Genomic DNA, 143205 nt, shown 5'->3' with positions numbered 1-143205 from the left:
TTGATGTGTTCAATAGGCACACTGATCTCTTGGCAAGAATCTTGCCCTTAACTTGCCTGCTTCCCATGATGTACATGGCTTGCTGGGTGACATTGTAGACGCTTCCGGTCTTGCCAAGGTAACACATATGATGCATTACTTTTTCAGCTGTGCCGATTCCCGTGATGTCTACAATACCACCCTTCTTGTAGATTCTCATGTATGTGGCCAAAGGAACAACTCCATGTTTCCTAAAAGGCCTAGAGAACACATAGGGAGCGCCCCTCCTCTTGCCCCTTTGTGTCTGTTATTTTGACGAGTTAACTGGAAAGTGGCTGCCAGTACCGAAAGCAGTATTTCCTTCTTTAAAATACCTTTACTTGGGACTGGAGAGATGGTTCAGTGGTTAAGAGCACTGACTGCTCTTCCCAAGGTCTGTGATGAGATTGGATGCTCTCTTCTGGTGTGTCTGGAGACAGCTACAGTGCACTTAAATGAAACAAGTAAACCTCCAAAATACAATACAATACCTTAACTTCATTTCAAAAGTTACTTCACGCTGCACAGTTTCTTTTCTTTGTCTTCCCATAAAACTCACTGGAAGTGCTTATGATAAAGAATGTAATTTTGTACTCACTTATGAATAAATTTTCTTTAGAAAATTAAGGTAGTTATCACTTAGCCTGTGTTAGGCCTCTAATAATACATGCTTAAGCTTAGATATAGAGAAGCCACTGTATACTTTTTATAAAAATGGTTGCCACAAAGGCATGGTGATGCACACCTCTAGTCCCAGCACTTGGGAGGCAGAAGCAGGAGGATCTCTGTGGGTTCAAGACCAGCCTGGCCTACAGAGCGAGTTCCAGGACAGCCAGAGCTACACAGAGAAACTCTGTCTTTAAAACAAAACAAAACAAAATGTGTCACAAAATCAACACCTCTGAGTCAGAGAATAGAGCCACATTCCACATCTCCAGCTGATCAAGGGAGATGGAGTCTGAGCCCTCAGATCAGCCGCTGTGAAGGATGGGCTGTCGGTGTTCTGGTGGCTGCTGTAGTGTTGGAGGAAATAGTTTTGTAGGAGAAATTCAGTTGGTTTTGCACATTGAAATGCATTTTCTCCTTTAGGGAATATTTTACTTCATCAACAACCAAGCTTTGCTCTGCTTGTAGGTTTTAATTATCTGTATTATTATCATCAGTGTGTAAATGAGTGTATGACATACGAGTGTGTGCATCATGTGTATATGTATGTAAGAGTGTACATACGTATAATGTGTGTATTAGTGTGTATATGCATGCATGTATGTATTATAGGGTGGTATGTGTGTGTATGTGTGTGTGTGTGTGTGTGTGTGTCCAATCCCCAGTGCTGTAAGAAGAAAAACTTCTCATCTCTCAAAGAGCTTCATGGTTTAGGGGAGGCAAGAGAGCAGCAAACCTCATAGCTCGATTTGAAGAACGAAGAAGGAAGGTTGTCATGCAAAATAAAAGGTGACAAACGGGTTTCTGCCTAGAGGGACACAGCAAGAATCTAGAGAGGTGTGGTGGCAGAAAACTGAGCAGCTCTTGATCAGCAGAGAAAGGATGTTTTCTGAAACCCTCGGGTCAGTGATCGACGGTGTCACATGCTCAGTTAGCACCAGCAAGGGTCTGCTAAGAAGGGTCCTGCAGAGCTGTCCCAGCCGTGTGTACCTGGAGTCACATGGGGAAGACAGCGAACTAAAGAAGTAGAAGGGAACTGGAGTAGGCCACACTAGACAGATTGACAGAGAGAGGAGGTAGAGAAATGTGCAACACGATAAAATGGGAAGGACATAGATAGAACTGGACACAGGCTGCTCAGATTAGAGGCAGAAGGCAAGAGTAGACTTTAACGTTGCCTGGTCTCTGGGGAAATAGCAAATTGGGCCAAGGAAGAGAAGATACTGAAGGTGTACTGGCTAGTTTTGTGTCAACTTGACACAGCTGGAGTTATCACAGAAAGGAGCTTCACTTGAGGAAATGCCTCCATGATATCCAACTGTAAGGCATTTTCTCAAGGGGGAAAGGCCCCTTGTGGGTGGGACCATCTCTGGGCTGGTAGTCTTGGGTTCTATAAGAGAGCTGGCTGAGCAAGCCAGGAGAGGCAAGCCAGTAAAGAACATCCCTCCATGGCTTCTGCATCAGTTCCTGCTTTCTGACCTGCTTGAGTTCCAGTCCTGACTTCCTTTGGTGATGAACAGCAGTGTGGAAGTGTAAGCCGAATAAACCCTTTCCTCCCCAACTTGCTTCTTGGTCATGATGTTTGTGAAGGAATAGAAACCCTGACTAAGACAGAGGGACACAAGGAAATCATTTATTTTTGTTTTTTTATTAGTTCTTTGAGTTTCATACAATGTGTCTTGATCATATTCACCTCTCCCTCCAACTTATCCCAGACACCCCTCTTCTCCAACCCACCTGTACTGGTTAGTTTTGTGTCAACTTGTCACAGCTGGAGTTATCACAGAGAAAGGAGCTTCAGTTGAGGAAATGCCTCCATGAGGTCCAGCTGTAAGGCATTTTCTCAATTAGTGATCAAGGGGGAAAGGCCCCTTGTGGGTGGGACCATCTCTGGGCTGGTAGTCTTGGGTTCTATAAGAGAGCAGGCTGAGCAAGTCAGGGGAAGCAAGCCAGTAAAGAACATCCCTCCATGGCTTCTGCATCAGCTCCTGCTTTCTGACCTGTTTGAGTTCCAGTCCTGACTTCCTTTGGTGGTGAACAGCAGTATGGAAGTGTAAGCCGAATAAACCCTTTCCTCCCCAACTTGCTTCTTGGTCATGATGTTTGTGCAGGAATAGAAACCCTGACTAAGACACCACCCACTCTGTGTCTTCCCCTGCCCTTCTCCAGACCCATTCATGGTATCCAAATGTCTTAGGCACATGGTCTTTCACAGGAGTGTGATCAGTTTATAAGGAGCTACACGCTTAGAGAAAATTCTGTCCCTCCTCAACAGCTGTCAGTGACATCACAGCTAAAGGTGGAGTTGTGTACCCAACTCCCTTCCCCATGCTGAGATTTGGTCTAGCTTGGTCTTCTGCAGGCTGGCCCAAATAGTATGGGCTTGTATGTGCAACTTCCCTGGATGGAACAATTTCAAAACAAACTTTTATTCATTAGGATATCTGTGATCCTTCTACAGTATAACTGTAGAAGGTTGTGTGTTATTGTCACTTTTCTAATAAAGCTATCCTTTACCTTAAAAAAAAAACACTTTTATTTTGGAATACTTAACAGACTCTTAGGAAGTTGCAAGGATAACACAAAGCAGTTCCGAGTGTTCTTCACCTAGTTTTTTTACATAACAATAGCCCAATGTCAAAACCAGAAAATCTACATAGATACATCGTGTGTTTGATAGTATGGATACATGCATATGTGTCTGTGTTTCTTTGTCATGCTGTCATGCATAGACTTGTATAACTACAATGAGATCAAGACACAAGACTATTTCATGTACCCCTTCATAGTTAATTCTTTTTAAAAACGATTTATTTATTATATAAGTACACTGTTGCTGTTTTCAGACACATCAGAAAAGGGCATCAGATCTCATTATTGATGGTTGTCAGCCACCATGTGGTTGCTAGAATTTGAACTCAGGACCTCCAGAGGAGCAGTCAGTGCTCTTAGCCCCTGAGCCAACTCTCCAGCCCCATAGTTAATTCTTCATCTTCCTTTCCTCTGCCAAACTTATCCCTGGCAATCATTGATGTTTTTCATCTCAACAATTTTCTCATTTCAAAGATACCACATTGATAAAATCATATGGAATATGACCTTGTGTAGCTCACTTGTTTCATATTTGATCATGTAGATCAATCAGAATCAAGATACCTAAGCATACCCTAGTTATTATATGTTGTAGTGATTTGAATATGCTTGGCCCAGGAAGTGGCACTATTTGGAGGTGTGACCTTGTTGGAATAGGTGTGGCCTTGTGAGAAGAAGTGTCTCACTGTGAGAGTGGGCAATGATACCCTCCTCCAAACTGCATGGGAGCCAGTCTTCTCCTAGTGGCCTTCAGATGAAGATGTATAATTCTCAGATCCTCCTGCACCATGCCTGCCTGGATGCTGCCATGCTCCTGCCTTGATAATGGACTGAACCTCTGAACCTGTGAGCCAGTCTCAACTAAATGTTGTCCTTATAAGAGTTGCCTTGGTCATGGTATCTGTTCACAACAGTAAAACTCTAAGACATATGTACTGTGTCAAGTTCAGTCCTCTTTATTCTATATTCAAGTTATGAATACAACATAGCTTGATTCACCACAGACTGACTGGGACTGTAAACATAAAGCTGTATGGGCAGTTGTGTATAGGTTATGTATTTATGTACATTTTCATTTTTCTGGGACAATGCTCAGAAGTGTCTGCTGGGCCATCAAGGAAGTAAATGTTTACACACATACACACACACACAAATATTGAAAGAACATTTTAATATTATCCTTCCAGTTAAGAATCATTTATTCCACATCTTAAATGTAAGACACAAGAGCTGGGAGTGGTGACACATTTAGAATCCCAGAATTTAGGAAACTAGACCACATACTCTGTTCTAGGCAAGCCTTAGTTGCCTAGTGAGAATTATCTCAGAAAGAAATGAATAAGGAGGAAATGATGGAGGAAGTGGGGTTAGAGAGGAAGAGAGGGAGAAAGGAGGAGGGGACATGAGGAGAGGAGGATGACAAAGAGGAGAGAAGGAGAGGGACAGAGAATGATGGCCATCAGGGGCTTGGGAGATAAGTAGACTTGGAGTTGATTCTGGTGTCAGCTGTTGGGCTTGGGGAATCGAATAACCCTGCTATAATTTTGCCATTTTTTTTCTAAAGTGAAAATTCCTGTAACCTCTCAATGACTACAAAACAGTACCTAGTAGCCTACTCTAGCGTTCACCAAACCAGGAGATGTTCTGGATATTAGATGCACAGTTCTGCAAACTATTAAGTGAGAAGGAAACAGAGTGGAGTAAAACCAAGAGCATAAACTTGAGAGAAGCAGGGGCTAGGCAAGTAATCCCACAGACTGAGACGCTGAGGCAGGAGGTCAATGAGCCTACAGGAAGGTAAAACCAGCCTGTGTACAGTCAGAACATGTGGGCAGGGACAACCAGGAGACACGCTGTAAAGTCAGAAAGTGAGTTAGGAAACCAAGGGGTTAGCTAACATTCAGACTTGAACAACTGAACGGAGACCTAAAGTAAAAGTTCCAAGATTCACATTGGAAAAATAACACCAAAATCCAGAAGGTGTGGTATGTGAATTCTAACTTCAGCCCAACAAGGTTCTGGTTACAGATGGTTTCCTAAGCTACAGATACTGTGACACGTTCAGACACTTGGACAGGAGGAAGGCTGAGTAGTTGTTACGGTCAGTTCCTCATGCAGGGCATGAGTTCTATGACTAAGTAAGCTTTAAAATAAAGGTGGCCCACTCTGGAGTGCTGACGGCAATGGGGTGGGATCATTGAAGAGGCCAGCTCCAGGTGGGAGCCTAGACAGGTAGAAAAGATCAAATAAAAACATAGATCTTGGCCCTGTGTCAAGTTGAAGGAGACCAACAAAAGATAAAACCAAGAATAGTCCAGTACAGTGATGGAACAACTGATAAGGAGACATCTCTGATTCCAAACCAGGCTTCTTGAGGCTGGAGTGACGGGTCAGCATGTAACGGTACTTGCTACCAAGCCTGATGATCTGATTTCAATCCCCAAGACCCATAAATGGTAGGAGTCAACTGACTTCCACAGCTGTCCTCTCTCACAGACATCATGGCATCCACATTACTCCCTAAGTACTCAAATGAGTAAGTAAATAAATGTAATAGGACTGACTCCTTGCTTGTTAGCTGCCTCTGTAAAGCCCTAAGACTATTGTTTATTCAAAAAGAAATCAAAGGCATGCTATAAATGATTTGAAGAATGGAAAAACAAACCTGAGACTATCTCATGTAAGATTAGTATAAGGTAGTATATTGATTAATATGCTTTGGGATGAAAATAACGGGAGACTCTAACTGAAGGCATCTCCAACAATAAAAAAGAGTTAAATCTTGTGGAAGAAGCCCTGGGTCTCAGAGGACATCAGTGGCCTTAGGGCAAGCCCAGCACACTCTTTCTGTCACCCTACACTACTACTGCCACAGAGGGAAGATTCAAGCACGGGGGTTTTAATCAAGATATACTCAAGGCATTTACTTGGAGGGCTAGAAATGGGAAATACATAATTAATATTGACTTCCATCAATCACTTTTTGGTTAGCTGAATTCTGGATGTCTGAGATTGTTCTTGACATCACCCTTCATATTTCCTGCTTTGTCAGACACCTCCTCTGAGGTTAGAATCGGATTCCTTTCATGGGATTGAATTACTTTTCTTTTCTTTTCTTTTTTTAAAGATTTCTTTATTTATTATATGTAAGTACACTGTAGCTGTCTTCAGACTCCCCAGAAGAGGGTATCAGTTCTCATTACAGATGGTTGTGAGTCACTATGTGGTTTCTGAGATTTGAACTCAGAACCTTTGGAAGACTAGTCAGTGCTCTTAACTGCTGAGTCATCTCTCCCGCCCCCTAAATTACTTTTCTTTACCTTCATTCTTGAGTTGATTCAAGACAGTTCTTGTAAGGAAAAGGGAAGTAGGGAATAGTTTAAATTGTATAGCAGGGTACACTCACATGGTTCACCCAACCCAATCAGAGAAAACAGTTTATGGGCTTCTCTATAGAAAGGGGCTTGAGTCTGTGAATATCCTGGGGTGTCCGCAAGACTAGACAGTACAGCTGAGGCCTAATCACAGAAATCATCTCTCTTTAGAGCTCTGTCTCCATGTGGAGACATTAAGACAGCTTTCTCTGACCTGTTCCAGATATTACATACCAAACAATCTATTTAGCACTATATTAAATTCTGATGGAATAAGAGTTAGATTTTAAAGTAAGAATATCCACTAAGTGTGGTGACTACTCCTGTAATGTCAGCATGAATCTGAGCAAGATCATGAGATCAAGACCAGCCAGGGCAACATAGAGTTCCCAAACAGCCAGATTCGACCATATCCCCAAACCCCTAAATGCCAGTTATGGTTACCTCTCTGGTGGGGGACAGGGCATTGATGAGGACAGGAGAACACAGAAACGAGACAAGCAGTTAGGGACAAGAATCCCCGTTCATGGTCTGGGTCATAAGATACAGAAGAATACAGTTGGGAGGCTACTTGGGAGAGCATGGCATGGAAGTCAGGTAGAGTGAGGAAGAGAGAGGATTTGCTTTTATAACTGTATTTTTTTATGTTATATGTATGAGTGTTTTGCTCACAGCTCATGCCTGTGCCTGGTAAATCAGGCAACTTTATGCCTCATGGTGGAAACTTTGGAGGTGGTGGAGGTAATTTAGTCATGGTGGAAACTTTAGTAAAAGAGGAGGCTATGATAGTGGAGTCTGTGACAGTAGTGGTAGTTGTGTAGGTGGTAATGGTGGGTATAATGGATTTGGAGGTGATGGTGGCAGCTATGGTGCCAGTCCTGGATACAGTAGTAGAGGGGGCTGTGGTCCTGGTTACAGTAGTAGAGGGGGCTGTGATCCTGGTTACAGTAGTAGAGGGGGCTGTGGTCCTGGTTACAGTAGTAGAGGGGGCTGTAGTCATGGTTACAGTCATAGAGGGGGCTGTGGTCCTGGTTACAGTAGTAGAGAGGGCTGTGATCCTGGTTACAGTAGTAGAGGGGGCTGTGGTCCTGGTTACAGTAGTAGAGGGGGCTGTGGTCATGGTTACAGTAGTAGAGAGGGCTGTGGTCCTGGTTACAGTAGTAGAGAGGGCTGTGGTCCTGGTTACAGTAGTAGAGGGGGCTGTGGTCCTGGTTACAGTAGTAGAGGGGGCTGTAGTCATGGTTACAGTCGTAGAGGGGGCTGTGGTCCTGGTTACAGTAGTAGAGGGGGCTGTGGTCCTGGTTACAGTAGTAGAGAGTGCTGTGGTCCTGGTTACAGTAGTAGAGAGGGCTGTGGTCCTGGTTACAGTAGTAGAGAGGGCTGTGGTCCTGGTTACAGTAGTAGAGAGGGCTGTGGTCCTGGTTACGGTAGTAGAGGGGGCTGTGGTCATGATTACAGTAGTAGAGGGGGCTGTGGTCATGGTTACAGTAGTAGAGGGGCTGTGGTAGTCTGGTTACAGTAGTAGAGAGGGCTGTGGTGGTCTGTTTACAGTAGTAGAGGGGACTGTGGTGGTCTGGTTACAGTTTTAGAGGGGACTGTTTGTAGAAATGAACCAGTATATGGAAACCAACATGGTGGAAGAGGAAAATACGATTTTTACAATGAAGGAATAAATTTTGGTGGAGGCAACTATGATGGGGATGGGAACTATAATGACTTTGGAGATTACAGTGGACAACAGCATTCAAATATAGACCATTGAAGCAGGCCAGTGTGGTGGAAGACGCTCAGGCAATCCCTGTGGTGGCAGCCATGAGTCTTGTGGTGGAAGTAGTAAATTAGGTAACAAAAGATAGATAGATAGATAGATAGATAGATAGATAGATAGATAGATAGTGCCCACGAGGTCAATTTAGAATTAAATTTGCTGCTTATAATAATAAAGTAATGCTTGCTACATAATTCTATTTTTTTAAATTTAATATTATTTTTTACGTATTCACCCTACATCCTACACAGTGCCTCCTCCCCATCACCCCCTTCCATAATCCTTCCCCATCCTCTCACCCCCTCTCCTCTGAGCAGAAGATTTTTCAAACATCAGAGAAGGACTTACAGTTTCTAGCAGAAAAGTGAGAAGTTGTCAGGAAAGCTGAAGGTTACTCTGAGACAGTCTTCCCAAATGCATCAGAGGAACTGCAAATTTTACCACAGAAGGAGCAATGGCCCATAGTCAGTTGAGTTACTGTAGTTTAAACAGGAAACCCTTTTATTTCTATCACTCAGGAGGCAGAAACAAGCAAATCTCCGAAAGTTCAAGGCCAGCCTGATCTACAAAGCAAGTTCCAGGATAGCCAGGGCTACATGGAGGAATGCTGTCTCAAAAATAAATAACAACAACAACAAAAATTTTTTAAACTTCAGTATATTTCTTAATTGCTACATCTTCTTGCTTTAAATAACTGTAATTATGCCTTTTGGATGTAGGTGTGTTGTACATGTGTGTGCTTACTTCTCTGTAAATGCATGTATGTGCATTCATGTAGAAGCCAGGCGTCTTCCTCAATTGTTCTCTACCTTATTTTGTTTTTGAGACCTCTCTCAATAAATCTTATTTTTTTTGAGACATCTTTCACTAAAATTAACTGATTTTGCTATACTGGCTGACCAGAAAACCCAGGGATCACCTTTGCCTCCCCAGCCCTGAGATTACAGTGCATACCACTATGTTCTTTTCCTACATGGGTGCTGGGAATTGAACTCAGGTTCTCATGCTTGCACAACACACCCATCTCCTCTATAATTATGCCTTTTAATACTTCTGATACAGACTAATAGGAATATACTTATATCATCAATATAGTTGATGTGTATAATTATATATCATCTACATATATATCAATATATATTGATGTCATATATCACTATATATCATCTATATGTGTGTGTATGTATATGTATATAGCAACATAATTAAGCTTCAAGACAAAATAGGCTAGTCAAATATCTAAAGCAACAATTGTATTGATATTCACCTACTTCATGATTTATGTTATATAAAAAAGTTCACAGATTGCCATGACTTCTGCCTTTCTCCACATATCCATTACCTACACACCCATCATAAATCAAAAACACTTCTTTGTAGAGTAGCTACAACACTGCTGAAAACCCTTTATTGTGACGTATAGAATACGTGACCCCCTCACCCTGCATGATATCATTGTTGTTGTATTCTACTCATGCATTCCCTGCTTCACCCTTCAAGGGAAGTCTGGGCTATGCATTGGACACCTGCGTAATCCAGAGTAGAGTCACTCACCCACGGACCACGGTGATGCCCTTATGACCACTCGTCCTGTTCCCCATCATCCCAAGGAAGAAACAACACTTGGACACTTTCCCAGAAAAGAGCAGGTATGGAGAAAGGGCCTCATTTTCATGACATGACGGGAGCCGTCCCTTCACAGCTCAAGACAGAGCTGACTCAGTGAACACTGAACGACAGACCTGTCTTTCAGGAAGAACCACTGAACAAATGTCCTAGGTCCTGTATGTGGGCAAGGAGTGCTGCTATTTTCAAAACATCTGTCCTGAGTAATAGCCCCAGAGGCCTACCAAAAAATACTTAGAACCATAGCTTCCTCTCAAATACCTTTATACAGGGCTTGCTAGTGTCCCTCCTGCCTATGGAAAGCATTCATGACTGCACTCGCCAAGGCCAGAGGTCATGAGTTTGTAAATTGTTGTGGGTTAGAATTTTTCTCAAGGGGTTTTCATTTTTTAGCCATGTATTTGTTTTATGTGTATCGGTGTTTTGACTGCATGTATGTCTGTGCACCATCTCTATGTCAGTACTGGAAGGTCAAAAGACGGAGAAATGGAGCTAAAGTCAGTTCCATCACACTGTGTGAGTGCTGAGACTCAAACCCAAGTCCTCTGCAAGAGCAGCCTGCCTCTCAGTGGGTTGGGTTTGTTGTTGTTGTTTTGTTTTGTTTTGTTTTGTTTTGTTTTGTTTTGTTTTGTTTTTGATGGTCCAACTGCAGCAACATTAGACACCAACAATGGGAGGCAGTCTGAATTTCACCGGCTGTGGGAAAAGTCTCTGGGAAGACTTCCCTTGCTTCAGACACCATCCACAGGCTATGGATTGTCTTGAGCACCCTCACTTCTGACCTACACATCCAGAAGTTTCTATTACCTCTTTGCTATCTGTGGCCATTGTCTGGACTGGGTGTTACCAGGTACTTGTCCTCTTCTTGAAAGTGGCGCACATGAAGCAAGTTGTTAGAGCCAAGTGACTGGTTGCTTTGTTCAGAGAGGGGTGTGAGTAGCTCCCTCCATACAGCTGGTGGGTCCTGAGTTGCTAAGTTCTTTTCACAAACTTCCTGCCTCTCCCTTAGGCTTGACAATTGATTCTAACTCACAGAGTTAAGAAAAGTGCTCTACTTAGAAGTGCAGTATCTGCTTTGATTAGTCTCTATGTATGTGCGTGTGTGTGTGTGTGTGTGTGTGTGTGTGTGTGTGTAGCCCATGGCACACAGATGAAGATGAGAGACCAATTTTCTGAAGTACTATGTGTACCCTAAGGGACCAGACTCAGGTCATCAGGCCCTGCGGCAGGTCCTCACTGATCATCTCAGTGGAGCAGTAATCACAGCTCCACTAGAACAGAAAGATTCATACCAGCACCAAACACATAGGGTTGGGTAAGAAAATATCCCAAAGCAAAGTTACTGTTCCTCTTTTCATATCCTTTGAGCACAACACAGAGTTTGCCAAACAAGGAAGTTCATCTAAGCTTCAGGGTGTCCAGTTTTTATTGGCAGTTCGTTATGGGCACAGTTGGTCAAATCACTAACTGTGTGACTCCATCTCTGGCCCTCCTCCCCTCCAGATAGGCTGAGTTGATTCATAGGCTAAGAAAGCACCAGCCACATGGCTGAGCTTTAAGACCAGTCTCCATTATGAGGCGTTTCATTAGCATAGGCCATTGGGTGTATTTCAAAGGTCCAGCATGAGGAAGACATTCCTGACACTCCAGCAGTTCAAAGGATAAAAGCTCCTCTGGGCTTCAGGAACTAAGAGCAGCTAGTTTATTATTTATTGAGTATATTTTATTTCAAAGGCTGTACTAACACTTTTAGATCTTTGATGCTAACACAAAGGTCGGGGGAGTACCTCAGTAGTAGAGCATGCCAATCCCCTGCACCCCCAAAATCCACACACAAAAAACAAACCCTTAAATTGAGATCTTTCTTTGCAACTCTGGCAATTTTAGTCTCTATTCATAGGAGGTCACTATCCTCTTAAAACACTCTATCTTGCTGGACAAGGCGGTCCCTGAATTTAATCCCAACCCAGAGGCTGAGGCAGGTAGATCTCTGTTAGTTTAACAAAGCCAGTCTGAGCCAAATGCCAAGTTCCAGCCAGGGAAAAGATCCTATATAAGCTACATTTAAAAAAGAATACCTTCCTGTCTTCACAGACTCAACTTCTGCATCCACTCCTTTGTCTCCTACAGAAAGGACTGCAGACGTTAATGCTTGAAACCTTAGCCTAAGTCCTGTGTATTTTTGCTGGTTTTGTTTCTGTGAAACAGCGGTACCTCAAGAGAAGTAAAGGGAAAGAACGGCCATTGCCATTGTTTGTCCTTCTTCCCTCAGTCAGAACTCCTGGGGATGGGGCGAGGGGGAAATGAATGAGTACTTACTGCTCAAGCATAAGAATGGAAATTCAAACCCCAACAACCACAGAAAAGCCCAGAGTGACCATAACCCTAGGCCTGGGGAGTGCACACACAGAGTCCCTCCTGCTTGTGGGCTGCCAGACCAGCTCCAGGTTCAGTGAGAGAGTCTACCTATCGCAAAGAAGTAAGACAGAGAGCACATCCTCTGACTTCTTCCCCTGGCCTCTGCATACAGGCATGCAAGGGCACATGCACACACACACACACACACACACACACACACACACACACACACACAACTACTTCAGTTTGATGCATGTGCTGTTGCATGCCTATAAATTCCAGCTTCCAGGAAGCTTAGACAAAAGGATTCCAAAAAATAATCTTTTGTTGAGGGTGAGTGTATGTATATTGATTCTCCTGTGACATCTAATACCTTAAGTCTTGATTAGAGCTAATGTGAAATTTGGATCATTTGGGGTTGTTTGTTTTTCAGAAATAGTCTATTGTAGCTATTCTAGTTGCTGATGAGAGACTGGAGAAGCTGGGCCTACAAATGAGATAGACTAAAGTCTCATGCAATAGCCAACTTTATTCAGAGCATCAGACAGTTTATGCTCTGAGGGTTAAGAAGAGTCAGCAGAGTAAGTTGTTCAATCCCAAGGACAAACCACACATGGCAAAACCATGTTTTTCCATAGAAGCATATAAGCAAATAATAGCCAGTTGTAATGAATAATCTGAAGTAGACTCACTCCTATCCACCATAACTGGGAGAGGATCAAAAACACTTTCTAAGAACAGTTCTGTGTTTTGAAGAAATTGGTCAAAAGACTCTTGTTTGTTTGTTTGTTTGTTTGTTTGTTTGTTTGTTGTATTTTTCTCACAAGCACTCAGAATTCCTCTTACATGACTCCCATCTTGGATTGGGTTCCAAGTCTATGAGACCAAGGCTGACCTCGACCCCTTGACTCTCCTGCATCAACATTTCCAGTGCTAGAATTATAAGAGAGTCTCTTCTCCTCTCCTCATTGTTGTGACCTGGCTCCTGACTCAGGCAGACACCTGCTCAACTCACACCTGCCAGATGACCAGGTCAGATCCCTAAGACCTTCTCTGTTTTCCCAGACTCAATCCTCAGTACTGCAACAGACCATGCCCTTCTGACCTCCCTTTCCCCCAGCCTCCAACACCAGCAAGCATTCCCTGTGAACACACCAGCCAAGCAGGTCAGTAAAACAGGCAACACTACACTCTGGAAATCCAGAAAGGAAACAAAACCCAAGAAGCAAAACACACACCTAACAAAGACAAACCCAAAACCAGGCACCTAGACATATAATTATCCCAAACCAAAATGCCTAGACACCTACATAAGAACGCAATCAATAACAGCAGCAAAGACAATGTATCTCAGCCAAAGTCCAGCTATACTACCACAGCAAGCCCTGAATATTCCAAACACCACTGAAGCACAAGACAAAGACGTTAAAATCAACTATATGAAGATGATAAAGATCCTTAAAGAGGAACTAAATAAATCCCTTTTAAAAACCCAGGAAAATGCAAACAATTGGAGGAAATGAATAAATCCCTTAAAGAAAGCCAAGAAAACACAAACAAACAGTTGAAGGAAACAAAACGGTTCTAGACCCGAAAAAGGAAATAGAAGCAATAAAGAAAACACACACTAGGGGGACTCTGGAAATAAAAAAGTTAGGAATACAAGAGCCACAGACGCAAGCTTCACCAACAGAATACAAAAGATGGAAGGGAGAATTTCAGACACTGAAGATACAATCAAAGAAATAGACACACCAGTCAAAGATAATGTTAAATCTGAAAAATTCCTGACAGAAAACATCCAAGAAATCCGGAACAGTATTAAAAGACCAAACCTGAGAATAATAGGATTAGAAAAAGAAGAAACCTAGGTCAATGCCCCAGAAAATATTTTCAACAAAACCATAGATGATAATTGTCCTAACCTAAGAAGGAGATGCATATAAAGGAACAAAAGGCTTACAGAACACAGAATATACTGGACCAGAAAAGAAAGTCTCCTCAACACTTAATCAAAATCAAAATACTAAATATACAGTGTGAAAAGAGAGGATATTAAAAGCGATAAGGGGAAAAGATCAAGTAACATATAAAGACAGACTTATTACACCTGACTTCTCCATGGAGACTTTAAAAGCCAGAAGAGCATGGATAGATGTCTTGAAGACCCTAAGAGACCAAAGATGCCAGTCCAGATAGCTATATCCAGCGAAACTTTCAATCACCATAGATAAAGAAATAAGAGAGTCCACAGTAAAGTCAAATTTTCAGCCCTACAGAAGGTGCTAAAAGGTAAACTTTAAACCAAAGAGGTTAACTGACAAAACAAGAAATATCTCATCCTATGAAGCCAAAAGAAGAGAAATACATATCATCATCACCAACAAAAATAACATGAATTAACAATCATTGGTCATTGATATCTGTCACTATCAATGGTCTTAATTTCCCAATAAAAAGGCATAGGCTAACAGGATGGATGCAAAAACAAGATCTGTCTTCTTGCTGCATACAAGAAATACACCTCAATATCAAAAATAGACATTACCTTAGGGTAAATGGTTGAAAAAAGATTTTCCAAGCAAGCTGGTGCTGCCATGTTAATAACTAACAAAATAAACTCTAAACAAAAATTAATCAAAAGAGATAATATACTCATATCAAAGAAAAATGCACTAAAATGTCATTTCAATTCTTAACATCCATGCTTCAATCACAGGGACACCCAAGTTTGTAAAAGAAACATTATTATAACTTAAATCAAATATTTATCCTCACACACTGATCAAGGAAATTTAATTGAAAACCCAGACAAAAATCCACACACATATAAACACCTGATTTGAAGAAGAAGGAGGGGGGAAGGGGAGAGGGAGAGGGAGGAGGAGAGGAGAGAAGGAGGGGAGGAGGAGGAGGAGGAGGATGAGGAGGAGGAGGAGGAGAAGAAGAAGAGGAGGAGGAAGAAGAAGAAGAAGAAGAAGAAGAAGAAGAAGAAGAAGAAGAAGAAGAAGAAGAAGAAGAAGAAGAAGAAGAAGAAGAAGAAAAAGCAGCAGTTATAAATATACAAATATACACTGGGAAACAATAAAGCATCTTCAACAAATGGTGCTGGTCAAACTAGATGTCTGCGTGTAAAAGAATGCAAATAGATCCATTTTTTATCACCCTGCACAAAACTCAAATCCAAGTGTATCAAAGTTCTCAACATAAAACCAGAAACACTGAATCTGATGGAAGCAAACATGGGGAACAGCCTTGAATATATTAGCACAGGAGACAATTTTCGGAACAGAACACCAATAGCATAGGCACTAAGATAACAATTAATAAATGGGACCTCATGAAACTGAAGAGCTTCTATAAGAAAAAAGACATCATCAATTGGATAAAATGGTGTCTAAAAGATGGGAAAAAATTTTTACCAACTTCTGGTAGAAGTCTAACATCATATTTTTTATATGTATATGTATATATATATTCAAGAAGCTAGATATCAAAAGAACACAAATAATCCAATTAAAATATGGGGTACAGATCTAAGCAGAGAATTCTCAATAAAGGAATCTCAAATGGCTGAGAAACAAAGAAACGTTCAATATTCTTAGCCATCAGGGAAATGCAAGTCAAACTAGCTTGAAATTTTATCTTACATCTGTCAGAATGGCTAAGATCAATAACTCAAGTTGTCACATGTGCTCATGCTGGAGAGGATGTGGAGCAAGGGGAAACGTTCTTCCATTGCTGGTGAAAGGGCAAACTTGTATAGTCACTATGGAAATCAATATGGTGGTTCCTCAGAATATTTGGACTCAACCTACCTCTTTACCATATACCTAAAGGATTTTCCATCCTACCACAGTGACACTTGTTCAACTATGTTTGTAGAAGCTTTATTCATAATAGCCAGAAACTGGAAAAAAAAATCCTACATCATGTTCCTCAACAGAAGAATGGATAAAGAAATCGAGGAAATTTACATAGTTACTCAGCTGGTTTTTTAAAAAGGCATTATAAATTTGCAAATGGATGCAACTAGAAAAAATCATATTAGATAACACAGAAAAAATATAGAATATATTCACTTTTAAGTGGCTGTTAGGCTGTTTAGCTGTTAGGTAAACGGTAAGCAAGCTACAAGGCAGAGACCCTGATAGGCTAAGTAACAAGGAGGGCTCGAGGGGAAACACGTGGACCACCCTGGGAAGGAGAAATGTAATACATTCTAGGGTAGACTGGGGTGGGTGGGGATGGAATGATAGGGATCAGGTGAGAAGCAGAGGATAGAGGGAGAGGCTACTAGAGAGTCAACTGGAATTGGGGTGAATTTAGAGAGTCATGTGATATCCTAGTGTAGTGGAAACTTCCTGGAATTTATGAAGGAAACCCTTGTGAGAGCTCCTAATAATGGAGGATAATGGAGTCTGAACTAGCCATCTTTTCTAGCTAGGCAAGGCTTCCAATGGTGGGACTGGGTTGCCTTTGTTTAAGTTGTTGGCCTTAGGGACTCTGGCAGAGATTCCTAAACAACCCAGACTGATGCTAGGACAGAAAGTTGCTGTCTGAAAACTGACAGTGGGACCCCATTGCCAAAGACAATGTTCACACAACGCAGTGACTGTGGTGGAGCTGGTGCCTACATGGAGTCTTCACCCCTATGTTTTGGTCTCTTTGGCAAGGGAAGGTTCTCTGCAGGATACTGAAAGATAAACTTGGACACCAATCCAGCCACTAAACCTTTGACCAACATCTATCCTGCCAGCAAGATCTGCTGGAGCGGATGCTTACAGTCATCTATTGGATGGAGCACAGGGTCCCCAATGAAGGAGCTAGAGAAAGTACCCAAGGAGTTGAAGGAGTCTGCAGCCCTATAGGAGGAGCAACAATTTGAATTAACCAGTACCCCCAGAGCTCCCTGGGACTAAACCACCAATCAAAGAAAACACATGGTGGGACTCATGGCTCTAGCTGCATATGTAGCAGAGGATGACCTAGTCAGTCATCAATGGGAGGAGAGGCCCTTGGTCCTGTGAAGGTTCTATGCCCCAGTGTAGGGGAATGCCAGGGCCAGGAAGTGGGAGTGGGTGGATGGAGGAGCAGGGGAGGGGGGAGGGTATTGGGGATTTTCAGAGAGGAAACTAGTTTAGGGGCATAGCATTTGAAATGTAACTGAAGAAAATATCTAATAAAAATATATTAAATTAAAAAAGGAAAAAAAAAAAGATCTGCTGGAGCAACGGTGGTATAGACCTTGTGGGCCAACCAATATCTGGTTTAACTTGAGGCTGACACCACAAGAGGGAACCCATGCTCTACACTACCTGGATGGCCAGGCACCTGAGACTGGATAGCCCTGAGAAGTAGAATAGAATCAAACATGACTGACCAATTAATTAATTAATTAAATTGTTCCTAATGATATTCTGCTATACCTATACCTATAGCCTTGCCCAGTTGTCATCAAGAGAAGCTTCCTCCAGCAACAGAGGGAAGGGGGTGCAAAGATTCACAATCAGATATTAATCCAAGAATGTCTAAATTGGACATCTCCATCAGGTCTCTTGGAGTTTGAAGAACCTCACAAAGAGCAGAAGTAAGATGGCAGGAGTCAGAGGGGGTGAAAGACACCAAAAGAATGGCCCACAGAATGGACTAAGCAGGGTTCACAAGGGCTCACAGAGACTGAAGTGGCAAGCATGTGGGTCTGCCCCAGGTTCTCTGCATACATGTTATGGTTGGTAGCTTGATGTTCTTGTAGGATTTTAACAGTGGGAGCAGGTATGTCTCTGACTCTCTTGCCTATTCTTAGGACTCTTTTCCCCGTCCTGGTTTACCTTGTCCACCCTATGTATGAGGGCTTCTGTCTTGTCCTACCATATCTTGTACTGTCCTCTTTGCTTGTTGTCTCTTGGAGGCCTGCTCTTTTCTGAAGGGAAATGGAGGAGAAGCGGATCTGTGGTAGAGGGGAGGTTGGCAGGAGCTAGGAGAAGTCCAGGAGGGGGAACTGTGGTCAGGATATATTATATGAGAGAAGAATCTATTTTCAATGTTTTTAAAAAAATCAAAACAAAGATATTACATTTTTAGGCTTCATGGTTTACTATGGTGGAATTTGGTGGATTTTGTTTATTTATCTTCATTATCTGTTTGGCTCTATTTGGAATTACCTAGGAGACACATCTTTGGGTATACATGTGAGCGCCTTTTTATGGAGAAGTCTTCATAAGGTGGAAGACCCACTATGGATTTGTGCAGCACTAGACCAATGGGTTGTACTGGATAAAAAAGAAAAGAGGCTAGGGGTGTCTCACAAACTCTGGTTTTAATCCTGAGGACTCATAAAGCTAACTCTTAGTATTTGTACAGAAGCTAAACTACCCATTAAAGCTCATTTAAGGCAGGTCCTATTCTATAGCTCAGACCAGTTTTGACTCTTAGTTTTTTGCCTCAGCATCCTAAGTTCTGGTATTTTAGGCCACACATCTAAAACTTTTTTTAACCTCAAAATCCAATAACCTGTAGTCCTCTCTGTGTGTGGTCATGGTGTTAACATTTTGTCTAAGCTCTACCTCACAGTTACCAGGCAACAGCCAGGTGTGCCTGAATCACTACAAAAGGGGCTGCTTGCCCCCTCTGCTGTCTCTTGCTCCCACTCTGTCCTCTCACCCCTTTCCCTCTCTCCCCTCCCCCCCTACATGCTCATGGCCAGCCTCTACTTCCCTCTTCCTCCTCCTCCTCCTCCTCCTCCTCCTCCTCCTCCTCCTCCTCCTCCTCTTCTTCTTCTTCTTCTTCTTCTTCTTCTTCTTCTTCTTCTTCTTCTTCTTCTTCTTCTTCTTCTTCTCTCTCTCTCTCTCTCTCTCTCTCTCTCTCTCTCTCTCTCTCTCTCTCTCTCTCTCTTTCTAATACCTCCATAACTCCCCTTCCCATGCTCTGAATAAACTCTATTCTATACTATACCATCATGTGGTTGGTCCCTCAGAGGGAAGGGATGCCTCAGCATGGGCCCTCAGAAGCACCCACTTCCCCCACACCTTACCACAAAAACTTTGGTTAGTCCAGAGAGACTACCAACTAAGGATAAATAAAGTAATGTTGCCTTTTTATGCCCTATTAAATGGTATTTTTACATTTTTGTCAGTGGCTTTTCTGTTTAAAATGACTCCTACGCAGAGCTCAAGTGTCATCTAATGTTTATTCCTGAACGAACACACACACACACACACACACACACACACACACAAAGAGTAAGCCTTGTTGGACTTGATGCTCCATGTGAGGGAATGGGGTTTTAAACAGAAACACTTGGCAGGTGTTCACCCATTGATGAAAATACTGACAGAGGCCACCAGGAGCCTGGTGCTGTGTTTCTTCCAGAACAATGGTTCATTGTTCGCCATGTCGTTGTTGACAGAATATGTTGCACAAGAATTACAAACAAAAGTCAACTGTTTGTGAAACACATATTGGGTTTTCCACCATCAAAACAATCATACCAAAAAAACCATGTAAAATATGGTGAGGTGTGAAGTGGACGCTTCTGGTTGTGTCGTGTGATGCAGACTCCTGTGGTATCTTACAGAGGCAACACCCACATGAGGACACGTGGTGTTTGGAGAGAGTATAAATAGAACTCAACAGCCAGTGATGGGACACTTGCATAGCTATCCTTGCAATGCTTGGCTGGTCTCCAGTTTGTGATGATCTTTACTTCACTGAGAGAGGCACAGCAGAGAACTTCTAGCATTCCCGCTGACTCGTGCAGACTCTGTAGAAGCCTAGTGGTTTCTGCTGGATCATGCTGCCATTGCTGATTTGTGTTTGGTGAAACTTTTGAACTGGATTGTTGGTATCCTGACACTACTGAACTGGCAAAGGAGATCAGAATCACCCCAAAGAACTACCTCTAAACAGATCCACATCCCTCTGTCCTATTTATCATATCTTCTCCCCTACCTTTGGACAGTGGCCTAGAAGGGGGTTGAAGCATTTGAGAACCCTTATTAAAGTAGGTTTTGAAAAAAATCTAAGCCTACAGAGGTAGATGCAGAAAATAAACCAAGGATGCTTTCCATCATTAAAGAGAAAAAAGAAAAACATGTCGAAGACAGGGAGGGAGAAAGATGGATACAGGAAATAAATCAAGGATATACAAAGTCAGCATGGGGGTTGCTACCCTGAACCAGAATATCATGGTAAAATTAGTGCTTGCTGTCTTTTCCAGGCTAAATAATACAGCCCACAACTCAACATGATAGACAGAGAGCTGATCTAGAATTTGAAAGGCAAGTTTACTGGAGAGAAGGAAGAGGAGGAGGAAGAGGAGGAGGGAAATACAAAGCTTAGGCCCAGTCCTTTAAACTGCCTTTACAAACTGATTTTAGATGATCAGACATAGGAGTTAAGGGCCAGATAGCAAATTCATGGTTCTGAGTTCATTGTTAGGGTGTTATGCGGATGTTTTAATTATAAATAGCTGAGAGTAGTTAAAGGACAACAGTCTAGATTACTATACATAGATAGATAGTTTCCAAGGACATGAGAAATCCACAGAATGTGACATGTAATGTTATTTAATCATTTGTTGTTGAGACATATCTGCTCCTGACAGCTCTCCATTCATGAATTCAAAGAAGAAACTGAGAACCTTACCAGCAGGTGAGGTTGTGCACTGTGGCAAGGTAGCCACTAAGTAAAAATTGCCTATTCATCTACAGACAAATTACTATCCAGAAAAAGGACGCACTATCCAGAATAGTCAACTAATTATCTCTGCCAAGACAAGGTAGCCAATCCTTCATATTGTGCATCACATATTCTGCATCACAAAGGTCTGTCAGGTGATCCCAGGCCAAACAGCCACAATGTGGTGCTCCAACATGTTGAAAATAGGGGACTGTATAGGTAGGCAGCTGTCTCTACAATTTGTTTCTGTTCTGGAAGCTCTGTTAGGCATCCTATATTTTCAGGTAACTTTCATGTCACTCTTGGAATTCTGGCGGAATTGAAGACTAACCATAGTCTCTTAACCAACCCAGGCTATTTTAGCATTGAGAGAATATATATTTGAGAAGATGGTTTTCAGATAATATACAAGCTAAATCAGGACATAATAGGTATAGAATTATAAGCCTTTTTAAGTTAGAATAGTTGGCAGAGAGCTTTATTTAATTGACAAAATGATAGAGTGAGTGTTAGGTGTATCTTAAACTTTATAAATTACAGGATGGTAATAGTTGTGCTCAATTTCTATCTGAGAGAAAAGATCCTTTTAATTGGACAAAAGGGGAGAATGTAGATTGCCATCTATAAGCAGGTGAGGGCAAGTGAAAGATAAGACTAGAGCCTGTGATTGAGCAGTGGAAAAGGAAGGTGGGCTGAGAGTTTTACAGACAGGACAGAAACAGAGACAGACAGGGGTGGGGAGGGAGAAGGAGAGGGAGGGGGAGAGGGAGAGGGGGAGGGGAGGGGAAGGGGAGGGGAGGGGGGGGGAGGAGGACGATGGAAAGGAAAGACAGAACTTATAAGAGAGGAAGATGAGCCTGATTCATGTGGCTTAAAAGAGTCAAGGGTAGCTATGGCTATCATAGAAGAGCATTAGAGTAGTATAGGGCAATTTGCCCCATCTAGGAGAGCAGCTTGTGCTTATATCGATTGAGTTTTGAGTTCTTTGTGTGGGCATTTTGGGGGTTGAGAATTTACTGATAAAAATCTGACTGATAAATTACAAACCTCTGGAATTTTCTTTATACAGGGCTCAGGGTTTAGAGCATGTTGTGGCAGACTAGCCAGAGGGAACTGATGTCTGGGAAGACGTGTGTGCCCCCAGCTAACTGCCAGGAAATTGAGTGGACTGCCACATGGGGATAGCCATGGGGGCTGGGAGACTGCTGCTGGTGGGAGAGTAGCCAGTGATAGCATGGATTGTTTTTGAATAATTACACACTAAGGAGGGGGGACAAAGAGGACAGCAATTCATTGAAATCCCTCCAAGCAGCCTTTTACATTCTAGAGCAATAGTAACATTTGAGCATCATTATCATCTACAATAGAGCAATAGGTGATGTGATGGATATTTTATTTGTCAACCTGATCATACAAGGAATTGACTAAAACATGGGTAAGGGATTCTTTCTTAATCAAATAAGTTGAACTTGAATGACCCACTTTTAATCTAGGTCTTTTGAGGTGGGGAGGTCCATCTTTAACCTAGGCCACACCTCCTCTTGGCAGCCGTTTTAAAGGACATGGAAGAAAGCTTGATCTCTTTCCTGGCTTCCTCTCCCTGGCAAATCCGTTCCTTCATTGGCGTTGGAGCCTTCTTCACGATTCCACCTTATACCGAAGACTAGCTGAGTCACCCAGCCTCATGCACTGAACAGTTACTGGTTATTGAGTTACTGGGCCTTCTCTTGGTAGACAAACAGTGCTGGAACACAGCCTGTGAGCTGTTCTAATACACCCCTTTCGGGATGGAGACAGAGAGGGGGAGAGAGAGAGGGAAAGGGAGAGGGAGAGGGAGAGGGAGAGGGAGAGGGAGAGGGAGAGGGAGAGGGAGAGGGAGAGGGAGAGGGAGACGGAGAGGGAGAGGGAGACGGAGAGGGAGAGGGATTGATTCTAGTTTTCTAGAGAACCCTCACTAATACAGGTAACATTTGGCATAACTATCATCTATAAACAGTTTTCATATATGTTGTTGGATGAATTCAATAGCCCTTTCTTACTCCAATATTATGTAGTAATTTTGCCGAAATGTTTGTAATTTTTCTTTGTAGTGATTGTAAGACATTAGTTAAAGTGAAGTTTTCAAACCTAGGAAGTAGACTACAGTGGGCTTCTCTTAAAATTTAATTTTTTTGTCCATGGTGGCCCATCCCTATAACCCTGTTCTCAAAAGGCTGAAGCAAGTTCACAAGGCAAAATAAGCCTAGGTACATACTAAAACTATCTCAAACAAACCTTAAAAGGTTTGAAGTTTTTCTTCCTTCAACAAAAGCCATTCATAGTTTATGACTATCAAGGCCCAAAACTGGTAGGAATTTTCTAAGTGTGGGGACTCTAAATTACCACTAGATGGAGCAAGAACAAAAGACATTTCTATTTGCAGTCCAGGAACTAGGCCATTGTTTGGGGCTAATCTTAAAAGGACTTAATGTGAGACAGGCAGGAGGCTGAGGAGCTCAAGGCTAGCCTCAGGACTGGGAATGTTTGCTTAGCAAGCACTAAGCCCAGCACATCACGAACCTGGGCATGTACTGTGCACGTTTTAATATCAGCACTCAGGAAGCAGAGACTAAAGATCAAAGTCCAATGTCACTCCCCACTGATCAGCAAGTTTGAGGCCAGTCTGGACTACATGAGGATCTCCAAAGGGGGAAGAGGGTTTAGGGGCCTAAGTGCAGCCAATTGCAATCCTGTTTGAGCTATAAACACAGTGAGTTCTAGGCAAGCCTTGGCTACAGTTTTTAAACACAGACCTTGTGTTTAAAAAGTTAAAAAAAAAAAAAAAAGGAGGGGGAGCATAAAGAGTTGTTACACGGAGAACATGTTCCAGTGACTGGCCAAGCTGGTACTAGAGCTTCATTCCTCCCGTATCCACAGCTCTTCTCCACAAATGCTGGCAAATTCTCAATCCATTACACGGAGCCAGAATTTTAAAGCCTAAAATGTAATTTCCATGTTTGTGTGTGTAATGCATGGGTGTGTGTGGGTGTATGTGAGTGCAGATGTTTGTTCTCACCTACTGTTGGCATCAGGACCTCCCAAACCTATGACTTCACATAGGGGACAGTGGTACAGACCTGTTACCAAGACAACAGCTACCATATTCCCAGAGTCCACTTAGCTCACCTCCCACCTTTACCTGCTTTGCGTCATTTTCCATATAAGTAAGGGGAACGCCTCTCTCTCTCTCTCTCTCTCTATCTCTCTCTCTCTCCCTCCCTCCCTCCCTCCCTTCCTCCCTCTCTCTCTCCCAATAAACCTCTCACACATGGAACTGTTTGGCCCAGTGTGCTGTGTTCAGACACAAGCCGCTATTTTAACAAATCACTGTCTACCTTAATGTAGTCTCTCTGGAACCTTGCTGTTTATGCCAGACTCCCTGGTTTGAAGGCTTCCATTTGCCACCTCCATAAGACCATGTGCAGCACTGTGCTGGGCTCATAGGTTTACACTACCATGTCCAGCCTCATGTGGGTTCTGGGGAGTAGAACTCAGGTCCTCAAACTTAAACAGCAAGTTTTTTTTTTTTTTTTTTTTTTTTTTTTACCCACTGAACCATCTCCTCAGTCCCAGATTGTACACACACACACACACACACACACACCTATGTCTATGTATGTTGTTTCCACACACACACACACACTTTTTTGGGGGGCTGGGTACTAAACTCAGAACCTTTAGCATTCTAGGCAAGCTGCCTACCTCTTGAGCTACAGCCCAACTCATTTCCCCCAGTCTTTTTAACAGTAACACTAAATACTAAAAAAAAATATGTTAGCTGCAAGGGGCCTGTCTCAGGTGACTGAGGTGCTATATGCATATAGCTCACAAAAGTACTGGGCATGTGTCTCTTCATTCTTCAGTGTTTTATACACTGGCGCTGGCTAGCACCTCAGAAAGGTATTGAGGAAGGCAAGGCACGGCATTGGCATGAGACATTCCCAAACATGGAACTACTCCTGAGGAATTGGTGGGCTAACAAGGACTGATATTCTTCTTTCCATGGGCATATTCTCATTTTCTTCTTCTTCCTCCTCCTCTTATTTTTTGTTTGTTTGGTTTTGGTTTTCAACGCAGTATAGCCTTGGCTGTCCTTTACAGATATCCACTTGCCTGCCTCCCAAACACTGGGATTAAAGTCACCCACTCATCCCCACCCCACCCCCGCACAGAGCCTTTCTTCTTTCTCTGTTTTTTGTTTTGTTTTGTTTTTGTTTTTGTTTTTGTTTTTGATATATAGTTTCCTGGTGTCACCTTGGATGTCCTGGAACTCGCCCTGTAGACCAGGATGGCCTAGGAATCAAGAGATCCACCTGCCTCTGCCTCCAGAGTGTCTGTCTCATTTTCTTTTCTGAAGAGACACCAGACTCAGTGTGTCAAGGGAAGTTAGGCAGGGGAAGAGGGCATACAGGTATCTCTCTAAACTTCCTTCTCAGATTCCATTTAATGTTTTGCACCCAAAGACAAAGAGAAGTAACGTTTTCATTGGGAAAATTACTAGATTTTCTAATTGTTTACAAAATATTCAACCTCATACATAAAAGAAAAAAATCTCCCATAGAATGGAAATACCAGTTGGTAGAGAGCTTAGGAAGCTCTAGGTTCAGGTCTCCGCACTACACAAGCCCAGTATGAAGGTCCACGCCTGTACCCCTGCCTCCCTACCCCCAAGGACCTTATTCCTGCCTAGCTAGTTCAGGCAGGGCCAGCGAAACTACTACAAAACCTGCAGGGCAGAAACATGAATAGAATACAAAAATGGAGGCGGGGCGTGAAGGCTAAAAAACGCCCTTTGGCTGGCGACCCTGACTCAAGGTCTGTTCTTTTGGGAGCACCGTGGGCACACACACCGTGCTTAACCCCATTTCTCAGGGTCGCAGGTTCTTGCGGCCCGCCGTAGAGCTGGGCATCTCCCCAGCGGGACACGGGGTTGAGAGAGCCTGGGTCCCGGTGCACTTCCCGCAGCTTAGGAGAGCCACCGAATGCGGGGACCAGTTCCGTTTCTGTCCTCGCGGCACTCGCCCGCCCGGCCTGGCCCCAGGCCCCGGCGCCCCACGGCTGACAGAGCCAAACTCTTCCCGGTGGCAGCGGAGTCCCAAGACCCCAGGCGGGCTCCGGGCGGGGCGGCTCCGGACCGGACCGCACGGTGGCCCGCTGCAGGTCTGGACTTTCCTGGGACACTGGAAGTCAGGGAGAAAAACAGCGGGCAGAGGACAAAAGAACAGAATCCATGGCTAAAGCAAAGCAGGGTTAGACACAGGCCACACGGATTGGCTGAGTCCAGCACTCGCACTAGTGCTGCCTATTCCTCTCTTCGCCCTTCTGCTCACTCCTCCTAGACCATCTCTTGCATAAATAAATTAAAAAGTCAATTAATTAATTAATTAATTAATTAATCTATTTCTTGCTGTGAGCTCTGCGACACACACACACACACACACACACACACCCCTCTGAGACTTGGCTTCTGGAATACATTAGTGTCGAAACTAGGGATATTTTCAATTCCCCCAACCCTTTTTCTTTTTCATTTAAAAAAATACATAAATTCCACCTTCGCCCCAGTCCACTCCCACAGGGGAAGTGGCGAAAATCTTTAATCCCAGAACTTGAGAGACAAAAGGCTGGCAGATCTCTTGTGAGTTCATCATGGCCAACCTGGCCTATGTATTGAGTTCCAGAAAGAAAAAGAAAAGAATTTCAAGGGTAGCTGACACAAGCCTATAATCCCAGCCTGTAGGGGGGCTGAGGCAGGAGGTCAGCAGTTCAAGGTCACCACAAATTTTTTTTTTAAATCCTCGTTTTTGCAGTTTTGTTTTCAGGCCGAATTCTGTGCCTGTTCTACCTGCCCATCCTTTTCACAGCTCAGGTCTTTTCCCCTGCAGTTCTCTACAGGGTGGGAGGGCTTCTGATCAATTTGGTGTCTACATATCTACTAGCTGAGGACCACCAAAGGTATGGAAGGGGAAAGAGATGGAAAGCTAAAACTCTCGGCCCCTTCCAAGAGCACCACTACTAACGGAGAAAGACGAACGGAAAGATACTACTGAACAAACTGACCCAGTGACTCATAGCTGTAGGATTCAAAGACAAAGTGGAGTCTAGACAACACATGTGAAAACTGTCCCAGAAGACAAAAACAGGGTCTGGGTGGACACCATGGAACCATGTAGAATCCGCGCGGTAGAAGGTAAGAGCAGATTTCTACTAATAAGTAAACAAACAAATAAGTGTTAATAACGAGCAAATGAGGAAGCCCCTCATAAGTCAAGTGGTCACCCATTGTCCGATATAACGCTCCGGCTAGCACAAAGATGTCATCTGGACACTGTAGAGAATGTGTCATTTCAACTAGATGACGTACTACTGCCTTTCTCAAGTTGTGCTAGAATCCAGATTAAGGCCAGCAAGGGAATGGAGAAAGGACAGACACACAGACAATCAGAAAAGTAGGGCCAATAGAGAAGTGTTCACGCTGATGGAATGGCATCTATTAGCAGCAATTCAGAATCTCAGCATGTTCTCTGAACATGTAACTGCCTGCCTCCAGAAATTCTTTAATTTTTGAAAATAAACCCCAATACTTTGTTGCATTTTAATGTACCTTTAAACACGTTTATCCCAACGGAACTTCCCAATGACCTTGAGCAGTCCCGCCTTATCAATGAGGATATGTGATTAGGCACCACAGACGGCCATCTGTCCAGGTTCTTTTGGGCATGACAGAATCTGCAAGATTTGCCCAATCCCCCACCCACCCCCCATCCTCGCTCTCTCACACTGTCTTGCAGACTGCCTCGCCCATGCCCAGCCTACTTCTCTCTCTGCTTCCAACTCTTCCAGATGCGTCTGGATTCTTTTCCCTATCACATTCACAATAAAAACCATTCCCCCAGCAGAAGGACCGTTTCAGAGATTTCTGAGCTGTGGCTCATCTCCTACAACACCCACCGTTATTGTTACATTGTTTCCTGCCCTGTTCGGAAGAATCCAAGAAAGCCAGGCCCAAAATTGCAACCTGTAATTCCAGCTTCCTGGGAGACTGAAGCACAAGGATTATAAATTCTCAAATCCAGCCTAGGCAATTTAGCAGGAGATCCTATCTCAAAACACAAGTAAAACTGACAGCAGGGAATATGGTTCAGTGGTAGAGCACTTATCAGTCCTGAGACTCTAGGTTCAATTCCCAAAACTACCAAAAACATTTTTACAAAGAAAGTGGCCCATCCCAATAACAGAAATGCTTTTCACCCTCCCCAAATAAGAGCACCCAAAACATTTTGCTATGTACACTCAAAGCATTCTTATTTTTCATTCTGTCTGCATTTCAAAAGCATCTCTGGTGTACAATGTTGGGTCCAACTTCTTCAAATTCTGCAGCCGTGATCCACATGTCTTGGAAGGCAGACAAGGATGCAAGAATAGATCCCCCCATCCACACTGATATTTTCCTTTCCGGAGGAGCTATAACCTGTACGGCAGTATTGGCAGGTGCCAGCTTTGCCACATCCTTAATGAGTCGCTTATCTAAACCAGGAAAAGACGTCGATCCTCCTGAAAGGATGATATTGGAGAAGAAGGAGTTCCTGAGATCTGTATCGCATTTCATTATGCTGCCGAAGCACATCTTGTCGATGCCCGGACCATCAACATTCACAAGAAATGGAGAAAAGAGGGCCTCTGGGCAATGAAATAACTGCTTATGGAGTTTGACAGTCTTCCCATCAGGCAGGGTGTATATTTTCTCTAGGTTAGAGTCCTTGGTCATTTCATCTTCATAGTTCATGGCCACATAACAAGCATTCTCTTTAATGTCTGTAACAATCTTCCTGTCCCCGGTTCTAAGCAGCATGATACCATCATCCTTCAACAACATCATGAGGTAGCTGGTGAGGTCAGATCCTGCCACACTCAGCTGTTTTACACCATGAGATAGGCAGTAACCCTCAAAGATGGGCACACACTGAGTAATCCCAGCACCTGAATTCAGCACCAGGCCAGTAGTAAAGCCAGCAGCAAAGAGAGCCAACACCGCCTGGGCGGACATGTAGAAGGCAGGGACTCCCAGATTCTCAAAAAACACTTCGGAGATGTGTTGCCGGTCTGCCAGTGGGTTCAGTGCAGGTTCTGTAACCAAGACGGGGCCATCACTGGCGTTCAGGTTCAGGTTGTAGTCATAGATATGCTTCCACATGATCTCCATGTCCCCCCAGGAGGAAATGAGACCCCTCTCCACTGGATAGCTGGAGGGAGAACAATAAAATATATAAGTCTTGTGCTTTTATGGTTGTTGCTAATGGTGGTTTTTAGATTTGGCTTAAATTATTTTATTATTATTATTATTATTATCTGATAGTTCTTGTTTTGAGACAGAGTCTCATTATGTTGTCCTGGCTAGCTTAGAACCAATGACACTTGCCTCCAGCACTCAGGAGGCAGAGACAGTCAGATCTCCGATTTCAGGCCAAGTCCAATTAACAGAACGAGTTCTAGGATAGCCAGGGTTACACAGAGAAACCCTGCATCAAATAAACAGACAGACAGACAGACAAATAAAACAAACTCAGTATGCAAACCAAGATGTCCTGGAACGCACAGACTCCCCTGCCTTTGCCCGAATGAAGGTGAAGGCTACCATTCTTAAATAGAAACCGTTAATTCTACCTTTCTGTTCCTTTGCATCCAAGGGGACTATTTATCATTATTGTTTTCTGTCAGTGACAAAGTAACTTCCAGTAAACAGCACAGCTACTTTTCTCTGCAGTCATTTTGCTTGGTTATTTTTCTCCTCTTTGAAGAATGTGACTTCAAAAAGTTGGAAACTTCCCACATTCTGGTATAATTGTAAATAGTTCAAGAGACCACACCGCATGACAAAAGTCACACTTCAAGTCACATTCTTTTTTTTTTTTTTTTTTTTTTTTTTTTTTTTTTGGTTTTTCGAGACAGGGTTTCTCCTTATAGCTCTGGCTGTCCTGGAACTCACTTTGTAGACCAGGCTGGCCTCGAACTCAGAAATCCGCCTGCCTCTGCCTCCCGAGTGCTGGGATTAAAGGCGTGCGCCACCACGCCCGGCTCTCAAGTCACATTCTTACGCAGGCACATCTAGCATGAACGGCCACTGTATGCTTGAATATATTTGTGTACAGAGAACAGAAGGTTTTTTTTTTTGTTTTTTTTTTTTTTTTGTAAGGAGTGGCCTTGGGGTTCCTTCCCTGGTCCTTTCGGGGTGGCTTTAGCTCTGGGCTCTCCACCCACTTCCACAAAGCCCCCAAGACTGCAGCGTCCCGCAGTACCTGATGGACAGGAAGCTCCTGCGCTCCTGCGCTTGATCACCCACACACAGCTCCTGCCTGCTGTCTGCCGCATGACCCTTGGACCGGCCCAGAATATTCGGGTAGACAAACTGGGGCTCCCGGGTCCCAGCCAGGCCCGCCTTGATCATTCCCGAGCCGTTGTCGATCACCACTGGTGGCTGGTAGCTGCTCATGCCGCTGGTGCTGCTGCATCTGCGCCTCCTGACCGCTCTTCCCAGGCTGTGCGGTGACAGGTGCTGGTAATGTCGCGTCACAGAGGACCCCGCCATCTGCTGGCCCGCATGTCATGAGTGAGGTGCCTCCTGCAACCGCTTTCCATGGGTTGAGCACTCCTGGAAGCTCTCAGCATTAATACCAGAAAACCGGGCTACCCTTGCAAAACATAGAAATCTAACAATTTACAAGAACCTTTCTCAAACACGCTGAATAGCTATTTTAAAAAAATTCTCTTAAGTCCTCGCACTGTGGTTAACAGTAGTGTTCCAAGGCCGGTGGGAAGCTGGAGGAAGACCCTTAACACCGGCCTTGTTTCGAAATATCGCTACAGGAAAGCTCTGCCTGGCTTCTGTAAGGATCAATTTCAGGGAGTGCTGGGGTGTGAAACGAGTTTATGTTCTGTATAGTAAAGTAAACAACGTTACATCTTTCCTGTCCTTTCTAAAGATGTACATAAAAAGGCAAAACCTTTTGGGTTTTGTAAGATGGTGCATTTTTTTTAGCACAGGCTGGCCTCGAACTCAGCGGAATTCCCCTCTTCAGGCTCTGAGTTCTCGGCTCCCCTCCTTCCCCCTTGTCTTTTCTCCATTCTCTCTCTCTCTCTCTCTCTCTCTCTCTCTCTCTCTCTCTCTCTCTCTCTCTCTCTCTCTCTCTCTCTCTCTCTCTTTCTCTCTCTCCTTCCACCCTTATTTCATCATTTTCTTCATCTTCTGGATTATATCTCTAGGTCCTCCGAAGCTAATTTTCATTTCCTGAGGTTGATATTTTAGGAATAAGAACATGTCTGCCATTTGGTAAGAATATAAATGCCTTAGATCATTATGAAGTTCAGTTCAGAAAAAGAAAGTACACTGCGCAACAAAAAATGGGCGTCTTGGTGTCTGGTTTCGCGCATCCTTTAGGGGCTTTAAAACAGCACACAAATAGAAGCTTTGGTTTCGAAGCAGGATGGGGAAAAGGTTAATTTGCACGTGCTTCCACCAAAACCCGCCAAAGCACTGTTCTGCGCCAATTCACAGGCCCTGGCTACAGCGCGCCGCTGCTTCCCAGCCGGAGGAAGCATAACCTGCCCAAAATGAGAAAAAATGAAATTCGGCCAGGAACTAAGTGTGCCTGCTGATCTCTAGTGGTGTACCTGCCGGGCTTAGCAAAACAAGAAAAAGAAAGAATGAATGAAAGGAAGGAAGAAAGAAAAAGAAATTACAAACAAGTTCAAACTTTTAAATAGTTTCAGCCTGTTAGGTTAACTGTGCTTTGTTAATATTTTTCTCTCTCTCCTCATTGAAAAATACATAAACCTTAAACAGGTGTGAAGCGTATATGAGAAGATCACATAAGAAGAACCATTTCAACGATACAGTGCAACCAAGTTTCCGTAGTGTAGTGGTTATCACGTTCGCCTAACACGCGAAAGGTCCCCGGTTCGAAACCGGGCGGAAACATAGCTTTTAAAACGGTAAAGAAACGACCTTAACTCAGCTTTTTTAAAGTTGATAACAAACGCAACACACAGACGAGAGCAGCAACAAAAAGGGCTGATGAAGTAGGTAGCTGCTACTGATTCTAGATGGCTTGCCTTGCACTCTCCCAATTTCTAGCCTCTGAAGCCTGTCTGTACTCAGTTTTCTCCCCTCGAGATTCCATTTACCCCCCCCCCCCCCCATGTCAGGCTAAATTTTGTTCTTAATTTAAATGTCAAGTTCACTAAATATTTCAGAATTAACACATTATCGAAAGGGTTTGACAAAAAGATGAAATTAAAAAGAAATTTATACTCAGACATATAAAAAAGTAGCCTCAACATTTTTCTTATAAACACGACTCGTGGTTTTATTCACAAATTCTTCACAGAGATATAAGCAAAAAGATTCCGGTATGGAAAAAACTCTCAGAGGTTTTGACACTGTCTTTTAAATAAAGTCACAGGTAAATTCCTTAAAAAAGCATAAACGTAACTTATACTAACAAACGTTTCGGTTGTGCTTTTTAAGATTTATGACGTCCGCAGGTTCTAGGGAAGAACACATCAAAACATTTGGCACTTTCGTACAGTGCAGCGATAAGTTTGCTCTTCTCCCTTTACTGCACTAACTCTGATTTCGAGGTAAATAAAAATAACTGAGCTAAAATGATTCTGGTTCAGACGTAGGAAAACCTTTTCCGGTAGAAAGCCCACCTTCCTCCCACGTTGCGCATGCCCAGTGTGCCCTGCTGCTTTGCTTTGCTTTCGAACATCTCATCTCTGTTGCCAGGTAAGGGCATTCTGGTAGATGAGCTTTGGTGAGCCGGTTCAAACAGAATTCTGGGGGTCCCAAGAGCTTTCGGATATGCAAAAGAGGAAAGAGTGATTGGCCTCGACTTAAGCATATCCCTCCCATTCGCCCCGGTCAAGAACCAGGGTGCACAACACAGTCATCTCCACTGGAGGGGCGCTAATGAAGACAGGATGACAGGCGAGGAAAAGAACTACAACTCCCAGCATGCAGCGCGCAGCGCGGTTCCGGGAGAGGCCGGCTCTGCACTCAAGCCGGGTCTCTGTCCAGAATCTGGGCCGACAGCTGCGGGCTGACAAGGTGAGCAGCTCGCACCCGATGCGAGTGAGCAAGGAGGTGTGATCCGGAGACCTGGGCATGCCGGGAAGTCAGGGCTCTGAGACCCAGCTCGCCGGCCCTAGTAGATTTCTAGCGTCCTATCGCCGGTGTCCCCAATGGATCACACACCCGGACGTGACGCTATCGCAGAGGAGGAAGGGAGAGGCGGAGCGTCGCGGTGACGTCCTCCCAAGATGGCGGTGAGAGAGTGAAGAAACTGTTTCCCTTGGGCGGCTACGGGTGAGTGCCGCCCTCTGTCTGGCCTAGCGTCCCTGCGTTCTGGGATCCCGGGGTCTTGTGTGGCCCGGCGCCTCGGAGATCGAGCGCGATTCGGGGCGGAGGAGGGTGTCTTGGGAGATGCAGCGTCCGCGGTATATATAGTCATGGCCGGTGCCGTGGGAACTCGCGGGAGTGCAAGCTGGGAGGGCAAGGCAGCGGAGGCCGGGGACTGGCTGGGACTGTCGCCCTCCGCCGCTGCCAGGCAAGCAGCAGGCAGGCAAGGGGTGTGTCCTCCTCGGGAGAGTGATGGAACCTTTGACACAGCGGGTCGGGGCGTTCCCGCCCCCTTGCACTTGCCTGGCGCTTGGAACCTCACCATCTCTGCTTACAGGGTTCAGTGATCAGAGAGCAAGGGGAACAACTCGTATCGTGTTCTTATCCTGTTTCAGGGAGGCTTTTCTTAGTCTATTTGTTTAAGCACCTTCAGGTAAAGATGCCTGTTGGAGCTTGAAAGTTTGAGGGGTCAACTCTAGAAGCTTAGGATTTTACGGCCCTCTTTACAACTGTGACATGTTTTTTTGTTGTTTTTTTTTTTTCACTGCCTTTTATTGCATTAGTGTTCTAGTGCAGTAAAACAAAGAAAAGCATTTAATCACCACGAGTGTTCGATGAGGCTTTGGGGGGTTGGAGGCAAAGTAAGAGCTGTGTTCTTGGAGTTTAGTCTTTTGTCCCACACTCCCTTACCGCTGCATGGGTGAATGTTTGATGAAAGTTTACGGCTATCAGTTCACCGTCTCTTCTTGTCTTTTTTAGATCAAGGGTGAAATCCCATTCTGCTAGCAAAATGCAGTATTCACACCACTGTGAGCACCTTTTAGAGAGACTGAATAAGCAACGGGAAGCAGGATTTCTTTGCGACTGTACCGTAGTGATTGGAGAATTCCAGTTTAAGGCACATAGGAATGTGCTTGCCTCCTTTAGTGAGTATTTTGGGGCGATCTACAGAAGCACTTCTGAGAACAATGTTTTTCTTGATCAGAGTCAGGTGAAGGCTGACGGATTTCAGAAACTGTTGGAGTTTATATATACAGGAACTTTAAATCTCGACAGGTAAAGTACATGTTTTTATTCAGTTATAAAATCTAGTCAGTCTTTAGAGCCTGATTCCTGTTTTTCCAATTTGCTCTCCATGGTCATTCTCAGTGTTGATACACAACACACACACACACACACACACACATTATAGCTTCAGTAGAACTGCTGAGGATGAAAAGATGTTTGGTAAGCACAAAAAACACATTAAAGCTGGTGGTGGGCGGCAGAGGCAGGCAGGACCTAGTAAATTCAAGGCCAGCCTGGTCAACAGAGGAAGTTCCAGGACAGCCAGGGCTACACAAAGAAACCCTGTCTTGAAAAAACAAAAACAAACAAACAATACACATTAACGTCAAGAATTCCATCTGGCAGACTTATTCACCAAAAAAAAAAAAAAAAAAAAAAAAAAAAAAAAAAACCAAAAAAACTATTTCAATTTTGCAAGTTCTGAATTTAAAGTGGGTTTTCCTTTGGTCTTCGTGTCCCTCAGGCCCTCTCTCACACAGTCTCTGTCCATTGCTGTATTTGGAGTAATTGGAGTAGAGTTGTTGAAGAACCACCCCTGGCCTCATGGCCTAATGCCTTCTACTGCTCATATTTAAATGGCAACGTGCAGGACTTTCTGATTGTGGTTCTGGAAAGTAACTTCGTGGAAATGCAAGTAGCATTAAGTGTGTTACCGTTGTCAACCTATCCAAAGCTTAAATCAAGCCAGAGGCATCACTGGGTTTCTCTGAAGGGTCTTAACCGCTGGGCTCCAGAGGTGCATTGGTCAAGTGCCTGCTGTGCAAGGATGAGGACCTGATTTCGGGTCCTTAGCCACCATATAAAAGCAGTTTTGTGATACCAGTGCTGCTGGGGTGGATACAGGTGGTTCCTTGGAGCTCATTAGCCCGCCTGCCCGCCAGCCCCCCCTAGCAGAATCTGGGAGCTTCGAGCTCAGGGAAAGATCCTGACTCATATAATAAGGTGTGAAGGGCAACAGAGGAAGACACGCAGAATTGTCTGCGGCTTCCATACACAAATACACACACATCTGCATGCACGTGTGCACAGGAACACACACAGACTATGTGAAAAGATGCTTACTGCTGCCCCTTTAACAGTAAGTAGGCTCCTCAGAGTCTTATGACACAGATATGTTGTCTCGTCTGTGTAAAAGTTAGGCTAATAGTCAGGCATTCCTAGTTGTGGGAGAAAAGTAGAAAGGGCAGAAGCAAAAAGGATCTGGACAGATTGTGCTTGCCTTCTTTCCTTCATTTCTAGTAGAAGCATGAGCACAAGTAGGGTATTGGCTGGTAGAACAGACTTATAGGCCAGTCACGGTGGTGCACGCATTTAACCCAGAACCTGGGATGCAGAGGCAGGTGCATCTCTTTGAGTTCCGGGCTAACCAGACTTACTGAAGAAAAAACAAATAGACATTGGAATTGTATCTTTCTGATTGGCTGATCATATGTCACCTAAAGGCCTCTGGGAGCCTTAATCTCCTCATAAAAGTGAGATAGTAGTAACTATATTGGTATTATTGTAAAGACTGAGTGAAAGCTTACTTGAAGCCCCCACTGTGCAACAAACACTTGTTTAGTTTATATTTTATCGTCTTTATTCTCTGCCCTCTTCAGTTCTACATTTCTTAGAGGAAACTTGGAAGGGAAAAATGCTCATGAGATTCTGCCACCTACTGACTAGGACTATTAATACTTTTCATACACATCTTTTTCCAGGCCATCTCCACAGATGTATGCCTGTACACAGTTAAGATCCTTTCCTTGTAGTTTGAAGCTTATTCCATAATAAGAATGTACACTTCTTATACGTGCTAGGATCAAAACACCTCTTGTTTTTTCTGAAAAGGAAGTATTCATGTTTTAGAATTGTTTTATTGGGATAATGAGCAGAGATAAGTTAATCTTCCACAATAATTAAAATTTGGTAAATAATTGATGAATTGAATGGGCTGAAGAATATAGAGTATTTAATACTAACTGCAGATCAGTGGATTTTGGGAGAGTTTTTTAATTTTTAGGTTTTCTTTTTTAGTTTTTTTGAGATAAGATCTCACTGTGTGAGTTTGACAGAAACTCACTCTGTGGCTGAGGATGGCCTCAATACAGTCCCCAGAGTTCTCTGTTGTAGACACAAGCCACCTACCTTCCACCTGGTCTCTTTCTCCATTAACTATTTGTGAAAAAAAAAAAAAATCTTAAGTTGATTGGAACATCCTGGAACACCTTTCTTAGTAGAGAGTGTATAACAGTTCCAGGCTTTCTGGCACTTTCTCATAGATGGCTAAATGTCAGTTTTTATTAACAAGACCTCCCCATGATTCATATTCACAGCAAAGCTTGAGAAACCTAGTTAAAAGTACTTCCCAAGGCAGGAGAGAAGATTAGGAAACAGTTTTCATTTAACTCTTTCTGTTGCCAATCCAGAAAAGTTGATTGATTTCTGAGGAAGCCTCAGAAGGAATGGGAGGAAGCAGGGTATTGCCAACAACATTAAAAAAAAAAAAAAAAATAGCAGGGCACAGTGTGCATGCCTTTAATCCCAGGGCTCATGAGGGAGAGGCAGGTGACCCCTATGAGTTTGAGTCCAGCCTACATGGTAAGTTTCAGGTTAGTCAAAGCTACAAAGAGATACCCTGTCTCAACAGAAGTAAAACAAATGTATGTGTGTTCTCCAGTGCAGGATGCTCACATGTGTACCACACGCAAGTAGAGGTCAGACACCAGTTTGGGGGACTCATTTCTCTCTTCATCCTGTTGAGATGGGGTCTTGTTTCTGCTGCTGTATGGTTAACTGGCCTGTGTCTGCCTGACATCTTGAGGAGAGTGCAGGGATGATGGGACATGTGCACAGTCACAGTGCCTTCTCAAGTGGGTCCCTTGGGTCTTAGGCTTTCACAGCTGATGGCTTTCCCCGCTGAGCCAGCTTCCTGACCACCCAGCAATCGTTTTTAAATTCAATTCAAGTGTCTGTCTTTTGTTTGTTTGTTTGTTTGTTATTGTTTTCTAAGCAACCAGAAAATACATTTTGTAACAAAAAAGTATTTTGTTACTCTACATTCTTTTCATCTTTTCAGTAACATAGAATTGGAGATACCTGCTCAAACATTCTGAGTTACAGTCTATACATTTCTTACTTAGTTTAAAAATGTCCAGCGTTCTGTTTTATTAGATCTTTAAGAGACATTTGAGTAAGTACAGCTGTTTCCGGTTTTGTTTTTGATTTTTTTTTTTTTTTTTTTTGATCAGTATATATTGTCATTGTCCTGTTTCCTTTCAGTTGGAATGTTAAAGAAATCCATCAGGCTGCTGACTATCTCAAAGTAGAAGAGGTAGTAACTAAATGTAAAATAAAGATGGAGGATTTCGCTTTCATTGCTAGTCCCTCTTCTACAGAAATATCTAGTATTACTGGAAACATCGAATTGAATCAACAGACCTGCCTGCTTACTCTGCGAGATTCTAACAGTCGGGAGAAATCAGAAGTCTCCACAGACCCCGTTCAGGCAGACCCTAAACAACGGGCATGGACAAAGAAATCGTCTCAAAGTAAAAAAAAGAAGAAGGCTTTCAGTTCCCAGAAACCAGGGCAGAGCAAAACAGTGCAGTACCCCAGTGATGTTCTAGAGAGCGCATCTGTGGAATTATTCCTAGAGACGAGTAAGTTGTCCTCACCTGTAGTAGAGCAAATCATTCAAGGAAATGACAATTCAGAACTTGAGTTGACCTCGGTTGTGGAGAATACTTTTCCAACACAAGATATTGTGCAAACTGTTACAGTCAAACGGAAACGTCGGAAATCACAGTCGCATTGTGCCCTGAAAGAACACTCCATGTCTAACATAGCCAGTGTAAAGAGTCCATATGAGCTGGAGAACGCCGGGGAAGAGCTGGATCCAAGGTTTTCCAAGGCCAAGCCAATGTGCAACACTTGCGGGAAGGTGTTTTCGGAAGCCAGCAGCCTTCGAAGGCACATGAGAATACACAAAGGAGTCAAGCCCTACGTCTGCCACTTGTGCGGAAAGGCGTTTACCCAGTGCAACCAACTAAAGACGCATGTGAGGACTCACACAGGTAAACCTGCTTCCTGGGAAAGGCCACTGTTCTGTTTTCCTGCTGTGGTGGCTTAGTGCTGTTTGTGTTTTCTGTTTTGGCACTGAGAATTGAAGCCAGGGCTTCAAGTGAGCACGCATTGTACTACTAAGTTTTATCTTCAGCCCATACAGATGACATTAGCATACAACATTCATTGCTTACGAACAAAGTTTGCCATATTCTTTTATCCGTAAAAGGTTTTAACATTAGAATCCTTTTTTATTTTTATTTTTTTGTTTTTTTCGAGACAGGGTTTCTCTGTATAGCCCTGGCTGACCTGGAACTCACTCTGTAGATCAGGCTGGCCTCGAACTCAGAAATCTGCCTGCCTCTTCCTCCTGAGAACATTAGAATCCTAAAATTTTATTTGTGATTGTAACCAAGTATTTAATAGCTCTTTGTTATAATTGACATTTGAGTTCTAGTGCATCAGGTCCTTACACCCTTTTCTCTCATAATATGCATAAACTTGGTCCTAACCCCAGCCCCTGCTGGAGATTGAACGTAGGGCCTTGAACATGCTGCACAAGCGCTCTACCACTAAGCTAGCCCTTCCCCCTCCCCAATAGGACTTTTTTTATTCTGAGACTGTGTCTTGCTATGTTGCTAAAACCATCTTGAATCTGCAGTCTCCCTGCCTCACCCTCCAGAGTAGTCAGGATCATGGAGCTGTGCCATTACGCCTTGCTTGGTTCTAGTTTTTTAAACATTTAACAGAGTTAAATACTAAAACTCAGGCCAATTTTCACATATTACCACCACTTCCCATTACATGCTCCTAGATTTCATTGGTTTTTGAAGATCCTTCTTTCTCAGCTTTTCTGTTTACCTCTGATTTGCATGACTTTCTGCTTAGGTTTGTATTTTATCTATTCTTCTTGCTGATCACCTTTCACTGTTACGATTGATTTCTTTGCTTCTAGTGTTTTCAGTCGTCTTGAAAGACATCCCGTTTGTTTTTGTTACTTGGAAGTTGTACCATCTTCTGCAAACGAAAACCAGTACTGTTGGAATTCTTAAAAACCTTAAACCAGTACTGTTGGAATTCTTAAAAACCTTAAAACTTTATGACTTTAGCAAGTAAAATAGGATTTTTTTTTCCTAATATCTTCGTAATATAAATGTTATTTTTTTTAGGGGAAAGGCCATATAAATGTGAACTGTGTGATAAAGGATTTGCTCAGAAATGCCAGCTGGTCTTCCATAGTCGCATGCATCATGGTGAGGAAAAACCCTATAAATGTGATGTGTGCAATTTACAGTTTGCAACTTCTAGCAACCTCAAGATTCATGCAAGGTAAAAGAAAATGAGTCGTTTGACCTTTATGTTAGTTAATTATTACAATCTAATGGGTAGTGCATTTTCTGTGAGCACACAGAGAGCACGCAGGGTAAGCCTCACAGGACATTGTGCTGACTGTAGAACAAGAGAGTTTGATGCTTGTCCACCAAGTTTCCATCTGGCTCTCATCTTCCTTCCATTTTCATTCCTCTCCTTTGGAGTGAAAATTGTATTGTGGGATTTGTGTAAACTGTGTTTTGATTTTTATAAGAGTTGCCCAAATCTCTGAGACTTTAGACCTGGACTTTTTTGTTCTTGTTGTTATTTCCAGACAGAATTTCGCTGTGTAGCCCCGGCTGTCCTAGAAGTGGCTCTGTAGACCAGTCTGGCCTTGAACTCAGAGAGACCCACCTGCCTCTGCCTTTGGAGTTCTGGGGTTAAAGGCTCAGCTTAGACGTGAACTTTTGAGAGATCCTGAAGCTATGCAGCCTGGAGAACCTTAGAGATGGCTGAGTGTATTCACATGGGGTGTGCTTGAACATCTCCAGCAGGAGATAGAAAATTGTTTGGCCCTGAGATACCTCCCAAATGCCCATTTGTGGAAGGCATAGTCCCCAGTGTAACAGTGTGTAACATTTCAAAGGTGATTGTGAGGGTAGTGGCTCTGACTTAATCAGAGAACTAGAGGGGGCGATAGTTTAGGTATTGAGACCTGGCTAAAGAACTGTTTCCCTAGATTCTCATTGTTGCCTCTTGCCCCAGCCTTCCCTGCATGCTCCTCCTCTGCCTCTTCTTCCTGACTACTGTGATAGATAGCTCTACCACAGTCTCCCAGGGGAAGTAGTAGCCATGGCCTGTGTGTGAACAATGGCTACAGTAGACTCTGAGTGCCTATGTGGCTGACCTTGGGCAAAGCACATGGAAACAGTGTATGCAGGCAAGGAGCTTAGTAGGTTCTCAAACCAAATGAATATGCATTTTCACACCCTGTCACTTTTGATGACTAGGATTTGGCTAGTTTTCTACTTTTTTGGTTTGTTTGAGGCAGGATCTTGCTGTATAGCCCAGGCTGGTTGCAGACCCAAAATCCTACCTCACTTCTTGAGAGCTGGGATAACAAGAATATACCACTGATGAGGATTTTTGTTTGTTCTGCTTTATGGTGCTAGGAACTGAACACAGGCCCTCCAACATGCTAGACAATTGCTCTACCGTTGAGCTGTGCTCCCAGCCCATTGACTTACTTTTCCTTTGCTAAATATTCCTCAACCAAGTCTTCTTGGTCCCAGCTTTACTTACTTCTTTTCAAGCCAAACTTCTAAGTTCTTCAAAAATTTCCACTTTGTTTTTGCTCACTGTAAATCTAGCTAAAAGTAGCCAGTAATGCTTGAAACATCTGTGTACTATGCAGCCTTGACATTTCTTCCACTGGAAAATTTAAATCTTTAGACCAAGCTCAGAGCCTCGGGGCATGGATAAAATGTAAACAAGGTAATTGCCAGAATTCAAAATTGTTCTCAAGTTCAGTTCCCAGTGGCATTATTTCCTTCTAGTACTCAGCATGTCTTTCCTGACACCGCTTCCCCTTCCTAAAAGTGGTCCGTCTATAGCTATCTTCAAACTTTGAATGCTCATGCATTGGCGCCACAAGTGTTGGAGTCATTGACATTTCCTATCATCCCTTGCTGCAGTGCACATCTCTGTCAGGACGATGGTCTTCTGAACGGTCCACGGAGCTCTGCTGGAGTCTTCTAGAACATCTCTAACCTGCATCTCTAAACTTTCTCTAATTCCTCATAAAGTTCTAAAGTGTCTGAACCCCACTGTGAGGCAGTCACAGAGGATGCCTCCGTGGCACTCTTCTTTCTTTCCATGTCTCCAGCTGTCACTCTGAGGCAGTTACCCTAAGAAGGAGGGCCCGTGTTGGCAGGCAGGTGTAGAGGCTTCAGGCCCTGTTCTCCTGCCTCATAGCTTGTGGGCCTTTGATGAGGCAAAGAAATATGCCAGAGAGGATGTGGTGGAATCCACTGCTCATCCTGTGGCAGACAAGAAGCAGAGGTTGAAGAGGGGTGGAGACAAAGGTACAGTCTGTGACCTGCTTTTTTAGGAGGTAAGGCCTAATTAGAAGCGGGTCAGGCCAAGCCTCCTAATGTTTCCATCTGCTAAACTCTCTCTAGCTGGGGACCAAGCCATTGGCCCTTGGTGTCACCTGTTGAGATGAATGTTGCCTGAAATATAGCACTTTCTATAAGAAGTACTTGATGTATCCGTGACCTCCGGATTGCTTTACTTAGCACTGTTGCTTTATGTTCACTAACAGGAAACACAGTGGAGAAAAGCCATATGTTTGTGATAGATGTGGGCAGAGATTTGCCCAGGCCAGCACACTGACCTATCATGTCCGCAGACACACTGGAGAAAAGCCTTATGTGTGCGACACGTGCGGAAAGGCATTTGCCGTCTCTAGCTCTCTTATCACTCATTCTCGGAAGCACACAGGTGAGAGTCTACTACTGAGATTGCTTGTAACAAGCTTGTAGCCAAGAGAAGTGGGGGTTGGGCCTTTTCAAAAGGTAGACTGTAGCCGTTTTAGATATCTACATTGGTAGTTTTGAAGCTATCTATGTTCATGATCTTCACATAACCATTAGATTAAGAATCTGACATTTGGTAGAATAATACAAGGTAGGTGAAAATTTTTTTAGCTTATGCTTGTTAAAGTAAGAGAATTCTGGAAATATGTAAATCGAATTGAGCCATGTTTTTACGACTAGAGAAAACCTAGTTAGCCTTTTTTGAGAATCTGTCTCTGGTGAGTAAGAATGTGGATGGGGAGTTAAGCCGGAGGTGGCTTAGGCATGAAGCCTGTCTTGTGACTTGGGCCTCTTTTGCATAGACATTCCAAGATCTGGAACTCAAGACAGGTGTGTCAGATGCAAATGAGAAGTTTTGAAAACAGAGTGTACTGGTCAGAGTCTCTTTTAGAAGGTGGGCTCTTGGCCATAATCTTCCTTAAATATTTTTATTCTCCTTGAATAATAAAAGTAAATAGCAAGATTTGAAATGTCACTTGAATTAGACATGTCCTTAATCATATGAATCAAATTGTTTGCCCAGGTCATCTCTTGTAGGAAAGAAGAAATTCAGAAATGATGCTCTAGTGTATAAAAAGTACCGATCTAGATATGTAGAATGAATAGCTCATTACTTTGGATGCTTCTCAGATACATCATAGGAAGGCTTTTATATAGATGATAATTTTAAAAGCTTAATTTAGATCTCTTGTAATTGATAAATATTATATTGGTATAGTACACCACTTCGCTATCTTTTATTTTCCATCTAGGTGAAAAACCATACATATGTGGTATTTGTGGGAAAAGTTTTATTTCCTCAGGAGAGCTCAACAAACACTTTCGATCCCATACAGGTCTGTGTTTAGGGAGAACGCATCGTTTTTTGTTCTCTCTTAATTCCTTTGTACATAAACCTTGGCTTTGAAACCATTGTGGAATATCTAGTATCTAGTATAACTTAGTGATAATTAGTTTCTCATGTATAAATATCAGCTTTTTATTTGTTCATTTCTTTCTTTTGTTATTATTTTAGTTGTTTAGAGTATAATTTAAATTTGGTTAAGAATTGTGTAGATTTTCTAAGGAATATGCCAGATATCCATCATTTCCAAATGAAAACATTTGCATTAAATTGAGTAGATATATCAAACAAGGAATTATCAGAATTATAAAGTAGGGTTCTTATATATAAATTTTAGGAATGGATTTTGTTATCAGCATGTTTGTTATAACATGTAATATGTATGAAAAAACATTGAATATTAAAATTAAAGGAAAACTGCTACTTTTTAAAGTTGTTCACATTTTTTTTTTAAAAATTTATCTTCATAATTCTTATCCAGCATGCTATGAATACTAGAAGGGGCTTGTTAAACTCACTGCCAGCTCCTGTATCCTCCTGTTTCTTGGTTTTAGGGTAACATATTAAGTGATTCTTCAGTCATCCACTGACCCCCACTGTGCTGGGGAGCAAACTCAGAGCTTTACTGATGCTAGCTAGGCATGCAGTCTTCCGCTGAGGTAGATTCCCCAGCCTGAACAGTATGCATTGGAAAATAATTGTGTTGTAGAATATTGTCAGTATTTCTTAGAAGAGTTCCTCATTTGTGACATGTCAGAGTAGATAATTTGTGAGAACTTCAGAAAATGAAAATGCATAATTTCACCCCAAATTGGGCTATACTTCTTAAGTAAAAGTGTACCTAAGGTGTAGGGTTTCTCATCTCACAGTTATAACTAAGTGATTAAAAGAGTGCTTGCTTAATTGTCATCAATATTTGATAGTTGTGTGTCAGCTAGCAATTTTTTAAATACTAAGTTTTTAAAGTTCTTGCCTTGTTTTTTAGGAGAACGACCATTTATCTGTGAATTATGTGGAAATTCATACACAGACATTAAAAACTTAAAGAAGCATAAAACAAAGGTCCATTCTGGTAAGAGCACGTGCTTAGACATGCACTTCTCTATTGTGCTGGTCCTTAGCATGATGAGCAACACATTTCAACACTGGAAACTAGATCTGTGTTTAAAAGTAGATGTAGGGAGCTAGAGTGGATCATGCTTATAATCTCAATACTCAGGAAGCTGTCCCAGTAATATCTCAAATTCTTAATGTCAAGGTGGCCACACAGCTAGTTGCAGGCAAGCTTGAGCCACATAGTGAAGCCCTGTCTCAAAAAACAAACCAAAATAGTCCCCAACAAAACAGGGCTAGAAGCTTGTGTGCTCAGGCCTGACAACCTAAATTCTATTCCCAAATCTCACAGGTACCAGAAGAGAACAGTTACCTGAGAGTTGTTCTCCGACACACATATACACACAAACACAGACACAAATAAACAAGCAAGCAAGCAAGCAAACAAATGAATAGAATTAAGTGATTTTAGAAAACAGTAACAAAGACTTACGTATATACATATAAAGAAAGTAGCTTTATAATTTACAGAATATTCCTCTTTCCACTGTTTTTGAAATATTAAACTTCATAAAAGAAATAAAAATAAAATAAATTTAAAATGTTCAGGGGCTGGAAAGATGCCTCATCATTTAAGAGCACTAGCTGCCCTTCCAGAGGACCTGGGTTAGAGTCTCAGCACCCACATGGCAGCTCACAGCTGTCTGTAGCTCTAGTTCCAGGGGTTCCAGTGTCCTCTACCAGACCCTGGCACCAGTCACACATGCAGTAAAACACCCATACATATAAAATAACAATAATAATAATAATAATAAAAACCAACTTTATCTCCTTCTTTAAAAAATCAGACTTGCCACAAAGCATGGTGGCACATATCACACACCTATAACTCTGTAACTTAGGTGACGAGAAAGACAGTTGTTGTTCAAGTTGTGCTTCATAAGTAGTCCCTTCTCAAACAAGCAAACCAGCCAACAAACAAAAAGCAAAAAGCATGACTTTTGAGTAGTTTCAAAAGTGAAAGACAATATAAGCATGCAATGTTATTATTGTCCATAATGCGTTGAGGATGACTAATGTAGTTAGAAAGAAAAGAGCTCTCGTGAATATCAGAATGTGGAAGGAAATAGGCCCTGGTAGCTCAACATCCTGTCAGTATAGGAAGCCAGACTGCAAACTTTTAGGCTCGTTGCTGACATTAGATGCTTGGTTTACTGTACTTATGACATTCCGCCAAGATGAAAGGTATCTCAGGTGTGACGATGAGAATCAGAGAGTGGGATAGAATGCTCACACAGCATGTGTGCAGCTCCGGGTACAGTGTCCAGTATCAAACAGTTTACGTGTGTGTGACTTCGTTTTACTGTAGTAAGTTTAATTGTAAGGATTAGGGTAGAAACATCTGAAAACTGCAGTGAGTCTCTTCATAGTCCATTTAATACCTATGGATACACATAGCTGCAGGGTGTATGAAGTTGAACAGGGTATAGTCCTGGTTCTCTTAAGAGCTTAATTACTACCTGGATGTAATGTCAGAGATCTGACTATATTGAAATTGTAGAGCATCGTAAGTACAGAAGTGCTAAAGGAGCTATTTGTTCTGAAGCATTAGCATGGCCTTAGGTTCTCTTGGACATGGTAGCACATGCCTATAGTCCCGGCACTCAGGATGCTGACCGACAGCAGATTGCTTGCAAGGCCCGTAAAGACAGTATCTAAAAGGGAGGGGCTGTCAGGAGACAAAAGACTTATTTCTACAGAAATTGAGGAGAGAAATTCAGGGGATGGAGACGGGCAGGACAGAGTCATTGCAAACAGACAAGACCGCTCAGGTTGTTTCTTGACTGGTTAAACCGCAGAGCACAGAGAATTGCAACTTGGTGTAAGCAAAGCACGCACTGTTGGCTATCCAACGAGGCTGCTGAAGTCATGTCAGCATGTTACTGCCAGTAGTGCAGTGAAGGCAAGGCACATCGCTAGTTGGTGTGGTGATATCTCTAGGAGATATCACTTCTGGATTTAGCTGATAAGTTGTGTACTGCAAACCTGAAGCCACTGGCTAGTGGGCACTCCTCATTAAATTAATCAGTGTACAGAGATTGATTTACTTTGTTGCCCTTCTGCACTTAGAAATCAGGGAAGTTTAACTTAGCATTCACCATGGAGGAATTTACAGCCTAGTTGAGGAGTGGAGGCATGACTGAGTAGTCTACGGGTGCCATGGAGAGAGGGTGAGATTTGCATCTGTGTAATGAGGTAGAGGAGGAGAGCTCACCTGGCCTTAGAATGTTTACACTCATTTGTGTACTTGTGTTTGTGCTTGGCCCTGTTCTTGATACATGCTGTGTAGTATCAGTGCAAACTTCAGGCACATGGGGGAGAGAGAAACAGGTTGCACGTGGTTGTGGAGGCTGAGTGTTTCTAGGACCTGAAAGTGGATTAGTGCACCTCAGACAGTTGTTTGGTTTTGCATTGCTAGAGCCAGTATACTTTCCCTTCTGTTTCAGGTACTGATAAAAATCCAGATTGCAGTGTAGATGACCATGCTGTAAGTGAACAAGACTCCATACAGAGAAGTCCTTTGTCAGAAACACTAGATGTGAAGCCTTCTGATATGACTCTACCCTTAGCGCTTCCACTTGGGACTGAAGACCACCAGATGCTCCTGCCTGTCACAGACAGTCAGTCTCCTACATCAGACACACTGCTGAGGTCCACTGTGAATGGATATTCGGAACCACAGTTGATTTTTTTACAACAGTTATATTGACTTTGAGGACATGGACTTGCTAGGCCATCCTCGGCAGTAGACATAAATATGTCTGGTAAGGTGCATATTCTTATTAACCCCCACTCATTTGAGCTGTGTGCCCATTAGTCTTTGTTCACGGAAGTCAAAGCACCTGACACTGCATCAGTCAGTGCTGGTTTTGGTCTTTGGATTTTATTGTAAACAGCCAGCCTGTGAAGGAGCGCTTCCACCGCACCACACTGTTTTGGGTGGGTCGGTTTGAGACACTGTTAATGCTGCCTTAATTCCATCTTCACTTTGCATTGTAGACTTGTTTGTTCCTTAGGTCGAATCTGACCTGGGGTTTTTTGTTGTTCTCTCCTTGCTGTTTAAACAAAATCTACAGTAATATCAACTTCAAAGTGTTTCTGTTTGTAAGCCCTGTGGACCAGTATGGAAACTGTCGGAGGGATTCAAGTTCATGTTTATGTCTATGAAAATTTAGATACTGAGGAAGAATTGTGCTATTTATTAATATATTCCTTTAGAGGTAACTTTTCTAATGAAGCCAAACAAAGTATTTCTCTCAAAACCCAGAAAATGTGTGTAAATTTGTGTTCATTTAGAGTGAATTCAGGATTCTGGGGAAAACCAGTACTCAGATCCATTTTTGTTTGAGTTGAAACTATATTTTTTTAAATAGATATTTGGTGTTTTTAAGTGGTCAGAAGACAGTTTTGGAATTTGATTCATTTTATATTTTATTAGATTTGTAGATTATTGGAAGTGAATATATAACAAGTTTTGAAAATTTTTGATAAGCCTATCTTGTATCAGTTATGCACTTTTTAAAATAAATGTTCTAAAAGGAATTTTCTAGATATAAAATACATACTAGAAATCACTTGGCTTCTAAATTTGATGTATTACTTAGAAAAAAATCAAGAAACCTGAGTTGCATGCCTAAGGCAACACACGTACACACAAATAAAATTAATATCCTAACTTCAATTATAAGCTATACTTTTGGGTTATCAGTTTGTTTACCATTTTATATTTGAGTTTTCTATAGACATGTGTTTTTCAAATTTATACATTAAAACTGCAACTTTTGGTTGTTGGCTATAGCTTTATAGTGGTCCTTTCCGTTCCCCTGGGTGTAGAGAATTCAGCATCGCCCGTCCTCCAGCCTGCTCCCTCTTCCCCTCTCACTGTTCTGCATATCAGTTGATTTCACTTTGCGTTTTAAGTTCCAGTTTCCCAGTCAGTTCCTGTTGCTGACAAGTCCTGGTGACTGTTTCTCATCTCTGCCATCAATTAGTTAGGTCTCACGTGTTTTCAGGACTGCACTGGAACAGACTCGCAGTGTTCACTGAGACTGTATTCTTCCATCATAATCCTCCCTTTTTGGGTCCAAGTCATAGAACTAAGAGGACATACTAGGACCCTCAGTTCTTGCAAACTGCAGGTGTCTTCCCATTTCTTAGAGCTATAGCATTTTCACAGTAAATTATGACCAGCGAGACTAACTTAACTGGAGAGAGTATGAAATACCACCTTTGTACAATAAACTTATTTTATTATTTAGCTAAGAAATCTGTGTGTATGTTAAATGAACATACTGAGTTGGAATTAAATTTGTAAGGTATAAAATGTTCAGCTAATCTTTTCTGGTTAAAGATCAATAAAAATTTACTGGAATATAACAAAACTGAAAAAAATTAAGACTCAACCCTTTTTAACAAGTTTGCCAAAGTGGAGGGGCTATCTTTAAATCACAGCTTCATTAATCCAAGCATATAATGAACATTTTTTTTTTTTTAAGTGCTGTAGTTAGGTGGGCGCACACATACCTATAATCACAGCATTCTGGAAAGTTAAGGCAAGAAGGTTAAACAGGGTTCCAAAAGCTGCTGTCATGATGTCTGTGCTATGTGCAGTCTCCTAGAGTGAAATGACAGTCTTTTGTTTGTTTAGCACTTCACAGCCCAGACTGGCCTAGGACTTCTGTGCAACCTAAAGCCCTCCACATCCTCCCCGCATTCTCCAGGCGTGCAGCACAGCCCCTAACAACACAGCACCAAGCCACACAATCCCAGACTTGCTAACTAGCATTTGAAAGCTTCTAAGTTGTTACTTTCAGCATTATTTCATATAAGTGGAATCTGAAGTAGGTCAGATTGTTTTTTTAATTTGTATTCCTTGCGTATCTAAAATTATTTTAAATTGATATTGGTTTAGTCATTTGCTCTTCCAGAGTTATTTGTGACGAGAGCTCAGAGACTGAATGTCATTCTTTTAATGCTATGCTGTTACTTACTCTAATGTGCGCGCACTTTATGAGAATCTGGGAGTCATTCTAACACAGAGAATCCCTGCGGTAAGTTCTTTACCTACTCTGTTATGATGCAGTGTTTTAGCAAAGATTCTTAATTATTTAAGTGTTACAGCAGGTTTTCAAACTCTTTCTTTAAAATGCTGAATATCTTAGAAAGTATTTTCTAATTTTGTTTTGTATTATTTGACTTTAGAGCTTTTTTAAAAAGGGAATTGTAATTATATATTAAATAAAATTTGCTGTTAAATAGTATTCATGTTAAATTCCGTAGGATCATTTCAGTGGACAATTTTAAAGGCTTTTTCAAGATTGAAGGTCTGTCAATTCTTTGAAAAAGTAGTTTATCATTTCTCTACATTTTAGTCTTACAGAAATGGCACATTTCAAAGCAGTTAAAGTAGGTAATTAACTCTCTACACTAATTTTAAAAATATCCTAGGCTAATAGTTGTACTGTCTTTACTTCTGTCAGATTGGAGTTTAATAAGAATATCCATGCCTACTGCAGTTTACTGTGCTGAATCAGATGTGCTGGGGCAGATATTTGATGGAGAAGCCTCGCAGCTGATTTCAGCATGGACCAAACACTGAGAGCTGCCTCCCAAGCACTGCTTGGTGCTCTGTCTTTGAGAAGCACTTAAAATGAAGTTCTGGAATATAATTTTTTTTTTTATCATTTAACCTGGAGATTTTTAATCTGTTATTGGGTTAAAAATACCACCAAATAAAAAGATTAATTCTGCATTTTCACTCACTATTTTGAATAACAATGAGACTGAGATATTAGGACATTGATTTCTTTGTTTCTTTTTTGCTTGAGACAGGTTTGATTATGTATCACTATGTTGAGATTGGATTTATTAAATAGCCTAAGTGTGGAGTTCACAGTGATCATGCTGCCTCAGACTCCTGCGTCCTGGCTTATAGCTGTGTACCGCTCTCTACATTAAGCTCTCGAGACATGATGTAGTCTTCTTTTGCCTTCTTCAACCCCTGCCCCTGCTTATTGACAAAAGATTTGCTGTGTTTAAGGATTTATCATATAAACATAGTACCTGCCAGGAAATGTACAAAAATAATTCCGTCCACTTGAAGAAAGGCGAGAAAGCCAAGATGAGTAGCTGTAAAATAAGCAGAAATGCTGAGTGGTGTTTCACAGGAAGTTCAAAAAGGAAGTGTGAGCAGTCAGGAGTAGTGGAGAGAGAAAGGGCCATTGTTCACCTGGGTAGACAAAGAAAGTGACTGAGGGAAGTTACATGTGGCTGACAGAAGAGGAGCTAGGCAGAATGCAGAAAGTATCTAAAGAGAATGAGGTAACAGTCAGAAATGTGTAACCCAGCAGCCATGCTGACTTACATGCACAGCCTGAATTTGCTAGGCCGCATTTATAGCCCACGTGGTCACGTCCTACCATAGTTGATGGCTGAAAGGCAGAAATTAGACTCCCAGGTTTGTAACATGATTCCATACCGGTGACCTCAGCTGACTTACTTAACAGACCGCTGGGTCATATCCTCAAGAATTTGAGCTGTGGAATGCTGCGGTGTTAAGTAAGGTCTAAATGAAAAGGTCCTGCGGAATTGGCCGGAAAGTCAGTGAGAAAAATCGAGAGTACTGGAGAAAGCTGGTGTTTAAAGCAAAGGATTGCGCCTTAGACCAGTAAATTTGAAGACACAGGGACACGTTTCACACAATAGCATGGAAATGAGCCTGTGGAGGTCAGCATTGTCAGGGGTTTATCTATCTTTCCATACATTGTATTCTGGTCATGCTTTTCCCTTCCCCCAACTCCTCCCAGATCCTCTACACCTCCCCACCCATAGCCAACTCTGACCCTTTCTCTCTTTAAAAAAACAAACAGGCAAACAAACGAGATCAAAAACACACACACAAAGTGAAACCAAAATATACAGCAAAGACCAGACAGAAAGGACTGGAAAAAGCAATTTAAGACAGTCTACAAAAAATACCATCTGGTTCTTTCTGTGTTGGCCATGGGGCATGAGGCCTATCCTGAAGTGTGGCTAATATATCGAGCTATACTCCACTGGAAGAACTAATTTTTCCTTCACAAGTAGATGTGGATAGCAGATAGCTTCTTGGTGAGGGGTGGGAGTCTAGATCTATTTCCCTCTGTCCCCACTGGGACCCTGTCTGACTTTAACTTATGCAAGCTCTGGGTGTGCTACTGCCGCCTTAGAATTCCCCTTCCCTAGATCCTCTCCTCCCCCACTCATGCCCTACTAGGTACCTAGGCTCTGGTTCTGTGGATCGTAGCATATATATCACAGACTTTAAAGCTGACATCCACATAGTATCAGTCAGGGTTCACCAGAAAAACAAGTGATAGAATGACTCGGGTGTGTGTGTGTGTGTGTGTGTGTGTGTGTGTGTGTGAGAGAGAGAGAGAGAGAGAGAGAGAGAGAGAGAGAGAGAGAGGATTTATTTGAGTGGTTTATAAGCTTTGATCAATAATTTTTATCTTGGAATCCCCCCAGAAGTAGGCTCTAATACCAGTAAAGGAATGAAGTTGCCAGCAAGAATGAGGGCAAACAGGCACAAAGCAAAATCCCTTTCTTCCTCCTCCTTTATATGAGCTGCCACTTGGTGGTGTGGCCCAGATTTAAGGAGGGTCTTCTGACTTCAGTGAGCCAGTCAAGAAAAACCTCTCCTGGGTGTGGCCACCTGTGTGAGCTCCAGTTAATTTCAGATGTAGTCAGGTTGACCAGAATAGCAGACATGACATGTAAGGTAAAACACACCCCTTTGGTCTTTTGAAAATCTAAGCTAAATCACTTGGTTTTTGTTTGTTTGTTTGTTTTTTTGTTTTTTGTTTTTTGTTTTTTTGTCTAGCTCATGGGAACTTCATAATTTTAACAGCTATACAGTATCTTCATTGTCCGTGGTTGAGTAAATGTCTCTATGGTAGGTATAGAGTCCTTTGGGTACATGCCCAAATGTTACTACTTGGTCCTGAGCTATATCTGCAGCCTCCTGAGGAACCATCACACTGATTCCCTAGGAATTGTCAAAAGGTTGCCCTTCCACCAGCAATGAGTGCTGTTCCCCTTATCCCACATCCTCATCAGGATGAGCTGCCATTTGTTTTATTGATCTTGCTGTAAGATGCAACCCCCAAAGCCATTTCAATTTGCATCTCCCCAATGACTAAGGGTGTTTAGGATTTCGTTAAGTGTTTCTCAGTCATTGCTGTTTCATCTTTATCATCAAGTATTTTAAAAGTGTGCCATGGCCCATTGGACTTGCAAACTTTATATGCCCCAGTACAGGGGAACCCAGGGCCAAAAAGTAGGAGTGGGTGGGTAGAGGAGTAGGGGGGAGCATATGGGGGACTTTTGGGATAGCATTGGAAATGTAAATGAGGAAAATACCTAATTAAAAAAAAAAGTGTGCCACTTAATTTTGCTTTCAGAGTTGAAGCATTACTAGTATAATATGATCTGTGACTATAATCAGCTATATTTAAGCAGGATCTTAAAGATGATTGCTACATCATATGTTGTATGTTTATACAGTGTAAGAAGAGGAGTTAGCATACATACCTTACCTAAGGGTAAGTCTGGAGAAAAATTGCTTCTTTACCTACTCTCAGGCTCATCTTTTAGAAGCGTGCTTTCTTTTATTTCTCAGATGGAATCCAAATGTATGAAGGGGCCTAGATGATATAATGGCATCAGAATAAATGGATCTAAGCATTCTGCTGGCCCCTAAGGCAGTAAATAATGGCCTGTCACATTGTGTCATCAAACTTTCCCTACCATTGTCAGAACCAGTAGTTGTCTGCTAAGCTGGCCTCACCTCAGTTAAGTGTGGACATGTGTTACCATGGAGACGCAGGTGGTAGGAGACCGGGATAGGTGCACACACAGACTGGTCACATGCCTCCCACTGCAGGCTCAGACAGGCTTACTGCTGGTCCTTCAGCCATCTTCTATACTTCCTCTTGGAAGAAAATAGGAGCATTTGGGCCCTACTGTAGCACACAGGAGTAGACTGAGAAAGCAAACTGCATTGCTGAGGGACTTGAATGTATAATCCTGAAAGGCCATCTCCTTCCAGAACCCTGTAGACTCTTACCCAACATAGGATGGAACGCTGCCTCAAGGCAGTGAGAAGCAGACTACAGCTACACCGAATGGCATGAGGGATGCTCATCAATATTGGATCAAGAAGAGCCAGGCGCAGAAAGGATATCTAAACTCGAGATAGTCATTGTCTCTTCGAGGAAGCTTTATTTTCTTGTCTTTGAAATTATTAGCACCTGTCTGTAATACCTAAACGTCTATGTGGAATACTTTTTGACTTCTGAGCTTTGATCTCTCTCAAAATCCACTGTAAATTTGCCAGCGGCAAAGCAAATCTGCCATATCATTTGGTTAAGATATCTGTAGTGACTTGACTTTTCTTTGGTTTTTGTGTTCGTTTTTCATTACAAAAAGAACTACTATAGTTCAGTGGCTTGTTTCAGGGTTGATATTTTAGTCTCTGTGTTAAGAATCAGTTTTTTCTCAAGAGCAAGTTCACAAAATTTTATACTTTGATAAAAATAATTTGTTCCGATTTACAAAAGAAAAAAATAGTCTACAAAATATTAGTCTCTGAAAGTGTTGAGACGAATGTAAGAAAACTGTTTTCAAGCTTCCTTCTTAGAGACGTTCGCCCACAGGAACAAGAGCGAAGCCTGCGGAAGATGATGGCATGAAAGTTTCTCCATAAGTCGGTGCCCAGTAATAATGCCTTTTAAGGCCATTGGAGACTTCTGAGAGGTAGATATGTTCGTCCACCATATACGGTTCCACATCTGTATCATCTGGCTTTAGTCGGCCACTCTTTATCAAATCTGAATATGCCTAGGATTTTTAGAAAAAGAAGAAAAAAGTCATTAAGAATAATTTATTCAGTTTATAATGATTGTTCAAACAAATATTCAATTTAACTGTTATTTTGTAGGTTAAAATAAAGTACTCTTAATAACATTGCTGAGTTTTAGTATTATTCCAGATATTATAGGTAAATTGTTATTTATTTATACATAACGAAAGTATAATATTATAAAACCAAATTTTAAGTTCTAACATGAGGTATGTTTTTCATGTGTAAATCCCTTTGTGAATCTGAGTTAATCCTCAGGAATGCCCTAGCTGTGGCTGATGGTCAGATTTTTCAAGTCCTCTTAAGTACTCTTAAGACGTAGTATTGGGCAGAGTGGAGACCTTATGTGTTGGCGCATGCCTGTATTTTAAGCATGCAGAACTGAGGCAAGAGGATGGTTGAAGTCAAGACCAGCTGAGCTGTATTCCTCTTCTGTCAAATCTGATGATCAGTATGGACTCACATCTCAAAACAAACCAACCAACAGTTCCATATGGAAATTAGTTGATGAATCCCTTGAAGTCTATATGGAAGTTTAGTTTTAAAAAAGAATTCTGCTGGGCCAACACCCTGAGCAGACCTTGGGTGCAAACTCCACAGCCAGCCCCACAACACCCAGAAGTAGCTCCACTTCCAGGTGCTCTAACATGTCCAGGATCAGAGGATCCCAGGATCCCAGGAGCTTGGTCACACCAGGATCTTAAGGTCCCAAAGGTAGCTTGACTCCCAGGAGCTCAGACACACACAGAATCTCAAGATCACAGGATCCCAAAATCATAGGATCACAGAGACAGCTTGACTCGGAAGAGTTCTGAACCAACCAGGATCACAGGAAGGGCAGGCTCCAGTTAGACATAGCCAAGGCAGGTAGCACTAGAGGTAACCAGATGGCAGAAGGCAAGTATAAGAACATAAGCAACAGACACGAAGGCTACTTGGCATCATCAGAACCCAATTCTCCCACCATAGTAAATCCTGGATACCCCCAACACACCAGAAAAACAAGATTCAGATCTAAAAATCACTTCTCATGATGATAAAGACTATTAAGAAGGACATAAATAACTCTCTTAAAGAAATACAGGAGAGCACAGGTAAACAGCTAGAAACCCTTAAAGAGGAAACACAAAAATCCCTTAAAGAGTTACAAGAAAACACAAACAGGTGAAGGAAAGGAACAAACCTATCCAGGATCTAAAAATGGAACTAGAAACAAAGAAATCACAAAGTGAGACAACCCTGGAGTTAGAAAACCTAGGAAAGAGATCAGGAGTCACAGATGCAAGCATCACCAACAGAATACAAGAGATAGAAGAGAGAATCTCAGGGGCAGAAGATAGAAAACACTGACACAACAGTGAAAGAAAATGCAAAAAGCTCCTAATCCAAAACATCCAGGAAATCCAGGACACAATGAGAAGATGAAGCCTAAGGGTAATGGGTATAGAAGAGAGTAAAGATTCCCAACTTAAAGGGCCAGTAAATATCTTCAACAAAATGATAGAAGAAAACTTCTCCAACCTAAAGAAAGAGATGCCCATACAAGAAGCCTACAGAACTCCAAATAGACTGGACCAGAAAAGAAATTCCTCCCGACACATAATCAGAACAACAAATGCACTAAAAAAAGAATATTAAAAGCAGTAAGGGAAAAAAGTCAAGTAACACACAAAGGCAGACCTATTAGAATTACACCAGACTTCTCACCAGAGACTGTGAAAGCTAGAAGATCCTGGGCAGATGTCATACAGACCCTAAGAGAACACAAATGCCAGCCTAGGCTACTATACCCAGCAAAACTCTCAATTACCATAGACAGAGAAAACAAGATACTCCATGGCGAAACCAAATACACACAATAACTTTTCACAAATCCAGCCTTATAAAGGATAATAAATGGAAAACAACACAAGGAGTGAAAGTACACCCTAGAAGAAGCAAGAAAGTAATCTTTCAACAAACCCACACAAACATAATTCCACCTCTAACAAGAAAATTAATAGGAAGTTGTCACTTTTCCTCAATATCTCTTAATATGAAAATTAATATTACCAATATATCCTAATTGAAATTCGAAATTATGAGGAATTAGAAATTTTTCGGCTGTCATCCCATGGTCTCTCTAATTTGGTAATGGAAGAAATAGGTCCAATATTGTACAATCCATATATACTTTCTGCTTGTTTGTACATGACAGGGTCTTGCTGTGTGCCACATAATGGTCTTGAAATCATGTTTCTCCCATCTCAGCCTCTATAAGTAGGGTTATTTATTTGATGTTTTTACACTGTAGTATATTTTCAGAACAGCTTACATATTTCAAAATTATACAGCCAAAATAAATGTAGACAGTTAATTTGGGAGGTGGCTTGTAAGAGAACAGCAAAGAGTCAGACTTAAGGCTTTGCTTGATATTTATAATTATTGTATCAATTTTGAAGAAAAGGACTTTATAAGTTACCCTTATTCTAAGATGAATGCTTTTCAAAATCATCACAGCCAATGAACCAGAATCTTACCCTCACCTAATGTCTGTGCCACCCTCCAAGCAGAACCATTGTTCATTGAAACAGTTGATGAATGACTTCATGGATAGACCATCTTAATACACCCACCATTTCTTAAATGAATGTAACCTGTTCCCTATGGGCTGAAAATGATGACAATCACTGGAAATCTATCCAAAAATCATGCCTACAATTCATTCCTTGGTGCATTAGAACTGTCAAGTCTTAGCTTATCTACTATGGAGGTAAAATCCTTTGGTGATGTGAGGGACATTCAAGTACAGCCTTATTATGGTGAACCCCAATGTCCAAAAACTGTTCTTATTTTGTGTTTGTACCACAGTAAAAGCCAAGATTTTTAAGCTCTGCTAAAACCAAAACAAACAAAGACTTTATCTATTTATGTTCATTAAAAAACTAATAGTGGTATTTTAAAATATCATAGTTAATATATTTGGAGTTATCTAAAATTTATATTGAGAAAAATGTATGTATTTTTAGTATTGCTGTAGACAAACATGTACATAAGACTTTTCAATTGATTGATTTATATCAAACAACTTTTATAATACTCGTTTTTATTGTTACAACATTTTATAAATTTTAAAGAATATGATAAAAAACGAAAGGTATTGCAGGTTTTGAGGGAGCGGCTCTCCGGGAGGAGTTGGGGTACACAAGGGAAAGAAGAATATGATTTAAGTCTATTTACTCAAAATATGTTTTTAAATGTTAACAAATTCAGATAAATTTAAATTATGTATCTTTTCTCATCATAATACAAAAAACTTTAAAAAATTAATTCCACAGTGACCTACCAATTTTTTTAAACTTGTAGAATTTTCTTCGTGTATCCCTATGGCTTCTTGGTGTGTATGCTAAGGGCATCTTATAGACTTGTGAGCTGCTTTGTTAATAAAGTTACCATTGTAGAGGGGGGAAAAAGACAGAAATTTCAATGTGGAAAGACTTCCAAGTTTTGGCTTATTTTCTGTTGTAGCTTTCCAATATCTTAAATCCATAATATACAGCTTGTGTTATGTGGGTGTCTCTCTGAAAGCTATGTGTCCTTTTGTAGGGAAGTACATATTTTATTTTTAGTCAATCCCTTTTTTTCTTCTCTCTTTTCAAATGGAAGCTTTTTGTCACTTTCCTTTCTGTCTCTATAGTATGATTGTTGGCAGCTCACGGAACTTTCTCCAAAATTGGCCACATACTCAGACACAAAGCAGGTCTCAACAGACACAAGAAAGTTTGGAGTAACATTCTGCATCCTATCTGAGCACCACAGATTAAAGCTAGATATCACAACAGAACGTTTGCTAACTCCTGGAAATTAAACAGCTTACTACAAGTAGAACATAGGTCAAGACATATATCGAGATGGAAGTTAAGAACTTTTTGGAACTGAATGAAATTGAAAACACAATGTGCTATTTGATACAGTGAAGGCTGTTCTAAAATGCAAGTTTGTAGCACTAAATGCCTACATCAAAAATTGAAGAGACCTCTTATTTATAACTTAATGGCATACCTTAAAGTTCTAGATCAAAAAACAAACAAAAACCAAAACCATTCAGAAGGACTAGATAACAGGAAACAATCAAACTCAGGGTTGAAACCAATAAAATACAGACAGCAACCAATATAGAGGCACAATGAGACAGAGCTGGTTCTTCAAGAAGACAAGGTGGACAAACCCTTATCCAAATTAAATAAAAGGTGGAGAGAGAAAATCCAAATTAATAAAATTAGAGACGAAAAGAGGACCAACAGACACTGTAACTATAGTCTCACAGTATGCAATGCCCTCTTCTGCTGTATACATGCAGACAAAACAACCATATACAGAAAGTACATAAATAAATCAATTTAAAAATATGTTTTCCAATCCAAAAAAGCCCAGGGCCAGATGGATTTAGCACAGAATTCTACCAGACTTCAAAGAACTAATGTCAGTATTCCAACCATTTCACAAAATAAGGCCATTACCTAATTCTTTTTGTGAAGACACAACTACTCTAAAACCTAAATAACAAAGAGAATTACAAGTTACTTTCCCTTATCAACATACATGAAAAATTCTCAATAAAATATTCGCAAACCAAATTCCAGAACAAATCTAAAGGATCATGTACCACGCTGAAGGCAGCTTCAGCCCAGAGTCACAAGGATGTTTCAACATGCATAAAGTAGTATGAAGGACTCAGGATTTTCATATACAAACACTTAAGTGTTACACAGCTAGCACAGTGTCTCTCTGATTCCTCAACTTGATGCATTAGGAACTTTATATCAACTCAATTGTATTTTTTTTCATTTAGAGCCATTTGTGTGGCTCAGTGATCAGTGTATGACATCTGATCTTCCCTAGTAGCTACTTATAGATTTAAATTAAAAACTGCCCAGAGTATAGTGTAATTCTATTATTTGAACTAATTTATCAAATTAACTTACAGGTATCTGCGAAGAGCACAGCAAAGGCCAGAACTGAAATCACTTACCACACAGGTATCCTCATCAAATTTGTTTCCCCAAATGTAGATATTGGACAGTACGAGGTTTGTTTTCATTGACTGGGAAAGCGCAACAAGCCCCTCTCCTTCTATCTTGTTGCTGACTACAGACAACCTGTAGGAAAACAGTAGTGAAGTTCTGAAGTCTCACAAAGTGCTGATTAAGTCAGCATTAACATTTATTAAATCCATTTTACTAACATGTTTTAATGTAATAATCCAAATATTGGCTCTGTACATTCTGTAATCCAAAGAACCTGTTTTCTTATTGAATGTGTCATGTACCTAGAAAAGGTGCCTTCTCTCTCTCTCTCCTCTCTCTCTCTCTCTCTCTCTCTTCCCAGTGCTTGAAAGGCAAAAGCAGCTGGATCTTTAAATGCAAGGACAGCCTAGTCTATAAAGTGTCTTCTAGGACAGTTGGGGTTACCCAGAGAAACCCTTGTCTTAAACAAACAAAAATAAAACCTGACAAAAACCATTTGGGTACTTTGTCTGCATGTATGGATACACACCAGAAGAGGACATTGGATTATAGATGGTTGTGAGCCACCATGTGATTGCTGGGAACTGAACTCAGGACCTCTGGAAGAGCAGCCAATGCTCTTAACCACTGAGCCATCTCTCCAACCTCTATTTGGTAAATGTTTGAGTAGATTACAAATATAGGTATTGTATTAAGTGCTTATGAATTTCTTTTAAAAAAGATTTATTATAAGTACATTATAAGTACACTGTAGCTATCTTTAGACTCACCAGAAGAATGCATCAGATCTCATTATGGGTAGTTGTGAGCCACAATGTGGTTGCTGGGACTTGAACTCAGGACCTTCAGAAGAGCTGTCAGTGCTCTTACCCGCTGAGCCATCTCGCCAGCCTGCTTATGAATTTCTTATTAAGAATTTGGGTTAAATAAGTTTTGGGTGTTGGAGAGATGACTCAGCAGTCAAGAGCAATTGCAGCTCTTACAGAGGATCCAAGTTCTGTTCACAGCACACAGGAAGGCAGCTAACAACCATATTTAACTCCAGTTTGAGGAGATCTGATGTCCTCTTCTGGATTCTGTGTGCACAAATTCAGTGCATGTACAAACAAGCAAGTAAATACACATATGCATAAATAAAAAGAGAAATAAATTTTTATGAACTCTAATACACAAATATCCTATTAGATTCACCCCAATTTTTAAAAGATACAACTTAGAATTTTGTAGTTATTTTGATTATTTAAAAAAAAAAAACAAAACCATACTAACGCTTTAAGACTCCTGTTGTGGGAAGTTAGAGTTTCACTGAGGTACTTGGCGCCTGCAGTTTCTATTCTGTTAAAAGAAAGATCTAGTACTTCCAGAGTGGTATTGCTTTTCAGGACATCAGCCAAAAATACCATTCCATCACGAGTTATTTTATTGCTGGGGAGGAAGCAGATTTAGCAATATTTTAAAAACACAAAATATTATTCTTACATTCACAAGGTATTTGAAAACATTTAGTAAGCTTTCTATTTTAGTTTGCTCAACTTCCAAGGGTGAAAATTCACCATGAAATAGTGCTCCCATCTGGCTGCCAATCAAGTTATTACAGACATATTACAGTATAAGCTAACCTATTAAATCCTACAGCTAAGAATAAAATCTCGTCAACAACAGTTATAATTTCCAGTTAGAACTGAAAATTATATCTAACGAGCATGTCTTACATACTGTGAATATTTATGTATACTATCCTCAAGACAATCTCTGCGTGATTATGTAAATTATCACTTACCAGCTGACATCAAGGTAGCGTAGGCTACTGTTCAAATACAGTGCATTGCATAACTGCTGTAAACCATAATTTTTCATGCCATGTTTGCACATATGTAGTTCAACAAGGACATGATTTTCTTTCAACATGTGGCCAATGTGGACTGTAGACTCTTCCTAAATATAGATAGAATTCTTGTTTTTTTATTTTGAAGTATTACATGTCCATTTTAAAAGCATACATTTTCTTAAAGTTGGTACAGGGTCTCATTATGTAGCTCAGGCTGGCCTCAGTCTTGACTCACATGCCCCAGACTCCAGAGGGCAGGTGTTACAGGCACATCTGACCTTAAATTAGCTTGTTAGGAATATTAATGTTAAAACTTTTAGTCTAGGGCTGGAAATATGGCTCACTGGGTAGTGAGGACCTGAGTTCAAATTCCCACTGTCCATTTAGAAGCTAGGCACAGCCACAAATTCCTGGAACTTCATTGTTGGCTCTTCAGGCAGCTCTTGGGAGCTCATGCCCAGTTAGCTTAATACAAACAATGAACTTTATGTTCAGTGAGAGGCCCTATCTGAAGGCAATAATGCAGAGAGTTATTAAGACCCTTGACTGCCTCCTCTGATCTCTGCATGCGCCCTCATAGGCACAGACACACACTGACCCCACGAACAACATGAGTCTACCATTTTGCATACCTTTTTTTTTTAAATAACAAAACCATTATCACTGCCTCAAATCATATCACACACACATGCGTGCGTGCCTGCGTGCGTTCATGCATATGTATGTAACAAAGACTGGCCCATGTAGCCTGGGCTGGCCTAGGAACTCAACATCCTTCCTCAGCCACTGTACCACCCACCATGTGTAGGATGTGTACAAAGGAAATATGGACGCCTTAGAAACAGCAGGGACTTGTAAAACTCAGTAACTAAGTGACTTCTAAAAAGAAGATGGATAATTTGGTTTATAATGACAATAATAGTTATTTTAAAAGGAAAACCAGCAAAGTTGTTTGTTATATCTCATTTCTCTAAACCTTCTCCATTCCCTCAGTATGCCTTTGTCAGTGATCATTCCGATGGCTTAAGACAAGACATAGAGACATTTCTCACTCTTCAGTCTGTTCAGAGACTTTCAGCTCTGCCTTATCAGACTCCCTCTCTTTTAAAGTGATTTCAAGTTCCTGAATATGTTTTGCTTCCTGTCCTTAAATTTCACAGTCCAGTTGCCCTTAGGCAAAAGGTATGTGAGTACACATGTATTTTTCCCCTCAAGGGTAATTTGTGATCCATGTAGGCCTACATTTTTTATCAAAATCAAAGCATAAGTGGGCCAAAGCAGTTTGGTTAAGAACTCCCTGTAACATTCTTAGTGAACAAACCACTGTAGTTTGCTTGCTTAAAAAAAAAAAAGACAATATACTTGTGTGTATACATATTATCCTCTGGGAAGGGAGTTACAGATGGCTGTGAGCCACCATGTGGGCATGGGTAACTAAACCTGGGTCCTCTGAACAAGTAGCCAGTGATCATAGCCACAGAGCCATCTCTCCAGCCCCATTAAATGTTGTTTTTAAAATATGTTTATTTAAGGATCTTGGGTAATTTGTTGGGTGTATTAGATTAATATACATAAAATAATATGACCAAAAAATGCCAAAAGTCTTGGTTACATGCACAGTTCAAAAGAAGTGCTGTATACAGACAAAAAATGCACTTCCAAATACGGAAAATAGCACTTTAAAAGATGGTCACTTCTCAGTTACATGAGGGAAAAACACTGGGGCGGATAATTTTAAATTATGGACAGTATTTTGAACTTTAAGAGAGCTCAAAATGTATTTAAACAGTGACCTTGTAAGTTCATTGTTTAAACTAGATAGCCTGGACCTTTTCATTTTCTCCTCTCATTTAGACCTATAATAGAATGAGTTCATATGTATGTTGTATGTATGTATGTATATGTGTGAATGTATATATATATATACATATATATATAACTGGGAATCAGGGATATGTGTGTGTGCACATGCTACAATGCATATAGGGCGGTCAAAGGACAGCATTCAGAAATTGGTTCATTCTTCCACCAGGGGGACCCAGAAATTTAACTCAGGTCATCAGGAGCTTGGCAGCAGGAGCTTTCTTAACACTGAGCCATTTTGCCAACCTAAGTTCTTATTTTTTAAAGAGAAGAATCCCCCACAAAAGACTGTGAAGAAAGCAGCCACATTTTCATCTGCCTCCAACAAGACCCTTAATCTATAGAAGGGATCAAGTTCAAACTTGCCAAACTGTATGCATGCAAAGATGTGATGATGCAGTCACACCAGTGTAACAGATGATTACAGCAGCTGACATTGGGCTTATACCATGGCTCAGGAAACTTTAAGCATGCGTAGTTTCTTTTGTCTGTCTTCACACAGGTTTTACCCAGAACCCGAGCTTCATAAACTTGCTGCTTAAGGAACAGCAGCTAAATGCATGCGAGTCACCAACAAGTGACATAGGTATACATTTCCTTTAATACTTTTCACTTAACAAGCTGCACTTTTCTAAAATTAGGATAATTCTAAGAATGCAGTGTAGCCCTGCACCATAAACTCTAATAGGACCTAAGTCTTAGTGCCATGGGCATTGAATACAGACCTGTTCTCCGTACAGTATAGGCCGGTTCAGGTTTATTCCCTTGATTGCTTGGTTTTGAGTTAGTACTGTAGAAAATGCTATCACACATTGCAGTCCCTACAAACAGGTAAATCCATTAAGCAAGTTGACAGTGTATTAACCTTAACATTGCAATTTCAAGTTAGGTAACTGAGTTCTGATAAAATTATACAAAAGTTAAAACATCTCTTCTTAGAAGTGAACTGTTATTATGAGTCTGCATAGGGGTTTCTTAACATTTCAATGGGGTTTCCTAGGGGTGACTCTGGGCTTGCTCCTGAGTCCTTTAGGTTTTCCCAAATGAAGAGACAGACCTGTGGACTCCAGCGAAGTCTCACATACTTATATCCTTGTTCAATCAGTCTTTTATATTTGGTTTTATTCTTCTCTCATATAATACATCCTGACCACAGGTTCCCCTCTCCACCCCTTACAGTCTCCCTCCACCTCCTGCCTCCCCCAGATTCACTCCTCCATTTCCCTTCAGAGAAAAGCAGTATATGCTACTGAGGTTATTAAACATATTTTCCACAGCTGCTTCAGGTCTCTCCCGACATCTGATTGCAGGGCCTGTCCTCCCTCATGTTTGTGATGGACACTAATGAATACACACACAGCCTGTCACGCTAGTAAATGGATTTCTCTTGTTGCTCCTCATCCAGTTGATCATTAAGTTTGAACTCTTTCTGCCTCCAAAAGGTGTCTCCAGTTAGTTCGACTCTGAATGTTTCTGTGACTGTTACTCCACCTGTCAGTAAGCGATCTACGCTGACCCACTGCAGCTTCCTTTTTAACCAGTCCTTCCAAGCCATTGCAGACTTTGTGTCCTGACTTTGTGTCCTACGTCTTTGATTCATCTGAGGTTGTACGGCAGATTTAAAGGTCTCAAGACTTGATCAAGAAAGTGAGATTTAGAATTTGAAGACATGCAAAACAACTGCAGATCTTCTCATCCGGTGGATGGAGGCGCCTAGCCGCTTTTAGAATCGTTACAGCTTCCATGGTGCAGCCTACTCACTGAAAATGTTTTCTGTCAGAAGGTATCTCTGTTAGCACTGATGAGGCGGTGTTTGTGTGATGTGAACAAGCATGAACTTCTGTAAAGCCACACACAAGTTCAATGAGTCATGAGTAGAGTTTAGAAATGTCTTTATTGTGCTAGTTATCTAATATTGTCTATGAGAACCTTTTGCTTTTATGTGTGTAAGTGTCCTGCCTTCATGTGTGTCTGTGCACCATGTGAATGTAGTGCCCACCAGGACAGAAGGGGGCGAGAAATGCCCTAGAACTGGAGTTACAGATGGTCGTGAGCGGCCACATGGGTGCTGGTAACCAAACCAGGTCCTCTGTAAGAGCAGTAAATGCTTTTAACTGCTGAGCCAGCTCTACAGGCATTGTCATTTAATTTTGTTAACAGTCTATATTATTATGGGAACAGAAATTCTCATTTCCCACCGAGACAGAGTAACCATTAATAAATTGTCTTATCAGGGTAGCAGCATATGTGTGCAATCCCAGCACTTTGGAGATGGTGGTAGAGTTGTAGGTTCAAGCTTGGGCAACATGCCAGGACCTTTTTGCAAAACAAACAGCCAACTTCATCATCATCTGCCCGCCATCATGAGCAGCTCTCTGTGCGGCCTTCTGGGAGAACGCCCCGCTGCCCAGGTGGCTTTCCTATTAACCAACTTCCTCACCAGGTCACAGTCACCCAGATCCAGTTTCTCCAGGGTTGAGTTCATCTGCAGCATTGCAGCAAAAAGCATGCCACCTGTGTTCTCAATCTTATTTCCCGTCATTCTCAAATACTTAAGAGTTTTGTTTTTCTGGAAAAGAAAAAAGATCAAAACAAGCAAAGTTTCATTACTTAAACTTGAATCCATGAAATTCTCCCTCAATTAAATGAGTCAGAAGGTTGTATTACTATTTGCAAACTCAGTTTTATATAGAGAGAGCAAGATATAGTCTGTAAATGTAACATCCAATTTCTCATAATAGCTAAATCTTTTAATAGAAAGAATGGTCTAGGGCTGGAGAGATGACTCAGTGGTTAAGAACACTGACTGCTTTTCTGGAGGTCATGAGTTCAAATACCAGTAACCACATGGTGGCTCACAACCATCCATAATGAGAACTAATACAACAACAACAACAAAAACTCCTCTGGGCTGGAGTAAGTGGGGCCCAGAGCAAGAGGGAGAAGGGAAGAGGGAAGGGCGGTGGGAAGAAAAATTTATTACTGAGGTGAAGTTCACATGGCAAGAGGTGACTATTCTAAAGTGTTCAATAGCATTTACTTCCTTCAGCTAGTTCCAAAATCCATCCCATCATCCCCGAAAGTCCTGTGTCCAGCATGTGTGTGTGTGTGTGTGTGTGTGTGTGTGTGTGTGTACTTGAGGTGGGGATCAAAACCAGGGCCTTGTATTGCCAGGCAAATGTCGTGTCATTGAGCTACATCCCCAAATCTCAATTTTTTAAATTTATTTTTAAGCAAACAGAGCAAGCCAGTAAGCCAGCGGCGTCAGAATCAGCTCCTGCCTTGAGTTCCTTCCCTGTAAGATGAGTTCATGTCTTCTGGTCATGTGTTTTATTACAGAAGAACACTAAGACAGATCCCCCAGGACTTATGTGGTATAACAAGACTCTCCAAGTCGTCTTCAGACCTCCACGTGCACCACTGGCACATACATGTGTACTGACACATACCCTAATCCAAGCTTTGATGTTTTTATCAATCAGAGGACTCAGCTAATTATGTACCAGGAGGTTTTAGACAAAAGTGCTGGGAGATGCCTTAGTGGGTAAAGTGCTTGCTGTACAGGCAGGAGGAAGCTCCAATCCTAGTCACACAGGCTCAGTAGTGTATCGGAATCCCCACTCTAGTGGAAACGGGTCAAGCAGGCAGTTCCCAGGGGCTCACTGGCTAGCTAGTCTAGCTAAAATGGGCTCCAGGCTAGGGAGTCTGTCTCAAAAAATAAGGTGGCAAGTGATACATCTACCATCTACCTCTGGACTTCATACCCATGTCCATACATACATACATACATATACAACACACACACACACACACACACACACACACACCAAATCCAAAATGAGGAAATGGACACTAAACATAATCCATGGACTCAGTTAAACAAAACATTGATTCTTTGAAAAGATGAACATGAGTAACAAACCCTTAGCCAAACCAGCCAAGAGAAAGCGAACACTCATCAAAGGTAGAGGTGGAAAGGTATATTAATTACAACAGAAGATGAAATCCAAGATTCTGATTCTGAAAACATTCCAACAAATTAGAAAATCTGGAAGAAATTAATATGCTCTTAGGCACATGTGAACCACAAAAATAAATCAAGAGGCTATAAAGGAAAAGAAAAACAATTTTGTAAAACTTGGACACAGGACTTTCAGGGATGATGGAATGGATTTGTTATATCTGACATGACCTTGTACTATGTACAGAAAGTCCAAAGAAGTTCATTCCCCAAACAGCTGTTCAAAGTGAGATGTTCAAGGGAGAAGAATCCAAGCTTCACCTAACAATTCTTTATATTCTAGAAGTGAAATACCCCAAAGTAATGTTACAAGAATAATTCTGCAGGGCACAAGTGGCACATGCCTTTAATCCCAGCACACTCTCAGAAGGCAGAGGCAGGCAGATAGATCTCTGAATTTGAGGACAGTTTGATCTACAGAGCCAGTTTAGGACAGCGAGAGTTTTGCCATCTCTCTCCAAACTGTCTCATAAACCCCCTCTTTGATCTCTTTCCCAACTGATGCTGTGAAAAAGGTGCCAAGACAATTGAGTGGGGGAAGGATTCGTTTCTTAATGTGTACCCTTGACATAACTGGATATCCACATATAAAAGAATACTTCTTACTATATACAAAAATTATGTCATAATGAGTGAATAAAGGAAGACTCTTAGAATAATTACCAACTAAATGTGAGCTTTGCCAAAATCCAAAAGTTTTGTTTCAAAGAACATCAAGAAAGTGAGAGAAAATATTTTGAACTCCTAAGTCTGATAGGGTCTTGTATCTGGAACATATGAAGAATGCTCAAAACTCCGATACACAATCATCCAGGCACACAGTGTACTGTATGGCCCCACGTGCTCAGAAAACTCAAGCCAATGCATCTCTTGAGCTCAGAGGTTCAAGACTAACTTGAGTAGGATAGTGAGGTCATCTCAAAGCAGATGAAACCCGGCTCTAAAGGGGCAGATGATTTGAACAAAGGTTCCTCCAAAGGAAGAACAAACAAGAACCCTGGATCAATGCTAAGTCCATTATTGATTAGGGATGCCTCCTCACACATGCTCAGATGGCAGGGACAGTTCTAGAGAGGATGACAGGACCTACAATATTCACATGACTGAAAGGATTGTTAGAAGGTGAAGCTATTTTGGAGAACAGTGTGGTAGTTCCTCAAAATGTTTCTCAGAACTATCACAAGGCCCAGCAATTCCACTCCTACATATATACCTTCCACCAATCAAAAATATTTGTTCACCTCGGAACATGGAGGTGCACAGTAGCATATTCATAATAGCTAAAAGTAAAATCCCAAATGTCTGTCAACTGCTGGATGAGCACAATGTGATATATCCACAGAATGGAATATTATTGGACAATAGAAAATCTGTTCTGGGCTGGGGAGATGACTCAGCAGTGAAGACACTGACCTAAGTTTGATTACCCAAGTAGTCATTCACAGCTCTCCGTAACTCTAATACCAAGAGGGGAATCTGACACCCTCTCTGCACTCCTGGGTACCCAGCAAGCATATGGTTCACAGACATGCATGCAGATAAAACGCTCCTACATATAAAATTTCAAAGTATGTTACAACATTGATGAGCCTTGAAAATATTAAGCCATACATCGTATGATTCCGTTTATATTATCAGTGGCTGCAAAGGCTGAGGAGTAGAAAGGAGGCTTCACTAACCAGTATAATGATTTTCTTTGGAGGTTATAAGAATGTCCTGTAAATAGGGGTGGGAGATAGCTTGGTAGATAAAAGCACTGGTCTGCACACACGAGCATTTGAATTCAAATCCCGAGCACCCAGTAAAAAGCCAAGCGCGGCTGCCCATGCCTGTAACTCCTCCAGCAACAGTACAGAGAGACAGGTAGATTCTGAATTTTCACTGGCTAGCCAGCCTAATCTAAATGGCAGGCCTACAGCTTACTAAGAGACCCTGTCTTATAGCGATGATGTTGAGGGTGCATGTAACTCCCCCAGCACATACATACCTAAACACACAAATAAAAATATTCTAGACAGGCGTGGTGGCGCACGCTTTTAATCCCAGCACTCAGGAGGCAGAGGCAGGCGGATATCTGAGTTCTAGGCCAGCCTAGCCTACAGAGCGAGTTCCAGGACAGCCAGGGCTACACAGAGAAACCCTGTCTAAAAATAATGGTGGTAGTGATGATCGCACAATTCTGTAAATAAAATACATTTATTGATAGACAAGGTCTCACTATGTAACCCTGGCTGGCCTGGAACTCTGTTTGTAAACCATACCAGCCTCAAACTCACAAAAATCTGCCTGCCTCTGCCTCCCAAGTACTGGGATTAAAGGCGTGCGCCACCACTCCCAGCCTCTTAAAATACACTTTAAAATTTTTCTTTGAACTGAAAACTTTGGGAGAATGTATTTTGCATATGCAAATTATATTGCGATCAATCTTGCTCTTGTTTTTAAGGAAGAAAATGTTCAAGCTCACAGTTCAGGAGATAGAGTTTAGCACAGCAAGAGGGTGACGTGGTTGGTCACATTGCCACTGCAGGCAGGAAGCAGAAAGATGAATGCTAGTGCTCACGAGGTAAATCCCATGGTCCATGGAATGGTGCCACCCACATTTACGTTTGGTTTTCTTTTCTTGGTTAAACCTTGGGCTATGCCCTCACAAACACACTCAGAGGTGAGTCTCCCATGTGACAATGAACACTAAACACTAATACATCAACTCTTTGTCAGCTTGATACCTAAGTGAGTCACTTCTAAACTACATCCCACCTGGTCCATTCATGAGCAACACCGCTGAGCTCATCTCCATGATCCCCCTAAGTCTTAGCAGTCCCAGCCTGACAAAAACCTGCTCTGAGACTTGAGGTGCTCCTTTAACTGTGAGCCCCCATAAAATGAGAGAAAAAGTTACACACTTCCCATATACAACGGTACTAAGTACATTCCAACAGAGACAAATTCAAGGGCAACACGGAAGGATCAGACTACAGCCAGATCAAACCGGAAGCCGCATATCCAGTCTCGCTTGGGACTCCACTAGGGCCATATCACTGCCCTTCCGACTCTGTTCCCTCTGACAATTATGGGCTCTTTCATGCACTGGCTCCTCCCCAACCCGCACCTTTCCTTGAAAAACGTCCCATGCTTCTGGTATCTCCAATATCTTGGCTTTCCAATCCCACTTAGACTTCATCCCTTGTACATTCCTGGCCAGCTCAGAAGCCCCGTGCAAGGATCTGACCCTGCTGCATCTTGTATGGCCTCAGCATTATCTGGAACCTTGGAGCAAGTCTACAGACCTCTCACACTTGTGCCACACATGCCTGCAAAACCTGCATTTCATGGAAGATGTCCCCTAAGGTCTGCTGCCAGCTCATGAGATAGCCTGGCCTCCTTGCACCTCAGCAGCCTCTGCATGCCTTCGTTGTTGAAGCTGTCAAGAAACTTCCTTAGCTACCCCCTTTCCAGCAGGGTACCCTGAAGGCTATTTTTTTTTTTCAAGAAATTTACTTTGAGATAAATTTGCATTGCTATACCCTGGAGTTTTCCACCTGACAGTCTTGCATCTAAGGCAATGTTTTTGTTTTTTGGTGCAAAGTGTGAGGTTTCAGTTTCCATAGTAATCTCGACAGTTACAGATGCTCTGCCCCTCTGAGTTCCAGCCACACCCACCTCCATTCTCCCCCAGGCTGTGGGTCTTTCATATATTCCTGTTCTCCTTCACTGTGAATCTGACTAAGGCACTGTCTAAGCAGTAACGGTGTGACTGCCTGGATACTGTGTTGTCTTGAAATTGCCTCAACCAAGCCACTTTGAATTCAGCCTCGCTGGACATTTTAGGATACAGAAGATAACTAGATTCTTTGCCAGACTATAACACAAGTGCTCTCCGACCTCGGAAACCTCACCAGCCCTGTCTCCTCTGCCCTCGTTTCTTTTCTCTTTTAAAATGTTATTTGTTTTTATTTTATGGTTTTGTCTGTGTGTATGTCTGTGCAACAGTTACATGCGTGGTGCCCACAGAGACCAGAAGAGGATGTCAGATCCTTTGGACTGGGATTAGAGACAGTTGTGAGCAGGTGTGTGGATGCTGGGAACCAAATCTGGGACCTCTGCAAGAACAGTATTCTTTCCAGACCCATATTTTTCTATCATTGTCATCATCATCGTGTGTGTGTGTGTGTGTGTGTGTGTGTGTGTGTGTGTAATATTTGCCTGAGAGTAGGTGTGTGTACCTGCCATGGCAAACATGCTGAAGGCAGAGGACAACTTTGGGGAATTGGTTCTCGCCTTCTACCCTGAAGTCTAGAGAATAAACTCAGGTCACCAAGCTTTCATGGCAAGTATTTTACTCACTGATCCATCTCAATGTCCACATTTCTATTAGCGCCCTGAGCTTCCAAACTCCTAACACAATGGCTCATCAAACCCCACTTACAGACCATTCCAGGCATCCCCTTGCTTATGGTTCCAAATGCTTTTACATTCCTTCCATAGGAAGGCTTACACACTATAGAGGGGGTTTGTTTTGTTTTGTTTTGTTTTGTTGTTTTTCTTACAGTAACACTCTCAGTAGCATCTTCTGTATTGTTTACATCTCTTTTTGCTGTAACCAAATATCCTTCCAAGAAGCAACTTAGAGGAGGACCTGGTTGTCTTTGGTTCACAGAGCAGGAAACAGTCTGTCGTGGGAGAGATAGCGTGGCAGGTGGCAGGAGGGGGTGAAAGGTGACTTGGCTGGCGTGTACCATAGCCAGTATCAAAGAGAGGGAGATGGTGGCATTCCTTTCGAGACAAGGTCTCACATATGTTGCTTGGACTTGACTTGAGCTCAGTTACCCTCCTGACTTGAACTCCCCTCCTGCCTCTTCCTTCCAAGTTCTGAGGTTACACGTATGCACCACTATAACCCAGCAAGGCTGGTTAGTAATTTTTTTTTCAACAAGTCCAAAGTTCTCAAGTAGTAGCTGTGCTTTTATAAACTGAAACACATTAAAACTATATATTTAAGTGGTGGGAGAAACGGCTCAGTGCTTAAGAGCAATTGCTGTTGCAGAAGACCTGGTTTGTTTCCCAGCATTCCATGGTGGTTAAAAGTCACCCAGTTCCAGGACACAACAATGACCTCTTCTGACCTCTGCAGGCAAAAAACTCATAGGAAATAAAAATGCAAGGCTAGAGAGATGGCTCATCAGTTAAGAGAACTGCTCTTCCAGGGTACCCAGGTTCAATTCCCAGCACCCACATGGCAGCTCACAACCATGTGTAACTTTAGTAACTCCAGAGTATCTGACTCCATCTTCTGGCTTCTGCAGGTACCAGACATATAGGCAGGTTTTACAGACATATATGCAGGCAAAACACCCATACACACACACACACACACACACGTGTGCATGGAAGCAGACAAAAAAATTGGAGCAATGGAGGAGGGGCTGCAATCGGGATGAAACATGAATAAATAAATAAATGGAAAAAACTGAAATAACATAAGATCATATGAACTTTGATTATGCTGTTTCCAAACTACTAGAAGTTAAGTTCACCAGAGACATACTACTTTGAGATATGTAAATACTTACATGTAGTGCTTTAGCGATCAATTCTCCTCCTTCAGGTCCAATATCATTAAACATAAGGTTTAAGTAAGTGATACTTGGTTGTTTCTATAATAAGGAGAGAAGGAAGCTGTTACATCTGTATTTACTGGAATCGAGCAACCTATGCACACTATTTAAGTAAACGTGCTAAGAGAATTCTAACAGAGGCAATCACTGTTTAAGGGGAGTCAGAGTCACCTTTCTCTTCCAAACACTGCAATTGTAATGTCATTGAAAGGAAAAGACTCAATTCCATTTTACCAACAATTGGATGTGTGAACACCTTTGCATATTTAATCATGGCATACAGGGTTGCAAAAGACAACTCAGGAGGTCCAGGTATCAGCTCTCCTAGGACCAAATACAAGTGGCTCAGTCCCATGTGTTCCAAGCATTAGACACATAGTGCAGATTTAGGACCCTCTGGTTTCTATACTTAGTGCTTGGCTCTGTGCCATTTGTCTACATGGCCCCATCTCTCAGCAGAATGGTGGATACGGAACACTTGCTGGCAGCAACGTAGTACCTGAAGTAGTTTCGCAGCATAGAAGGCACCGACATCGCCGATGAGGTTATACCTCACATCCACACCTGAAACACACAGGTGAAAAGAAAGTGATATTCTGTACAAAGCGTACTTGAAATCAGGAAAGTGAAAAGCAGGCTGTGTTTACCAGCAAGCAAACTTACCACTGATGCATGGCTGGTTCCTTAAAGTTTTGGAAAGAAGCCAAAAGTCTTCCCCTGTTATTCTTTGTCCGGAGACTAAGCGATTGTTACCAGCAATATTTACGGTGAATTTTTCTTTGGGTCTGTCAAAATAAAAAAAGGAAGAAAGTGAGGAGGAGGAGGAAGAGGAGGAGGAGGAGGAAGAGAAAGATGTTGACACAAAGTTTAAAACCCTTCTAATGTCTGTAGTAATACCAGAGTCTTTGCAATCCAGGATAACATAGCTAATTTCCCCATCATTTCATTTCTCTCCCATAACCCCACTATCCTTTTTTTTTTTTTTTTTTTTTTTTTTATAAATGTTGTGACAGAACATCTGGAAAAAAAAAAGAAATCTAAGGGTTAGGCTCTGTTGGTGTACACCTTAAATCCCAGCACTCAAAAGGCAGGGGTCAGTGGATCTCTCTGAGTTTGAGGCTAGCCTGATCTACAAAGTGAGTTCCAGGATGGTCAGGGTTATACATAGAAACCCTGGCTCAAACAAACAAACAAAAACAAAAGAGAGAGAGGGGTAAGGGAAGGGGAGGGGAAGAGAAGGGAAGGAAGAGAAAGGGAAAAGAGATTTAAGGGAGAACATGTTGGTTTTAGGTTTGATTCCAAGCTAGATCGTCCCTTGAGGGGAGGCCACAGTCCCTTGAGGGAGGCCACAATAGGATCTTTAAGCAGCTAGTTCCCATCATTCTCACAGTTAAGAGTAGACAGAAAGAAATGAATGCATGCTCATTTGGATGCATGGATTCAGCTTGATTTCTCCAGTTCAGGACCCCTGCCTAAGAAATGGTGCTGCCCACAGTGGGCTGAATATACCCACCAATTGACTTACTTCAGAAATTCCTCTACAGACACTGACACAGCCTCATCAAATAGAAAAGTCCTTGTTGTTCCCAAATGGAGCTAGGCTGTATCAGGTTGGCAAAGCTAATCATCAAACCCACTCTTGACATAAGAACACCTTAGGTTTCTATCTTTGTGATAAAACACCATGACCAAATCAACTGGGGTAGGAAAGGGTTATTCCCGCTATTGAGGGAAATCAAGTAGGAACTCAAGGCAGGGACCTGGAGGCAGGAACTGAAGGAGACGCCATGGAGGAGCTCTGCTTCCTGGCTTGCTGCCCTTAGCTTCCTCTGTCTCTTTTCTTATACCCAGGACCATGTGCCCAGAGTTGGCACCAACCCACAGTGACCTGGGCTCTTCCATATTCATCATTAATCAAGAAAATGTCCCCACTGACTTGCCTACGGGCAATCTGATGGGAGTATTTTCTCAATGGTGGCCTCTTTGCCCACGTAAATCTAATGTGTCAAGTTAACAAAACAAAACAGATACAAGAGAAACAACCAGGACAAAGGACTTGGGGAAATTTAGTCAGCTCATGGGAACTAAGGTAAGTACAGGGGCCCTGGCTTGAGGGCTCCTGGTCTAGTGCTGTCCCCATGTCAGATACCACTCCCAAGATCTTACAGTGTCACGCATCTACCCATTAACTATGTCCATTTTACCGAGCCTTTTTTTTTTTTTTTTTTTTTTTGGTTTTTCGAGACAGGGTTTCTCTGTGTAGCCATGGCTGTCCTGGAACTCACTTTGTAGACCAGGCTGTCCTGGAACTCAGAAATCCGCCTGCCTCTGTCTCCTGAGCCATTTTCAAGTGGGGATAAAATGGCTGAATGGTCCGGGGTTCAAAGGAATGAGAATCGGTGGGAACTTTTGATACAGTTGAATACTTAGCTTCCTTACCGCTTTTCAATTTCTTCATCCAGTTTTTGGAGTACATTCAGTATGAAAGAATTCGTTTTCCGTATGTTTTCTGAACAAAAGTAACAGTACTGCTCCTGGAGCTTCTCCATCGACTCTGGAGCTTTGGAAACGTAAATGCATCATTCATCATCAGGTACCAAATTATCCCCAAAGCTTCAGCAACAACTAAGCTTCCTTCAAAGAAACGAGTGTGCATGCGTGTGTATGTGTAGCAAGGGAGAGGAAGGAAAGGAGAGAACTAAGGGTGGGGCTGGCCGGCTATAAATATAACCAGAGACAGTGGGCAGACTGTGACTCCAGCCAGTACCCTATCTGAAAGAGAACAACCAACCTCTATCATGTGTTGGGCTTGGTAGCGGAGGAAAAGATATCCAGAGAAATTACTCTGGGCAAAATCAAACTGACTCTAAAGCCTGCATGTGCCCCATTGGGTTCCAAGGACGGGGCAACAATCTAACTCCAGAAGGACCCGAGAAATTAACCCACTTGGATTGGATACCTTGACACCAAACCAATTTGATAGCATCTTCACAGCAGATTGAGGTCTGGCTCACAGAAGCATTTCACCTATCTAGGCCCTCTTCCATTTCCTCGTTCTAAGGTTGATTTCCTTCTTTACTTCCTGTGTGTGGTGGAAATCCAGGGATTGTGCATGTGGAAGCCAGAGGTTGATATCAAGTGCCTTGTCCTCTGTTCTCTGCCCTATTGTTTGAAATGGCTTTACAGGTCACTGAACCACTATTACAGATACTGTTTAGGCTTAGGTTGGCTGGCTGGAGAGCCCTTGAGAGCCAACCATCTCCAACCCCAAATGCTAGGGGTTCAGGCATACACTCCATGCCTGACTGTTATATGAGAGCTAGAGGTCAAAACTCAGACCCCCATACTTGTGCTTCACCCATTCAGCCATCACCCCACCCCCACCTATGTTTTGCTTTTAATAAAAATAAGCAAATAGGAGCTGAGGTCTCTGCTCTCTGTTACACAGCAGCTTTCCTAGTAGTTCCACTACTTTTAACTGTTACCTTTCCTTTCTTTTCTTCTTCTAAACACAGGGTCTCGCTGTGTTCTTCAGAATGGCCTTGAACTCAGTCATCCTTCCCCGGCTACACAGGTATCGGGGATCACAGGTGTGTGCTAGCACACCTGGCTCCAATATTACTTTAAAGACATTTCTTGTGAACTCTGGGTCCTCCGTAATGGAAGCCATGTTCTTACTCTTGTAAAACACTCATGCTACAGGCTTGATTATTCTACTTTCTGTGTACAAGTGTTTCAGAATACACTCTGCCACCTCACACTTTAAGTAGCCTGGCTTCTTAGATGCCAGCTGCTTCTCTAAATTTCTATATTTTAGAAGCATCCACTGCTGAGTGGCCATCTACACTCTAAGAGTTTACCACTCAAAGCTGCAGACCAAGACCTAAGATCTGCTGTATTTAAGCTGAAAGGAAATGAACTTTTCTTATAATTTTAAAAATAGTTATTTTAAGTTTATTTGTGTTTGTGTGTGTGAGAGAGACACACGTGCACTTAGGATATTTATAATATTTAGGTGCTGCTGAGCTTCGGAGGGGGGGATGGGATCTGAATGCCCCATTCTGAGATGTCTGTGGCACTTAGGGAAGGAACAGTATTAGCATCCTGGAAACAGACACTCCTGTGGTTTCTAAACCAAAGCCAGAGCTGGGCGCCTTTCTACTGGCACCCATCTGCCTCAGGCTACTAACTTCTTGGGGGTGGAACGCCAGCACTAATGGTGTCTGGCCTTCTAGGGGTCAAAAGCAAAGGCAGGACCTGAAGTCTCTCCACGCTGTTGTCTTCAGAGGCCCCCGGTGACTGAGAAGGCAGCATTCACACTCATGGGTGGAGGACAAAAGCATTCAGTCTTTCCGCAGCTCCGTCCTCCTCTTCCATCAGGCTCCAGGTCAAACTAGCAGTGTCGGTGTTCCCTCCTTTATCATCTTATTTCCCTTATTATTGTCTCTCTGGGCAGTCTCTCCGGCCCCCACAACACACACTTTAAAACAATCGTCTAAAAGTAGTGGCAGGAACTCTGGTTTCTCTGGATGCCAGGCAACTGCCCAACAACCCCTGAATATATCCCCAGTCTTATGTTTAATTTGTTAAATTCATGGATGCACTCAAAGTGCACATGGAATTATATATATGAATGAAAATGTCACGATGAAATCCCTTCTTCTATATGATTAAAAAAATAAGATAAAGTGATTACAAGAAACTGTGGGTAGTCTAGAAGTGGGAACTCAGAAAAACTCTGAGGAGCTTCTTGCTTATCTGAGGTGTTTTTCCGGGACTTCCACAAATACAGGGGCGCAGAACCCCCCCCCCTAAACCTCCCCTAGACCCTCCTCAAAAAACAGGAGGGAGGCCAGAGCAAAGCCACTCTCCTCACGAAGACAGGGGACCAGCGGTGGTCAAGGGCGCCGCCATACCTGGGGCTTCTGCAGGAGGGATCCGCTGCCCTTTCCTTCGCCTAGAGCCCGGTGCCCCTTACCCAGCTCGCTTTGCGGACCTCGACCTCTAATGAGGAAGGCCACGTGGCTGAGCTTTTTCAACAGTCTGCTCCTGCTCAGTCCTCACAGGGCTCGGCCCACTACCAGTCCAGTAACCAGAGTCGCTCCCATGGCAACCACAGAAGCTTCCTTTTGGAGAAAGAGGGAAGAGGCGGGGCCACCGTTAAAAGGGCGGGGTACTCTATAACCTCGAGGCCTGAAGTGGGAGGCAGTGATCAGCACTTTAAGCCTCTCCACTCTAGGTTACAGATTCTGATGGTGGAGCGTCGAGGGTTTAGGAGCCTCACCTGCTGGGCTAGGGACCAGGACTACAAACCCTGGTGACCCAGCCTGTCTCACCTTTTCCGAAGGGCTAAGCTCGGAATCTAATGGTAGAACCTCCAAGTGTGTAGTAGTTTAAAGGATTTTTGAAGGAGTAGAGCCCTCTGGAAGAGTTTCCTTGAGAAGGCGACTTCCGGACTAATCTGAGATGGCCTGCCCCAGTGCCAAGATGCAGATGCACAGGTACAGTCAGTACTCAAGAGTATGGAGGCAGGCAAGGTCGTATCCATGTGGAGTCTTCGCATCTTCTTTGTAGTAAGGCTATGAAGGAATGGGGCAGGATGCTCGGGACCCTCGGATGCTCGGTTGCAGACCCACCGATGATGAATCTAGTCTGGAAGTGGGGTCTGAAATAGTCACAGAAACCTAGGAGAGGTGATTAAAGTGAATAACTAAATGTGTAAGTCCTTGCCACATGGGCAATTTCCATCCCTCTGCCTCTACTACCAGGAAAGCCCGTGCAAGGCAGAAGCTCTGGGTGGGTACAGGAATTGAGTTTCAAGGTCCTTTCTCCACAGGTAGCATGCTAAAGTGCAGAATTATCCCTTGAGTTTCCAGGAAAGTCGAGGGGCAGCCTAGGTTAGCCTCTGCCCTTTTCTGGCTCAGATTCTTTTGAATTAAGAAAGGAAAGGTTGGAGATGCTGTACCAGTGGGTGCCGGGAGGGGGGAAGGGGAAGGGGCAGGGGAGGGGTGGAATGGGGTGTGCTCTGCCTCTGGAGCAAGCAGCACAGCAGCTGACTGAGACCAGGATTCTTCTTAGTCCTACCTGCACCATCCCCAAATGGCTCTTGTCGATCGATAGAATATCTAATGGAACCCTGGCTGGTGGGAAAACTCACCCTGCACTTGCGAGTACTGCAGACTAGAGGAGTTGCCCTTCTTGACATACATGGAACTATTAAAAATTGTTTTCTTTGGTTGGGTTCTCCTGTCCCAGCCATGGTTGGTTTGTTCAGTTAGCTTTTTGTTTGCCTATGGAAGGCTGGCTTCTCTGCCTACCCAGCCTCACCAGACATGACTTTCCACCGGTCTCTATATACATAGAAAAAAATGGTTGCCGATCATTAATTTTCATCTCTGATAACTTTATATATAATATATATTATGTATGATATAATTTTTCTCAGTGTCTTCTGGGGGTGATGGCAAGAGCTATGATCTTTGGAACCTTCTAGAACTCATCTGAAACTAAATCAAAATAAGCATCTTAAAAAGTTATTTGTTTTTGTTTTTCTGTTGTTTTTAAGACGGGGGTCTCACTATGTATCTCAGGCTGTCCTGGAACTCACTGTGTAGACCAGGTTGGTCTCGAATTCACAAAGACCTACTTGTCTTTGCCTCCCCAGTGTTGGGAACAAGGTGTACAACACTATGTCTGCTCATCTGTGAAAAAACAATTATACGATTTCGGGGGTGAGCTGGCTGGGAATCCAGGAGCTCCGGAGGACAGGTGAAGGCATGGGATCCTCCTGGAGCCAGAGTTACAGGCAGTTGTGAGCCTCCAGATTTGGGTGTTGGGATCCCCAACTGGGTTCCTATGCAAGAGCAATAAGTGCTTTTAAAGTATTTTTTAAAGGCATTTTTAAGCCTCTAAACAAGCAAGTTTTGGAAGCTGAAATGAGGCCATCTCTGTGTTAACACATGTGCACAAACTTCCTAGAAAGAGTTGCTTACCCTTTAACTCTCACCCTGACATGAATGTTTTTTAGAAAAAAAATCTAAATTTTATGTTGCAGAATAATTTCAGTCATTTAACCTTTGCGCCCCCCTCTCCCCACCTCCCATTCAGTCTGGTTGTTCGGGAAATCTGATTTTCCCCCTTTTCACGGTATTTCAGATTTGAGATGATTGACACCTTCAAAACCCTGACCAAGGAACTCCTGAGACAAGAACATTTACCCAAGGTTCTTCAGAAAAAAGAACCCCACCGGGTCACTGATAGAACATTTTTCATTGATGGTTCCAACCAGGGGTTGAAGACCATCCCGTCAGAGATTTTGGCATTAAAAGAATTAGAAGAAGTGCATCTGGAGAATAACCAGATTGCAGAAATTCCCCAGGGCATCCAGCAGTTACAGAACACCAAGGTTCTCTACCTGCACAACAACAGCCTGCAAGATCTGTGCCGGGAGCTGGGGGCGCTGAGCAGCCTGGAATCGTTGGACCTGAGTGGCAACCCGCTGGTCATCTCCTCGCTGCACGTCATCAGCCACCTCCGCACCCTTCGCGAGCTGCGGCTCTACCGCACCGGCCTGACCGAGATTCCCACCAGCATTTGCAAATCCCTGCATCACCTGGAACTGTTCGGTCTGTCAGAGAACTTCCTGGAATCGCTGCCCAAGGAAATCGTGAACCAAACCAAGCTCAGGGAGATCTACCTGAAGCAGAATCACTTCGAGGTTTTCCCTTGCGACCTCTGTGTCCTCTACAACCTGGAGGTGATCGACCTGGACGAAAACAAGCTGAAGAGCATCCCGGGAGATATCGGGCACCTGGTGAGGCTGCAGAAGTTCTACGTGGCGTCTAACCACCTGATGAGTTTACCGGAGTCTCTGTGTCAGTGCAGCAAGCTGTCAGTGCTGGATTTGACCCACAACTCTATCCACTCCCTGCCATCCTCCCTGGAGCATCTCACTGAGCTCACGGAGGTAGGGCTGAGCGAGAACCGGCTGGAGAAGGTGCCGCGCCTCCTCTGCAGCTGGGTGTCGCTGCATCTGCTGTACCTGCGCAACACCAGCCTGCACGGACTGCGGCGCTCCTTCAAGCACCTGGTCAACCTGCGCTTCCTGGACCTCAGTCAGAACCACATAGAACACTTTCCCGTGCAGATTTGCGCGCTCAGGAACCTGGAGATCCTGGCGCTAGACGATAACAAAGTGAGGCAGGTACTGCTTCCCTTCTGGACTCTCACTCTGATTTGTCCTTCTTTGTTGTGCCAGGAAATGTATTGAACCGGCTACCGCAAACAAAACAAAACAGGGTTATCAAAGATATCCCACAAGGTGGCACTTCATATCCTTCCTTTCCAAATAATAGTGATTCTGATACCCATTTAATGTTCACTTAGGACGTGGGCAGCAGCCACTGGGGTGGAGGGGTGTATGTGCATTCATTCTCAAGGACACATTAGACAGAACTGAATTGAGTGAACTACAGCCAACCATTAGAATGTCAATGAGGCATACACAGATAAGCTGCAGGGTCCTCACAGAACGGCATATGATACAGTAATATAAGCTAACTAAAGCTCTGTGTGCCAGTCTACCGACAACCCAAATCAGAACAAGAAGAAACAAAAAATAAACAAAAAACCCAGAACAAAATAGCATATTTATTGTTGAAGCACACAAAATTACAAATATAGAGGCTGGAGGCTGGTGGCATGGCACACTGGGTAAAATTGCTTGCCTGCCAAGCCTGGAAAGTGAGTTTGATCCCAGGGAGATGGGTGGGGGTGGGGGTGGGGTATGCACATTGCAGAAGGACACAACTGACTTCTACAAGTTGTTCTCTGACTTCCAACCTCACTGTATACCGCATAGGGGCTCACAGGTACACACACACAAATAAATACATGTAATAAATACTTAATATTACACATATAAGTAAACACCTGTATGCACATATACTGCCCATTTAATGAATACTTCTAATAATAAAAGTATAAAAAGCAACAAAGACTATGAATTGGAAGGAAAGTCACCAAGTTCCCAAGAATGGCTGGTTGCCTTTAGAAGGAGGGATCAAGAAAGGCAGTAAGTCTGCCGTGTGGAAGTTTCTAGCTCATTCACCAGGACCATAAACAAACAAACACAATAAAATAGGGGGTGTAGAGACAGGAAAATTGCTTGGAAAGTAGTGGATCAGCCAGCTGGGAACGCACAGCAGGAGAGACTGCCTCAAAAACAAGGACGATGGAAAATTGACTTCCAAAATACATGGCTCCCCATACATATGCTACAGGGATGTCTGTGTGTGTGTAAATGTGTGTGTGTGTGTGTGTGTGTGTGTAGCAGACAGATGGGCACAGAGAAAGCTGGGAAGTAATTTCTTTCCATGGAGAAAGTATTTCATTTCACAGTTGGAGTAATTCAAAATGTATGTAGGAAGGTTTTTGAGTTTGCTTTCTGTTGCTGTGAAGAATATCATAACCAAAAGCAACTTGAGAAGGGAAGGAGGGTTTATTTCATCCTAACTTCCTGGTCACATGACTAAGGGAACTCAGAGAGGGAACTCAAACAAGCTGAGGCAGTAGCCACAGGGACTGATCCCTACCAGCTGTTCCCTGGCTGCCACATGGCTTCCTTTCTTATCTACTTCTGGCCCATCTGCAAAGGGACCCATTGCAGCATGGGATGCACCTTCCACATTAATTAGCAATCAGGAAAAATGCTCACAGGCCATTCTGACGGAAGCAATTTCTCAAGCATGTCTCCATCTCCCAGGTGTGTCCAGTTAAAACCAAAGTTAGCCATCACAGACAGATACACACTGTCCTAATCATGGCTGAGTCACAGACAAGAGCTAGCTTTTTTTGAGAGAAACTTTACATTCTCAGAGGAGAGACTGGCATGAATTTTGAGTTCTAACAAAACAAACCCCAGTTACCCCACAAACCAAACTGTGCCAGAGTGTAGACATATAGACAAATATTGTGCAGAACAGGACCATCTTGCGAAACATCACTCAGTTTTCAGTTATTTTGATGATATTTTTGAGCCCTCGCTCACAATTTTGTCTGATGCTGTAACTTAAAATCAGGGTTTTCCTCTTTATGGGACCACTGCTTTTAAGCCAGCTCCTTCCTTCTCCTACCTAAAGACCTCATCTGATTGGTTCCAGCTCTTGAAGCCTAGCCAGTAACTCCTTCTTGCCTACCTAAGTGTGAAAATAGCTTTCCTTAGGTAGGTAAATAAATTTTATCTCTAAAGTATTAGTAAAAGAGAAAGCAAGAACAGGATATTCCACCCCTAAATGAGCAATTACAGTGTCACAAATAATTGCTCCAAGTTGACACTCTGTAGATTCTCTGGTATATAGAGCTTTTAATTTTTATAAGTGTGTGCATGTGTGTGTGTGTGTGTGTGTGTGTGTGTGTGTGTGTATGTGCATGTGTGTATGTGTGTGTATATGTGTATGTGTATGTGTGTGTGTGTATGTGTGTATGTGTGTGTGTGTATGTGTGTATGTGTGTATGTGTGTGTGTACGCGCATGCTGTGATGTATGTACACAGGTACCTGTGCCACAGCATACTTACAAGACTCAGATGACAATTTCAGGGGGTCAGTTTATGCCTTCAACCTTTATGTGGGTTTTGGAAATGGAACTCAGGCCACTGCACCAGGCCCTGTATGCCTGTCTTTACTTCCATTGTGTATTAGCACGAAATATGAGACAAAACATGAGGTCTTGGAAATCCTGGGTGAGGGGTGGAGACTAATGAACATTCAAAGTGCCTTGAAAATGAGAAGCTAAGCCAGTGATGTTTTTTACTTTATTGAATGCAAGTGCTTGGTCCTGAAGGGGAGCCAAAGCTTCATGAAGAATTTTTAAATTCTTAAAACTTAAACTCAGTTTCTCTGGAGACCAACTTGTTCTCACTTTTTAAGTCAAAAAAATAAATAAATAAACTGGGTTTGGGGACCTATTCTTCTAATCTCGGCTTAGGAAATAGAGACAGGGAATTTGCACCAAGACAGCAGTGTGGTCACTGCAGTTCCATCTTTGTCTCCACGATGTTATCCTTAGCCAAAAACGCACAAAGCCATCTCCAAGTTCGAAGCATTCAGCAATGTTGGCAAGGCAGAGCCACCAGAAGAGGACACCTAATTTCCATGACAAATATGGAAATGCTATATTAGCAGGTGGAGGCATCTTCTGTGTTTCTATATGGACATATACAGCCACACAAATTGGAATAGACTGGAACCTGTCCCCTGTTGGCAGAGTCCCCCCAAAGGAATGGAGAGATCAGTAGTCATGCCAGATGGTACAATAATCAAGGAATTGTTTCAAAACCAACTCAGAAGTGAATGCCAAGGCAAAGAATCGTGTACTCATTAAACTATGGCAGATTGAAGATCAAATAAAGAAACACAGTACCCTGAAACCTTCAGAGAGAGAGAGAGAGAGAGAGAGAGAGAGAGAGAGAGAGAGAGAGAGAGAGAGAGAAAGGAAATAGAGACAGGAAGATGAGAAACTTGAGATTATCCTCAAATCCCAAGTTCTAGGCCAGCCTGGGCTACACAAAGCTCCTGTCTCAAAAGAACAAAAACAAACAAAAAACCCATGCAAATGAAAAATGAAGATATCTGTAAGCAATTTTCTAAAAAAAAAAAAAAAAAAAAGGCCATCTTACTTAAACAATGTCCTGAGAGGAGATTCCGGTTCTGCAGAACTTTTACAGAAATTTAGTTTATTTTTATAGTGAGCTTCCTTCTTTTTCCATCTGTGAGTGGCCACCATTCCCCAGTGGTGAGCTATGGAAAGGCATAGGGACGTCTAAGCAGCAGAAAGGAGAGCAGCACAGATGAGGGAAAAGGTGAGCTGGAGACATTGGGAAATGAGGAAGGATTTCCCAGTTTGCTCTGAAGTCAGATAAAGGAGTGTGCCAGCTAAGAAACTGTTAAGTATGTATCTAGAATTTTCCAACAACAAACAAAAGCATCTTTGTTGCACAGTGAACAGGAGGGTTATGTAAGTCAGAGTAAGACTTTTCTTTGTGAAATTCTAGAAGACCAGAATGAGAAAGATAGTAATGGTGGCTGTGGCTTAATAAAGATATCCGTTGAAGGTGATGCTCTTTTCTATATGGGCAGTGGTGAGGAAAGGAAGAAGGCATAGCCAGCTAGCAACATATTCAACCACTGTATTAGAGAGCTAGAACACAGACTCTCTTTACTGATGTTTATTTGTTTGTTTAATGTGTATAAGTACACTGTAGCTGACTTCAGACACACCAGAGGAGGGCATCAGATCCCATTACAGATGGTTGTGAGCCACCATGTGATTGCTGGGAATTGAACTCAGGACTTCAGGAAGAGCAGTCAGTGCTCGTAACCACTGAGCCATCTCTCCAGCCCCATTAACAAATTTCTTTACGCATCTGGCACTCTGCAAAATAACCACCCACCTCCAAGTGAGGCTCAAAACCCTTGGTGTTCAGAAGGACAAACACAACAAGGCAGAGCCCAGTATCTACAGGGAACATCCCTGATTAGAAACAACTCGGAATATAGATTTACTTCCAGTTGAGTTCAAGAGCAGTTTCAAAATTATCAGGTAAAAGATCTTGAGTGCCAAACAGCAAGTTTTAAAAGTACCAGTTCCAGGAAGTAAATGTAATTTGCAAATGCATTTATTATATAAACAGTCCCTAGAACTATAGTGCTTTTCTTCTAACAGTATCAAGCATTTTATGTTCTCCAGGTAACACACTTACAAGGAAACAGCATACATTGACCCAACTTGTGAAACACAGAGAGAAGGCAATGTTACCAGTGGCCAGGGGTTAGCACTGGTTTTCAGGTTCTTGGACTTCTCGTCCAAAGAATTGAAAACAAGAGTCCACACCAATTTACAGAAGAAGCAAGGTGGCATCATTTGAGCAAAGTGATGGCACAGATGATAGAGAACAGCAGACCACATGAGTGAGGATGCTCGTGGGCCCCACTCAGTGTTCTGGGCTTCGTTCTGTCAGGTTCAAAAGAAGAAGGGGCTAGTTACTGGGGGGGGGGGGTGGATGGCTCTCTATTTTGATTCACAGACTAAGTCATACACTCTGCACATGTCTCTTCCTGTAATGATTCCTATCTTATTGATGTCCACATTTAATTGTGCATAGATACATATGGTTAGGTAAGGGACCACCCCTAAAGATTTCCAAGAGAACTCAACTCTGCCTTACTGCACATGCACCCCAGTTCAGGCTACATTTATCATACCTGGGTATGCTGAGACTGTGCTTGAAAAGATACTGTCTAAATCTGACTGTTACCAGGGCAATTTCTATTACTAATCAGAGGTGGCTGTGCATGTAGCCTGCTGCAGGCAGGAGCTGCAGGGGGCTCTGAGCTTGCTAGGTGCATTGTTTGGAGAGAGATACATGCACATAGTGTTTGCCAGTAAAGAGCCTGCCAAGTCCATTGTTACACCAGAGTGCGTGTGTATGTCTGTGTGTAGTGTGGTGTGATGTGGTGCTGCTGGTGGTGGTGGTGGTGTGTGCAGTGTGTGTGTCTGTGTGTGTGTGTGTGTGCGTGTGTGTAAAACCCAAAACCAAACAGTTGTCTCCCTCACCAGGAAGCAAATGGAACCCCACACTGCCAATGTACAAACATATATGGTAAATTAACTAGCACGTATGTAAATATATAGAGAAGCTGTCCATCATTTGCAAACACTAAGCTACTTGACTTTTTGTTTAACAACTTGGTTCAAAGTCAAAAGCTCAAGCTTTATTTTTTCTAAATTTGTCATAAAGCCATTTAAATTTATCACTGGGGTCTTCTAGACAACTTTTGCAACACTAATGAAGTATTGGTAACCCACTGCCACCAGACCACCCGGGCAGCTTATTATTGAGGGTTTAAATATAATCTCAACCTTAACTTTAGCCTTTTGGAATACTTCCAGTTACCACCGACCATAAGCTTGCTTTCAAACCTGAAGATACTCGGGCTCACAGGAAATGACCTTTTGTCCTTCCCAGAGGAAATCTTTTCCTTAATATCTCTGGAGAAATTATATATTGGACAAGACCAGGGGTCCAAGCTTTCATCTTTGCCAGAAAACATCAAGAAATTGATGGTAAGCCTTCCCAATGAACAGCTGAGAAGCACATACCTGCCCCCCACCATCTGCGTGTGCGCGTGCGCATGCACACACACACACACACACACACACACACACACACACACACACACACACACACACACCCATACACTAAGACTGAGAGAACATGAGGTGATGCTTTCCACACTGTGTAAAGGATGCATCTGGAATAGATTTCTATCAGGAACAGTGGATTTCAAGTTTGCAAGCTCGCTGTTATTGCACAATACTCTACTCTGCTTGTTCAATATGTCGTTTTAAGAAAAGCTCTTTTATTTATTCTCTGACAATTTCATACACATATACAGTACATCATGGTCCTATGCACCCACACTTTCCTGCTTCTCTCCCCCAAGATATCTTCCAACACATCAGCTTCCTTCTTAGTTAGGGTTCGTACTGCTGTGTTGAAACACCATGACCAAAAGCAACTTGGGAAGGAAAGGGCTTATTTCACTCACAGTTCCATAGAACAGTTCATCATTAAAAGCAGTGAGAGCAGGAGATCAAGCAGGGCAGGATCCTGGAGGCAGGCGCTAATGCAGAGGTCATGGAAGGGTGCTACTTACTGGATTGCTTCCCAGGGCTTGCTCTGCCTGCTTTCTTATAGCTCAGGGGTGACCACGCCTACAATAGGCTGGGCCCTCCCCATGATCACTAATTAAGAAAATGTCCTACAGCCTAAATTTATGGAGGCACTCTCTTAATTGAGGTTCCCTCCCTTTAGATAACTCTAGCTTCTGTTAAGTTGACATAAACCTAGCCAGCAGCATAGCCTCAAACCTTCATGTCCATTCCTCTTCTTTAGAAGTCCAACTGTGTCCATCCATTGCAGCTGCCCACTAGAACGTTGACTAACCTTCATGTGACTGGACCTTGTAGATGTCTCCAGAGATAACCACAGCTTCTGTGAGTTCATAGGCATGCCATGTCCAGAAGACAGCATAGCATAGCATGCTTCCCATCTTCCACCTCCCCTTCTATTACACTCCCCAAGTGTGATGGGATCAATATTGATGTCCTATTTAGGATACTTAAATCCACTTATTTTCAGCCATCTGACCAGTTATGAGTCTCTACATTAACTGCTGTTCTTTAGCCAAAATGGAGGGTAGAACATATCTATGGATATAAATGTAAGTATATTATAAAGGCAGTTGACAACAAGGGAATTTAGCAAGACAAGAGTAGTAATTTCTCCACTGGCATCTATGACCTCCCCAGCCATGGGCTTTTGACTATGTGTATCAGGCACACATTCCCTCCTGTGAAACAGGCTGCAAATCCTAGCAGAAAGTAATTGGTGATCTCCATAACTTTCAAGCTACTACTCCACGAGTGGCTCTTCAATATGTCTTTCCCCTATTGTAGTTTAGTTATGTTTTCTTTGTAGAAATTGACTGTGATGATTTGAATATGCTTGGCCCAGGGAGTGGCACTGTTAGAAGGTGTGGCCTTGTGGAAGTAGTTGTGTAACTGTGGGCATGGGCTTTAAGACCCTCATCCTAGCTGTCTGAAAGTCAGTATTCTGCAGCAGCCATGAGATGAAGATGTAGATAGAACTCTCAGCTCCTCCTGTACCATGTCTGCCTGGATGCTGTCATGCTTCCTGCCTTGATGATAATGGACTGAATCTCTGAACCTGTAAGCCAGCCCCAATTAAATGTTGTACTTATAAGAATTGCCTTGGTCATGGTGTCTGTTCACAGCATTAAAACCATAAGACATTGACCCACACCACTTTCTATTTAATTTTTATTTTTTATAAGTATCCCCTTGATTATGACATTATTTAGAAGGTAAAGTGTCCTGTGAATGGCGTGATTTGGAACCTGGATTTTGTTACCTGGAATTCTCTGTAAGGAAAAATGTGACCTGACTTTCTTGCTTAGCAATGGGCAACCTGAGGATGGTTCTCTACAGAATGCTAGCAAGATAAGTTCATTCTCACCAGTGTCTTTGTGTGTGTATTCTTTAAGAACCATTTGTCTGTGTTCCTCTTACTTCACTCTTAATGATATAGCAGCTCTGGGCTGCCCGTAACCTTTAGTCATAGCACTGAGCCATGGTGGATGTAATACTGATAATTCTAATGTGACACAGAGACCCAATTCCTAATTCTTTATTACACTATTTCCTTGAACATGCCATATCATACCAATGGTAGAAATGCAAAAAATATATTTTGTCTAATAAAGTTGAAAATATATAAGTTGAATGCATTCAAACCAACTGTCTATGCATTTGGGCTACTTTAACCTAGATGATTTGGGGTACTTAGTTGAAGAACTGTTGTCATTTCCAAAGATAGCTAGCTATTAAAAGGGAGTAGATGGTACAATGCTGTAATGATCCAATACTTTTTCATGAGGCTCCGATAAAATTAAGCCCCAGTATTTTCACTTTGCTGCATAAATGGACACTAAATCTAATGGCTTTATTTAAAAGCAGTTGTATTTCTGGATATTAATTTTGTAAATATTGTATCAGTTATTCCTCTTGTCATTGGGACCAATAAACCTCATTAGGAGTAAAATCATCCATTAGGATGGGTTTATTTTGGCTTAAATTGGAGGATTTCAGCCTATCACAGTGGAGGAAGCATTGTGGCAGGAGTGGCTTTGTAAATAGTAGCAGGAACAGAGGTCTTGTCAGACCAGAAGGCGAGAAAGGTAGGCATAAGCTTGGGGGCAAGGTCAACCTCCACAGGCCTGCGTCTAGGGGCTTGCTGTTGCCAGTCAGGCACACTTCTTAAAGGCTCAACAGCATCAAGAAGCAGCACAAATTAGGGAGTGACCCCTGGAAAGTGAGCCTTGAGAGTCAGAATCATCAACAACAAGCAGGTTTCTCCCATTGTCCCAAGGCATGCTCTCCCTAATGCATAGGAATGGACACACACAGGAAAGGCTGGTTGTTGTAATTCACTTGTCAAGGTAAGTGTTCTCAGTACACACTCTCCTTTTACTGCAGAATCTTAAGGAACTATACATAGAGAACAACCGACTGGAACAGCTGCCAGCATCCTTGGGATTAATGCCAAATCTGGAAGTTCTTGACTGTCGGCATAATCTTCTTAAGCAACTCCCAGATGCCATTTGCCATACTCGAAGTAAGGAGCTTCCTAGATCCCCAGACCAGGACAATGAGACCCATATTTCCTATGAATGGCTTTCTTGAAAGCCCAGTTTCAGAGTTGGTAGAACTGAGACCTGTACCATCACCCACTCCCAGGCTCACTAGCAACTCCGGGGAAGCCAGGTGTATCTATATTTGTATAGCTAAGAGTCTTGTAAAGGTAGTTTATATGAATGAAAAAGAGAAGCAAATAGTAGTTAGTAAGAAAATTAGTATACACCCATACTTTAACTACACCTACTGTCAGCAGAAATTGAACACATACAATTTGACAGTATTGGGAGTTGGGGTCTTGATGTAAAAGTTAATTGAGATCATTAAATCTTTTGAATAAAAGAAAAATTATTGACCCAGAATGATGAAACCAGCAAAGGGGATTTCTAGGATTCTATGTTGGACTTGGAAAATGTAGTCACACTTGATTCCTTAACACTCAAATACTGTTTGACTGAGTCATTCCTTATCGATATCCATTCACCATCTCATTTAAACATCATTTAGAATCAACTGGGTTCTCTTAGGCTGTCAAAGGGCAGACACAGACATTTGATCCATGGTATTAGAAGCCTGGTACTTCCCTCCTCTCCATCCTCTTACCAATGGATCTCACCTGAGTGAGTTTAGGTGCTGCTATCCTAAGCTGAATCAATTCATTAAAATGAAGATCTTTCCAGATTTGAGAGAGCTGCTGCTGGAAGACAACTTACTCTGCTGCCTCCCAGAGAACCTTGATCACCTGGTGAATCTTAAGGTCCTAACGCTGATGAACAACCCCATGATTGACCCTCCCATATATGTGTGTAACCAAGGCAATGAAGCCATATGGAAATACCTGAAGGAGAACAGAATTAGGAAAGTGATGACCACCAAGGTAAGTAGACTCAGCACAGAATCCTTCTTTAAAAATGTATCTTAGGCAATTTTATACATGTATACAATGCATCTTGATAATAAACATACCTTATTCCCCTACCCCTTCCCTTCATGTCCCTCCCTCTTTATGCTCCCTTTTTTATTTCATTCTTCTTTAGCACATTACATCCCAATTGTAGTTTCCCCTCTCTCCACTACTACAAGTCCCTCCCTACTCCCTCCTCTGTTCCATCCAAAAATTTTCTTCTATTTCCCATTTCCAGGGAGATCCATGCATTCTCCCCTTGAGCTCTCCTTGTGACTTGGCCTCTCAGGGTCTATGGATTGGAGCGTGATTGTCCTTTACTTAACAGCAGTGTCCACTTGTAAGTGAATACATCCCATGTTTGTCTTTCTGGGTCTGGGTTACCTCACTCAGGGTGATTTTTTTTTAGTTTCATTTATTTGCAAATTTTAGGATGTCATTGTTTTTTAACATCTGAGTATTACTCCATTGTGTAAATGTACCACATTTTTTTTTATCCATTCTTCTCTTGAGGAACACCTAGGTTATTTCCAGTTTCTGACTATTATGAAAAAAGCTGCTATGAACATGGTTGAGGAAATGTCCTTGTGGTTCTTTGAATATTTCCAAGACTGGTATAGCTGGGTCTTGAGGTAGATTGATTGCTGATTTCCTAAAGAACTGCCATATTGATAACCATAGTGGCTGTACAAGTTTGCACTCCAACCAGCAATGGAGGAGTGTTCCTTTCGCTCCACATTCTCACCAGCATGAGCTGTCTCTTGTGTTTTTGATCTTAGCCATTCTGACAGGTGTAAGTTGGAATTTCAAAGCGGTTTTGATTTGCAGTTCTCTGGCAAAGGATGTTGAATATTTCTTTATGTGCTTCTCAGCCATTTGAGATTCCTCTGTTGAGAATTCTTTATTTAGATCTGTACCATATATTTTAATTGGATTATTTGGGTTGTTGTTACTTAGTTTCTTGAAATATTTGGATATTAGCCTTCTGTCAGCCGTGGAGTTGGTGATAATCTTTTTCCATTCTGTAGGCTGCCATTTTGTCCCATGCCAGTGTCCATTGCCTTACAGAAGCTTTTCAGTTTCATGAGGTCCCATTAATTAATTCTTGATCCTAATGCTTTGTCACTGATATTCTGTTTATAAAGTTGTCTCCTGTGCCAACGAACTCAAGGCTATTTCCCACTTTCTCTTCTATTAGGTTCACTGTGTCTGGTTCTATGTTGAAGTGTTTGATCCCCTTGGACTTGAGTATTGTTCAGGGTGGTAGATATGGATCAATATGCATTCTTTTACCCACAGACATGCTGTTAGACCAGCATGACTGTTAAATATATTCTTTTTTTCCCACTGTGTATTTATGGTTTCTTTATTTAAAAAATCAGGTGTCTATGGGTGTGCAGATTTATGTCAATCACTTTGATTGATGAACCTGTCTGTTTTTAGGCAAATACTATATAGTTTTATTTCTATATCTCAGTAGGATCGATAGCTTGAAGTAAGGGATTGTTAAGAGAAGGTGATACTTCTGGAAGTTCTTTTATTGTTCAGGATTGTTTTAGCTATCCTTTGTTGTTGTTGTTATTCTTTTCATATGATGTTGAGTATTGTCCTTTCAAGGTCTGTAGAGAATTGTGTTGGAATTTTGATGGAAATTGCATTGAATCTGTAGATTGCTTTTGGTAGGATGGCCATTTTTATCACAAAAATCCTACCAATCCATGAGCATGGAAGATCTTTCCATCTTCTAATATTTTCAATTTCTTTCTTCTAAGACTTGAAATTTTTGTCATACAGATCTTTTACTTGCTTGATTAGGGTTACCCAAGATATTTATATAATTTGTAGATATGGTAAAGGATTCCCTGATTTCTTTCTCAGTTTATTTGTTATTTGTATGTAAAGGGAATACTGGTTTGTTTTTTTTTTTTTTAGTTAATCTTGTATTCAGCCACATTACTAAACACCTTTAGTGTTTACAGCTGTAGAAGTCCCCTGATAGAATTTTGAATCCATATGTATACTATCAATATCATCTACAAATAACGATAATTTGACTTTTTTTCTTTCCAATTTCTATCCCTTGATCTTTTTCAGCTTTCTTACTGCTCCTGGTAGAGCTTTGTGTATTATATTGAATAGATATGGAGAGAGTGGACTATCTAGTTTTATTACTGATTTTAGTGGAATTGTTTTGATTTTCTTTCCATCTAATTTGATGTTGTCTATGGGCTTGATGTAAATGGCCTTTATTATATTTAAGTATGTCTCTCATATCCCTAATCTCTCCAAGACTTTCATCATGAAGTGGTCTTGGATTTTGTCAAAGACTTTTTCAGCATCTAATGAGATTATCATGTGGGTTTTTTTTTCAATTTGCTTATACAGTGGATTGTCTTTATCAATTTATATGTTATAACATTCCTGTATCACTGGGATAAAGTCTACTTGATCATAATGCATGATTCTCTTGATGTGTTCGTGGATTCAGTTTCCAAGTATTTTATTGAGAATTTTCACATCTATGCAATGGGGGGAATTGGTCTGTAATTCTTTCTTTCTTTCTAGAATCTTTGTGTGGTTTGATTATCAGGGTAACTGTGGTCTTATAAAATGAATTTGGCAATTTTCCTTCTGTTCCTATTTTATAGAATACCTTGATGAGTTTTGGTATTAGCACTTCTTTGAAAGTTTGGTAGAATTCTGCACTAAAACTGCCTGTCCCTGAGCTGTTTTTCAGTTGGGAGACTTTTAATGACTACTTCTATTAAGACTACTTCTAAAAAACCCACATGATCATCTCATTAGATGCTGAAAAAGTCTTTGACAAAATCCAAGACCACTTCATGATGAAAGTCTTGTAGACTTTCCTTAAGGGTTACCTTCCTTAAGGGTTATAGGACTGTTTAAATTGTTTATCTGATCTTGATTTAACTTTGTTAAGTGGTATCTATCAAGAAAATTATCCATTCTTTTATATTTTCCAATTTTGTGGAGCACAGGTTTTAAAAGTATGACCTAATGATTCTTTGGATTCCCTTGGAGTCTGTTATGTCTCCCCCCCCCACACACACACTCTCTTTTGTTTCTGATTTTATTAATTTAAATGTTTTTTCTCTTGTTTTTTTTTTTTTAGTTTGCATAAAGGTTTGTCTATCTTGTTGGTTTTCTCAAAGAACCAACACATTATTTCATTGAGTTTTTGTATTGTTCTCTTTGTTTCTATTTTATTAATTCCAGTCCCCAGTTTGATCATTTCCTGAGCTTTCTGGTGTGCTGTTAAGTTGTTAGTATGAGATCTCTCCAGTTTCTTTTCTTTTTTTCTCTCCAGTTTTTTTTTTTTTGAAGGCATTTAGCACTATGAACTTTCCTCTTAGCACTGCTTTCATTGTGTCCCATAAGTTTGGGTGTGTTGTATTTTCATTTTCATTTAATTCTAGGAAGTCTTTATTTTTTTTCTTTTATTTCTGCCTTGACACAGTAGGCATTCAGTAAAGAGTTGTTCAGTTTCCTTGAGTCTGTAGGCTTTCTGTTACTTCTGTTGTTGCTGAAATCCAGTTTTAACCTGCAGAGGTCTGGTAGAGTGATGGGAGTCATTTTCGTGTTGCTGTATCCGTTGAGACTTGCCTTGTGACTGAGTATGTGATCAGTTTTGGAGAAAGTCCCATGAGGTGCTGAGAAAAAGATGCATTATTTTGCGTTTGGGTAAAATGTTTTGTAGATCTGCCACGTCCATTTGGTTTATAACATCTGTTAGCTCCAGTATTTCTCTGTTCAGTTTTGTAGATCTGCTATGTCCATTTGGTTTATAACATCTGTTAGCTCTAGCATTTCTCTGGTTAATTTTTGTGTGGATGACTTGTCCATTAGTGAGAGTTGGTATTGAAGTCTCCCACTATAAGTATTTGAGGGTCAATTTGTAATTCAAGTTTAATAGTATTTCCTTTACAAACATGGATGCCCTTGTGTTTGGGGCATAGGTGTTAAGAATGGAAAATATCAACTTAGTGGATTTTTAAAATTATTTATTTTATGAATGGAGTACACTTTAGCTATCTTTAGATACACTAGAAGAGGATATTGGATCCCATTACAGATGTTTGTGAGTTACCATGTAGTTGCCCGGAATTGAACTCAGGACCTCTGGAAGAGCAGTTAGTGCACTTAACCACTGAACCATCTCTCCATCCCCCACCCTTTTTTTTTTTTATCATGAGTATGATTTTCTTTCCCTTGAAGTCTATTCTGTGAGATATTAGAATGGCTTCACCAGCTTGTTTTTAGGGTCTATTTGCTTGGAAAATCTTTTTCCAACCCCAAACTCTTGAGCTAATGTCTATCTTTGATGTTGTGTTGTGGTTCTTGTATTCAGAACCTGTTTTCCCATCCATTCTGTTAGTCTGTGCCTTTTTATTGAGGAATTGAGTCCATTGATATAGACAGATATCAATGACGAATGATAATTCCTTTAGTGATGGTAGTGTGTGTGTGTGTGTGTGTGTGTGTGTGTGTGTGTATGTGTGTGTACGCACACATGTCTAGATTTTCCATCTCCAGGATTCCCTGTTTCTTTATTGCTTCTACTTTCTTTCTTTTTTTTTAGATATAATAAATAAATCTTTTTTTTTTAATTAGGTATTTTCCTCAATTACATTTCCAATGCTATCCAAAAAGTCCCCAATACACTCCCCACCTCCAGTCCCCCACCCACCCACCTCCACCCCTTGGCCCTGGCATTCCCCTGTACTGGGGCATATAAAGTTGGCAAGTCCAATGGGCCTCTCTTTCCAGTGATGGCCGACTAGGCCATCTTTTGATATAAATGCAGCTAGAGTCAAGAGCTCTGGGGTACTGGTTAGTTCATAATAATGTTCCACCTATGGGGTTGCAGTTCCCTTTAGCTCCTTGGGTACTTTCTCTAGCTCCTCCATTGGGGGCCCTGTGATCCATCCAATAGCTGACTGTGAGCATCCACTTCTGTGTTTGCTAGGCCCCGGCATTGTCTCACAAGAGACTGCTATATCTGGGTCCTTTCAGCAAAATCTTGCTAGTGTATGCAATGGTGTCAGCGTTTGGAAACTGATTATGGGATGGATCCCTGGATATGGCAGTCTTTAGATGGTCCATCCTTTCTTCACAGCTCCAAACTTTATCTCTGTAACTCTTTTCATGGGTGTTTTGTTCCCAATTCCAAGAAGGGGCACAGTGTCCACACTTTGGTCTTCGTTCTTCTTGAGTTTCATGCGTTTAACAAATTGTATCTTATATCTTGGGTATCCTAAGTTTTTGGTCTAATATCCACTTATCAGTGAGTACATATTGTGTGAGTTCCTTTGTGAATATGTTACCTCACTCAGGATGATGCCCTCCAGATCCATCCATTTGCCTAGGAATTTCATAAATTCATTCCTTTTAATAGCTGAGTAGTACTCCATTGTGTAAATGTACCACATTTTCTGTATCCATTCCTCTGTTGAGAGGCATCTGGGTTCTTTCCAGCTTCTGGCTATTATAAATAAGGCTGCTATGAACGTAGTGAAGCATGTGTCCTTCTTACCAGTTGGAACATCTTCTAGATATATGCCCAGGAGAGTTATTGCTGGATCCTCTGGTAGTATTATGTCCAATTTTCTGAGGAACCGCCAAAATGATTTCCAGAGTGGTTGTACAAGCTTGCAATCCCACCAACAATGGAGGAGTGTTCCTCTTTCTCCACATCCTCGCCAGCATCTGCTGTCACCTGAATTTTTGATCTTAGCCATTCTGACTGGTGTGAGGTGGAATCTCAGGGTTGTTTTGAGTTGCATTTTCCTGATGATTAAGGATGTTGAACATTTTTTCAGGTGCTTCTCTGCCATTCGGTATTCCTCAGGTGAGAATTCTTTGTTCAGTTCTGAGCCCCATTTTTTAATGGGGTTATTTGATTTTCTGGAGTCCACCTTCTTGAGTTCTTTATATATATTGGATATTAGTCCCCTATCTGATTTAGGATAGGTAAAGATCCTTTCCCAATCTGTTGGTGGTCTTTTCATCTTATTGACGGTGTCTTTTGCCTTGCAGAAGCTTTGCAACTTTATGAGGTCCCATTTATCGATTCTCGATCTTACAGCACAAGCCTTTGCTGTTCTATTCAGGAATTTTTTCCCCTGTACCCATATCTTCGAGGCTTTTCCCTACTTTCTCCTCTATAAGTTTCAGTGTCTCTGGTTTTATGTGGAGTTCCTTAATCCACTTAGATTTGACCTTAGTACAATGAGATAGGAATGGATCAATTCGCATTCTTCTACATGATAACCGCCAGTTGTGCCAGCACCATTTGTTGAAAATGCTGTCTTTTTTCCACTGGATGGTTTTTGCTCCCTTGTCAAAGATCAAATGACCATAGGTATGTGGGTTGATCTCAGGGTCTTCAATTCTGTTCCATTGGTCTACTTGTCTGTCGTTATACCAGTACCATGCAGTTTTTATCACAATTGCTCTGTAGTACAGCTTTAGGTCAGGCATGGTGATTCCACCAGAGGTTCTTTTATCCTTGAGAAGAGTTTTTGCTATCCTAGGTTTTTTGTTGTTCCAGATGAATTTGCAGATTGCCCTTTCTAATTCGTTGAAGAATTGAGTTGGAATTTTGATGGGGATTGCATTGAATCTGTAGATTGCTTTTGGTAAGATAGCCATTTTTACAATGTTGATCCTGCCAATCCATGAGCATGGGAGGTCTTTCCATCTTCTGAGATCTTCTTTAATTTCTTTCTTCAGGGACTTGAAGTTCTTGTCATACAGATCTTTCACTTCCTTAGTTAGAGTCACGCCAAGGTATTTTATATTGTTTGTGACTATTGAGAAGGGTGTTGTTTCCCTAATTTCCTTCTCTGCCTGTTTATCCTTTGTGTACAGAAAGGCCATTGACTTGCTTGAGTTAATTTTATATCCAGCTACTTCACCGAAGCTATTTCTCAGGCTTAGGAGTTCTCTGGTGGAATTTTAGGGTCACTTATGTATACTATCATATCATCTGCAAAAAGCGATATTTTGACTTCTTTTCCGATTTGTATCCCCTTGATCTCCTTTTGTTGTCTAATTGCTCTGGCTAGGACTTCAAGTACAATGTTGAATAGGTAGGGAGAGAGTGGGCAGCCTTGTCTAGTCCCTGATTTTAGTGGGATTTCTTCCAGCTTCTCACCATTTACTTTGATGTTGGCTACTGGTTTGCTGTATATTGCTTTTATCATGGTTAGGTATGGGCCTTGAATTCCTGATCTTTCCAAGACTTTTATCATGAATGGGTGTTGGATTTTGTCAAATGCTTTTTCCGCATCTAACGAGATGACCATGTGGTTTTTGTCTTTGAGTTTGTTTATATAATGGATTACATTGATGGATTTTCGTATATTGAACCATCCTTGTATCCCTGGGATGAAACCTACTTGGTCAGGATGGATGATTGTTTTGATGTGTTCTTGAATTCGGTTAGCGAGAATTTTATTGAGGATTTTTGCATCAATATTCATAAGGGAAATTGGTCTGAAGTTCTCTATCTTTGCTGGGTCTTTATGTGGTTTAGGTATCAGAGTAATTGTGGCTTCATAGAATGAGTTGGGTAGAGTACCTTCTGATTCTATTTTGTGGAATAGTTTGTGAAGAACTGGGATTAGATCTTCTTTGAAGGTTTGATAGAACTCTGCACTAAACCCATCTGGTCCTGGGCTTTTTTTGTTTGGGAGACTATTAATGACTGCTTCTATTTCTTTAGGGGATATGGGACTGTTTAGATCATTAACCTGATCTTGATTTAACTTTGGTACCTGGTATCTGTCTAGAAACTTGTCCATTTCATCCAGGTTCTCCAGTTTTGTTGAGTATAGCCTTTTGTAGAAGGATCTGATGGTGTTTTGGATTTCTTCAGGGTCTGTTGTTATGTCTCCCTTTTCATTTCTGATTTTGTTAATTAGAATACTTTCCCTATGCCCTGTAGTGAGTCTGGCTAAGGGTTTATCTATCTTGTTGATTTTCTCAAAGAACCAGCTCCTCGATTGGTTGATTCTTTGAATTGTTCTTCTTGTTTCCACTTGGTTGATTTCACCCCTGAGTTTGATTATTTCTTGCCGTCTACTCCTCTTGGGTGAATTTGCTTCCTTTCGTTCTAGAGCTTTTAGGTGTGTTGTCAAGCTGCTAATGTGTGCTCTCTCTAGTTTCTTTTTGGAGGCACTCAGAGCTATGAGTTTTCCTCTTAGAAATGCTTTCAATGTGTCCCATAAGTTTGGGTATGTTGTGGCTTCATTTTCATTAAACACCAGAAAGTCCTTAATTTCTTTCTTTATTCCTTCCTTGACCAAGGTATCATTGAGAAGAGTGTTGTTTAGTTTCCACGTGTGTGTTGGCTTTCTATTATTTATTTTGTTATTGAAGATCAGTCTTAGTCCATGGTGATCTGATAGGATGCATGGGACAATTTCAATATTTTTGTATATGTTGAGGCTTGTTTTGTGACCAATTATGTGGTCAATTTTGGAGAAGGTACCGTGAGGTGCTGAGAAGAAGGTATATCCTTTTGTTTTAGGATAAAATGTTCTGTAGATATCTGTCAGATTCATTTGTTTCATAACCTCTGTTAGTTTCACTGTGTCCCTGTTTAGTTTCTGCTTCCATGATCTGTCCATTGGTGAAAGTGGTGTGTTGAAGTCTCCCACTATTATCGTGTGAGGTGCAATGTGTGCTTTGAGCTTTACTAAAGTATCTTTAATGAATGTGGCTGCCCTTGTATTTGGAGCATAGATATTCATAATTGATAGTTCCTCTTGGAGGATTTTACCTTTGATGAGAATTAAGTGCCCTTCCTTGTCTTTTTTGATGACTTTGGGTTGGAAGTCAATCTTATCAGATATTATAATGGCTACTCCAGCTTGTTTCTTCCTACCATTTGCTTGGAAAATTGTTTTCCAGCCTTTCATTCTGAGGTAGTGTCTATCTTTTTCTCTGAGCTGAGTTTCCTGTAAGCAGCAAAATGTTGGGTCCTGTTTCTGTAGCCAGTCTGTTAGTCCATGTCTTTTTATTGGGGAGTTGAGTCCATTGATATTAAGAGATATTAGGGAGAAGTAATTGTTGCTTCCTTTTATTTTTGTTGTTAGAGTTGGTGTTCTGTTCTTGTGGCTGTCTTCTTTTAGGTTTGTTGAGGGATTACCTTCTTGCTTTTTCTAGGACGTGGTTTCCATCCTTGTATTGGTTTTTTTCTGTTATTATCCTTTGAAGGGCTGGATTCGTGGAAAGATAATGTGTGAATTTGGTTTTGTCGTGGAATACTTTGGTTTCTCCATCATGGTAATTGAGAGTTTGGCTGGGTATAGTAGCCTGGGCTGAAAATTGTGTTCTCTTAGTTTCTGTATAACATCTGTCCAGGCCCTTCTGGCTTTCATAGTCTCTGGTGAAAAATCCGGTGTAATTCTGATAGGCTTGCCTTTATATGTTACTTGACCTTTTTCCCTTACTGCTTTTAGTATTCTATCTTTATTTAGTGCATTTGTTGTTCTGATTATTATGTATCGGAAGGAATTTCTTTTCTGATCCAGTCTATTTGGAGTTCTGTAAGCTTCTTGTATGTTCATGGGCATCTCTTTCTTTAGGTTTGGGAAGTTTTCTTCTATAATTTTGTTGAAGGTATTTGCTGGTCCTTTGAGTTGAAAATCTTCATTCTCATCTACTCCTATTATCCGTAGGTTTGGTCTTCTCATTTTGTCCTGGATTTCCTGGATGTTTTGAGTTAGGATCTTTTTGGATTTTGTATTTTCTTTGATTGTTGTGCCAATGTTCTCTATGGAGTCTTCTGCGCCTGAGATTCTCTCTTCCATCTCTTGTATTCTGTTGCTGATGCTTGCATCTATGGTTCCAGATTTCTTTCCTAGGGTTTCTATCTCCAGCGTTGCCTCAATTTGGGTTTTCTTCATTGTCTCTACTTCCCTCTTTATGTCTTGGATGGTTTTATTCAATTCCATCACCTGTTTGGTCTGGTTTTCCTGCAATTCTTTAAGGGATTTTTGTGCTTCCTCTTTAATGTCTTCTACCTGTTTAGCAGTGTTCTCCTGCAATTCTTTAAGGGATTTTTGTGCTTCCTCTTTAATGTCTTATACCTGTTTAGCAGTGTTCTCCTGCAATTCTTTAAGGGATTTTTGTGCTTCCTCTTTAATGTCTTCTACCTGTTTAGCAGTGTTCTCCTGTATTTCTTTAAGTGTGTTGTTAAAGTCCTTCTTGATGTCCTCTACCATCATCATGAGATATGCTTTTAGATCCGGGTCTAGCTTCTCCGGTGTGTTGGGGTGCCCTGGACTGGGCGAAGTGGGAGTGCTGGGTTCTGATGATGGTGAGTGGTCTTGGTTTCTGTTAGTAAGATTATTACGTTTACCTTTCGCCATCTGGTAATCTCTGGGGTTAGTTGTTATCGTTGTCACTGTTTAAAGATTGGAGCAGACGCTGTGTTCCACTCACCAGAAGTCTTAAGATCCTGTGGCGGGTGTCGTGGGTAGCTGGCGGGTGTCAGCTGACCCTGCGCCCTAGCTACCCCGTTGCTGGTCAGACCAGAAGAGGCTTGTGGCCCTACTCAGGCCGGTTTTCTGCCTCCCCAACCAAAGCAGTCTCAGGTCCCACGCGATTGGACTGGAGCAGAAGCTGTGTTCCACTCACCAGAAGTCTCAAGATCCTGTGGCGGGTGTCGTGGGTAGCTGGCAGGTGTCAGCCAACCCTGCGCCCCAGCCACCCTGGTGCTGGTCAGACAAGAAGAGCTGCTTCTACTTTCATTTCCGGGTCTTGAACAATTTTGTTCATTTCCTTCAACTGTTTGATGTTTGTTCTTGGCTCTCTTTAGGGTATTTATTCATTTTTTTTCCTCCTTAAGGACCTCTTTCATCTTCATAAAGTTGATTTTAAGGTAGTTTTCTTTTGTTTCAGATGTCTTAGAACACTAAGAACTTGCCGTAGCAGGATAACTGAGCTCTGGTAGTGACATATTGCTTTGGCTATTGTTGATTATGTTTTTAAACTGGCATCTAGGCATCTGAGTTTGGGGCAATTATAGGTCTAGGTGCTGATTTCTGAGTTTGTCTTTGTTGGATGGATGCTTTTCTCTTTATTTCTGTTTCCTCTCTGGTCTTCTGGCCAGCATGACTACAGCTCTGGTGGAGAGCTTGTCCTCTAGACCATCAGGGTGCCTCTGCTGATTTTCTAGAACCCAGCTCGACCTCTGGTGGGCAGGGAGATTTAGCTAGAGTTGTGGGCCAGGATGTGGTAAAGAGGAGCAGAGACTATCTGGGGATAGGCTGGGCACACTCTGAGAGAATGTTGGTGGTACACATGCAGGGGCTTACCTGCGGTTCTGGATGCTGGCATAGCCTGTGATAAAGCAGGAGACTTCTGCCGGAGTTGTAGACCAGGATATTGCCCCCCTCACACATACCCTTACCAAGGCTAGTTAATGCTGCCTGTGTTCCCACGGAGGTGAGGCAGACACTGATGCCTGGGTAACCTACCAACAGTCACACCCTTGCATAAAATTGACTCTCCTCTAGAAGTCATTAACTGTGGTAGCGCCTCTTCTAAGGGTAGGGCCTATGAGCCCCTGCCTGTCCATGCTGGATCACTGACTGGCCCTGAGTGACCAAAACCCATCCATCTGCCTTTTGGGAAAGGGGGTGTCACTCTCTTAAAATTGATTCCTATTGATTTGGAAGCAATTTTTTTTCTCCTGTCCCCCAACTTGACATACTGGTCAGTCTTAAAAAAGCTAGCTGTAACATTTGTGGTCTGCATGCTGAGAAAGTTCAGTGCCTAACTGAAGTTCTGACTGGAACAGGCTCTGATGTTGGATGATTTAGCTAGCCATTTAGAAATTGTCTTACATGCAGATTTTTAAGGAAACAACACTAAGGAAGGATGTCAATGACTCAAGCAGTATGCTGAAATAAATATGTCTTAGCATCTCAGCATCCCTGAGGGTGAATCTTGTCAGGGCTGTTTTGACTTCACTGGTCTCTATAAACATATAACTCTCACAGGTAATAAACATGTCTGCAATAACATAAGTATGGAATGTATAATGTGCATGATCCAGTTAAAGATGGCTCTCTGTTCTCTGTCCAAGCAGGTAAGGCATCTGTCTTTCTTTTATAAGTCAGTTTAGACTGTATAGCAAACTAACTTAATTTTCTATCTACACCATTTGAAAGAATGATATGATAAGTCCTGAGGATTCTGTACCCAACAAGATTTATTAGCTATGCATAACTAAAATTCTGGCTGGAGACATTTTCATGTCTTAGCCAGTCTCAGAACTGTTCCCATGTAGGGAGATCAGCAATTTATGTTACCTGTTTTGTTCTTCTTGGCTTCTTCCTTTATGGGTGCAGCCTAGATCTTGGGAGGGGGGTTCCCCCTGTCGAATCTTATTTTTATCAATTTGGTAGGAATAATATTTTTCTTCTCCTGTTGAAATAAGAGCATATTTCCTTCCCCGGTGCAACATATTCCCAGTATATATATTCAATCCTTTCTAAAGATCCAGTGTTTTTCAGCAGTTCTTTATCTGTCTCATTGAAGTTCTAAATATTTAAGTCAATAAAGTTCTATTTAATATATTTCTGGGAGACCCTACATCCCCTTTCTGTTCTATGAACATTTCCTTTAAAATTAGATCTCTGGCCGGGCGTGGTGGCGCACGCCTTTAATCCCAGCACTCGGGAGGCAGAGGCAGGCGGATTTCTGAGTTCGAGGCCAGCCTGGTCTACAAAGTGAGTTCCAGGACAGCCAGAGCTATACAGAGAAACCCTGTCTCGAAAAAAAAAAAAAAAAAATTAGATCTCTGTAGCGGTAAATTTTAAAAGCTGCTCTATGCTCCTAGTGGGTGCATGTGGCTCTGCACCTGCCCAAGAAGCTCTGGATTCACAAGTGAAAGACACACATGCACAGCGTTATTTTTAATATGTCTTACTAGCTCAATGGCTGGGCCACTTGCAAATGTCCCTGGTGGCTAGCACACACTCCCCTCCGGTATTCCTGAGTTAACATTTTTTAAATCTATATTTTATCTTTGCTGCTCTGTTTCCTTCTGGGCAGACCTTCCATGAGGCTGCTTTCCCTTTGCACCTACATTTCGGCCATCTCACCCTCCTGCTCCTTCGTGGCATGGTCTGTCCTATGCCCCTCTCTGAGCGAATCCCTTCTCCTCCTTCCTTGTGTTTCTTTCCTGGGAATCCTAAAAGTACTGCCTTTTTCATTCTGTCCAACCATTAGCTGCTGGTTCTTTATTGACCCATCAAAAAACCAACTGTGGTAGGGACCTGCAGAGGATGTGGGAATTTCCATGTAAGCACAAATCAGACCCCTAACATCTCAAACCTTTTGTCCAATAAAAAAGGTTGTTTTATCTCAGACATAAATTGAGTACAACCATAAAAATTATGTAAATTATTAATATGATATATAACTAACACCTAGTCTATCATATTTGTCAACTTAGATAAAGTACTCTATAATCTACCCTGACTTAAAGAGTTTTACTGATTTCTATATCTGAATTATTCTATATCTGCATTCAACTAGCATTACCATCTGAAAACCATCTTTCCAAATCTATATCATCTTCCTCAATGTTAAACAACTTAAATTTGATTATGAGACTATAATTAGTCTTCAACTCAACAGAAATCCAAAAATGAATTCAACATTACCTGAATATATAGGAAGCACAAAAACATAGTTTCCAGAACTTAAAAAAAATTGTAGAGACAGCTGACTACCTGGATAGTTCCCTATTCCTCAAAGTATCAGAGCATCTATCTTCAGCCTTCTGGCCTAGAACCATCTGACAGACCTTAAGTGAAGCAGGAACTATGAAGGACTAGCTTACTCTGTTTTGGCAAAGCCAAGATGTCGACTATCCCACATCCCACATTGTATGTCCTTTCTTAGACAGTATTTTTTGCCTGTAGATGAATTAGGGCAATTTTTGTCCAGGGGCTACCTTGCCACAACTGGAGCAACTCCATAAGGAGTTTTGATGCTCAATTTCTTCTTTGAACCATGAAGTGGGTACTGTCAGGAGTAGACATGTCTCTAGTCAAATGATCTTTAATAATAATAAATATTATTTATTTAATTAATATTAAATGTCATATTCTGTGGATTTCTGGTATGTTTGAAGACTATTTATTTCATAAAGTATATCTGAACTGTTAAACCTTGACTCCTCTTAGTGATTTCTATTTGAATAATATTAAAAAAACACTTCATTATAATTACATCAGAATCTAAAATAACCATGAGTTTCCTATCTGTCCCTTAACTTGTGTTATTTAATCATCCTAAACAGTTTGTAACAGCAGCTATAGAAGGACTGGGAGAAGGGCCTTGCATTCTTAAATGAGTTGCAGAGGCACAATGCCTATCTAAGAGTAACAATATTAATTTCCAATTTTGAATCAATATACAAGATTTATATCAATGAAAGCCTTAAATCTATATAAATATATAGATTCTGTACCAATGTAAGAAATTTTAACTTTAATTTGCATCAATTATAAAGATTTCTACCAATGTAAGATTGTGGCTATATAATGGTTTGCTTAAGAATAAATTTAGTAATCCATCCCATCTATCTCCTTTTTGTTCAATATTATGACTAGTCCTAAATTATCCATTAAAATGACAACCTACCTATAATTTATAAAATAACCATAACCAGACACCCAAACCCAAGGGATTGGGAGAACAACTCTCCACCATTTCTTCCTGCTGAATAGGGGCAACCAAAAAAATTTAAAAAGGTGGGGAGGAGTAGGAAAATTAGAAAATTTGGTTAGGCTTAAGAAAGCTAGCTTTCGCATCTATTATCCAGTCTTTGCATGCTTAGAAGGATCAGGGATTGACTGAAGTTCTGATTGGATCTATCTAAAAGCCTGTATGTATGAACTTAGTTCATTGGGAGTCAGCAACAATTCCTGAAGCTGCTCTGGAAGCAAGTCTCTAGACAGTGTCTGAAAGCAGGGGGCTGGAACAGCAGGTCATTTCAGTGTCTCCCACAGATGGATCTTGTCAGAGCTGCAAATTCTGCAATATATGAACTTCACAACCAAAGTTTTAGTACTATTAAGATATACGTGTGGATTGTGAAAGATCAGTTAAGGATGAATTTTTGTTTCTTCTTTGAGCAGGTAAAAGACAACTATCCTATTTTGAGTTAAGTTGATCAATAACTAATTATAATAAATCTTCATTCATGCCATGTGAAGGATGGCACAATGAATCTTAAGGATTCCACAACCAACAAGATTATTGTCTAAATTTTACCTGAAGTTTTGGCTAGAGACATATTTATGTCTAAGTCAGTTATAGGGTTGTTCCTATGTCAAGAAATCAGCAAATCAAGTTACCTGTCCTGTTTGGTTGTCTCAAATTTTTCTTTTCTGTTCCCAAGATCTTCAGGGGGTCTTCCCTGGTCATATTTGCTCCATACCATTCTGGAAGGGGTCCAAAGCCTTTTCTACGTTCCTGTCAACACAAATATAGAGCCTGTCTCCCAAAATAATATGTCCTTGTTCCAGTAACCAGAAGTCATTAAAGGAATAGATTGAATTAACTTAATAGCTTGATCTCTCTCCCAGAGGAATTTTAATATAACCACATGCATTTTGATAATTAAAATAATTCAAAGTAACTAAAACAATTAAATAAATATTATCTGTTGAGGTAGTGCTTCCTCACCACCTCCTGCCCCAACCTACATGAGATCAAGGCCTAAGTTATTTATTCATCTGTATACTTAAATTCTCCATTCTATGGAGGTTAATATGGGAATACATATGTCCCCTTTCTCTTTAAATAACTTGAATTAACATAAGCTTCTATTATCTGTCTGATAAGGTTTTCCACTTACCCCCTGGTCTTTGACCTATATTTTAAGATAAAAAGCCTCAGTTATGTGTTCATCTGTGTATACTTAAATCCTCTCTTCTGTATACTGTATAGGCCTATTCTTAGGCTAAACTATCCCAGAATTCCCGTGTAGACCACATTCAAAGAATTTGAATATGTCCCCCAGCATAGACCTTTTTAACTTTAAAGCATATTTTTTCATTTTTTCTATTCTCTCTATCTCCGTGCCTTTGATTCCTACATTTGAGATCAAAGGCCTATATTTCTTTATTCCATGTATACTTAAAACTACTTAAACAATTACCATTATACTCCCTTCTATCCTTAAAAACAATCAAGTCAAATTTTATTCATCTCTCTTTTTTATTTATCTGGTTGTTAGTAGCAGGCAAGTTCTATCATCTGCCTCTCTCTCTCTCTGCCTCTGAGAAGCCTGTCTCTCTTTGCACAGCAGAGGCTCCCAGCATCTCTAAGCCCAAATTCTTTGTATTAGTTCCAAATGTCATGTGGCTAGGGCAAAATTTGTAGCCTGCTAAGAAGCCAGTTCTCCTCTACTCCTAATCTTACATCAAGGCATGTGTGTATTCCATTCAAGAATCTCTAAATAATTTTTGATAGTGAGTTCTTGCCTACACGTTGCATGCCTTCTGTTGTGGTAAATATTTAAAACATCTCCGTGTGTGTTCCTGGTGGCTGCACACATGGCTCTACAACAGTCCAAGAACTCAGGATTCACAAATGGAAGACATACACACAACCTTTATATTTAATAGTCTTAACTAGCTCAATGGCTGGGCAATTCAAAACCTCCCACCAGCTATCACACATTCTCCTCTGATATTTCTGAATTAATACTTGCTAAATCTATATTTTATCTCTACTACCCCAGACCCAGTTGGTGGTGATGGGGCAGTCCTGGGGCCACTTTCCCAGATTCTTACATATCTGTGGGCTCTTAAGTCTGATCTCTCTGCTTTCCTACCATGGTGATTCTCCTTCTCTCCTCTGTGTTTCTTTCCTGGGAATCCTAAAAGTTCCACCTCTATCCCTCTGCCCAGCCATTTGGCCACTGGCTCTTTATTGACCCATCAAAAAATCAACTATTGTGATTGAAGTTAATTCTGAATCATCCTGAATGGTTCCAGCCATTTCTATATTCAAAACATCTCTTTCTGCATGTTGAGTGTCAGTACTTTATTAAAATATTCTGAAAAATAGGCATATTACATATAGGATGTTGGATATTTGAACTCAGGTTCTCATGCTTGCACAGAAAATTCTACTATCTACTGCATGCCCCAACCCTTCAATATGTTTTAGAGGAGTAAGCCACAGCTAGACCATAGCAATCTAACACCAAGTTTGGGTCTATCTTGTTTTCAGATTCAGGCATGGTGGCGTGGAATCATGGTCCGGAAAGGATATGGATCTTATGAAGAGCTACTAAAATCTCGAAAAAAAGGAAAATCCCCTCCAAAGGATAAGAAAGGGAAAAAGGCTGCAAAGGGGAAGCCTGCAAAAGGGAATAAAAAGTAATTATGTAAATGAATTAATGAAAATAAAGATTGCTAACAGAGCAGGAAGGCACCCTGTCTAGGGGCCATAAAACAACCACATGAAAATTAACCATGAAATTAAGGCTGTTTGTAATAATAAAAGAGTCTTATTTTACTGAACTGTTTGTGGGAAGAATGATATGACACCTGGGAAATGATTCAAAATAGCATGCCAAAGGGGCTGGGTTCAAATGAAGCAAGACAGGACAGATGTAAACTGGCAACCACAGAAGTAGGTGGCGAACATGTGGGGGTCCCTGCATTCTTTTGTCTCTTTAAAAACATTTGGGGAAAGTCATGGTTATACAAGCAGGTCCATGGAAATACACTAATATGTCACCTTGCACCTGTGCTGACATCTTACACAATGTCATTATTAAAATAAAACCAGAAAGCTGACATTGGTTCAATATACATCACTTACCCAGATTCTATCAGGTGTGTATGCACATGTATATGTGTGTGTATGCATCATGTAGTTCAATGCAATTGTGTTACACATAGCTTTCTACAAACACCACTGCAGTCAAGACATATGTTGCTCTTCATAAATCACCATTGTGACATTCTTTAGTAGTTTTTTGTAGGTACCTACTATGTACCAAATCTTTACTTACCCTCCATTTCCTGCTAGGCAGCAGCTCTGGCTATAGACAGGGTGGCCTGAGAGGAGATAAGGAGTTGGCAAAGGAGGAAGGAGTCAGGGGAATCTTGCAGGTTTGACTGACTAGCAATTGGGTTACATTTTTATTTCTACATGTTTCACAGAACAAAACAAACTAATGATTATCCAAGAAGTACAGATTATATCATTTTGTCTCTGGACATATGTTTAATTTTTCATTACATGTTAAGGGTTTCAAGTTCAGTAATAATTAGAAAGTACAAATAGAACATATTTTATTCTTATTATCAGCCCTAAAACTCCAAAGAATCTAAAGAATGGCTCCACCAAAGCAAACACATTAATTATATGACAGCCTGATTTTAGGCTGGAAGTGTTTGCAGTTTTAAGTAAAGCACTCCAGACAAATAGAAAATATCTGAACCAGCTTTTTATGAATAGAAAATACTAATATATAACTTCTTTTACTATATTGTTCCATCTACACTATAAAATGGGAAAAGCTTGTTTTAGTCGATCTATCTCATTTATGGAGTTCTATTCCTCCAGTGGTGTACCGTGTACAATCCCATATCTTTAAATTACATTTTTGGAGAGCTCTACACATATTATAAAAAGAGGTCTTGAATCTTGAATATGGTACTAATTATCCTTGCCAGTCAGAGTTTGTCAGTTATCTTAGTTTATATTTTCAGAGAACTCTAAGTATATCGTAAAAAGAGGCCTTAAATCTATTACCAATTCTCCTGGCCAGTTGGAGTTTGCTAACTATTTCTAAGTTTACTTTTTATTCTATACTATTTCAGTTTTCTTAGGGTGGATAATCCAAGACTCCTGGAGTCATGGCCTCATTTAGAGATCCCTACTTAGTACTCCTCTGTGCATATCACAATCTCCAGAGCATAAGGAAGACTTTAAATTAGGGCCAGATAAAGTTAATTATCTAAAAGCAGAAGGGATAGTAAGTTTACGACTTTCCTAAAAAAGTCATAACTTTCATAATTTTCTTGGGAAAAGACACAAAGTGAATCATAATGCAGAAAGTTCCCAAGGATGCAACACGCAGAGACTAAAACCCTACAAGTGAGAGACAGAGCAACAGCGATCACAGATTTGGCTCAGCTTTGCCAGAAATGTCAAACAGCTGTGCTAGCTGAATTCATGACATTCACCATTTCCAGTGGATATGGCTATGCCAATTTCCCATCAAACAATATGTAACCACAATTTCCTTTAAACTTTTCATTATATTTATTTACTGTGTGTGCCTGTGCATGTGTCTGCCACAGCAAACATACAGAGGTCACCAGACAACTTTGGGGACAATCAGTTCTCTCTCTTCACCATGTGCTTCTCACATTCAGATCAACAGGCTTCATGGCAAGTGCCTGTATTTCACCAGTCCTGGAACTGACTTTTAGAAAGCCAGCATAGTTTACTTCTAGTCCATCTAACTTGGTGCATGTATCATTAGTTTAAACCTCTTTGCAGGCACACAAGTGTGCAGGTGCACAGGCGCATGTTCACGCAGGGCAGGTCATTCTGTGTCCTCTTCGATGGCTCTCTGATTGACAGTCTCACTTAACTCCTATAGCTGTTTCAGTGGGTCTGGCATGTGACCTAGTCTTTCAGTCTGTTTAAGTGTTCACTCTTTATTGAAAGGTTATTTATTATTAATAAAGCTACAATGAATATTCACACATAGGTCTTTGCATAAACATTACATTTGTAAGAGAATACTCAAGAGAACCCAATCCGCAAAACACCCCTTCTACTGCTCTCAAAACTACCTCACCTTGGTGACTTTTCTTTTTTAAATGTAATTTTATCCCATTTATTTGTTTATTGGGAGGACATGTGCATGCCAGGGTATATGTGTAGAGGCCAGGGACAACTTGCCAGAGTCTCTTTATCATGTGGGTCTTGGGGATTGAACTAAAATGGTCAGGCTTGGCACCCAGCACTTTACCTCTGAGCCATCACACAGATTTTACATTTATACACCTTTAAGCCATGGTTAAATTTCTAATTATTCATATTGTCATGTAGTAAAAAACAAACAAACAAACAAAAAACAAATTGACTTGCATGTATCAGAATACAAATTTATAGCAATCATTCTCGCCATTCAGTGACTTACCCTCTAGGAAATAAAAATGCTTAAAACTTGGATGACATAACACAATAGCTTTCTTTTTTTTCTTTTTTTTTTTAATTAGATATTTTCTTTATTTAAATTTCAAATGTTATCCCCTTTCCTGGTTTCCTTCAAAAGCCCCCTATCCCACCCCTCTTCCTCCTGCTCACCAACCCACCTACTCCTGCTTCCCTGACCTGGCATTCCCCTATACTGGGGCATTGAGTCTTCTCAGGACCAGGGGCCTCTCCTCCAATTGATGTCCAACTAGGCCATCCTCTGCTACATATGCAGCTGGAGCCATGAGTTCCTCCATGTGTACTCTTTGGTTGGTGGTTTAGTCCCTGGGAGCTATGAGGATACTGGTTGGTTCATATTGTTGTTCATCCTATGGGGCTGCAAGCTCCTTCAGCTCCTTCAGTCCTTTCTCTAGCCCCTCCATTGGGGATCTTGTGCTCAGTCCGATGGTTAGCTGAGAGCATCTACCTTTATATCTGTCAGGCACTGTCAGAGCATCTCAGGAGACAGCTATATCAGGCTCCTGTCAGCAAGCACTTGTTGGCATCCACAATAGTGTCTGGGTTTGGTGACTATATATGGGATGGCTCCCCAGGTGGGGCAGTCTCTGGATGGCCTTTCCTTTAGTCCCCACTCCACACTTTGTCTCTGAATCTCCTCCCATAGGTATTTTCCCCCTCTTATAAGAAGGACTGAAGTATCCATACTTTGGTCTTCCTTCTTCTTGAGCTTCATTTGTTCTTTGAATTGTATCTTGGGTATTCCAAGCTTCTGGCCTAATATCCACTTATCAGTGAGTGCATATCATGTGTGTTATTTTGTGATTGGGTTACCTCACTCAGGGTGATATTTTCTAGTTCCATCCATTTGTCTAAGAATTTCATGAATTCATTGTTTTTAATAGCTGAGCAGTACTCCATTGTGTAAATGTACCATGTTTTCTGTATCCATTCCTCTGTTGAGGGTAAACAAACAAAAAGCAAGAAATGCCAGAAGAAATGTTTATTGGAATTTGTTCCACAAAAGGAGGTTTTATTTTATTTTGGAAAGATATGATTTTGATGCTGTGTTTTAAATTGTTGGCTACTTAAAAAAGAAAACAAACTCAAATATACTGGTAGCCATGGCTAGCATGGATAGTTTATTATCTAAGAAGCATATGTAATAGGAAAATCTTACATGTTACAATAATAATGTCTTGTTATTATAATAGTGTTTGGGTTTTAGTGTGAACAGACACTAAGACCAAGGCAAATCTTATAAGGACAACATTTAATTGGGACTGGTTTGCAGGTTCAGAGGCTTAGTCCATTATTATCAAGGTGGGAACATGGCAGCATCCAGGCAGGCAAGGTGCAGGAGGGCCTGAGAGTTCTACATCTTCATCTAAAGGCCACTAGCAGAAGACTGGCTTCCACGTGGTTAGGAGGAGGGTCTCAGTGCCCACCCCTGAAATGACACACTTCCTCCAAGGCCACACCTCCGAATAGTGCCACTCCCTGGGCCAAGTATATTTAAACCACCAAAAATAGTTACCATAGCCTGAGTGCTGGGGAGATGGCTCGGTGCATAAAGCACTTGCTATGTAAGCATGAGGGCCAGAGTTGGGATCCCCAGAAACCACATAAATTCATGCAGGTGTGGTAGGACTTGAAAGCAAAGACGAGGAATCCTGGGACTAGACTAGCTGGAATCATCAAGCTCTGGGCTCAGTGAGAGACACAGCCTCAGTAAATAAAATATAGAGCAATAGAAGACACCTGGTATCATTTGGACCTCCAGGGCACACACACACATATACACACACACACATACACATGATAAGATGAAAAAGTTAGTGCCTTTCTCAGAATTATACACATAGACATCTGTATGTGCACACATATAACATAGGTGAAGTGGAAATTTCTGGGGTTTTTGGAGACTTGGTTGTGTCATGTGATACTTCTCTGGAAACTTTTTTTTTTTTTTCTTATCTGAAGACAGAATTTCTCTGTGTAGTCCTAGCTATCCTGGAACTCACTCTGTAGTCCAGGCTGGCCTCGAACTCAGAAATATGCCTGCCTCTACCTCCCAAGTGCTGGGATTAAAGGTGTGTGCCACCACTGCCCGGCACTGGAAACTGTCTTAGAGGAGATGTTTTGCTGAAGTAGAAATGTGAGAGGATATTTTGGCTGAAACAGACACCTGGGGGGGATGTTTTGCTGAGAACAGATGTTTTTCTGGAAGCAGCCTGGAAAATGACCATGTGATATTTTGCTAGAGTGGATGCTTGAGAAGACAGGTAATGTTTGGAAAGGGTATAAGTAAAACAGACCGTGAATGACTCTGTGGCATTGGTTCGCCTTGCCATTCTTTGCTGGGCTTTGTTTGGTTTTGTTGATGCTGGTCTTCACTGATGACGCTGTGGTATTGGCTACCTTGCCTTCTTTGCTGATCATCGTTTGTTATGACTTCATAGAGAAAAATGCATCAAAAAAACTCATGATATTCCAGTGGCTTCTTGCTACTTCTGTGGACTTGGGTCTCGTGTTTTTTTCTAATAGAACTGCAGTTGCTGATTTGTGAGTGATGTTTGCAAGTGGATCGAGCTAGCACTGCTAGTTTATGTGAACTGAACTGCTGATATCCTGACAACACACACTGGAATCACCCCCAAATAACTATTTCTAAACAGGTCCATATCCCCCTTTGCTCTATTAACCTTTCCTTTCCACTACCTCTGTTGGGTTGTAGGCTACAAGAGAGGTTAAAGAATTTAAGAACCCTTATTAAAGTATGTTTTGAAAAATCTAAGCCTACATATAGGGAAACAAGGCAGAAAATCTCACAATAAATGAATCAGAAGCATTATCACAATTTGAACATTTCTGGTGGGCTTCCTAAATGGTAGTAGATTGATTATTCATCTAAAACAAATGAAAATTCTGCTCTAAAATGTCATCTTTGTCTTGTAAGATAGAAATTAAAGATACATTCACATTATTTTTTTTGTGTGTGTATATGTGTACAGGTGTATACTTCCAATGTTTGTGCTTATACAGGTGTGTTTGTATATGTATATGTGTGCATGTGTAGATGTGTGTGTGTGTCTAAAACAGATAACAACTTCTGGTATTGTTCCTCTAGAGCACTGTCCAGCTGCTTTTTGAGGCATGGTCTCTCATTAGGCCCGGAACTCAGCTACTGACAGAGGAGCTAACTGGGGAGCCTCAGGGATCTGCCTGTGTCTGCCTCTGCAGCACTGTGATTAAAAGCACACCATCACTCCTTGCTTTTTATATGTGCTACTTAAATCAGATTTAGGTTCTCATGCTTATATGGCAAGCACTTTCTAAACTGAGCTATCTTTCCAGCTCCCTATTTGGTTATTATGTGCCAGTGGTTCTCAAATTTCCTTTTATTTTATTTTTTTTTGTTTTGTTTTTTTGTTGTTGTTGGTTTTTTTTTGTTGTTGTTGTTTTTTTTGTTTTGTTTTTTTTGTTTTTTTGTTTTTTTTTGGTTTTTTGAGACAGGGTTTCTCTGTATAGCCCTGGCTGGCCTGGAACTCACTTTGTAGACCAGGCTGGCCATGAACTCAGAAATTTGCCTGCCTCTGCCTCCCAAGTGCTGGGATTAAAGGCGTGCGCCACCACGCCTGGCTCAAATTTCCTAGTGAGACCCTTTAACCATAAATTATTTTGTTGCTACTTCATACCTATAATTTTGCTACTGTTGTGAATCATAATGTAGATATCTGACATGCAGGATGTGTGATATGTGACCCCTGTGAAAGGGTCATTTGACCTTCAAACAGAATTTGACCTTCAAAGGTATCATGAGCCTTGATTGAGAACCACTGTTATCTACATATAATTACAAAAATTTTACAACACAAAAGCTACTAAACAACTACAGGCACAGCTGGTATCAGGATTCATTCACAGTGTTCTCCTTTGGGGAGTTGTTCATTGTTTACAAAGCAGCGTGCTGAAACCCACCATGGTCAAATCGAATGTCCCTTTGGTGGTCCTGGGTGAAGCAGTCTAGTTCTCTTTCCTGGAGGGCTGGGATGACCCATCTTCTCATATCTATCTCAGTGATCACAGGAAGTTGGGTCACAGCACATAATAAGTGGCTAAACCATTGTCCACAATCTTGGGAGCTTGAGGGTCGAAGGCTAATGTCTAGTTCAGTTAGCTCTTTAAGAAAGCAGAGGTTTTGGCAAAGGATGGCCCATCCTGCATCACAGATACCGTCATTGTAGCTCAGGTCAAGCTTCTGTAGTGTCGCTAAATGACCTGACTGTATGACAGAGGCTGGAAAACAAAATCAGTCTAAGATGTAAGGATACTCTCTCCCTAGGTTGGTCCCCTTTTCAGTAACACACCACTTCTGATGTTAGTAACAATTGATAATAACTTTCTTTTAACCAGCTGTTTTATTTGGGGCATCTGAAAGTATTTCAGTAAGAAAATTTATCTCTGTGCATCCCATACATAGCCCAAAAAAGAGATTCCCCCAGGCTCTCTTTTGCAAACCTCAACTGGAAGAATTCCATTTTTGTATTAGCTCAAGTTCTTTGCTCCACTGGAGTCCCAGTTCTCCTGCAGACTTTTCCTAATTAATGCACAGAATGATGGCCTACTGGCTTTGATTAAGGACCATTGGTACACAGCATTAAACCTGTGAGTTTAATGCTGGTTATTGATTCAACAATTATCCAACAGAGTACTTTCATTTTAGAGGTACTGGAAATTGAGTCTAGTGTCTCATACAGGCTAGATAAGTATTCTACCACTGAACTATATCATCATCCCTAACAGTAAATTCATTGTATAAAATATACTTGGTAATTTATAGTTCACTTTTGAGACTTCTACTACACGAGATAATTTCGTCTTTGAAGAGCCCTTATACTGTCATAGTTTGATTATGCTTGGCCCAGGGAGTGGCACTGTTAGGAGGTGTGGCCTTTTTAGAATAGGTGTAGCTTTGTGGGTGAGGGTTTTAATACCCTCATCCTAGCTGCCTGGAAGCCAGTATTCTCCTAGCAGCCTTCAGTTGAAGATGTAGAACTCTCAGTTCCTCCTGCCCCATGCCTGCCAGGATGCTACCATGCTTCTGCCTTGATGATAGTGGACTGAACCTCTGAACCTGTAAGCCAGCCACAGTTAAATGTTGTCCTTATAAGAGTTGCCTTGGTCATTGTGTCTGTTCACAGCAGCAAAACCCTAACTAAGACACATACTTTGACCTTAGATGATTGCTTCTGCAGGAGGAAGTAGTCAGGATACCCAAGGCAAATGGCACCCGCCTCCCTCTTCAGCTGAACCAACCAAAAGAAGGATTAAGGAGAAGAGATAAGTGATGCAGGATCTCAGAACAAAGGATCTCTTCAATCAACCTTCAGATGAATGATTTGGGAAGTATCCCTCTGACAGTCCTCTACCGAAGGCCACCATGGCTGTGTCCTCCACCCCATACTCTTACATTTCATTGTGGGGCTGATCTTACAGAAGGAAGCCCTTCTTACCATCCATCACTATCTTCTAGTGACCCCGGCCAATCACTCCCCTCTACCTTGGTCAGCTCATCTCAAAGAACAGTCATGGCTCTAGAAATCTGACAAGTACCAGGTAGCTGTGTGCAGACATTTAGTGTGAGTGCACTGTGGATGGCGGCCTCTGTGTGGATGACTGAATCAGAAGCTTCCTGGCAGGAACCTTCCTCCCTCCTCATCATCCCCAGAAACACCCTCCTCTGCCAGTGGCTTCAAAATTACACTGTCTGTTTTAACCAGATCTCTCCTAAGCCAATATGGAGGGAAAGGAAGCTGCCTCAGCCCCAGGTCCACCACTTTATCCTTGCTTTGTGCCAACGAGGGGTTAATACAAACCCAGGAGAACCACATCCTCTGTCACCAGGGAGCAGCTGCTCAAATGTAGCACGCGAAGCGACCTTGACAAATTTAGTGTTTGCTGAAGCAGCGCCAGGTTCCCACCAACACACTTATTCCAGGAAAGGTTGAGTATCTCCAGGGCTGGGAGGTACACAGAGGCTTCTGCTAAAAGTGTAAAGATAAGAGCATCAGTAACGTGGACCCATGAGAGACCATATGCTTCATATCTGTGCAAAGAGAGCCAAGACAATATATTACTGATTCAGGGCTGAAAAGGGTGTTCTTGGGGCACTACTGATAACATTAGGAAGCCAGACTTGATTAAATGGTATTCACCATTAGCTAGGATTTCTTTGATTTCTTTTGTACTTATGGAGAGAGGAGTCAAGGTCCTTGGAAAGCTGGTCAGAATTTCCAAGGTATGGCTTGGTTGGCACGTATGCCAATGTGTGGTCCCAGCTGAACTTCAGAGATGGGACCAAGCTTCTCTGCAACTCAAGAACACCAAGCTGTATTTGTGTTTATTTCATGCAATTAATCAGGCACAGTACTTTGGCCTGAATGAGAATCGGCTCATATATTCAAAAGTTTGGTTCCCAGTTGGAACTGGTGGAAGGATTCGGAGGTATGGCCTTTTTAGAAGACCTGTGTCACTGGGGATAGGCTTTGAGATTTCAAGTCTCAAGTCTTGTTCTCTCTGCCTGCTGCCTGTAGATCAGATGAAAGGTCACAGCTACTGCCCCAGCACCATGCCTGCCTGCTGCTGCCATCATGTTCCTTGCCATGATGGGCACCAACTCATCCTCTAACCTTAGGCAAGCCCCAAATTAAATGGTTTGTTTTACAAGTTGCCTTGGTCATAGTGTCTCTTCACAGCTATAGAAAAGTAACTAAGGGGCTGGAGAGATGGCTGAGTGGTTAAGAGCACTGATTGTTCTTCCAGAGGTCCTGAGTTCAATTCTCAGCAACCACATGGTGTCTCACAACCATCTGTAATGGGATCCGATACCCTCTTCTGGTGTGTCTGAAGACAGCTACAGTGTACTCATATGCATAAGATAAATAAACAATTATTTTAAAGAGAAAGAAAAGTAACTAAGGCAAAAGGAAAGAACTAACATGTTCTGCGTAGAGTTTTTCAATGCTAATTAATTCTCAGTTGGCTCCTAAGTTAAAATTAATCATAAGAACTTATTCCCAAGTACAACAAGTATTTTTAATTGTTCAACTTTTTTAAAATAAAGAATAATATTGTTCAAGGAGAAATCTCTTCCACCCGTGGCACAGAGGTCTATAGTAAAGAGGAGTCAAATTTTCTATTTTTTCTATAAAAGTGATGTAGAATGTATATCAAGTTGACTGCTGCAATTATGTTAATGATGTTATTTGTGTAATAGTGCCCTTATTCTTTCCTGATTATACAGCTAGAAGTAGAAGGAGCTGTCTCTCAAGAGCAATTTTTCCAATTAGGAGGCATATTTATGAAACATCATATTGTTCCCAAACAGTGTATTCTGTAATTTTTCCAAATGAGCACTGAGTAAAATATCTCACTTTGTGTATTTACCTAACTGCTTGATGACCAAATGCAGAGAGTGCTGAGTACATTGGGTAGGGACATTACACAACCATACAAATAAGTGCATGAATTAGATCTTATTCTTTTTTTTTTAAGGATTTATTTTATTATTTTATCTAAGAACACTATTGCTGTCTTCAGACGAACCAGAAGAGGGCTTCAGATCACATTACGGATGGTTGTGAGCCACCATGTGGTTGCTGGGATTTGAACTCATGACCTTCAGAAGAGCACTGTGATGGTTTGTATATCCTTGGACCAGGGAGTGGCACCATCAGAAGGTGTGGACTTGTTGGAATAGGTGTGACTTGTTTGGAATGGGTGTGTCACTGTGGGTGTGGGTATAAGATCCTCACCCTAGTTGCCTGGAAGTCAGTCTTCCACTAGCAGCCTTTGGATGAAGACATAGAACTCTCAGCTCCTCCTGCGCCATGCCTGCCTGGATACTGCCATGCTCCCACCTTGATGATAATGGACTGAACCTCTGAACCTGTAAGCCAGCCCCAATTAAATGTTGTTTTTTTATAAGACTTGCCTTGGTCATAGTGTCTGTTCACAGCAGTAAAACCCTAACTAAGACAAGCACTTAGTGCTCTTAACTGCTGAGCCATCTCTCCAGCCCCCTAGATCTTATTCTTGACACTAGTACCTGCTATACAGCCTAGGCTGGCCCCAGTCTTCTGGTCCTCCTGCCTCCTGGGTGTTGGAAGTCCAGGCAGGTACCACATACTTTGCTTTAATTATAAATGTCAACAAAGGCTATGAAGAAGCTCCTAGTTTAGGTAGTGACTGTGTTAAACAGTTACACAGACCTGAAAGTTGTGGGAACTACTAGGAAAGCACAGAGACTGGAAGTCAGACATTCCAGAGATGAGAATCAGAGGGAAGAATCAGAAAGAATCAGTCTGCACTAGAGAGAGATGCTGGTGAGCTGGCCCTTTAGGTTACATTCAGCAACACAGGTTCCACCTGAGACACTACAGGAAGTGCACTGCCATTTGTGAACTGATAAAACCCTGTTTTAAATGAAATTTACAGACTCTGCAATAATATTAACAAATAACATTGGTTGAGCATTATGAGTCAGGCAGCCTCTCAGAACCGTCTATGTAGTAAAAACCACTTGATTCTTACAACTTTGTGATGCACATAGAGTTGCTGCACTTTTTCTATTAAACAGATGTGGAAGTAAAATAGCTGACATCTTGGGGACCTTCGGTCATGTGGGCCACAAGAACCAGGGCTAGATCTGATTCAGGAGGTCTGACTGCAGGTGTGCTATAGTCAGGAGATAAACCAAACAGTCTTGCACTGAGTAATTATACTGAATTTCAAGGCATTCACAGACCCTGCCAAGCACATCTTTAGACACTGGGCATGCTGAACATATCAAGTCTGAAAGGTTTGTAGCCTGGGACTTCTCTGCATGGGATGCTGGGACAGGGCATAAAGTGGTACACAGCAAAGACCAAGTGTGTGGGGACAGGGAGGAGGGCACGAGCTCTCTTAATATAGACGTCTTAGAATTTGGAATAAGTGTTTAGTAACTACTTATTTCTACAAACAGGGTCCATTTGTTTCATTAATTACAGCCCTGTCTGGCCCATGGTACCATTTTAATGCATAATAAATACATGAGAGCTGTTTTCACCATTATCCAAGAGTCACTATGGAAACCCACCTCTGGTGTGCCTATCAGAGTGTCTCCAGAGAGGGCTAACTGAAGAAGGAAGATGCTCCCTGCACTGGGCAGCCGTATGCCATTGGACAGGGTCCTGGAGCAACCCAAGCACCAGCCCCCACCTCTCCCTGTTAGTGTGGCTGCCTGTGTGTGGCCAGACCGCTCACTCGCACTGTGCACAAAATGAACAGTTCTTTCCTTAAGCTGCTTTTGTTAGGTATTTTAACACAACTCTGAGGAAAGGACCTAACTCACGCCAGAATCCAACTGTCCTTGTCACATGTACAATTATAAAAGGAGTGCATTAGGTTTCTTGTAGGTTTTATCGTTTTAAATTTTTATTTGGGGAACAACTTGTACCTTCTTCAGGGGTTGATGCCAGAGAATACAACCTATGTTGGGTTTTCTGTTTTGTTTTGCATTTCTGTTTCTAATCTCGAATCAGAATAATACCTTAAAGACATTAATAATTCCACAATTTTTTGAGACTGGTAATATATCAGCAAGATCCAAGATTAGTCAGCCAGACTTCTGTTGCTGTGACTAAGTGCCTCCAAAGGCTGGGCATGGAGGTGCCGGTCTTGTGTGGTGGAGCAGAGCAGCTCACCTCCTCACAGCCAAGAAGAGGAAGGAGAGGAAAAGCAGAAGGAACCTAGGATAAGATAAGGCTGTTACAGCTTACTCTGGGATACCTTCCTCTGGCGGGGCCACGCCTCCTACAGATCCCACCACTACCAATAAAGAGCTCACTCAGCTCCTTATCAATCATGGCTGATGCATCGATAAAGTAAGAGTCCTCAGAACCCAGCCACCTCGGGATACCACTCCAGTGGGAATCAATTCTTCAATACATAAAATGTGGGGCGGCATCGCCTATTGAAGTCATAACAAAGTTAGCAGGGCAAGACTGAGACTACTGCCCTAGAAAGGCCCATGGCTGACCAGAAAGGCTGGCCTGGCCCTTGGATGCTGCCCAGAGAACCTGGGATTAGAAAGTGCTTTCACAGATCCCTACTAACAAGAGCCGCTTACTGAGCTTAATCTGTTTGTATTAATAATATAAATGATGGCATGGACTAGTTTTCCTTCTGTGAGTCTGGAATTCTCAAATGTTCTAGGGTGGGGATGTTTGTACGTCTGAAACCCTGGGCTTGCAGGCTCAGGTGAGCTCCACTAAGAACATATTTCACATATGAGTCACAACTCATTGCGGGGGTAGCTAAATGTACCTGTGCCACTCCACTGAGAGAGAACTTTTGGGAGATTGTTCTTGGCATCCTTGGGGCTTTCCATCAAAAAAGTTTCCCTTTCTTGATCTTATTCTCCCTTATTCTTGAAGTTTTTCTTATTCCTGATCATATTTCCCTGTAATAAATCTTTGCTATGAATACAGCTATCTGCTGAGACCTGAGTCTTCCTTCCTCTGAATCAATGAAACTGGAATGGTGCTCTGGATCCCAGTACTGAATGCACAAAGTGCTGGTTTACCTGAGTGATTCATTTGGGGAAATTCTACGATATCCTGTCACCACTAAGCACCTTCCTCCTCTTGCCAGCCATGATGGGAAGAAATTCTAGATCTGGTAGACCATGACATAAGGCTAGGATAGATGCATGGCCCTTCGGATTCCTAAGAGAGCATTAAGTCCTGTGGGGAACGAGTGCTGGTCAGCTAAGTGTACACATGAATAACTCATTTTCCCACCAGACTCAGCAACCTCAGTTCACATTCCCTCTCAGCAAAATTACAAGTACAAGTTACCAGACATAGACTTCTACAGTTGGCTTCATTAAAAGGAAAATGCTACTCAAAGCTAGGTTAGGGTACAGCAGAGGCAGGAGGACAAGTTCAAAGTCACTGTCAGTTAAATAGCAAATTCAAGGCCAGCCAGGGCTATATATGAGATCCTGTCTCAATTAAATAATAAAAGTAAAATAAATGCCAGTGTCATTTCATATGACTTTAAGGACACTTTTAAGAGGATATATTTCCTGGAAAAACAAACAAGCAAAAATCCCAATTAGTCCTTAGTAACTTTTCTGCACCTTAATCTTGGAATGATTGGTGGGGAGTGGGGCTCTCTCTCACCACTGTGCACTGTCTGCTGGGAGCTGGGAAGCTCGCTTACCAAGGGCTGCGAAAGCCTCACTTTGTAAAGCACAACTGTTAATCAGCAAGGACTTCAGTGCTGGTAAGAACCGGAGCCTGCAGAGTAGGTTCTCTGAGGAGCCGCCCACGTCTCTGTTGGATGACAAGTCCAGTTCTTCCAGGTTGGAGAGTAAAGGGATAATCTGAGCTGTTGAAATATCACCCGTGATATGTATGAGGCACCGTTTCACAGTCATGGGAGTGTCTGGCTCCCACAGGCGTCCTGACCAGGCATCTACCAAACTCATTGTATGACATTACCCTCCCTGGCTGGAACTCGCACACAGACCATACTCCTACCAAATCAGCCTTTCTCCAGGTCCTCCCCAGGCCTCTCTCTATTCCCAAGCTTCTCTGTAGACTAGAAGGCAAAAGCAAGGAACTGTGTAATCAGTTGGGCCTGCCATTCCAAACCTGTACTCCCAATCACTTGGGACACTGAGGAAGGAGGGTTGATCACTCAAGGCCTACCTGATCAGCATAGTGAGACCTTGTTTCAAAATAAAAAGCAAACAAGAGGACTAGATACAGAGCCTGACTCTTTGGCTACTCTACCCTACTCTATCATTATCCCTTCAACCCCAACATTAGGTAGGAGAGAAAGAAGGCTAGAGGGGAAAGGGAGCCGCAATACTGTTAGACTACTTCCTGATGGTTAGGGGTGTTGAGTTTCTTGGGACAATTTTGATCTCTGTCATCAGAATATCTCCAAGCAGCCACAACAGCAGAAGCAGTAGCCACAGCCTCTCTCAGGACGCTAGCATTTTATACACACTCAAGAGTCCCCAGAATTCCAAGCATTATATGATTGCAAACACTGTCTGCAGCTGGCAAAACCATGCCCCTACCAGAGCACGAGGCAAATCATAGTCAGCAGCTGTGGACAATCTAAAGCAGCTCCATACCCAATACCTGGGATTAAATCAAAGATACACTCCTATAACATTTCTATGCTTTCAAAGAAACCAAAGTGCTCACTACAAAGCCTGGCTGGAGAGTGTCTGCTAGCTTTGAATAAGCTAGGTTTTCAACCACAGGACCACAAAAGCCACGACAATAACAAACCCTGTATGATTTCTGCAGTAGCTGGCTACTCGGAATCTTAGCTTTATTAATCACAAGATCACTGGAGACAGAAATGGCTTGTTCCTTGTAGTTTCCTTCATGGTTGGCACATATTAACATCTGACATCATCATTCTTTGCTCAGAATGTAAGTACCAATAAGGCAAGTGAGACAAGCCGTTGGTGATGGAGTCGGCCAGGTCTAGTTGCCGTGAGAGGCAGGCATCATAAAATTTTCAGGTTAGAGTTTGTAGCTCCTGGGGTACTGCATGCCTTTCAGTTTCTGACAAGCTGAGCATTTAGTCTGTCTCATGATTCTCTACGTTCTAGAAATCAACAAAGCATTCAGAAATTTGACAGGACAACTGGTCTTAGACATTAATCTTGTACAGCCTGCAAACATCACTGGATCCCGGCAACTACTCCTGCATAAATCCTGGCAACTGCCATTATATTCTGCTTTTCATAAAGGTATAAGAGGTCTGATTGCTTTGAAAAACATGTCACGGTCTCAGTCTTGCTGTGAGCCTTCCAACTGTGCCTAGTCGAAGATTCATTTCTCACCGATCATATCAGCTAACCTTGTCCGGTAAGCAAGCACTGGCACTTGAAGGTAGCCCTAATCTACTATCTTTCTGTTGCTTGCTTGCTCATAAGCCTCTCCCTAACACTTACCACCATTGAAAATATTATCCCAGGAGCCCCATGGAGCTGGCTTTTATCTTGGAGCCCTCTAAGGCGCCCAACCCAAAATAAACCTCCCAGTCTCTATCCTATCTGCAGTGGTTTGAAGGAGACTGTCCCTCCGTGTCTCAGTTTGAACTGGCATGCCTTGCTTGTCTGAAGACAGTGAGGCCTGAGTGGAGTTCCGTGAGATGAGGGGTGGGGAGCAAAGGCAGAGACCGAGTGATAGGAAGGTATTTGGGCTCTTGCAACAGCTGAGGCAAAGGATGTCAAGTCCCCAAACTAGGGTAGCAGAGGTTTGAATGGTAAGTCATGCTGAATATGTTGAAGGTTCAGTATGGCCACATATGGGGAGGAAGAGTAATTTCTGGTTTCCTTGTTATGGGAAATTGCATTTATATATTACAGGTAATAACCACAGACCCATGTTGATAGTGGAGAAATCACTGCTGTTATTTAAAGTCATACTGTTCATTTTGTACCATCACTGTCTCCCTTTCAGTAACTGCCCTTGTCTCTGAGTGTCTTGACTTCACTATGTCATCTAAAAGCCTCCTTTTGGTCTTCTCTCTACATATCTGTATGTAATCGAGGCTGCAACACTAAGATGCTTGTTTCTAAAAAGCAAGAGAAGTTTAAATTGTTCTCCAAGTACTAAATCCTGGATTCCTTAACATTTACTGGGCGCTCAGCGCACACACAAAACTCTGATGACGTGACCAGTGAATTTAAACATCTGCTGCCAATCTCTAACTTCCCAGGCATATCCATGGATTCTGCCCCACAGGGTCACTTACTCAATGACGTCACATCTCCTGCTGTTAGTGAGCACTGGTGAAGGTCCAGGACTTCCAGATGCTTCAGTGAAGCCAGCTGAGCAGGCACATCCTCAAAGCCTCCACCCAGTTCCTTGTTGCAGGAGAGGTCCAGTATCCTCAGCACATCCAAGGATGCAAAGGCACCATCTGCAAAGCAGGTCCCAACCCAGGTCCTGAAAGTCATATTGTGAGTCGGTGGGCAAGAGTGCAGGGGGCGGGGGGGAGCAGGGCAGGAGAGGAGGCAAGTCAGTACGCCATCCTGGCAAAGCCAAGGGGATGGGGGAGATAAATGCAGAGTCCCTACCTACTAGGCCTCAACAGACCCAACGATGACCTCACAAGCTCTCTCTCTAAGATACCAATTGGCTGCCACTAACTATTGTCTATGAGGACACTTGACTATGCGTCCAACTACTATTGAGCAAGGACCTCAGCTTTATTCAGGCTGCCAGGAAGAAGAATGTTGAAGGCTCTGAAAGTCACAGGGAAAACAGTTGTCGTTCCCTATCATAAGCTACTCCACATGAATACAAAGTCTTCATTCACCCTAGATGTCTCCGGAGCCGTCAATATTGGGTTTATCAATATCAGCACCTTCCTAGCACTGAGCACAAAATATTGCAGACATCTTCAACTGAGATAGTAAATCTACCCAGTATCCAGCCCATACCCTAGGTTTCCCAGTCTTTGTAAAGCTAGTCTGATTAGAAGCTTGTCTGTTGTGTGGAATTGAACCTAGAGCCCATACAGGCTAAGCAAGAGAGAGTCCCCCACTGAGGTACCCCATCCTCTTTCTCTCTTGTTACTTCTTTCTTAAATTGCTATGTATTTAACTTCATTAAGTTGCCTGTGTTGGCTTTGACTTTGTGATCTTCCTTCCTCAGCCTTTAGGATTTCAGATCTACACTGCCTGACTTAAGAGGCTTCTTTACTTTTTGTCTTAGTCAGGGTTTCTATTCCTGCACAAACATCATGACCAAGAAGCAAGTTGGGGAGGAAAGGGTTTATTCGGCTTACACTTCCACACTGTTGTTCATCACCAAAGGAAGTCAGGACTGGAACTCAAGCAGGTCAAGGAAGCAGGGGCTGATGCAGAGGCCATGGAGGGATGTTACTTATGGCTTGCTTCCCCTGGCTTGCTCAGCCTGCTCTCTTATAGAACCCAAGACTACCAGCCCAGAGATGGTCCCACCCACAAGGGGCCTTTCCCCCTTGATCACTGATTGAGAAAATGCCTTACAGCTAGATCTCAAGGAGGCATTTCCTCAACTAAAGCTCCTTTCTCTGTGATAACTCCAGCCTGTGTTAAGTTGACACACAAAATCAGCCAGTACACTTTTCTTTTGTGTTTTTCTTTCTTTTTTTGTAATAATGAAAGTGTATGGTTACTGTGAAAGATTTTTTAAAAAAAAAATGAATAAGCCTAGCTAGCACTAAAGCCCTGGGTTCAATTCCCATCTCTGAAGCAAATAAATAGAACAAAGAATATTCAAATTTATATGTTCTAATAGGTTTTAAATAATGTATATGCTGAATATTTATGCTATATAATACATCTGAAAACATTTCACTGATTTCTATCGTGTGTGGGTATGTGTGAGTGATACCCACTTGGAGACACCCAGTGAGCCATCTCGCCAACCCTGATATATGCTACATATTATACTTTACATGATCTTGAATTTAACCACTGTTAACTCACCCAGTAGTCTGATGCTCTTTTGGGATAATCCACAGGAACGCAACTTCAGTACCTTTAGGCCTGATGTACTTCTTAATCCTTGTGCTATGACGTCTAGACAGCTGCCAATATTTCTGTTGTTGGAAAGGTCAAATACTTGGAGGCTCTGCAGCTTGGGTAGCAAGTGACCTGGAAGGGAATAAATCCGAACAGGAAGTGTATCCATACAGAAGTCAGGGGCAAGCAGGAGGTCTACTGCAGCTTTCCGTGCCTCGGAAACAGCGCATCCAGGAGCTTCCCAGCTGCCAATCACAGGCTTCTGTAGAGAGGCTCTTGTGTACTGTATGGTTACATCACTTGTCAATAAAAACAAAACAAACAAAAACCTATGGCCTGTAGGAAAGGGTAGAATAGAAGGCGGAATATCCGGTAGGCAGAGAGGATTCTGGGCTAGAGCCAAGCACGGAGGATTAGGGTCCCAGACATAGAAGACAGTCATATGTAGCTGAGGACCAAGTAAACTGCCATGAATAGAATAATGGGATTATTACATTGTAAAGCAGTTGGGGAACATGTCTGTCTATATGGCCTAGGTATTTATAAATATATTTGACTCTCAGAGTCATTACTTCCTGGAGCTTGGAACTGGAGGAAAAACACGCTTACAGAAAACTCACTCCAGGCAACTTTCCTATGTTTTTCTGGGACAAATTCCTCCAATTCCACTTACCCACAAACACTCCGTCCTGTGACGTGAGGGCGCAGTCCACAAGTTCGAGTGTTCGAATCTTGCTCCCTTGTTGGAATGTGTGGAGAACCCGAGGCAACGTCCCTCCCACCTGGCTGTTCCACGACAGACTTAGTTCTTCGAGTTCAGGTATCATTTCAAGGGTGCCTCCTGGTACAAAGTGTTCAGAAAGACAGAGACGTCATTCACGATCCGAACAGCCAGTATTTGGGGCGTATAAAAGCTGGGGCAGATACTGTGTTAGCCGATGAGGAGCGAAGAGAAGAAAGGGTCCCAGTTCCTGCCCCTAACAATAGTTTGGTAAGCGCTTGGGAAAATCGTATGAGTTTTCACAAATTTTTTTCTCTTTCTTTCTTTGTGTGTGTGTGTGTGTGTGTGTGTGTGTGTGTGTGTGTGTGTAGTTTAACTTAATTAAATTGAGGCTTTAGTTGTAGTTAAGAGTTAAGACAAATTTTAGTTTTAAAAAAGCCCCTCATTTTCATGAATTTTCAAAGGTGGATTAGAAAAATGAAGGCGGTATTATTTTGTAGTTTAAAAACAGATTAACTGCTCTCTACTCCAGTTCTTCTGATTTATTGATGAGGGCCTAAGACCCAACGTGAGCTGGCTTTACAACAGCCACACTGAAGAGCCATACAAGCAAGGTGCCTGGTCAGCGGTGCCTCTGCCCTCATCCTTATCCACAGAGCTCAGCACAAGCTGGAGTCTAAGGCACAGGGCGTTTCAGCTCATTCGATGCCTCATGGGAGCACCATTTCCCAGAATGCACTTGGCCATTCACACTCGAAGAGACAACATTTGCCCTAGAGGGACCAGCTTGGAAAGATGCCTCAAGGGAAGACATGTTTTCTGTGTTCACTTCTAAGCTTTTAATATGTATGTGTATATACAATGTATGTACAGTTGTTTGCCCAGTTGTGCACATAAACAGGAAGCTATAGAATAACCTCTAATTTGGTACTTTAGGTACCTCTGTCCTCCTCAGTTCATTCGTTCGGTTGTTTGTTTTGAAAAGGGTCTTCCCTGGCCCAGAGCTTGCTGAGTGGGCTGGCTGGCTAGCAGGCCCCGGGGATCCGCCTGTCTCTGCCTCCCTGGCCTTGAGATTCTCGGTCTGTGCTGCCATATTCAGCTTACATGCATTCTGAAATTCAAAATCGGGTCCTCATGTTTACAAGAAATGCTTCTTATGAGCTGAGCCATCTCCCCAGCCCCTGTCTAAACTTATCTTTCAAGCTGGTATACAAAGAGCAGTCACGTCTGAGGGGAGGGGTCACCATACCCAGTGTTTGAACGTCCTCAGGGGTAAGCCTGCAGCTACTCAGCCTCAGGACTTTTAACTTGTTGACAGGATGCATTTGCTGAGTGAGCAAGTGGAGGGTCCCGCTGGCAAAATCGTTCCAGGAAACGTCCAGTTCTTCCAAGTCCGAGAGGAGAGGCAGAATTGAAGCTAAAGCGGGCAGAAGAGGATGCAGACCTGTGTGTGTGATTCGCGATTTGTAACAGAGCTCAGTGCCTACGTGCACAGGGGGTAGTTTGGGATTGTATGAAACCACAGTGGGTAGGCACGTTGGCATTTAGCAAAGCAGTGGTCTCTTGCTAGCAAGTGAGGAAATTACCCCATTTGCATTTCCTGTTTCTTGGGAAATTTTCTATTTCTGTAAAAAAACAAAACAAAACAAAAACAAACAAACAAAAGCACCCTATAAACACAAAGCTATCTTCCCAGGATTCTATAAAACTGTCTATGTCGTTATTGACCCCTGTGGCAGAATGTTACTGTTCCGAAAACACTGCTTGCTCCCTCTGCCCGACATCCTCCTTTGCTCCAATGGGCTTTCAGTCTGAAACCTGGTGGATGCTCCAGGGCCAAGTCAGCAGAGCCTGGGAAAGTCTGCACATCTTCTTCCTCATCCTGGCCCTCCCTTCCCAGCCATCACTAACTTACATGTATTGAATATTACTCATTTTGAGACAGGATCTCACTGTGCAGCCCTGGCTGGCCTGAAATTGACTGTGTATCACAGAAGTCCATCTGCCTCTGCCTCCAGGGCGCCAGGATGTTTGCCTCCACCACACCTGGCGCTATCTTATACTTAGACAGCGATGTGGAAGTTTTGTGAATAAACCTTTCTGAGTCTCTATCGGAGCTCGTTAAAAAGTAAAGCTACCCTCCGTGGGAAAATTCTCAAAAATCTCCTCTATCTTCAGAACCAGCAAGGGTGGAGATGGCCACGTGGAGGAGGCAAGGCATGCTTGCATGCTGCAGGAGCCCGTCCTCCCTCAGCCTGGAAAGCTGCCCAGAGGGCTTCTGTGATTTCAGGTCAGATAGTCTGGAGTCACCAGTTCTGAAACCACAGCTCTGGCAAAAACCTCTTTCTTCTAGCAGTGCTTCTAGCAAATCATTTCAGCCACTGCATCTTATTCACCATGACCAGACTTTGTAAACTTTGTAACTTTGTAAACTTTGTAAACTTTGACTACACCCAAAAACAACAACAACAACAACAACAACACAGGGAAAGAAAAACCTTGCTCTCTGACACCAAACACAGAGTTGGCTGCTGCCTGCTTTCATTCCCACGTTCATTTGAATTCGTAAAGGAAGCCAAGCCTCCTTCCTGGTAGCAACTTCATAAAGAAAATGTCACTACTACACTCAAAACACAGATCAGTGGTAAAATCAGCTTCCACCAGAGTCCCCTGAGGACTGGCTGGGACATAGGACTTAAGGCTCCAATAGCCCAAAATGTTTGGCTTTGTTCCCAGAAGCTCAAGTGGCTCTGATCCCTTAAGCTTGGGCTTATAGTTCCCTGTTAAGAGCCCCATTCCAGGGCTGCGGAGATGGCCCTGTGAGTAAGGACACTTGCCCACCTGCTCTGAAGATCTGAGTTTGATCTTGAACCCCTGTGTGGTGTACAGAGAGAACTGACTTTCTCAAGAGGCTTCTGGCATTTGAATCCTTGGTCATCTGTTAGTAGCCCTGGCTGGGGAGACTTAGAAAATGTGGCCTTGGTGAAGGAACTGTGTCACTGGGACTGGTTTTGAGGTGTCAAAAGCTCTGCACTGTTTCCAGCGCACTCTCTCTGCTTCCTGTTGGTTGGGGAGGTGAGCTCTTGGGTGCCTCCATGTCTCCCTGCTGCCTGCTACCTCCACTCCACAGTTACAGACTCTAAGCCTTTGGAACCATAAGCCTAAAACAGACTCTTGTCCCTGAAAGCTGCTTGGTCACAATATGTTATCACAGCAACAGAGAAGGGGCTAGTGTGCTATCCTTCTGAGAGGAACTAGCTTAAAGGACTGCCTCCCTTCCACTGTGGCAGGATACAGCTAGAATCCACTTGTGATGTATGAGGGAGCTGAGACCTCACTAGACCAAGTCACATTGATCTTGGATTTTTGGGCTCCACACAGGCTGTTTTCCATCACTGCCCATGTAGATTAAGACTAAGATGAGGACGAGGACGCCTAATTAGAATGCACTTTTGGTATCTCTCAGACCACATGCAGTCTCATCGGGCTCATTTTAAGGTATCTGAGAAGCAGAATACAAGAGTCATGTGGGGGGAGGGGAAGGGCAATAAACATTGCTACTTTTGCTTGTAAAAGATGTAAGCAATAATTGCTTGAAGTCATATTTTTTGTTCCACAGTTCTGAACAAGGCAATGCCACATTAAGTTCTCTGCACGGCTCTGTCTCATGGATCAGACTAGTGAGTTTATAGTTCTTAGGTACAGATTTTATCTCATAGAGCAAGACGCAGCAGCTCAGTAGGTAAAATTGCTCAGGAAGAAAACAAGTGAGTTGATGCCCTAAGCTCAAGTCAAATCTTGGGAGCTTCAGGAAAACCAATTAACTTTTTTTTTTTAAGGGAAGCAACCACAGAAAGCTTTTATTTGTTCAAAGAAACAGCGCCTTTTGCTGTAAAACAAGAAACAACCCAGCAACTGTCAATACTTTCTAAACCAACACACCAAACTAGATTCTTATTAGAATCTAAGGGGGTGTTTTGTTTTGTTTTGTTTCACAGTAGTGAGCTCATGGGTCCCACCCAGGCTGGCTTGAAACTGCCTACATATCGAAGAACAACTTTGAACTTGTGATCCTGTGGTTCCAAGTGTGGCAATACAGGTGTGTGCAGAGCTAGGGTGCAAGCCCAGGCTCAGAGAATGCTAGGCACATTCTCTCTTGATTAAGAGACTAAAAGACCAGGACCTTAATTAACAATGTCTGTTTGCTTTTAAAATAAATAGTGGCACTGCCACTTTCTGCACATGTCCAGGACCTCAGGGGAGACCTTAGTGTAGATCACTGTGTAGGTTTTGACTGTTCCTTTCCATATAGAGGCCTTATATTCTCTATACAAAGTTAATATCATACACACCAGTTTCTTTCACATCCACTGCTGTTAATCCATAGCTGTTCAAGTCTAGACCCGTGTCAGCAGCCCTTCCACACAGCTTCCTCAGGAACCAGTCACTGTCTTCCATATTGGATTTCAGGTCCATTTCTAAGTCAAGAGGCATAACTACATAAAATCAGAGAATTTGCTCTTAATAATAGTTAAAATTATAAAATTATAAATGCCCATGATAAGGTGGGGAATTGAATTCCCTTAAGAAACTCCAAAGTGGGAGATGGGACTCTGGAATAACCACTGGTCCCTGTTCCTGCTACCAGGTGTTCAGATACTGCACCCTATAGCCTGAGGCAGTCAGTGGGTCTCCTCTCCTGGCCAACCCTGGGCTCCTCAGCTTCAGTACTGATTGTACACTGAGTAGCTAAGTCTGGCATTTCAAAGATGTGCTGTTTGAAAAACATCTGTCCCTCTGTCCAGCGCAATGCAGGTAACTCCACAAACTAACCCATACTTCTGTCATAGCAAAAGAACGTGATGATGTCCTTTGTTAAGTGGGAATTTACAACTTTAAAGACTATCACACTGAAATCCAGTGCAAATTTTAAATCATAAATGTACGGATGTTTTTACTCCCCCTCACAAAAAGGCTTAAGAGCAGCCAGGTATGGTGACATGTCTGTAATCCCATCACTTGGAAGGATGAGCCTGGAGGATTACCAAGAGTTTGAGACAACTTTGGTCTCTAGTGAGTTCTGTGGCAGCATAGCAGGACTGTGTCTTTAAACACAAAAGTTGTAAAGCCACGTAGTTAAGGAGGAATGTATTTGGTGTTAGTGAGAACTAATGTAGTCATAAATTTATATTAAAGAAGCTAAGGTAACCAAACTCCACTTAGCTACGTGTCTATGTTCGGAGGTTCTGTTAAACAAAAATAACACAAAACAACAAAATAACACAAACTACAGACCAGCATCAGGTGACACACTATTAAAGTGGATGGTGTTGCCATAGCCTAACAGCAGGGGGCAGCACCACACATCATTTCACATTTTCCCTATGGAATGTTGTTTTATCATGGCTCATTGGAGCCAAGGTATTTTGGAGGGAGCTGGTAGAGCCAAGAGACTAGAAAAAACACATACCCAGCCAACTCAGATTTTAGATTAACAAGGAATTGTTTTTAGTATGCCTCATGATTGCATGTAATCCCCCAGACAATTTCAATTTTGAGTGGGGCAGGGAACAAGCAGTAAAGACAACCTTATCCAAACCTAATCCCAGAAATCACAGTTAAATTGTTTCAGAGCCTTGGAGACCTAGAGGACTAACATTTAGCAGCAAGAAGCGGAGGCAGCATTTGAATCCAGAACAGTTTCCTCCAGTGTCCCCTGTGTGTTATACGTATTTGTGGGTGCAACTTCTGTGGCTTAAAATATTTCTCCACACTACATTTTGTTGCTGTCTCTAGTTATTTTTTTAAAGATTTATTTATTTATTTATTTATTATCTTATGTGTATGAGTTTGTTTTGTTTTATTTTGGGTCCAACTTATAATCATACTTATGAATTCCAGCCTTACCAAAGTTGTCTGTCTGTCTTTCTGTCTTCTTCCTTCCGTTCTTTCTTCCTTTCTCTTTCTTCCTTTCTTCCTTCCTTTCTTTCTTCCTTCCTTTCTTTCTTTCTTTCTTTCTTTCTTTCTTTTTCTCTCTCTTTGTCTTTCTTATATTTCATTCTTTCTTTCTATCCATCTTTCTATCTTTCTGCCTTTTTTTCTTGTCTGCCTGTTTTTCTTTCCTGTCTGTCTGTCTGTCTTCCCCCTCCCCCAGGTACTTTTCTGCCAATCTTTCCCTTCACTGTCAAATATCTGGAAGAATTACCCTGTACTTTACCTCCAGCTGACATATGCACCTATCCAAGTAGTGTCTTAAAAGTCATCAACTGTGCCGGGCGTGGTGGCACACGCCTTTAATCCCAGCACTCGGGAGGCAGAGGCAGGCGGATTTCTGAGTTCGAGGCCAGCCTGGTCTACAAAGTGAGTGCCAGGACAGCCAGAGCTACACAGAGAAACCCTGTCTCAAAAAACCAAAAAAAAAAAAAAAAAAAAAAAAAAAAAAAAAAAAGTCATCAACTGTGACCTCTGAACCAACAGAGTTATAGATTTCTTCTCAGTCCAGCAAACACTTGGGTAGCAGAGGCCGCTGTTGGAAGAGCCGGTGCAAAACCCAAGTCAGTTGGGTAGATACAGCTCAGCTCACTTCCCTCAAGCCTGAGCTTACTCACCTACGGAACAGACATAGTTCATGCCTGACTTGTTTCTCTGGAACAAAATAAGGGGACAGGGGACCCGAGAGACAATTGGTAAATATTTGTTCAGTGAAAAAAAATTATATTGTCTTCATAGTTCCTTAATTGCTAAATAACTCAATATGATAAATATTTATCAAAATGTCAAAAAGAGTGCATCTTTATGAGTGGCCTTTGCCATTGCAGCACAGTGTGCATTTCTACTTGGTTTAGTCTACTGACCCTTCCTAAAAAGTATCTCTTATGTTAGTGTGGAAAACAGAGGGTCCTGTGTTTGGTGGCAGGCTATTGGAGGCCCTTTTCTTGTGCTTTCTGTTTTCAAGGGTTTCTGAGAAGGAACAGACCATCAAGCCTGTAAGGCTTCTTTCCCTACTCTCAACCTTTCTGTTTTCATTGTTGTTAATAATTAATATAAAAATGGGAATGGTATATGACCCAGCATCCGGGAACCAGTAGATGGGTATCAGATAGATACAAACTGAAGGCAGTTTTGAGTGTGCCAGTCTGCCCCACTTTACTGCATGACACACAGATCATTAAACACTTTGGCTAGGGAGTCGAGTATGTCAATACATTTTAAATGTCCGATCTGATTACAGTTCCCTTGTAAAAGCTATCATGCAGAAGGATTTCCTCGTGCCTTTAAATAGGTCTGGCCATCTACAGAGCTGTCTCCAGAAGTAACCTGGCCTCCTCTCTGTGTCCCCTTTGTCATTTTCATGCTTTCTCTGTTCTTGTCTCCGAGCCACCACCTCTTTAAAAGCATGCTGGTAATAAATTGATTCACTTCTTAAACATAAAAAAAAAAGTCCATCAGACAATTACTGTTCAAGTCAAAAGAGGTTCAGCGGTGAACAAGAGACAGCTCTTCTCTTCAGTGACATCGAAGCCTTCACCTCAGTGATTACATGGACCAGGTTACCAGGAAGAGGGGACATGGGAGGAGAGGAACCCCCAGGAGAATTAAGCCTTCCTTAGAGACAGATTCTGCACAGAGAGCACCAGTGCTTTGGAGTTAACCACACAGATCAATGAAGCTGGAGACAAGAGAGAGAACCTTATTGGGTGGTTTTGAAGTTGAGACATGAACCTGAAAAGAAAAAAAAATGGCATTCCAAAATATAAGTAAGCATGTATTTGTTTCTGTTTCTTCACAAATGTGTTTAGGCGTCTGTATCACAATAGAAAAGACATAGAAGAATATCTGTGTGGTTGTAGATATCTTTATGCTTCTGCCTCCCAGGGCTGGGATTAAAGGTACGTACCCCACACAACCACTGTTAGGTGTCCTTTGAAAGCACACACTGTTTTTCCCCTTGTAAAATATCTTCTCTGTGATACTATGTTGTAGAATGGCCCAAGAAAGGATTTACACAAGGAACTCTCTAAACCAATGGTTTCTCAGCCTTCCTAATGCTACGACCCTTTAATTCAGTTCCTCGTGTTGTGGTGATCCACAACCACAAAATTATTTTTTATTGCCGCTTCATAACTGAATTTTGCTACTGTTATGAATGGTAATGTAAATATCAGTGCTTTCCAATGGTCTAAAGTGATCCCTGAGAAAAGGTCATTTGATCCCCCAAAGGGGTCTTGACCCAAAGGTTGAGAAACACTGGTGTTCTTAAGTGCTCTTACAGAGCCTATCTGAAGGAAGGCCACCATCCTGGCCTCCCTCCCTCCCTCCCTTTTTCTTTTCCATTTTCTTTTCTTTTTCTTTTTTCCTGACAGAATCTCACTGTGTAGCCCTGGCTGACTTCAAACTCAGAAAGCTCCCCCTGCCTGTCTCCTGAGAGCTGGCATTAAAGGTGTGCATCACCTCACCCAGCTTAGCTTGCTTTTCGAGTTTTAGGTTAGAGCAGCCCTTAGCCCTGATAACCCAGAAACAGCAATGGAACCAGACAATTGCCCTGACCACAGCCCTATAACCCCGGAGTTCACCAGAGTCTCGTGGGTTTCGTAGGAAAGAGGCAGGAAGGACGTTTACCGAGACTGATTCCTAGATCCATCCACAACCTGCACCCTCAGAGCCACCATCTCCCTGTCCACAATCTTCCCTTGGTGGCTTTCCAGTCCCAACACAAGACTTACCTCCAGGCTTGTCTCTACCGGGTTTCACCTTTGGAAGTTCCATGCAGGCCGTTTTCTAGAGAGATGGCTCAGAAAATGGTTTCCGTTCTTGGCTTTTTGTTTTTTGTTTTTTCCCCTCCTCCTGAACACACTGACTCCAACTCCCAGGGCTTCAGGAGAAATTGTCAGGTATCGTACCAGAGTGCAGGCATTAAATCAAGTGGAACCCCACCCATTAACGAACCTTGTCAGATGATGTACAAGGCTCAGGCATTTGATCAGCTCCACCCAGTTAACAAGCCTTGCCAGGCTGTTTGCTGGGTACAAGCACACCTGAGAGCAAAGAGTCAGGATGCAAACAAGAGCTTGCTGACAGGAGCCTGATATAGCTGTCTCCTGAGAGGCTCTGCCAGTGCCTGACATATGCAGAGGTGGATGTTCTCATCCAACCATTGGACTGAGCACAAGGTACCCAATGGAGGGGCTAGAGAAGGGACTAAAGGAACTGAAGGAGTTTGCAGCCCCATAGGAGGAACAACAATATGAACCAACCAGTACCCTCATAGCTCCCAGGGACTAAACCACCAACCAAAGAGTACACATGGAGGGACCCATGGCTCCAGCTGCATATGTAGCAGAAGATGACCTTGTTGGACATCAGTGGGAGGAGAGGCCCTTGGTCCTGATCAAGTTCAATGCCCCAGTGTAGGGGAATGCCAGGACAGGGAAGCAGAAGTGGGTGGGTTGGTGAGCAGGGGTAGGGGGTAGGGGATAGGGGCTTTTCAGAGGGAAAACCAGGAAAGGAGATAACATTTGAAATGTAAATAAGGAAAATATCTAATAAAAATAAATAAATAAATATTTATGTTCCTCTTCAGGAAAAAATGGAAAGAAAAATGAAAGAAGAGGAAATCAACAAAAAAAGACTAAACTAGTCAAGAGCTAGGGATAGCGGAAGGAGGCACATGAAGAGTTAAGGACTAGCTTCTGCCTGCTTCTTAGCACACAGTCTTTTGAGCAGGAAGTTACTACACTCACTCAGAGAAAACATTTTACTCATTTTTCTTCAAAAGTGTGTCTGCAAAAACTGAATTAGGCTGTGTTCTCCCTTTCGGCTTCACAATGCTGACTCGGCGCTAACTTTTCATGGCTAAGGTGTTATTAGTAGGTTAAGGTGGTTTTCCATGATACCCGAAGGAGAATTAATAGTTGATCTACTTCTCTTGTATATGCTGTTTTTATTTGATTCCTTTTGGATAGGTAAGGAGTAATTGTCTTTGCTGTCATTACTTTTGGACTGAACGTGTTTTTAAAAAAAATTTTTTTTGAAGAGCTCAGGGCTCGTTTTTAATCCACTTTTCATTGTTGCTTATCAAAGAGAGATGCATTTCCCCCCTCTGCAAAACATAGTCCATTAAGAAGAAAGAAACTCTTGCTGCGTGTAAGGACAGCACCGGTGAGACCTTGAGAATATCCTGCCAAGACGTGAGCCAGTTACAGCAAAGCAGGTACTTTATGGGACAATTTACATCGAGTTTCTGAAACAGTCAAATTCATGCAAACAGGAGGATCTCCTTGCCAGGAGCCAAGTAGCCACCGTGGTGAAGAAACAGAAGTGGATGTGGAGGCTGAGGGCGCAAAGTGGGCCGAGAAGAAAGCTCTGGCCATCTGTGGCACAGCGGGAGGGGTACATCCAGCGCCACGGAGCCATACACTGAAAATAGTCACTACAGAACATGACATTGTGTTTTCATTATCCATGCATGGGTGACAGACATGTTGGCTATCATGAATAATGCAGCGGACAACAGGGATGAGGAAGTATCCCTACGGTAGGATATGGACTCTCGGCTCTAAGCTCAGAAGTGGTATAGCTGGATCACATGGTAGTTCCATTTCTAGCTTCCCGAGGACTCTCCACAATGGTTTCCACAGAGGCTGCACTCATATGCACTCCCACACAAAAAGGAATGGTATTTTCCCTTTCCACGAACCCATGCATCCACCCACCCAGGCATCCATACACCCACACACCTACACACGCATCCACACACCCACGCATCCACACACCCACGCACCCATGCACCCACGGCAGCATTTGTGTCATTTGTTTTCTGACTGGGGTAAAATGAAACCCGCAAATAGTTTTAATCTGCATTTTTCCCAATAGTTAATGATGCTGATCATTTTAAGAATTATCACTTAGCCACTTGTAATCATCCTTTTGAGGTCTTGCTATTGCTCGTCTTAGCTCACTCTTTTAAATGGTCGCTTGTTTTCCTGATGTTTCATTTTATACAATGGAGTTTTATTCAGCTGTGAGGAAAATGGAGTCAAATAAATGGAGCAGGAAATAGCCATTCTGAATGAGATAATACAGACCCACCAAGAGTCATACCGGTAACATTCTCTCTGTGGATCCTACTTTTGAATCTTTAAGTTTGTGTAGTTAAATCAGAATGCCTGTATTAAGGTGAGGGCCTGTGGGCTGTGAATGGTATCCTGGTTCCTGGTTGAGCTAAGGCTAGAAATTCTGGTGACCCTGAAGGGACGGTAGGCATTTCACCTGTTCCTGGGCACAAGGCCACAGCCCTCCATAGATTTGTGGCCTTCAGTCACATAAGGGCAACGCCCCAAGCCCCTCCACATGTAGAGGACATGACCACAGGTCACTTAGGCTCAAGACAGATCTCCATTTTAATGAGGTACCCAAAGGCCTGGAGGCTTAGCTGATAAACTCTCCTTCCCAGACACTCCTCCCTGCTAAAGGTATTTAACCTCAGGCCTCCCCTGAGAAAGTGGGGTACAGTTTTACTCATCCACTTTCTGCCATGGCAATAGATGATTTGGAACCCAGGCTGTCTCTTTTCATCAGGATCCGCTGTGGGGAGCCCTGGAGAAGGCTTTCACCTAAAGAGCCGCTGTCTAATCTCCCATAGAAGGCCTCTCTGCACTCCCAGCCACAGCGACCACCAAGCCCAAGCCCACCACCACCCAAGCCAAGGACTCTCTCCGTGGGATCAGCCAGAGCCCCCTTTCTTTTCCCCCTTGGCCCCGGGCTAGATCCAACCTATCAGCCCAACTCCATTCTCAGCTCTTCCCTGGCATCTAGTGGTGCTTGGGTGTCCCATAGCCTGAGAACCAGACATCCCCAGCTCCTGTACTGGCCCTGGGGACCCCAGAGCCAGCTCTGGCTGCCTCCCTCCCCCACCTCCGACCTCAGACTGCACTTCCCCACCCCTGGAGGGATGTCCCAAGGCTTCCCCACAGCCTGCACAGCCAGCCACCCACCTGGCAACAGCATGGGGAAACTGCAGTCACTTCTCTTGTCCTGCCTCCCCAAGTGGCTGAGCCCTGTGGTGCAGCAGATGCAAGACTCCCATAACACTACATTAAGAAAATAAACATTCCACACGCTGACACCATTGCATACACTAGCAAGATTTTGCTGAAAGGACCCAAATATAGCTGTCTCTTGTGAGACTATGCCGGGGCCTAGCAAACACAGAAGTGGATGCTCACAGTCAGCTAGTGGATGGATCACAGGGCTCCCAATGGAGAAGCTGGAAAAAGTACCCAAGGAGCTGAAGGGATCTGCAACCCTATAGTTGGAACAGCATGATGAACTAACCAGTACCCCGGAGCTCTTGTCTCTAGCTGCATATGTATCGAAAGATGGCCTAGTCGGCCATCACTGGAAAGAGAGGCTCATTGGACTTGCAAACTTTATATGCCCCCAATATAGGGGAATGCCAGGGCCAAAAGAATGTGAATGGGTGGGTAGGGAAGTGGGGGGGGGTACGGGGGACTTTTGGGATAGCATTGGAAATGTAATTGAGGAAAATATGTAATAAAAATATTAAAAATTAAAAAAAAATAAACAAAAAAATTTTTCATAGATAAGGAAGATACAGAGCTAATGAAGGTGTTGTCCTGTTGGTACCTAAATTTCTCCTTTACTGTGCAGCTGTCTGCCTTCCTCCTGTGTTCTTCTATCCACACAGAAACCTCTGCCTCTCCTCTCTTTCTGTAAGTCCTACAAGATCAGGATCCAACCTTTATTGCCTCAAGGCTTCAGCTGATTACCTTAAAACACGACACCTCTAGTACAGTAATAACGTTGGAGGTAGAATTTCAGCATGTATGGACTTGAGGGGTGCAAAGAACCCTGTGTCTGTAATATGTTTATAGTATGTCACTATAGACACAGGGTCAACTCACATTGGGCAGCTCACAATCACCTGTTATTCCAGATCTAGGAGGCTTCTGGCCTCTGCTAGGACTTGCACACAAACACACACCACACACAAGAACACGCACACATACACACACATGCACATGCACACATACACATAATATAAACATTTTTTAAGTAAGTATTTTTTAAAAGTGAGTTCATGAATCCAACATGCCACCATAGTGAGGGACCTTTTGGGAAACATGGAAAAATTTTACCTGTTGTAAAAAGAATATCAAACTTTTGGACATTTAGAAACTGCCCTAAAAAATATAAAAATGGCTAGTGAGAAAGTGAAATCTACAAGTGGAAGGCAGAGAGAAACCAACCTTTTCTGTAACAGGATTCCTTAAAACAGAAATGGAAAGCAAACACTGAAACCTTTAACTCATGAAACGATTAATGAGACAAAGACCCTTATAACTCACATACCGGTTAGCATGACTAAGAAAATGCACCCATAACTGGTAACACTAAGATAGGTTTAGTAAAAACTAATGATTCAGAGAGAGAGAGAAAGAAGAAGAAGAAGAAGAAGAAGAAGAAGAAGAAGAAGAAGAAGAAGAAGAAGAAGAAGAAGAAGAAGAAGAAGAAGAAGAAGAAGAAAGAAGAGGAGGAGGAGGAGGAGGAGGAGGAGGGGAGGGGAGGGGAGGGGAGGGGAGGGGAGGGGAGGGGAGGGGAGGGGAGGGGAGGGGAGGGGAAGAGAAGAGAGAAGAAGAGGCTAAAAGGTAAGGGAAAGGAATCCAGCACTCATCAGGTTCATTAGGTTTTACAGCAGCAGAGTAGACTGTAGCAGGAGTTTTTAGCTACTCTGCTTTATGCTCCTAGCAGGTCCCATACTTCCAGCCACCCACCCAGGAACTCTCTGGATTCGTAAATGAAAGACACACACACACACACACACACACACACACACACACACACACACCAGTAATTTTTAAGATGCCTTGGCTACCTCAAAGGCTGGTCACTCCTTAACCTTCCCCTGCTACCCTGGGCCCAACTGGGGAAGTGGCCAGTGGCCCCTTACCTGAATTCTTACCTGGCTCATTGGCCTTCTCTCCTGCAGCTATAAATCTCTTCACTCTCCCACCGCATCATGGCGATCCTCCATCGCCTCCCCACTGTATCCTAACCCTTGCAACTCTAAGGGGGCCACCCTGTCTCCCTCTGCCCAACCATTGGCTGGTGGCATTTTTATTGATGGATCAGAAACCATTGGCGACAAAGACCTTTGGTGTTTGGACACTGATTCCCAATTGAATTAAAGAATTAGAACCAATCTGCAACAATAGACCTGGGGCTAAGGACTGTTACCAGGACTAAGGACTGTTACCAGGACTAAGGACTGTTACCAGGTGTGGAACTGAGTGCCCACAGATCAACCTTCACATTCATGGTCTACTGAGGAGAGACACCTACCGCACACCACCAACAACCTAGCTTAAAATGTATCAAAGTCTTTAGCAGAAGGGTGAAAACTCTCAGAAGGAGACACTAGGGCATGTCTTTGCAGCTCTGAAATTTTCACTTCTTAGATAGGATGCCAAAACCTAAGCAACAGTGGTCAGGGAGGGGAAATAAAAAAGACCAACATCCAAAGCTTTTGTTTTTCGTGCTTCAGGCAATTAATGGCTTCTAAGAGAGGGAGAACCAGTCCATGAATCAGTGAATAATTACATGCATGGCCATTTCTCCTCCAAACAAAATGTATGGCCATGTGTACTGCCCAAAGTTCTACCCAGGGTTGTCTCAGAAAGCGGTTGTGACACCCAACTGTCTACTTCTGGGTGGTGCCTGCAGAACCATTGGTAAAGCAGGCCCTAGTCTCCTCTTCCTCAGTAAGCCAATCCCCCATGAGGGCATAGCTGCACACTTGGCGGTGGACAGCGCTGTAACAAGAGTAGAAAACATAGGTCTTTAGCCAACTTCATTTGATTTGCTTGCGCCTTCGGGGCCTGCTTCGGCCCAATCATGTATATTTTGATATATATCACTTCCATTTGATAATAGACTGCTGCTACGCACGTCCTACTTTATGACTTGGTGAGTCTGATAACACCTAGCACATGATGTTCAGGTCACATGGGAACTTGGTGGCCCATTGTCATTCAGTTTCCACTAAGACCCAATAGCTGACCAAAAGCTGTCTCTCAAAGAGAAAATAGTTGTCTGCAGATGATGGTAGCACAGCCTTGCTCCAAAATCCAAAGGTCTCTTTTGTGATTCACCTATAGGTACCCGCCAATGGCTCCACACAGCATCTCTATTTGTCACTGCCACCTCAAGTACCATCAAATCTGCTGGATCATATGGTCCAAGTGGTGGAGCAGCCTGCACAGCAGCCTGGACCTACGAGCGGTCTCCTGTTCCAGGCCCCACACAAAGCTAGCAGCTTTCTGAGTCACTTAGTATATGGCTGGAGGAACACACTCAAGTGAGGAATGTGCTGTTTCTAGAACCCAAATAGACCCACTAAACACTGTGCTTCTTTCTTGGTGGTGAGAGGGGCCAGGTGCAATAACCTATCCTTTACCTTAGAAGGACTATCTCTGCATGCCCCACACCAATGGACTTCTAAGAATTTTACTGAGGTAGACAGCCCTTGAATTTTAGTTGGATTTATTTCCCATCCTCTGATGCACATATGTATTACCAACAAATTCAACATGATAGCTGTCTCCTGCTCATTTAGTCCTATCAGCATAATGTCATCAATATGTAGTGCACCAATGTAATATTCTGTGAAAGACGATGATCGAGGTCTTTCTAAGTCATGACACAGAGCTGGAAACAA

At 42.1% G+C, this 143205-nt stretch overlaps 5 protein-coding genes, 1 non-coding gene and 1 pseudogene across 11 annotated transcripts; 4 read left to right on the top strand and 3 right to left on the bottom strand.

Annotated features, from left to right (window-relative positions):
- Positions 1-28394: 28394 nt before the first annotated feature.
- On the bottom strand, positions 28395-30690 carry Actrt3 (actin related protein T3). The gene is made up of 2 exons (XM_021158688.2): positions 30417-30690; positions 28395-29363 (listed from the first exon to the last, which is right to left on the bottom strand). Exons 1-2 carry the CDS (start codon positions 30608-30610, stop codon positions 28448-28450), a joined length of 1110 nt encoding a protein of 369 aa, XP_021014347.1. The 5' UTR covers positions 30611-30690; the 3' UTR covers positions 28395-28447.
- A 1332-nt stretch (positions 30691-32022) lies between these two features.
- Positions 32023-32095, top strand: Trnav-aac (transfer RNA valine (anticodon AAC)). Its single transcript has one exon. It is a non-coding gene; the product is annotated as a tRNA-Val (tRNA).
- Positions 32096-32890: 795 nt separating this feature from the next.
- On the top strand, positions 32891-51882 carry Mynn (myoneurin). Of its 3 annotated transcripts, XM_021158301.2 has the most exons (8): positions 32892-33484; positions 34277-34573; positions 37847-38640; positions 39799-39958; positions 42264-42442; positions 43290-43373; positions 44367-44453; positions 46942-51879. In XM_021158301.2, the coding sequence occupies exons 2-8, from the start codon at positions 34308-34310 to the stop codon at positions 47202-47204; spliced, it is 1833 nt and encodes a 610-aa protein (XP_021013960.1). In that variant the 5' UTR covers positions 32892-33484; positions 34277-34307; the 3' UTR covers positions 47205-51879. The 3 variants fall into 3 exon arrangements, with proteins under 3 accessions (XP_021013961.1, XP_021013960.1, XP_021013962.1); XM_021158302.2 differs by lacking the exon at positions 43290-43373 and having other exon boundaries at positions 32891-33484; positions 46942-51881; XM_021158303.2 differs by lacking the exon at positions 32892-33484 and having other exon boundaries at positions 34277-34443; positions 46942-51882.
- Positions 51883-53659: 1777 nt separating this feature from the next.
- On the bottom strand, positions 53660-78316 carry Lrrc34 (leucine rich repeat containing 34). Of its 2 annotated transcripts, none has more exons than XM_085835982.1 (11): positions 78065-78316; positions 75168-75288; positions 73392-73513; positions 73228-73292; positions 72684-72767; positions 65533-65661; positions 63818-63913; positions 61182-61336; positions 60671-60826; positions 59407-59533; positions 53660-54373 (listed from the first exon to the last, which is right to left on the bottom strand). In XM_085835982.1, exons 2-11 carry the CDS (start codon positions 75275-75277, stop codon positions 54170-54172), a joined length of 1248 nt encoding a protein of 415 aa, XP_085692108.1. In that variant the 5' UTR covers positions 75278-75288; positions 78065-78316; the 3' UTR covers positions 53660-54169. The 2 variants fall into 2 exon arrangements, with proteins under 2 accessions (XP_085692108.1, XP_021014469.1); XM_021158810.2 differs by lacking the exon at positions 78065-78316 and adding an exon at positions 77645-77802 and having other exon boundaries at positions 53661-54373.
- On the top strand, positions 78171-108483 carry Lrriq4 (leucine rich repeats and IQ motif containing 4). Of its 3 annotated transcripts, none has more exons than XM_021158807.2 (6): positions 78171-78229; positions 79884-80931; positions 86679-86852; positions 89847-89985; positions 90686-90882; positions 108202-108483. In XM_021158807.2, the coding sequence occupies exons 1-6, from the start codon at positions 78195-78197 to the stop codon at positions 108352-108354; spliced, it is 1746 nt and encodes a 581-aa protein (XP_021014466.1). In that variant the 5' UTR covers positions 78171-78194; the 3' UTR covers positions 108355-108483. The 3 variants fall into 3 exon arrangements, with proteins under 3 accessions (XP_021014466.1, XP_021014467.1, XP_085692107.1); XM_085835981.1 differs by lacking the exon at positions 78171-78229 and adding an exon at positions 78363-78446; XM_021158808.2 differs by lacking the exon at positions 86679-86852.
- On the top strand, positions 83783-84024 carry LOC110291594 (cytochrome c oxidase subunit 7B, mitochondrial pseudogene; annotated as a pseudogene).
- Positions 108484-115108: 6625 nt separating the features above from the next.
- On the bottom strand, positions 115109-131963 carry Lrrc31 (leucine rich repeat containing 31). Its single transcript, XM_029475168.2, has 8 exons — positions 131822-131963; positions 128719-128886; positions 127422-127589; positions 126713-126880; positions 124990-125157; positions 122425-122592; positions 117033-117200; positions 115109-115452 (listed from the first exon to the last, which is right to left on the bottom strand). Exons 1-8 carry the CDS (start codon positions 131961-131963, stop codon positions 115109-115111), a joined length of 1494 nt encoding a protein of 497 aa, XP_029331028.2.
- Positions 131964-143205: the final 11242 nt, after the last annotated feature.

This window comes from Mus caroli, unplaced genomic scaffold (genome assembly GCF_978045245.1).
Source record: "Mus caroli unplaced genomic scaffold, Mus_caroli_1 scaffold_3, whole genome shotgun sequence".
Classification (NCBI taxonomy): Eukaryota; Metazoa; Chordata; class Mammalia; order Rodentia; family Muridae; genus Mus; species Mus caroli.
This window is presented reverse-complemented; position numbering and strand designations above follow the sequence as displayed.

Bases quoted from the DNA above. Each gene is read 5' to 3' on its own strand.
- Actrt3 (XM_021158688.2), bottom strand. From the start codon at position 30,610: ATGAGCAGCTACCAGCCACCAGTGGTGATCGACAACGGCTCGGGAATG. The intron at 29,364-30,416 runs GTACTGCGGGAC...TTCTCCCTCCAG, and splicing joins AGGAGCTTCCTGTCCATCAG to CTATCCAGTGGAGAGGGGTC.
- Lrrc34 (XM_085835982.1), bottom strand. From the start codon at position 75,277: ATGGAGAAGCTCCAGGAGCAGTACTGTTACTTTTGTTCAGAAAACATA. The intron at 73,514-75,167 runs GTAAGGAAGCTA...TTATTTTGACAG, and splicing joins GATGAAGAAATTGAAAAGCG to ACCCAAAGAAAAATTCACCG. The intron at 63,914-65,532 runs GTGAGGAAGTTG...ACCTGTTTGTAG, and splicing joins ATCTGGGTGACTGTGACCTG to GGACTGCAATGTGTGATAGC.
- Lrrc31 (XM_029475168.2), bottom strand. From the start codon at position 131,963: ATGCCTCTTGACTTAGAAATGGACCTGAAATCCAATATGGAAGACAGT. The intron at 128,887-131,821 runs GTGTGTATGATA...TGCCCGCTTTAG, and splicing joins AGTGGATGTGAAAGAAACTG to CTTCAATTCTGCCTCTCCTC. The intron at 126,881-127,421 runs GTAAGTGGAATT...ATTCCCTTCCAG, and splicing joins ACAGGACGGAGTGTTTGTGG to GTCACTTGCTACCCAAGCTG.
- Mynn (XM_021158301.2), top strand. From the start codon at position 34,308: ATGCAGTATTCACACCACTGTGAGCACCTTTTAGAGAGACTGAATAAG. The intron at 43,374-44,366 runs GTCTGTGTTTAG...CTTGTTTTTTAG, and splicing joins ACACTTTCGATCCCATACAG to GAGAACGACCATTTATCTGT. The intron at 44,454-46,941 runs GTAAGAGCACGT...CTTCTGTTTCAG, and splicing joins TAAAACAAAGGTCCATTCTG to GTACTGATAAAAATCCAGAT.
- Lrriq4 (XM_021158807.2), top strand. From the start codon at position 78,195: ATGGCCTGCCCCAGTGCCAAGATGCAGATGCACAG. The intron at 78,230-79,883 runs GTACAGTCAGTA...ACGGTATTTCAG, and splicing joins GCCAAGATGCAGATGCACAG to ATTTGAGATGATTGACACCT. The intron at 89,986-90,685 runs GTAAGGAGCTTC...AGATCTTTCCAG, and splicing joins TGCCATTTGCCATACTCGAA to ATTTGAGAGAGCTGCTGCTG.